This window comes from Mercenaria mercenaria, chromosome 9 (assembly GCF_021730395.1).
Source record: "Mercenaria mercenaria strain notata chromosome 9, MADL_Memer_1, whole genome shotgun sequence".
NCBI classification, from domain to species: domain Eukaryota; kingdom Metazoa; phylum Mollusca; class Bivalvia; order Venerida; family Veneridae; genus Mercenaria; species Mercenaria mercenaria.
The window spans coordinates 27,359,473-27,503,651 of NC_069369.1; the positions used below are offsets into that span (position 1 = coordinate 27,359,473).

General features: G+C 35.6%; 5 protein-coding genes and 1 long non-coding RNA gene across 15 annotated transcripts; 2 read left to right on the top strand and 4 right to left on the bottom strand.

Annotated features, from left to right (window-relative positions):
• Positions 1–4,906: 4,906 nt before the first annotated feature.
• LOC123547842 (uncharacterized) lies at positions 4,907–8,526 on the bottom strand. The gene is made up of 3 exons (XR_006685755.2): positions 8,389–8,526; positions 6,594–6,806; positions 4,907–5,844 (listed from the first exon to the last, which is right to left on the bottom strand). It is a non-coding gene; the product is annotated as an uncharacterized LOC123547842 (long non-coding RNA).
• Positions 8,527–17,515: 8,989 nt separating this feature from the next.
• LOC123546779 (solute carrier family 23 member 2-like) lies at positions 17,516–49,593 on the bottom strand. 5 transcript variants are annotated; one of them, XM_053551093.1, is made up of 12 exons: positions 49,317–49,593; positions 30,799–30,930; positions 29,673–29,827; positions 28,434–28,522; positions 27,817–27,887; positions 26,620–26,801; positions 26,181–26,301; positions 24,867–25,023; positions 24,277–24,530; positions 23,748–24,012; positions 23,472–23,567; positions 17,516–22,728 (listed from the first exon to the last, which is right to left on the bottom strand). In XM_053551093.1, the coding sequence occupies exons 2-12, from the start codon at positions 30,922–30,924 to the stop codon at positions 22,433–22,435; spliced, it is 1,812 nt and encodes a 603-aa protein (XP_053407068.1). In that variant the 5' UTR covers positions 30,925–30,930; positions 49,317–49,593; the 3' UTR covers positions 17,516–22,432. The 5 variants fall into 5 exon arrangements, with proteins under 5 accessions (XP_053407068.1, XP_053407070.1, XP_053407069.1 ...); XM_053551095.1 differs by lacking the exon at positions 49,317–49,593 and adding an exon at positions 33,931–34,351; XM_053551094.1 differs by lacking the exon at positions 49,317–49,593 and adding an exon at positions 33,676–33,891.
• On the top strand, positions 45,017–73,211 carry LOC123546780 (macro domain-containing protein lmo2759-like). Of its 2 annotated transcripts, none has more exons than XM_053551100.1 (3): positions 45,017–45,229; positions 69,373–69,813; positions 72,278–73,211. In XM_053551100.1, exons 1-3 carry the CDS (start codon positions 45,220–45,222, stop codon positions 72,625–72,627), a joined length of 801 nt encoding a protein of 266 aa, XP_053407075.1. In that variant the 5' UTR covers positions 45,017–45,219; the 3' UTR covers positions 72,628–73,211. The 2 variants fall into 2 exon arrangements, with proteins under 2 accessions (XP_053407075.1, XP_053407076.1); XM_053551101.1 differs by lacking the exon at positions 45,017–45,229 and adding an exon at positions 66,264–66,697.
• A 3,567-nt stretch (positions 73,212–76,778) lies between these two features.
• Positions 76,779–102,500, top strand: LOC123546784 (poly(U)-binding-splicing factor PUF60-like). 5 transcript variants are annotated; one of them, XM_053551099.1, is made up of 13 exons: positions 76,805–76,859; positions 84,451–84,541; positions 85,670–85,860; positions 86,251–86,309; positions 90,155–90,368; positions 90,739–90,866; positions 92,609–92,686; positions 93,337–93,439; positions 93,971–94,102; positions 94,972–95,167; positions 95,686–95,942; positions 99,148–99,337; positions 99,785–102,500. In XM_053551099.1, the coding sequence occupies exons 3-13, from the start codon at positions 85,690–85,692 to the stop codon at positions 99,892–99,894; spliced, it is 1,638 nt and encodes a 545-aa protein (XP_053407074.1). In that variant the 5' UTR covers positions 76,805–76,859; positions 84,451–84,541; positions 85,670–85,689; the 3' UTR covers positions 99,895–102,500. The 5 variants fall into 5 exon arrangements, with proteins under 5 accessions (XP_053407073.1, XP_053407074.1, XP_045189273.1 ...); XM_045333338.2 differs by lacking the exon at positions 76,805–76,859 and adding an exon at positions 78,695–82,624; XM_053551098.1 differs by lacking the exon at positions 84,451–84,541 and having other exon boundaries at positions 76,779–76,859.
• A 1,212-nt stretch (positions 102,501–103,712) lies between these two features.
• On the bottom strand, positions 103,713–104,764 carry LOC128559241 (macro domain-containing protein lmo2759-like). Its single transcript, XM_053550478.1, has 3 exons — positions 104,389–104,764; positions 104,113–104,195; positions 103,713–103,787 (listed from the first exon to the last, which is right to left on the bottom strand). Exons 1-3 carry the CDS (start codon positions 104,762–104,764, stop codon positions 103,713–103,715), a joined length of 534 nt encoding a protein of 177 aa, XP_053406453.1.
• A 9,947-nt stretch (positions 104,765–114,711) lies between these two features.
• Positions 114,712–118,934, bottom strand: LOC123547843 (uncharacterized). The gene is made up of 3 exons (XM_045335088.2): positions 118,518–118,934; positions 117,538–117,764; positions 114,712–116,639 (listed from the first exon to the last, which is right to left on the bottom strand). The coding sequence occupies exons 1-3, from the start codon at positions 118,924–118,926 to the stop codon at positions 115,974–115,976; spliced, it is 1,302 nt and encodes a 433-aa protein (XP_045191023.2). The 5' UTR covers positions 118,927–118,934; the 3' UTR covers positions 114,712–115,973.
• Positions 118,935–144,179: the final 25,245 nt, after the last annotated feature.

Genomic DNA, 144,179 nt, shown 5'->3' on the forward strand with positions numbered 1-144,179 from the left:
AGAAGGGCGTAAGTGGAAAATCATAGTTTTCGGCAAAATGAAAAAAACTGTCTATGAGAGATACGCCCTTCTAATTCTAAGGGCGTAAGTGGACATTTCTGGTACAACAATTAAGTGTAGATACGCCCTTCTATTACTGGGATTCTGAAAAACTTTTCACTTACGCCCTTTTATTATTGGTGAATTTAGTCAACACAGCAGTTTGTGACAAAATTATTTTTTTTACAGAATTATGCCCCTTGGTGTGTAGTTTAAAAAAATGTATGATTCATAAAAGGGCGTAACTAACACTTACGCCCTTCTTATTCTGGGGCGTCGATATGTTTTTAGACAGTATGTCAAAATTACATGTACTTCACTGTATGTTTAGACAGTATGTCAAAATTACATGAACTTCACTGTACGGTGCAATGTTTTTCTTTTTTGTTTTTTTTTTTCGGGGGTGGGGGGAGTGGGGCGGAAGATCTTATGCCATTTTTAAACAGTATTTCATTTAAGTTGGGCAGTTAGTTTCCTCGATTTCATACGACCTGTAAGGGATTTGTGAACCGAGCGAGCGTAGCAGATACTTGTAGAGATAAAGTTAATACTTGTATGAAATCCACGAAACTGACTGTCCAACTTAAATGAAATACTGTTTAGAAACGGCATAAGATCTTCCGCCCCCACCCATCCCCGAAAAAACAAACAAACAAAAATTGACAAAACATTGCACAGTGAAATACATGTAATTTAGACATACTGTCTAAAAACATAAACATGTTAACATTTATTTTATATGATGAATAATAAACTCGGGAAATGTATAGTGTTTGTTAATTTTCCCATTATTATTTCTATTACTGAGTCTGATTCACGAAGCATACTTCCGACAAAGCTTAAACTAAGAAGAAAGATGTTTCACGAAAATAAGTCAGATAAATCGCAGGAACAGTGTAAATTTAAATGTTAGAATTTTACCACAAGGTCGGTTTTACGACAAATTTTAAGATATTCTTATGTAAAACTGATCCAGAATCTATATTGAACTGATAGTCTAATTAATCTTTTACAATACACGTACTCGTGTTTCGTTAAACGGCTTCACATATGGCTGCATGGCATCACATTTTGATACGCCGCTCCAAATCAAACGATACGGTTTCAGTATGCATTAGACGGCGCCAAGCTTTAATGAATTGTTTCACTTTACACTGCACGAACTCATGTTGCGTTAAACGTCTTCACATTGGACTGCATGGCATCAAGTTTTTATACACCACTCTTAATTACACAAAGCAGTTTCAATATGCATTAGACGGCGTCAAGTTGTACCGTGCCAACGCTCTACCAATTGAGCTACCGAGGCCACCCGATACGAGAAACGCTACAAATGATTTTAACCTTTACAGATTTGGACTTTTCTGATTTAGACAGATTAGTGTATTTTGAGTAATGTCCTTGTTTCCTAAGTGGTAGTCTTCTCACATATCTCTGTCTCATTCTTTAAACATTTGAGCCGTGCCATGAGAAAATCAACATAGTGGGTTTGCGACCAGCATGGATCCAGACCAGCCTGCGCATCCGTGCAGTCTGGTCAGGATCCATGCTGTTCGCTAACAGTTTCTCCAATTCCAATAGGCTTTAAAAGCGAACAGCATGGAGCCTGACCAGACTGCGCGGATGCGCAGGCTGGTCTGGATCCATGCTGGTCGCAAACCCACTATGTTGGTTTTCCCATGGCACGGCTCATATTTTAACAATTTAATCATTTGCAGACAATTAACCTGAATCACAGATGTGGTGTTGAGTTTGTTGTGATGAAACTGGTGGTGTTAGGTAGTTTCCACAACTTGGTAAGCATAATTATATGTTTGAACATATGTTATGTGTAATTGTGTACTTTTAATGCATATGTAAGTTTACATATATTTCAAGTATATGTCGCAAGTATTGTGTTTATAACAGCAATGTGCCAATACACACAACTATATGTTTAACCTGTATTGTTTTTATCTGAATAAGATACAGATGTATGGTATCTATTATGTAGTCTTGTTAATGTTGCTTCTTGTAACGACCATTAAATGAAAAGAGACACTACGGCTTGTTTTCATACACATGGCCAGGTGGACCTACCCCTTAACCCCACTGGCCGTTCTACTTCCCTATATTATAAAGGAACTCTTAAGTAAAACTAGCAAAGCGACACATGCATGGCTTCAAGTTGCACTAAATACTTTAGTACATGAACACAAATTTTGGCATTACCTAGAACACCTCCGAGTACTGCATGACATTGACCTTAAATGTACTTCTATGTATACCGTGTTTTGGTCGACAAAAATGCACTTAGTAATGATAGAATGTTTAAGGGGTTTTATGCATTATGGCTGCAATATATGCCAGCGGACACGACAAACGCCTTTTTAGTTCTTTATGAGATACAGGGTGGATACAAAACGCTTCTTGTTTGGCTTTTGCTCTTAATGTACAACCTTGCGCTGTAACTAACAAGAAAAACGTTCGTGTGTTAGCTAATGAGGACAGGAGCTTTATCGACAATCAAACTTTGAAACGAAGAAGCGCTAAAACATTGAACAGCCTAATTTAAGAGCCTCTGATTTTGAACAATTTGCCCTGTTTGGCGTTGTTTATTATCTACTATGAGAGTTGCCTGTGTATTACTAAGGTGTCCAAATCAACACCATATAAAAGAATCTTCACAAGTTACTTAAAATGTTAAGCGAATCATATTTTGATATAAAAATCCAACGAATGCAGGACAAAAAGTTTGAAAAAAGTATTTAAAATTCCTGATGTGCGGTGTCTATTTAAAATGGGAATGATGCCGTTGTTCATCAGTCAGAACATTATGTTATTAAGAATGTATATACAATTGATCTATACTTGTTCTCTAGAGTAACGGTATTACAAAGGAAGCTATATAGGGCGTTGAGAACTATAAATGTACAAGTATGCAGGGAGTATTCCTTTTGCTTTCCAAGTTGGTAATGACTTAAACAGATGCAGTCAAACAGAGTCTGTTATTATTTCAATTGGTTGCATAATGATCTCCTGAAAGGTTAATTGAATATGAATATTAACACATGCGCGTTTACCAACTGCATTTATAGCAGCCAATTCAATGTGAAACATTTTTGAATGGCTAAATTACAGTTTTAACTTTTAAACAAGTTATGATATAAGGGCATACTTGTACTCATCGTTCTTTTTCAAAGCCCACATTTTTTTTACAAAAATAATTTTGGTCAATTATACTTCAAAATGCAAGAAATATACACGTAAAACAAAAATGAATATCCAACAGGTAAAGGAATGTTCCAAAACCACAACCTCTCCAAAGCACAACTGACAGCACGTGGACTTGCACACGACTGGAAAACTCGCACCAACGCACGCACACGCACGCACAAAAAACACATAAAGCAAACGCACGTGGACAAATCGAATAAACGCATTGGGGCACCACTTTGGAACGGTTAGGTGCAAAACCACCAGTGGGGAGCTTAAACAGGCTTATGATGAGCACCTTATCTCACTCGTATCCCACCATGTTCCAATGTCACAGGACAGTATAAACCCTAAAGGGCTTGACGGAACAGGCGAGAAGACAGATATCAAAACAGCTGAGTTCCAGTTGGATTTTAAAACTGCCTGTTCCGACAGACATAATCAAAGAAGAAAGAGAAGCGTCCAACTGCAAATGGTTGAACGTTTCATTACTTTACCAAATACAGTTGGAAAATTATCATGACTCAAAATCTTACGGAGTTGTAAACAATATCCCCATAAAAGTCGGGTTTTGATATATCCTTGCGGAAGTGTCCTTAAATTGCGATCAAATTTTAAAACCAAATCTGAATTTTAGCAACATATTTACAAGCACGCAATTTATAATTACGGTAGCCTTGCTGAAAAAGTTTATTTGGCAAACCCCATAAAATGTTGCCTTTGGTACACCTGGGGTGGGGAGGGGGAGGGGGCTCTTAAGGCCAATGACCTCAAACCATTTTTCCTCTACGATGTGGGTTCGAGCCATCCTCGGGCGTAGAATTCTCCATGCGAGGAAGCCATTCAGCTAGCTAAAGGAAGGCCGGTGGTTCAACACAGGTTCCCGCTAGTGATGAAATAATGATCGAAAGGGCCTTCCTCCAAAATCAAAGTTGGAAAGTTGCCATATGACCTATAATTGCGTCGGCGCGATGTTAAACCCAAACAAAAACAAAACTCGGGCACATGTCCATTCAAAGGTGAGAAATTTACTATACTAAAATTAATTAGAATATTGCTGTAAACAGAGGGATGTAAATCTAAAACTATAGCAGTAGTATCGAAGCTGTTAGTTTTATTTAAATTGAGCTCCATCCACCAATGGAACAAAAACCTGATTATTCGTATCAAGATATAGTCCAGACAACCTGTTGTATTGCTAAATGCAGTCATGTTTGCCTGCGTATCAGGAGAAAGGTTCAACATAAAATTTCTTTCATAACAATACAAAAACAAATCTGCGACAATGGATGCGCAGTTCGTTCCCATGCGATTATCAATTACCTGTCGGAAAACTGCATTCCCGAACTTGACGTAAGTGTTGTTCAATAAAAGGAAGGGCCTTTACAAACTTCGTTACAGGTCCACATAGTATTAGTGATAACAATGCAACTATTGAAAATTATCTTTCTCAAAATTGCATGCGAGAAATGTAGCACTTTGGCAAAAGTCTTTTGAATTTGGACAGTTCGTTTGCCATTTATTAAATTTTGTGGTATGGTGGTATACAAAAATTGGGGAATTATATGTGATGACGGAAGAGACCTTAAGTTTAAACACAATATTTGGACAGCGGAAAACAACTTGATTAAATACAAATCTATATTTTCAGCAATAAGATATTTTATTAAATTATAAAACAGTAGATTTCCATGAATGTACACAATGAGGTATGTTATGTCTAGAAAAATGATCAATGATAATACATGTATAACTATTTACCTTAGGTAGTAAACCACTACTGACATTCGGCAAATTACGTACTAAGTATTCTGCGTACGCGACTTCGGCATTTTCCGCGTTTTTAATTATGCAAAAATACCATATCCTAAATATTTAACATAATTATAACATAAGTCTGTATAATCACTTATGAATTTTTTTTTTCGGTGTTCATGCGAAATGAACGACAGAATAGTACAGGCGAATCCATAAATCGCGCTAGCTATTTTACGCCCGAAAAAAAGCCAAATTGCCGAGAAATCGTAGGCCTATCAGACGGAAATTGCCGAGTGTCAATCACACGGAAATTGCCGAGTGGAAATTGCCGAGTGTCAGTCACACGGAAATTGCCGAGTGTCAATCACACGGAAATTGCCGAGTGTCAGTCACACGGAAATTGCTGAGTGGAAATTGCCGAGTGTCAATCACACGGAAATTGCCGTGTGTCAGTCACACGGAAAGTGCCGAGTGTCAGTCACACAGAAATTGACGAGTGTCATTACCGGTTCACTACAACATTTACAATGCTCCAGTTAAGAAAAATTTTCATAGATTGATTTCTATTGATTTGAGATAAGTAAAATTTTAATATTTAAGTCTCTTGACTATATAAATAGTAAGCTGTAAAATATCTGTATAAAGAAATTAATGAAAATACTATTTTAAGACTTCTCATAAATCAAGTGATGTTTTGAGTGAGTATAAAACTTTAACGTGATGTGTAGAATGAACATGACATCTCTAATGCTGCTAAATCATGATTCAGATGGTGGAGAATGAGACAAATGTGTTGACATTTCTATCTATCCGTGGGTCTGTGCTTCTACTGGCTTTGACATAATTATAGTCCTGAAAACAGGAAAAAATCATAATACTAGTAAGCTATCTCCTCAAGTTTATAGACAATACAAATAAAGTTTAGTTATATAGTTGATTGTAATTATTTATTAATGTTACTAATAAAAGTACATTGAAGCATATCTGAATGTCGAGTCAGCTACTTTCGCAAATGCTTCTTTTATGTCATGATCGGGATTATTGTAATGTTATTTAATCAGATAGAGAAACAAATGGAATTGATAACACACACAAACAAAGTAGGGTATAGACACTCTTTTGATTTATCCATGAACATATAATATTATAAATATTTTATGTCATATTTCATGTGGTGTAAACTTCACTGGCACATCCCTCAACGTGCGGTATCAATGTCTTGTTCATGTATAAACCATAAAACAGTAACATGTATTTATTATATTACATTAGTACATGACTCTTTGTATAAATCTGTGTTGATAATAACGGCCTGTATTCGAAACAAGTTTACTCGGCTAAAAATAAAATAAATCTGTGAACATTTTTTGTCATGTAATAAAACACGTAATGAATGGATTGCCAGAAAATGGTCAACACTTTTAATCCTCTTCCTGTGGCTCTCAAGAATAGTTTTGACTATTGGCCGGTAAGCCATTCAATAAGTGAATACTATCATTGCTGTTACAAAGTATACATAGGACATTTTCCCAATAAAGGCCCTTGTGATATTTTATTTCATAAGACTTTAATCACGTACGGTGTTACACAGTGATACTTACATAGTTTCACGAGTTCGTGTTGTAATCTGGGCTGTCATATCCGTCACCATAGTAAACAATAGGTGCTCTGTGATATGTAATTGTGCGGTAGGCGTAACGTGGAGCGGAAATGACGTAAGATGGCACTTGATGGTAGATCACGTAGCCGCTGACAAGCACCGTGGAAATCATAGTACAAAGAAACAACGAAATAAGAAGTCTTCCAAACATTTTCTGCAACATAAATAAAAGAATGTATTTAATATTTTTCAGAAGGATATTTGTCATCCTTCAAATAGCAGTGGTGTTTGGTCCACAGTGTTTTGGTCCGAAACTAGATATAGAAACTTGAAAATATGATAACTTTATTCTGCGAACCTGAAACAATTAAGGTTAACCTTAAGCCCTCTGACGTTAACTGATTCTGCCTTTGCGACCAGAGCAGACCAAGATCAGTCCACACATGGAGTGCACTGTTCGCTATTTGGTCAGTAAATTTTCATTGAACATCCCTTTGAATACGAAATGGTACTGCCCAAATTGAATGATGGGCCAGTCCATTTTAGAAATTTAGCAGCCTAAACGTTAAATTAAGATATTCCACTTAAAGATTTGAAAAACAAGATTCATTGAGCAAGTCCGTTTCTCATCAGCTGTCCACAGTGCTTTGTTTTCAAAAGACATATTAAGAGTCCAAGAATTAGTACCCTTCAAATAACTCAATGAAAATGATCAAAAGGATTATTAGCGTCATGATTAAACGTTTATAAGATATTTGGATGAACAAAGCTATTTACAAATAACACGTATATACGTACTTAACACAAACGAACAACAATATTTATTTTTTGAGTGCAAATCTTCTGTCTGATATTTAGAGTGAAGCTAGGATACAGCTATTATTATCTTCTAACGTACACGACGTGTTTAACTGCCTTAAATGATAAATGCATAAAAAAAATCGTTTTGGTTATTCGAGCGTCTTTTGATGGGTTACTAATCCTGCCCTCAATTTTACGAACAAACGTAAGTAATTGCTCAGCTAAGTCTGTTACTTCAAGTGCTTGTCCATGCTATTTATGCACCTTAAATGTTGCATTTTCCATCTGTCAGAACCGTATATGTCTATTTCATAGATCAAAACACAACAATTCTGAATTTTACAGAAAACGAAGTACAGAAATAAGAAATATACTTAAGCAAATACTTAAGTTCGTTATATCGTGCTTAAATAGAAACATCATTATTTGCATGACTGAAATAAGTACTGCAGACAAATACTACTAACCATAGTATAATTTAGCTATAAATGCATTGTTACAGAAAAAAATCAACATTAAATAAGAATAACTTACGCAGTAGCACGATTTTAAATAACAGACTTAACTATGTAATTACTTAAGTTTTTTAGTGAAATTGGGGTCAGGTGGGATTTTTCTAGATACATTGTAGTAGCTTTACGTTCTTACAATGAAAGTTCTTTTCATCTGAAATTGTTCTTAAATTAAAAGCTCTTTAAAGTCCGAAACTTAGTGAAAAAGAAGGAAAACAAAACAATGATTAATAAAATTGAATAATTAAACATTGGATATTTGAATAAATAATAATATTTGCAAACAACACGGGGTTCATTAATTATTAAGCACAAATTAACAACAACTTTAAGTATGTCATAAGGATGGCAAACACTTCTATAACAATTTTATTTTTGAAAGAATTATCACACTTTTATAGTTTCCTACATAAGTGATTCGTCCGCCAAAATATTTTCATATCAATACTGTCAGCAGTGAAGTAAAATACAATTTTAACGTACCTGTTCCAGTAAAATGCCAAAATATTGTTGCTGATTTACAAGCTTTTATTTCTGTTAAGAAGTTACACTAGATGCAGAAGGATTAGATCCTTTACAAGTACTGACAGAAACTTCCCGAAACATCTCTGTATATATGGCCGTTACACAACTGGTTAACAAAAAAACAACACATCACTAATGGCGTCGTTTTGGTATTTTCGTTGCCGAAGTTAATTAATGTCACATGCCTGAACAGTATGTTGTCCTAATTTAGAAATAAAAGATGTCAATCAAATGTCAGATATTTATCTGTTTGTCACTGACCTGTTTTATAAGACTTACTTATGCCCAACGTTGGACCGCGGTAAAAGGTGTACCACGGAAGCCCTCTAGTAGGTTCATTTTAACTACCAGACGAAACAGGTTACAATCTATTGGCAAAGGTGTTGCAATAGTCCCAGAGTGCATCAGTCCTAGTATGCATTAGTCCAAGAATTGCAGTAGTCCAAGATTGCAATAGACCTAGAGTGCGATAGTCCCGGAATGCCTTAGTCCCAAAGTGCAACAGTCCGATAGACCCCGTGTACAATAGTTCCATAGCTTATTAGTCCTAGAGTGCATCAGTCCAAGTGTGCTATAGTCCGAGAGATCCAGAGTCAAATAGTCCTAGCTTTTTATCAAGCTTAACAAACCAGCCTATTTTCCCTTCCCCAAGCACCTGCTCGTCGCAGAGTGAGAAAAAATAGTGCTGGCCCAATCAGCGCCCTAACCATCTCAACGTTTAACCTAGTTAGCACGACATGACAAAAACCGACAGAATATTTGAAATAACTATAATCATTCAGTAAGATATTTGTATTAATGGTACATGTTTCAAAGTTGTTTTACAGAGTGACAGACTAAATGCCAATATACATTCAAATCCCCATGAACATAATTTATCATTTTTGACGTTTTCATTCAAAATTAAATTTCATATTCACCAATAATACATTTTAATGGCGTAATTAGTTTAGTTAATTACAACATAATTTATCTGTACATTTTAAAAATGAGTAACTATAATTTCTCGTCTGACGACAATAACACACAGAATCTCAATTAGTACTTGAAGTATGTTTGCTTCATAAATACACTCGATTTTTTATTTAGATTTTCCAAACGATACTCGATCATCTACTTACATCCATATACATGTACACATACATAGATAAATACATACATTTCTCAGAGAGTTGCTGAAGCAGGTTCACTCAACCTAAAGAGGCATTTTTGGACTTCATGGCCCGGCTACGGAATCCTGTTGGGACCATTTACAATGTCGCCGTCGCGTTTGTGGGGTCGACACACGACAACGCGAAGTGACATAGCGACATTACGAAGTGACACCCGACAATCGCAAACGACGGCGACAATCCCAAACGACAATGTCGCAATATCCACTTTGCAATGTCGCTTTCAAAAGCACGATATATCGCGATGTCACTTCGCGTTGTCGAGCGTCGTATCGCATTGTCGCTATGTCACATCGTAATGTCGCGATGTCACTTCGCGTTGTCGTGTGTCGACCCTGCAAACGCGACGGCGACATTATCAAACGACATGCGATAATCACAAACGACACACGACAACGCGAAGCGACATTTTCCAAATGTCGTATCGTATGTCGCGTGTTCTGGTGAGGGTCAACGCGCGACAATTCCAAACGATACACGACACGCGAAGTGACACTCGACAATACGAAGCGACATTTTCATAATGTCGTATCGCATGTCGCCCATCAACCGGTGAAAGGGTAAGATAAAAAGCTGTACTTCCGTACTTTTCCGTACGTTAAATGTCCATGTTTTTCATTAACTTCAAATAATTGTAGAATGTTCCAAACACAAGATATTTTAATGAAACAACTTTTATAAATTAAATTCAAACATTGTCTAAACGGATATGTAACTTGTATAATTTTACCGCCGACTGTTTCGTCAAAGGACCGTCTCAAAATGTATCATTTTTCGTGAAAATATGCATACTTCTTCATATATTAAATAGAGGGGTGGTCCTTGTCTGAGGAGCCATAAATTCATAACCTGATGTCCGATTTTAATAAATGATACCTTGTTGCAAAGGGCAAGCCAGTACCTAGAGAAAAGAAGCCACGTCAGGTTCGAACCCGGTCGGCTAGGGTTCAAGGTCAAATTCCGGTAATATTCTCAAAATATGAACTTGTCAGAGCAGTCAAGATTGTCCTGAAAACCCAAGCACTACATTCACTGAGTCCAATAACACAATTGGAGCAATTCTCATGGCTCCCCGGTTCGGGTCAGCTTAGTCTTGGTCAGCACCCTACCGCATATAACAAGTTTGATCATTTTCTGATACCCGTCCTATATTTTTTAATTATTATTATTGTAATTTATACTGAATTTCAGTTGATAATGACACTATGGTAGATTTTGACCCTTGTTCGAGTCTCTACACCCCAGATACCTACCTATATCATATACACGTATATGGATATGTTCGTAGATGTTTTGGCTTTACATTTAAGTTCCTTACAAGTCCATATGATGCCATCAGAGCTCAGGACAGGTATCAGAAAATGATTAAACTTGTTATATACGGTAGGGTGCTGGCCAAGACTAAGCTGGTCCGACCCGGGGAGCCATGAGAATTGCTCCAATGGTGTCATTGGACTCAATGAAGGTAGTGCTTGGGTTTTCAGGACTGTCTTGACTGCTCTGACAAGTTCATATTACCGGAATTTGACCTTGAACCCTAGCCGACCGGGTTCAAACCTGACGTGGCCTCATTTCTCTAGGTACTGGCTTGCCCTTTGCAACAAGGTATCATTTATTAAAATCGGACATTAGGTTATGAAGATATGGCTTCTCAGACAAGGACCACCCCTCTATTTAATATATGAAGAAGTATGCATATTTTCACGAAAAATGATACATTTTGAGACGGTCCTTTGACGAAACCGTTGGCGGTAAAATTATACAAGTTACATATCCGTTTAGACAATGTTTGAATTTAATTTATAAAAGTTATTTCATTAAATATTTTGTGTTTGTAACATTCTACAATTATTTGAAGTTAATGAAAAACATGGACATTTTACGTACGGAAATACAGCTTTTTATCTTACCCTTTCACCGGTTGACGGGCGACATGCGATACGACATTATGAAAATGTCGCTTCGTATTATCGAATGTCACTTCGCGTGTCGTGTATCGTTTGGAATTGTCGCGCGTCGACCCTCACCCAAACCCGCGACACGTGACATACGATACGACATTTGGAAAATGTCGCTTCGCGTTGTCGAGCGTCGTTTGTGATTATCGCATGTCGTTTGATAATGTCGCCGTCGCGTTTGCAGGGTCGACACACGACAACGCGAAGTGACATCGCGACATTACGAAGTGACATAGCGACAATGCGATACGACGCTCGACAATGCGAAGTGACATCGCGATATATCGTGCTTTTGAAAGGCGACATTTTAAAGTGGATATCGCGACATTGTCGTTTGGGATTGTCGCCGTCGTTTGCGATTGTCGGGTGTCACTTCGTAATGTCGCTATGTCACTTCGCGTTGTCGTGTGTCGACCCCACAAACGCGACGGCGACATTATAAATGGCCCCAACAGGATTCCGTACCCGGCTTTCTGTGAATACATCTTTATTACCATTGAAACTTTTAGGGATTTATATTTATTTTAACATTTTATTGTGAATGCACTTGTTATCATTGGCGTAACAAATTTCGTCTGCGTGTATCACTACGCTCAGGAATGCTTCAACGTTTTGTAAATGTTTTTCATAAAGTAATCTATGTATAATTATGTGGCTTTCTTTTAAGCAGTGTATTTAGTGTTTGAGTATGTAATGTATTCTATCTTTAAATACTGATGTACCTAGTCTTGAGCCGGGCTTTTTCATTGGTTGGAGCTGTTGTCATTGCTCTCAGGAGGCTATAGATATAGGAAGCATCTCATGTGTAAAACGTTGAGAAGTGACTTAGACATTCTAGTCATTTCTACTGAATTTAAAGCTCTTTTATAACAAGGTAAAAGCAACAAAATTACGCTGTCTCAACATTTTTTTAAAGCACAGAAAGTAACATTTGGTTGGCTAGGTACTTGTAGCAGTATAGAATAATCAATAACAACAACAACATCAACAACATATGAAGTACATCAAAGACCATGTGAAACTGAACCCTGCCGTGTGCATAGTCTGAATTACATCGTTATGGTAGAACCAAAGAGGTGCAATGGTCTACGTAATGCCCGTATTAATCTATTATAATGTCTGGTTATGATGTTTATATAACGACTGCTTTGATAGAAGAACATCCCATTGCATAGGCCTAGGTCCTCCACTTTTAATCTTTGATGAAGTATTTCTTTCTACAATGTAATTTACTTTTCTATGATGCCATCATGACAACTACTCAAAGGTATGTGTACGTTATATAAGCTTACATGATTCATGATGACAAAAGAATCTAAGTAACCGTTCAGTCTAGTTTTTGTGGTGTTTAGAAGTTTCTGTTGTAAACCGAGAAAGAAAACGTGTGTATATGCATTTCTTCCAAACTGACTGTGATGTATGGTCCAATATGATCCAGGTAAGTAATATATAATGACACATCTAAAGCGATTGTCCAGTATCAACGCATGAGGTTGTTCACACAGACACTTGGGGTCTGGAACCCCCAACCCCTCCAGCCCAAACTACTACGCACCTGTGTATATTTTTATCATCATCATCGTATATCCAGACCCAAACTATAATCACACAAGCAATGTTAAACTTATTTGAACTAATCTGAAAATATATATAATCTCTCACTAGCTTAAAGAGATTATATATATTTTCAAATTAGTTCAAATAAGTACACACAGGTGCGTATAGTAGTTTGGGCCGGAGGGGTTGGGGGTTCCAGACCTTAAGTGTCTGTGGTTGTTCAGTGTTTTCATAAAAATGCATCCGGTGCCGACAGACATTTGTTTTGCATGCTATATCAAGGAGACGTACGTCGATATGCAAATACCAGTTATTGCTATGTGGTCTGGTATTCTGACTCGTAAGGATGTGTAACTAACCAGGAGCCTTAGATGAATTCAAAATGTAACTGACCTATTTTGTCTTGCTTAAGCTCAATAAAAATGATATACAGTGACAGTTGTGTATGTTTAAGAAGGATTGTAATAAAGAATTTTATTATGCGCTGGTGTCAAAGAGTCTATCAGATAAAAATATATAATATCCAACTGATTACTAATTAATTAAATAAATAAATTTCCTCCTCGTGTCTTTGTGTACAGTAAATAACAATAACATGACATTTAGCAAATATACTCATAATTATAAAAAAGCTATTAGTGACAAAATACAAATATTTGGTAAAAGCAAGTGACAGGCCAAGACACATTGTAAATAAAACACCTTTCCTTGATCAGTAATTTATTTCCGTCTAGCGTAATGACCAGTATAACACATACGTCGATTATTCTCAGTGTAATTTCGTTACTTAGGTTTTCAGTTTGTAGGAAGTCCAGTGATACTTGTGGAATTTTAAAACGTCATTCTCACACATGTATTCAAAAATAAAAGAACATACAAAACACGTAATGTATAGCATTAAGACACACAGAGAAGATTATTTATATCGATATTTTTTCTGCTTTAAAGTAATCAAATCTACATCATATTGTTATGGATGTTAGGCTAAAGATCTTTCTATATATTCTGCAGACTATTAGAAAATCCGAATACATGTATGAATAAAATATGTTAAACCGTTAACCACAGATGATATAAAGTGATATAAATATCTGAATGAAAATAATGCAAAACATGTTTATTAATCGACATTTGGCGTCATTGACAAATTTAAACATTTAAACATGTTTACTTCTGTAGTCGCCATACCACCGAAACAGTGTTATAGGATACATGATTACGCATTAACCCTCTAAACTAAAATGTAATATTCTTCTCCCGGTTAAAGCTAGATCTAACGCCAGGCTACACTCCGCTATTTCATTTAATTCGTAATGTCATATTCCTAAATAGTCTATAAATTCGTTTCACAAAGCTGCCATATGCAGCTGTATAAATCCTTTATCATTTTTAGAACTATGATAAAGCTGACAACAATGTAGAGAAAAATAGGTGTCATGTATCTTCTAAGATAAGTTTTTCTCACAACATCAAAACCACAATGCTGTGACCTAGTAGTGCTACTCAAATTATAACCGAGTTGAATTATAATACAATCAGTAAAAAGTATAATACATCTTTATTTCAAATTTACAAATCACATAACCTAATTAACATCACATTCATTCTTGCACAAATACCCCTTTAAATAGATACTAGAATTACTTTTAATACATTTTATACAATTTCCATTTAGGCAATTAATTAGTGACATAATATATACATGCATATTTATAATATAATGGCATAGTTATAATTCAGCTGATATAAACAAAGAGATTCTTTAAGCAGTAAATTGTAAGATATACTTTTTATACCTATTTTTAAAAGATGTTAAAGAACACGTGGAAAGAATTTCAGTTGGTATTGAATTCCAAACATTTGCACCATTGTAACAAAAGTTTTTTTTACCATAATTTATACGATGTTTAGGTATATGTCATTATAAGCAGCAAAGCTTAGATTGTATGCTGGAAAAGGTTACAATTTCAGAGATATATGAAGTTGTTAAATTGTTGCAAACTTTGTAAATAAGACAACCCGTGTGGAAGTTACATCCTTCATTAAATGTCATCTACCCAAGTTCTTTTAGCATATCTTTTGTTTTTGTTTGGAACGTTTAATTCAAAATTATTCTTGCAGCTCTATCTTGAATTTTCATTATTTTCTTTAAAGAACTCATATTTCCTTGACACCACACAGTACAACAATAATCAAATATTGACATAATATATGCATTATAGAATATCTTTTTCATTTCATCTGTCAAATAGTACGATATACGTCTCAACAATGCTATTTTTGAGTTAAGTGTAGTGCAAACTGTTTCAATTTGAACATTCCACGACATTGTGTTGTCTGTATAAACAGCAAATAATATTTGCACCTTGACATTTTCTATTACTTGCTTAGAAATACTTAAAATAGTTCTTTACAATTGTTACTTTGTGTTTAGTCCACAAAAACATGCATTTTGTTTTCTTTCGATGAAGTGACATACTGTTTAAATTGCACCATTGATGCACAACATCTAAATTCTGCTGGAGTTCAGTTTGCACTTTATCTAAATCATAATCTGATTCATATATAGTAGAGTCATCAGCATTGAGGTCTATATTGCCATTCTTTGAAGCTAAAGCGATGTCATTGATATCTAATATGAATAAAACTTGGTTAGGAATAGAACTTTGAGGAACACAAGAAGTTACAAGCATACTTTTAGATTTGGTGTTTCTCACTTTTATCGCTTTGGTTCTGTTTAATAGAAATGATTTGAAAATCAATTTAATCATTTATGTCTGAAAAATGATAAACTTCAATTTATGCAATAAAATGTTATGATCAACAAGACCAAAAGGATTTCGTAGATCTAAAAAACAGTTCCAACATATTTACCAGACTCTGTATCTGTAAGCCATGCTTTTTTAGTTTAGTTAGTGCTGTATGACATGAACGATACTGTCTAAGTCCTGATTGAGTATTGTGAATTATGTTAGTTTTCTTAAAGAAGGAATGGGTCTGATTTGCTATGTGTCTCTCAAATATTTTGGAAATTGTAGGCAAAATAGATATAGGCCTTTAGTTATTTGGGTCTTTTTTATCACCACCTTTAAATATTGGGAGAACGTACGCCTCTTTGAGAGCATCGGGAAATAAACCATTTACAATACTTGTGTTTATTATAAAAGCAATTGACGTTGTAATATGGTCACCACTGCAGCGCGATATATTTGGACCGATTCTGTCCAATCCTGTTGATTTATGCACATCTACTTTATCAATATATTTTCAGGCTTCGAAAGGTGTTATAGGTTTAATAACAAAATAAAATATTCGCTAAATACAATCCCCAATGAAATTTACACCCCCCCCCCCCCCATCCATCTCCAAAAAGAAAAAATAGACCTCTTTGGACACCCCAATCGAAAAATTATTGTTCAATAACCTTTCCGTCATAATGCCAGTGCTCCCGCACTAGTTTCGTTAATACTGTTAGGCCGCTGTTTAAATTGTGCTACAGGATAGTTTTGCAAGTCCATACACAAAAGCAGAATTTAAAAAAAATACATTACAAAGCTCCAGATATGGTCCTAGAAACATTAAGTTGTATCAAGATTTGGAGAGACGGGCGGAGGGCTCTCACACTCCAAACCCTTGGGTTTTAATAGTCAGGGATGTAGTTACTGTGCTCAGGCGGCGGAAGCAAATGGCTAAAACTATGAGAGCATTATCAACCATCTGTCGGGTTTGTCATTTTCATTTTTTTTATTTGCCGATATGTCTTTTTTGTCGATAAGCTTAGAGGAAAACGACAAATAAAAATCAAGTTATCGCGGTAATAGCCCTAGCCATGCAAACGAAGCTTTTTTTCCCAGCCGATCATTGGCCAACGGTGCGTCTCGCATATCACTCTGTCTACTAGTACTTTAAAGATGCAAGTCATCCTGTACATCGGTCACGTAAGGTTACAAGATCATTCCCCCAACATAATTCATTTCGAATTGACAGAAACTATAATTAGTTATTGTCAGGTAAGCTTGTGTAGAGGTATAAACTGGTCATATGATAATTATTTTGTGTGATGGACTAGTCTCTTCAAAGTCTGGGCAAAATGAAATAATGAAAATTGGAATTTATTTATCAAGTGTGTAACCAAGATGTAAATGTCACAAGTCCAATCACAGTTTTTGTACAAATCAGCAGCACACTAAATATAGTCAAACACATTTATGAAAGTACTCAATTATGCCGATACTATTATACTGAACAAATTCGCCGCCATTTATTAAATGGTACATATATGCAACGGGTCACCTTGGTTCAATGCCCAGTGGGGCTTGAACCTATGCCCCATGAAAAATTTAAGTCAAAGTATGTTCATTGTAGGAATTAAATACTCTAAAAAAAGGAATAACACTATTATACTGGTCATACTTTAATACGAACCATACTTTAATAACAACATATCTTTAAAACATAATATGAATTTGTATAAGTTTCTGAAGTTATTCTGGAAAAACAACAACAACAAAAGAAAACTACAAAAACAACAACAAAACAAAACAATATCTTCAATAGGAGAAGGAAAATATTATGCTTGTATAGCATCGTAGAATATGCACTGTACCGATATTTATACAAGGTGGAAGCATAGAAATGCAGGTAAGTATCTATTAAATTGAGGAAATACTAGTCACATAGAGAACCGTTTTCTTGAACCAAGAGGATATACTGTGAAGTGCTCCCAACTAAAAGCGGCGTATACTATTCAAATTTTGTAAAAGGTTACTTGTTTCGGTTAAAGACCTTAGTTCACCCGTGGCTCTTCATATGATTTTTTAAAACATATTTTCATGAAGTGCTCTACTATGTGACAGTCCAATGGTCATAAAAGAAACAGGAATGCGTTCAGCAATCTACAATAATGGCGCCAAGAACATTGTTTTTGTTATTAATGATATGCAAATAAAAGTCATACGTATGTGCAATTAACCTTTATGTGAGTGTTCTATTAATGGTCTATACGGTTTTATCCTGTAACCCACGCAACTGGACTGGTCACCTCCCTTATAACTGTAGAAAACTGATTGATCTTCATCTATATATAACACAAAAGAATAATTTATTTTGTAAATATACAACGCAGTTTGTCATTTGATGAAATATTATTCATTATGCATGCACAAATGCATTGGTTGCATTTATATAAACTCACGAATTACTTTTCCTTATTCAGTGAGAATGAAAACAGAATGGAACAAAAAAGTAAAAGACAATTTAAACGCTTTGTAAAGGATGAACTTGGAATTGTTAGGATATCAAATGAAATTTTTGTATCCCATTTTATTAACGTGAACTTTTCATCATGCTGTTTGCAGTGGGGTGTTTTTACTTTACGAATAAAATATGAAAGAAATAAACAACAAACTTACACTACATTATAATTTGTTATACTGTAACGTTATTCAGACAAAAAAAGTATTTATCACAGTAACAATCAGTTAAGATTAGTATAATATGAATAATTCCGAATTATTATTCTTCTTTGGTAGCGTTATAGTTTTTGTCAAATCCATAGTCATCGGATAAGAAATGATCTGTCAATGAAAACCTGTTTACTTCGTTCAGCTTAAATTCAGACTTACATAGTTGTTCATTCGAATGACTGAGTTTCAGACTTAACTCAGATGTTATCAAGACCATTATTTTGATAAATGTCTGTTCAGGAATGTGGGCTCTATATGATACTTTCAAGTTAAATGATGAGGAAGTACTAAGATTTACAATGAATGAAACACAACAACCATCATTTTATCCCGCCTAGGGGCGTGAAACCCACACTTTAAAAGGAATAATAAAAATATAACAAAGTGTTATATGTTGACGATTATTTTATTTTATATACGTTGGTGTTTTTACTTAGAGGGTATTGTTGTTTTTGTTGTTTTCTTCACCTCCTCCTTAGGAGAACAGCTTATAAATACACAGTAATGAATATTGACTAAACAGTTCACTACTATAAACATCTTTACCACTATATACAGTCATACACTGATCAACTTGTACTTTGGAAGGACAAACAGTCATTGTTGTGCATCAGCTACCTCTCAAGAAAGACCATTTTGCTAAAGAGTCACTTTGGTTCAAAGGCCAGTTTTTACCTTACTGTAAGGTGACATTTGTAAAAATTTTGACTATAATTATACATATCAAACATTAAACACATACATACTTAAAAAATAATCAAAGTAAATAAACTAAAAATATAAGACACTGTTAATGGACGTTTGTTCCAGACGTACTGTGTAATAAGTTTGGTGTTGATTACAAAAAAAAGGAACGGGCATAGCCATGCCTACATTAAGATGACAGGGCCTTGTACTTGCAGAGTGAGTTACAAACTTAATACATAGAACAACGACATATTAACAACACGTTACACAACATACAACAATTCTTAACAAAGGCACAACAATCCTTATAAAATGCTTATACAGAAGTAGTAGTATAAAACTTACTAATATACATACCAATAAATGTAACACAATAAAGTGGGTTTAAAAATTAGCATAAATTAAATTTACATGCATGTAAAAAACAATATCCGGAATTTCGGTTGGAATAAAAGATCCATACACCCTATCGTATGTAACAAATGTGGCAAATAACAATGCCTACAATAAAACAAATCAATATTTAAAATAAAAATAAAAAATAAATTATTACAGACGAAAAAGGTAACCTTCGTTCTGGCGCATTCATCAAACTGGAAAAGAAAGGAATTTTGCACGTGATGTCCAACACAAATTGCTTTCTTTTCTGCTTTTTGATTTCTTTCCTGCTTCTTTTTTTCTGGTGAAGCTTATTTTTCTCGTTTGTGTTGTTAAATCTGATGCCATTATTATGGGCCAGATCCGACATTAAAAATAAAAAATTTGAAATTTTGCAAATCGAATGTAAAAAAACGTCATTTACGATATACACTGCACCACATATACTCCGCGCCCATGGGCGCGGAGAATTGCTGCTAGCTTGTAGCAGTATTTGAACAGTTATTCACATTTGTACAACCAAGCTCTTCTTCCAAAGATTCTTAAAGATTTTGTAGAATGTCTCCCCCACCCCGTACTTTGTTTCAAATTTGCTATATTTTGTGTTCGTTTGGGTTCGTGGTGTCCATTCCATTTTACCGTTATAATAGAATTCCGCTGAAGTCGGTACTGGGGTGCATGAAAGGTGATGCACATTTCATTAGGTTTCAACAAGACTCAATCAAACTGAATCTGCTACTGTTTTACTTAGTTGCATTCTGTACTTCCAAAAGGTTTTCTTGAAGATTGTGTTTACATAAACCATTTGAGGCTGGGCGCATGCGATGTACCCGCATTAGCACAGTGCCATCGCCCATAAGTACCAAATCAAATCTGATGACTATTCTACTCACTACGGGGAATCACATGATCAAAAATAATCTATAAACCAAAATATATTTATGAATAATATGGGATAATATTAAAGTAACTTTTGCTGTAAATCTAAAATATAGCCTATCATATGGCAGTATAGATGTATCCTAAAACTATATAGATTTCAGTCACAGTCACTATCTGATTATCTGGAACACTTCAAGACACTGAGACTTAGTATTTTCCGTAGTGTCTGTAATCACAGAATATCTATCATTATTGTCAAATACATAATAATTTAACTGTTTTCATTAGTCATATGTTAGGGTATGTTTAAACTTTATATCTTATCACTGTAAGAAATTTATTAATGTTCTTCAAAACACAGCTTTGGTAGAGATTATTTTAATCATGTGATTCCCACCAGTGCTACTGATAATACGAAAAATAATCAAAGATTTGTACGACTGCATTCAACGCTTCATACAGAAGAAACCTTTAAACATCATAAAAACAATTTGTCATTCATATAATTATAAATGTATGTGTTTTTTTCTGCGTAATTCATAACAACGTTTGACTGACAAGGCTAATTGTAAACTAATTAGTATATTGTAAAATATAGCTGTCAGTCATGACGTGACTGACGGCTATCACAAATTTATTTGTTCTTATATTTTGTATAATTGTGCCTTTTTGACAATTTATCCGAATGACAGGGTTATATGTCTCCGCATAGTTAACTAAGAGTGAATATTTTGTAAACATTGTCATATATTTTGTATGAATAATACCAATGTATATTCTGAATCATGTAATCATTTACCACGGCTTTTGTCTTTTTTTATTGTTTTCGCTTTTGTCTCACTGATAGGATACTGAATGACTACCATTTTAATTTTATATGAAATCAATAAACTCATAATTATTATGTGCTTCTCATGCTGAAAGTAACACTCGGTCTTAGATACATTTCTAATTGTCTAAAGCAATCTTAATCATGACGGATTCTTTCGCCGCAAACCCTTGTTTCTTTGTCTTTTTATGCGGAGAAGTTGGCAGCCACTTGCGAAAAACAGGTTAAAACTGGTACGGAATCAAGGAACACTGTTTAGGTCAATACTGTCCGCTGTTATATGACTATATGTTGGTAACGGCTCTAGACCAAAAATAACAACAGCATCAGTTTTGCGCGTATGTAAATGGCGTTATGATATGGCGGTAGACCATTCCGTGTAAATGTACCATAACGTTCTGACAACGTGGGCCTCCTTCTTTTACTCGAAACATTAAGGAGAGGCCTATCTAACATTCATTTACGAGCTAGGTTGAAAAACTGGTTCTTTCCTGTATTTTGTCCCTTTGTGATTCGAGATCGGTGTAGATAAATAAAGATTTTCAACAGTTTTCATGAAATATTTTATTGTCTTCGCTGATATACTTCAGTCCTTATAATATTGTGAATTCAGAGGAAATAAACGAGAATTACACCTTACATAATACATATTTCCGATGGTCACCATTAATCATTTAAAATGTCAAACAATTAATTTCTAATGTAAAATAATAAAATTTATTTTTAATGTAAAAATAATAATCATATGCACTGTTGCGAACATTTTGTAAATATGCAACCATATATAACATCCTACCGCGTAAATACAATAATTACCTTCTTTGTCCTATCGGCGCGCTTATTTGTTCATCTGGCTTGTTAGCACCCTTCTAATGCACTAACACGCATGAAAGAACAAATCAACGCGTCGGTAAACAAATATGGTATTTGTCGTATTGGTGCGCTAGTTCATTGTTTTGGTGTGTTGGCATCTTCAAACCCGCTGAAACGCCATAAAGAAATGACAGAGAACAGTTACTACATATAAGTGATCTTATGGATCAGACAGAATATTTTAGAATACACGTGTTCTCCTCAAAGTCTGATAGAACTTACGTCAGTCACGTCATTGGATGTTGCTTGATAATCATATCCTCTTTGTGTCATGTCGTTTTGACTTTCCGTATTATGACAACAAGAACAACAATTTACTTCAATTTTCTTATTGAAAGCTGGTGAAACAGGGATGTATGTACAGCAGTGTATACGCCTGAGATATTTTGTAACAAACGGGTACTCATACATTTTTACAGAAGCATTGGGATCTGTACCATCCGAGGTGAGCAACAGACTTTTACGCCATGCAATTATTCCCCTTTCTTCATCTGTGCCTGAAAAAACAACACATTTGTTTAATCATTAGATATAATGTTAAAAATTAAAATATACATTCAGGTGTTGTACAATCTATAGCAAAAATAGGCAAAAATTTAACATTTTCAATAAAAAAACAAACACACATATATATCCTTCTAAAGTGTTAATAGTTATAAAAAAGCAAAATAAACTTTTACGACAGGAAAAAAGAAGGTCTAGGTGTTGGAGATAAAGATTGATAAAAAAGAGTTTAAACTGAATTTTATAGAAAACAATACTGTATGTGTACTGTATACCAATAGTTTACTTCCACCACCCCCGCCCTCCCGCTTTAATATTGAATTATTTTATATCGAAAATGCCCTTATCATACCCTTTTAAAGGACCAAATGTAATACTTCTGCTAGGTCTTTTTTCCTTTCGTAAGTAACTATTTCTGATTTACAAAAGATAATAGGTAGGAAGCACAGAGCACCAAAAACACAGCATCAGAGCCACGCATTTGCAAAGTAGGCCCACAACAAAATGAAGCTGTAACGGAAAAATATTACAGATGGGTTGCTTCAAAAATCCAACAAGTACAACACTATTATAGGTATGATTTAGAATATTTGACCAGTGTCTCGGGTAATCATTCTGAAATAGTGTGCATCACTACTGCTTTGGCTTATTTCTCTATTCAAATCTTACTCTACTGGGTGAAATAATTTGTTTGTGTTAGCAAAGCAGAAACAGGAAAACATGATATAATATATACCAGGGACAGTATTATCCAAAAAGAAACCGACAAATCCACCGACAAACATAGCAGTTCCAAGTAACACTTTTCTGACTTGGTCTAATTCAACATTTCCTGCAAAATAAAATTTTGTTTGATTTATCGTTATTTTTTTTCTTGTTATAGCATAACAGATAATCTTATATTTTAGATCAAGGTTGAAAAGAATTCTCATCAAATTAACGAAAATAGAAATCTACGTAAGAATTGAACTGGTTCCGAAATATACCAAATCATGTATATTGTAACTTGTACCTGTCTTTATTAATGACGCATTTGCAGGATTGTTGATATATTTCGGAATCATCAAACCAAGTATAAGGGATGTCCCTAAAATTGTCAGATTTCTTGTTGAATCCAAGTCTGTAAATTTAAGTGTTGATACCATGCCAAACAACAATGTTAGTGTTCCTCCGATAACGGGATCTGGAATTATCGTCAGAACTGCCCCAAATTTTCCAACCACACCACAGATCACCAGTATTAGTCCCGCTGTGAGAAAAACAGCTCTACTTGCAACCTTTTAACACAAGAAAAAAATTGTCGAGTTTCAAGTTGGCAAGGCAAATTCGAATCTAAGCGTGCGTCTTATAAATGACATTGATGAAAAATATCCAAATTATGAATGTCTTCAAACATCATAAGCTGGTGATATTTAAAACATAAAGTTCACTATAACATACTATTTGTTTCAAAATAATAAAATAGAAATCGAAACTTTTTGCTCTTAGGGTAAGGCTTCATATTGTGTAGCAAACATTTTTGACTTTTGAGATTTGTATACCTTAGTTATGCCAATAGCACCGATATTTTGGCTGTAGGAAGTAGTACCATGTCCCGCGCCTACCATTCCAGATACAATACTGGACAAACCTTCCATGGCTATACCTCGATTAATGGCATGTGGAGGCGGTGGTGGCGCACCGGATATACGTGCTGCGGCGTAGTAATCACCGACTGATTCTATAATAGAGGATATAGTGACTGCCAGAAAAGCCACATAACCAGCTGCACTCACTGTTGGTACACCAAACTGAACTGAAAATACATACATAATGTTCATTAAATATGATGTGTACATAAGGATGAATAAGCGTTATACATATTCGTTATTTAGAGGGAGAATCAATTTCCCTTACATAATATGTCTTAAATAATCTGAGAATATCACACAGACTTGTCCAAAAGTGTACAATTGTTTTCTGTATATTCTGAAAGAGCTGTGTTCACAAGAAACAGTGTAAACGGAATCCTTCCATTTATATTAATTGCACATGAAAGTTTTATACTGTGATTATTTGAAATACAATTGGATACTTTTTAAAAAAATTGAGTAATAGGCTGCAAACATTTGTATAAATCTTAGATACTAACATGGATATGGCCAGTAGAACCAAGGTGCTTTCTCTATAACGTCCAATCTTGAGTCAGTCCGAGCCATGTAACTTGGTAATGTAGAGTTGTTCGGGAACACATCCGTAACGGTAAGAATGTAGCAAAACAACCAGCTTATACAAACACCTAGTATCACCTGTAAATAATTCAATCTTTATGTACAAACAATGAGTTCGACAGCTGAGCGCTATATAAATTACTCTATGTAAAAATAATTTATGATTTTCTCCAATTCTGTTCTTAAGTGTGTGTGTTTATGCCCAGATAATACTTTGAAACTGCTTGAGGGAATTTAAAGAAACTTGCTTTATTGAATGTTTGGCATCAATAGGAGAAAGTACCACGCACAAGAACAATAATACTCTACCCAGTTTTTAATTATCTCGATGTATGTACTTCTTTATCAAAACAAATACTTATGCAAAGGACTGATTAAAAAATGGGCACGAATAGGATGCAATGAGAAGAAGAGCAGAGTGAAAGAGCTACAATCCCAAGATTTATAAGTTTTACCATTTCCTCTTTAAATCCACTCGTTTTGTCAAGCAATAATCTTGAAGCTACCACATGGCGTTTTATGCTCTTGTCAATATATGGCAACGACCGGGAACGGAGAGGAAAAGAACTTTAACTTAATGTTTAATTAATTACTGAATACTCTCCTCTTTTACTACAAAACTCAGCGGCAGAGATATGGTTACCTGTTTCTTGTTAAAATCTCCAGATAGTAAAAAAAGCCATTGTTTCACCAAGCAAAATAACAAGCTCAAATTTCAGTGATATCATACTCGTTACTTTCGTAAGCAATAAATATATTAGTTCACAGTTATACACGGGTGCTAGATACCTCTGAGCCCGTATTCATCAAATTTTGTAAGACATTTTCCGGAACTGTACGAGAATGTTTGTATTGTAATTGTTTGTAATTGTAGAATAAGTATATTGTAAACTCGTTTAGTGAAATACGTAAAATTAAAAGTTCGACAACATTTATAATTTATAAAGATTCTGTCAAATAAAATAGAAAAGATCGAAAATTCAAACTTCTTTGAACATTCCAGTTTCAAATACACCCCCGTATTGTTTAAGATTTGAATGCCTTGGCAATATTAAAATGTCAAGAACATTAGTTCCTCAAAATATACAAGTACATATTTAATAATGAGTCGTAATAAACATGACATTAACTGGTTCAATCGTCCAGGACCATCATAGTATCGTAGCTTTGACACCAGCAGTGATATCATGTAAGTAAGCCGTAAAGAAGAGATGAATAATTTTAACATTGCTTACAGGAAATAGTTGAAACAATGGATATCTAACTACATGACATTTTCTTTCTCTTGTCCACGCCGGAAAGGGCAGTTTTACTCCTCCAAGGTACAGAGAGAATATCAATGTAAGGCTCATCGACCTGGAACAATGTCACAGCAGACATGGTAGAAAGTTTCAATAGTTACTGTGATGTTGTTAAAACGTATATGTATTACGAATATGGTGGAAAATGCTTTTAAATAACATGCATTCACTGTACTCGTTTTTTTCACGTGTTTTGTTTCTTAAATATCTCAGCAAATCTTCAGAGGTTTCACATATTCTGAAGTATTTATTCATTATATGCATTTTCACTTTTAAAGTGACTAACAATTAAAAAGGATATTTTGACACTAAAGTGCTAAGAAAAAATGGAATGCTAAACGTCCCACGAAATTCATAAAAAGGTATCACATACAAAAATGCAATGCCCCATTGAAACTCATTAAATTGAATAGCGACATCGGTTAGTGATAGTCCTATCAATGAAATGGTTGGCGCGATAGTCAGGGGACCGATGAACTGGATCAAGACACCCAGCATCCCAGTACAGCCCAGCACCAGTTGTGTAATAGAAGCAACAATCAGATTTCCCTGAATCTGTAACAAGAAAGAATACAGTTTATGTATATGAAAATCGCACATACGTCTTTTGAATTACTGAACCCGCCCGCTTAGCTTAATAAAGTGAGCGTAGATCTACGGATCGCAGGGTCGTGAGTTCGATCCCCGGGCGAGGCACTGGTTCCCGTGACGATGTGATAAAAAGACATTGTGCCTGAAATTGTTCGTCCTCCATCTCTGCTTCATACATGTGAGTAAGTTGGCAGTTACTTGCGGAGAACAGGTTTGTTCTGGTACAGAATCCAGGAAGCCTGGTTAGGTTAACTGCCCGCCATTAAATAACTGAAATACTGTTTAAAAACAGCGTTATACCCAGAACAAAAACCAATCTGAATTACTGTATACAATTCAGTTTAACGTTAACGTTTGTTTACTATTGCTCTATAATCTTTTTAAAATAAAATTGCTTTATTACTAGATCAAAAAAGTCGATATATGGCGAGGTAAATCATTACTTAATTGGAGGCATTTAACCCATTTCAATAAAAGACGTGACAATATGAACACTTCCGCAAGCGTGAACCTGTGAGCTGACATTAACTTAATCTATATTGTAACTAGTTAAAAAATCCACAACAGAATAACTGTATTCTTTTTGTGTTTCCACGATGGTAATTATGTGAAATTTGCATTTAGAAATTGAGAAATACAGGTATCTAGTTACATATTAACAGTGGTATATATATCGCCAATACAATTTGTTTGCTGGATTAATGTAGCAGTATATATAGTACTTGTTTCATTTAGGTAAGTTTAGATCACACGTCGTATCTATAGTGTAAGATACATGAAGCTATTTATCTGTGTTCTTAAAACTTTAAAAGAGATTGACTGAATAAGTTAACAGATAATGTTGTGAAGACACATTAATTCAGGAAGGGTTTTAGCTTTATGCGGGAGGTGGTGGGGGAGGAGGGGGGAGTAGATAACTAGGTTGTAGTGGGTCTTTAAGCATGGGTAGGATTATGGATGAAAATGCTGCTGATATTACCTCTCTCATTCTGCTTTGCCATATTTCGTCAATGTCCATTACCTGAGCTGTCCCATTTAGTGACCTGTCGTCTTCCAATAAACAAAAAGTACATATTTCAATTTCTTTTAAGAATTACATGTACTCGGATTTAATAATTTAATACTTCTTCTGTATTTAAGAAAGTTCAAACAAAAATCACCACGATGTTAGTATAATTCATTATATCTTTACATTACAGATTAGTTGGTTTCGTTAACTTAGAACTTACTTTTAAGTTTATACAGGTTATATAGATGGACATTTTTTATTTTGAATTTAGTGAATCAAATAGGGTAAGTTTCATTCCAGATAGACATGGGAATGAGAGGTTGTACAATGTTAAAACTGAAATAAAACTGTTTTCTTATTTGAATTTTACATAAGCTGTTTACGTTTGTCTTGGGACTGGCTTGGATGGCATCTCCGTCCCACCAACGAGGAGTGTGCCGCACTGCACTTGCCAAAACAATGCTACCACCTCTGCAAAACTGCTAGTATGTAAACATTCAAATATATCTAGGAGTGTAATTAGAAACATATCTTTGCATCGGCTGAATAAACAAAGGGGAAGCAATTCAAATCAAAGCGAAGCATACCAGTTTCCGGACACCGCCATTTATCTAGTGTCATCATCGCTACAATAGGGGCAATGAAGACGTGAGATCCTCCTTGTACAATTCCAAGTCTACAAAAGTATACGTGTCAATTAAAAAAATTATATAAGACAATTAAAGCAATAATAAAACTTATATATTTATATTTAAACTTATATATGGCAATAATTTCAAGCAATGATATTTAGATAAACTATCTCTGGAATAAATGAATACTTCTCCGAAACTATTCCGCTATTTATGTATTACCCTGATGAAGCCTTTCGGCGAAACGTCGGTATATTAAAATTGTAATAGTTTTTCGTGTTTATTGGTTTTTTCTACTATACTTCTCCGAAACAGCATCTGTATTATGTTAAGAGATAAAAGAGTCCAGCGGACAAAAAAGTGTGTATTTTCGATATTTGCTGTATGAAAACTATGAATACATGCGAAATAAGAAAACATCTGCAGAAATATACTTTAAAGGAAAAATACAAATAGGCCCTACATGAAGATATTACATCTGTAAATTAACCAATGCCAAGGTTGTATTCAAAAACTGGTATCCAAACACCGAACTCTGGTTTCATGATAAAAATTATATAATCCGTCCAAACCCCGAAGCCTGTTTCCATGATAAAAATGATGTAACCGATCCAAAGTTTCATGATAAAAATGATATAACCGATCGAAACCCCGAAACCTTGTTCCATGATAAAGATGATATAACCAATCCAAACACCACCGAGCATGGTTCCATGATAAAAATGTCATAACCGATCCAAACACCGATTCTGGTTCCATGATAAAAATGGTATAACCGATCCAAAACCTGAGCAATGGTTTCATGATAATGATATTACCGATCGAACCGAAAGTTTCATGATAAAAACGATATAACCAATCCAAACACCGAACAATGGTTCCATGATAAAAATGATATGACCGATCCAAAACCTAAACAACGGTTCCATGATAAAAATGATATAACCGATCCAAAGCCTGAACAATGGTTCCATGATAAAAATGTTATAACCGAAGAATGTGTGCAGTTGTAACGAGACAAAATTTTGTCGGTTGATGAAACAAAGCAATCAGCAACGCAGGCAATACTATTCGAACCACTGTACAAAGGAAGGCAACAGGCATATAAAAATCTAGAAGACAGTAGGATATTATTTTACTAATGTCCATTGTAAACCATGTGATATAAAATTAGAATTTCTGTAATTTTTCTACCGTATTCCAAATAGTGTCTGAAGAATCGTCGCGATTCCACACATGAACATTGTTATACTTAGCAAGGTCGATGTCACCTCACTGTCCTTAGCACATATAAGTCCTGACAGTATAAACGGTATGGACAGTGTTCCTCCAATACACATGATGGCTTGCTGAAAAGGGAGAATACAATAAAACAGGCCAACTCTACAGTCTACACTTACTGAATGGTTTGCCGGATAATTGTCAAAATATTTTGACTATTTTATGGTAGGCCATTCAATAACTGATTTTTCACATGACAGCAGGAATCACATTTCACATATATATTTTATAAGCTTTGAAATAGCCCATCAAACGTGTTGAATATAATGTGGACAAAGCTATGGAAGTATGGACCGCGATTTATATCGGGAGGCGTGAACAAATGAACTAATAATACACTAACAATTTATACTTGGCATGTTGATAATACTTCAAAAGAAAACAAACGAGAATGTGTTCATCCTGTTTTATAAAGTATTTACATATTGTTCATTTGATAAAGTCCAACACGAGTTACGTTGTCAAAGGTTATTCTAAAGTTAACACATACTTCTAGTAAACTGTATGTGACGTTAAAACGCTTCTTAATTTTTTAAAAGGTTAGTTTATCCTAGCTTTGATACATTAAGAAAAGTGTATTAAACCTATACGTTTTCTTAAAGATATTTAAATCCCAGAATCGATTTTAGTTCTTATCCTGCATTTCTGATGAATTTAGGCTAAATGCATATAATTGATCTTAAACAAATATAATTTTACAATAAGTCTTATGTTAATATCACTTCTTTGGCAAAGTTTGTTTGTCTTATTTATATTTATGCTAAAATAACCCTATCTTGGTTGGGCAACAATAGTTGAAAAAATCAAATTTTAAAGAAACCTTCACTGAATATCTTACATACATTATGCACTCAATCAACACAAATAAGTGTTTATGATCAGTTTTGCAAGTCATCTACCTGACAATAATCTGATTAACCCCCTTCAAACTTTATTCATGCGCATCATTATTTTTCACATGAAACTTAATTTAAGGCAAACTTGCACGTATTGTATGTATGCATGCTTACAACGACGTTAACTACAACTAAGTGGTTACCTGTAGGGCAAACAGAATGCACAAAGGCAGTGATGGCACATCTTCTACTCCATATAGGACATATCGTGTTTTCACACTCAATTCCGAATTGCCTTTGTTCTCTTTGGCTTCACTGATTTCCATCATTTATCTCTGAAACAAGACTGATTAGATGCAAAAGTGTTCCGTAATGCTATCATATGAGACGGAGAAAATAGACTTTAATAATCCTTTTAAATCATGTCCAGGAAGGAAAAAAAACAGATATATTTGTTATCACATGCTTTTTGTAAAATCAGATTCAAGAATTAAGAGCAAAAAATCTAATCCACAACCTAACACCATTAATTGTTTGAATACGTACATGACAATACCTAGCTCCATCCAATATCAAATATTATTTTAAGCTATATTTAGCAAACAAAACGCGTTTAATGATATACCTGAGATATTTTCATAAATATATTTAATATAAAATGCAAGTACAGGTAGATATATGCTAAACAGTTGTATACGATTGGACGTATTCACCGCACTCGTAAACAAATACAATACAAATAGCCTTATCTGTACGGCTTGCTATGGTGGATGAGTTCTGCCATTCCGTGTTTTCGGGACAAAGACACGAGAACACCAAACGAAGAAAATATTTAGAAATCTTATCGGTCTATTTCTTTGCCATACATTGTCAGATTCTGAACTAACTAGGCACAAAAACCATCAAGCCGACGTTTAGATTCCTAGCACAAAGGGCAAGGTCACACTTACAAGTCAAAGATTTTCTGTCATTTCTGTAGCTCAATCTATCACTTTGCAAGTATGTATCGCTGTTCAAATTACATTGTACAGAAATTCACCATTCTGAGACAATATATAGATCCGTAGCCCAACGGTCAAGGTCACACCTAGAGGTCAATGAATTGCTAAATATTTCTTGCTCCATCTGCAGCTTTTTGGTGCATTAAAGGACATTTAAATTATTTGGCACAATCATTCGCCATTAAAACAATGCTAAATGAAAGATTTTCCCCAAAGCTCCGATGCCAGTGTTACAGTTAGAGGTCAACGACTTGATGCATTTTTTTCTTGTCCTGTCTATATGCATAGAAAGATTTTCAGATAACAAGGCACAAACATTCTGCAAAGACGATTTGTCAAGTATAAGAATCGAACCCTAGTTGAAAATTTAAGGTCACATGTAAAGGTCGAGCATAAGATATTTTTTCTTGTCAGATTCTAATTTGCTATTATAAGGCGACGTGTCCTTTGCAATTTCAAAGCTCAAGGTCTTAGTAATGGTTCGGTCAAAATGTTCCGTTGTCAAGTGACACTACTCAAAGGACACAAACTTGTCCCAACATCACGAAGTGAAAGAAAGATCATATAAGCTGCTGTGTGCTACGCAATGAGTATAATTTGTTTACTTTATTTTATGGGCATTTGGATGAGTCATTTGATTTGAAAACATGATTATGTCATATACTGTAATGTAACAGACAAAAGATTAAGAGAGGTAATTTTAATGTTCCCTACACAAACATACAAAAATGATCCGTTTAGAAGCTTCTCTTTTTAGTATAAATCCATTGCCTTAATCCATAGCCCTAATAATAATTATTGCCTGTATAACAGTTAATATCTATGTTATATAAGATACCTCATGGGTCTCAAAATGTGAATAACTTTTACCTACATGATATACATAAATTCAGTTTATTTGTTTATGTTAAGTTTAGTAATATGATATTTTAACGAATAAAATAAATTAATTTGCCCTATGAATGATCTTTTTAACCATTTCTCCTTTAAGGACCTCATATCATTTTTCCCGAGCCATGTATTTTGAATGTCTATAAAATGTAATTGAATAAATTTTGTGCCAAAGGTTATATTTGATCAAGGTCATGAATTAACCTTTTGGAAATAGTTCTAGATATATTTGATTGAAATAAATAAAACGTAGTTCCTCTTTTAGGCCTCTTATTTGGCTGATTCAAACCAACAAATCGTATATGTAATCTTTTCCTGATTCAGTGTATTTTGTAATAGTTAAATATACAAACATTGATGCTTTCTTCATAAGAAATCTCTTTTCACTCTCAGCTTTAAAATTCAACATACAGTAAATATCTGATTACTTTCCATTTTAGTATGTATCTTGAGAAATAGGAGTATTTTGGGGTAAACTTTGTACCAAATGGTTGTCGGTCCATGTCAGTAATATGTTATCCATGTTTAGATAATATAAAACATTACTATATAGATAAATTTCAATTTAAAGGAAAAACTTTTTTCAAGACATTTTTATCTCCCTTTTTAAAATTAATTTAAAAGGAGGATCCATGTCTCCTCCACTTGTAGGATTTGGGATCCCTTAAAGTAATTTCATGCAAAATTTGGTGCTTTCTTCACATACAGGAACATCTTTGCCATTTTTTGTTCCATATCTTAGTTCGCTATGAATATTCGTTGAAACCTGGATACTTATCAATTTTGTTTAGTGTACACTTATTGAAAGGTTTGTCGGGAATTGCTAATAGTATTTGCCCGAAATCCGAGGAGATATCATCATACTGTCGTTTTCCTTTCCTGTGAACACTACTTTTTTAAGACATGAAACCACTTTAATATAATATTTTAACAGCCTTAAAATCTCAAGTCCAAAAAATTATCGTAAAGATAGAACATGTCTAAATATATACCAAAATATTTCTTCTAGAGAAGGACAAGTTAATTTTTGGTCGATTTTGATCAATATATTTTTTAATTTTTTCAAACTGCCAAAACTTTTGTCCATGCGCATGTTAACCTTTCATGTGAAACTCAGTTAATGAACATTATATTTATGCATGTTACAGGTCTAGTGGTCTACGTTTAACAAATAATGTAAGTGGTTACCTTTAAGCCAAACAGGAAGCACAAAGGCAGTGATGGCACATCTTCTACTCCATATAGGACATATCGTGTTTTCACACTCGATTTCGGGTTTTCTTGTTTTTCTTTGGTTTCACTGATTCCATTATTTATTCCTGATAAAATTGATTGGATATGAACGTGCTCTATATCCCATCTAATATTGTTTAATTAACTTTTAAAGCATGTAGATTATTATTCAAAAATGAATATAATATATTGGTTATCCTGTTTTCTTACCTTCACGGAAAAATTCCAAATTTCAATCTAAATTTCAACCGTTAATTTTTAAATCATGTTCATATTATTAACATATCCAGACTGCATTCAGTTTCATTAATCTGTATCTAGATGTAACCGGATAACCGCATTGATGTCATAAATATATTAAATAACATACAAATAGGATAGTTTAGGTTGCAAACGAATGCCATATACATGTATATATGTACGTATTCATCGGACGAGAGGCTTTGCGACCAGCATGGATCCAGATGACAAGGAACTTCTTATGTTCAAGTCATATTACAAGCCGAAAGACTTCCTGCGGCCAGAAGTTATACAGACCAGAAACTGTTATTGATATTTGTGTGACCATAGTCTAAAAAGTAACTTATGGGTGAATAGCGAGGTTGTTTTTTATCATACCATTACGCTTTAATGTAGGAAATATTACTCCATTCTACATGTTGTACAAGTAGATCTATGAAATATGTATTTCCAAAGAAGAATAAAATACACAGAATCGCAACAGGAGATAATCTATTTTTAACCTAATCTAAATTTATTTTTATAGCTCTTTGGTATTTCTTAATTCTGAAAGTCATTGTTTTGAGCAAAAATAACTATATTTCCCTTTCATGTATAACATAGCTTTTAGCTCAACTGGTCACATTCCTTGACTACTGAAACACTTTACTAGAGCTATCACAAATGTGACTCATGCCTTCACCTGGACGTCTTTGACATATATAGCAAAACAACACAGAACCATAAACTAGGAAATTAAAGAGCATTTAAAAAATCTCATATGTTCAACTAAGTATTAATATTGATCATTGCTGAAAGTTTGAATAAATTATATGAAATAATGAATGAGGAATTCAGATCACAAGCATTTCTCTATATATCATAAAGCTTGCCAGCTATATTGCGAAAACGGCGTTCCATTAAAGCGATAAACCAATCACATATCGGTAAAAAAATCACGTGATATCACCCATTCCCCATGTGCTACACTACTTGTTGCATTCCAATATACCTGCGGCCTTCAGGCCGCAGGTAATTATGAATAAAGTTCTGTTCTGTTCTGTTCATCACTCTAGTAAGTTAATACCAACGCCCGTATTGTTCAACGTTTAAACTTTGACTTTAAAGATGTTTTTCACAATTATTCCTAGCGGAGAGATTTTTTTGTAACTTTGCATATTTATAGATTGATGTATAGCAAGTTAAAATAAAAAATAAAAATTGTAGGTACCCGTGCTTCTTTTTTCAATATTCAAAGTTTATTAAGAACACCAAATCGGTATTTTTGTCTGAAGAAACAGTACATACATGTCATAATAAAACTACTGCAAACAATTATTTATTCGAAGTATCATTCTAATGTTACTGTTTATGCATCCGAATTTATAACACCACTTTAACTATGCATAAAATATCAACATGTAGATATATTAACTCAGAAAAATTACTCTTGACAGATGTTGAAACTATCTGATACTGAGAAAAACACGAAGTATTTCTTAATGATATAAAAAATCAAGCGGACAGAATTTTTCCATATTTTATATTATGTAAGCTAAAACTAAGACAAAAAAATCTAAACCAAAAAAATAATATCAACCCGTGCTTGTTTTCAAGAAAAATTAAAAAATATTCACTCCACCCACAAAAGTATTTTTTCATTACCCCACCCACCTAAAAATTATGAACATTTTTTTTCTTACAAAACAAATTGCACAATGTTATTATCAGTTCCTTAACCAATATTCTTACTCACATGCGGAATAATGCTCTTTTAAGGTTGCATGCCTCTAGGTCAAATACTTTTTGAGATACGTGCTACACAAGCTTTCACATCCCATTTACGTATATATTTGACCACGTCAAGGGACATAAATCTGTTTTTATTGAGTGAAACCTCAAATAAAAGCACTGGTGCACAACTTCGCATGCTGAATTTAATTCTTGTATGGTTTCATGACTCTTGGCGCATATAATTTTGAGGTACGTGCGACAAAAATGTTTAGACCCTTTATGTACAATTTGACTATCAAGGGCCATAACTCTGGTCTTACTAGGTGAAAAACGAGATGGGGCACAAAAAGTATAACAACATTTTTAGGAAGTCACATTTAAACTTGAAGGAGATATATCTACGTTAAAATTTTCTGGAATTTTATTTGACTTGGAGTCGGCTGCATCATTACTGGACGAAATAGTTTACTTTCAAATTGGCTGTCCACAATGTATTCGATTCGAGCACTTCCTACAACTACTCCTCCAATAAAGCACCATCATTTTTAAAGGTAAAATATAGATGCACGACCAATATTGTCAGTACATACGATATATTTTGCGCGAGTGCGCTACATATCCGACAATTATGCACTTTCGGCGGCGAATTCTGAACTTTACAGTGGATATCGCTTGCTGCGCGATTGAGCTGCGCACAAAATATTGTGATGAACTCCTTTAAGGTGATAATATTTCTTTTTGCTCAGTGTTCTTATATTTGATAAAAAATTGACGAAAATTTGCACATCTCAGTTCCACATCAACAGTATGAATGTGCTAATATGAAAAAGCTACGGCATATTGAATATGTTATCCGTTTATAGCTTGTTTTGGGGGTTTTTTTCTAGGTAAGTCAACGGTCACTGATGGCAACTATTTAGTTAAACATGTCGGAATACCTTCAAGGATTTCAAAGCGCTGTATAATATCTTAACGTACTTTCAAAGTTGTATACTTTGATTTTTGTTTCCAGTGGACGGTCAAACTATGGAACGCCAGACACAAATGTGATGGTTTATTTTTATTGAACAGTGATAACCTGATCATTCGGCAGTGTTAGCTTGTCATCCGGGGTGGTTACTTATTCGCTTCAGCAGTGCTAACTAGTCAATCGGCAGTGGTTCCTTGTCATTCGGCAGTGGACTCTTGTCAATCGGCAGTGGTTCCTTGTCATTCGGCAGTGGACTCTTGTCAATCGGCAGTGGTTCCTTGTCATTCGGCAGTGGTTCCTTGTCATTTGGCAGTAGACTTTTGTCATTCGGCAGTGGACTCTTGTCATTCGGCAGTGGACCCTTGTCAATCGGCAGTGGTTCCTTGTCATTCGGAAGTGGAGTCTTGTCATTCGGCAGTGGTTCCTTGTCATTCGGCAGTGGACTCTTGTCATTCGGCAGTGGTTCCTTGTCATTCGGCAGTGGACTCTTGTCATTCGGCAGTGGTTCCTTGTCATTCGGCAGTGGACTCTTGGCAATCGGCAGAGGTTCCTTGTCATTCAGCAGTGGTTCCTTGTCATTCGGCAGTGGACTCTTGTCATTCGGCAGTGGACTCTTGTCATTCGGCAGTGGTTCCTTGTCATTCGGCAGTGGACTCTTGTCATTCGGCAGTGGTTTCTTGTCATTAGGCAGTGGTTTCTTGTCATTCGGCAGTGTTAACTTGTCATTCGACGTGGCTTCCTATTTGCCAGTGATTAATTGTCGTTCATCAGTGCTAACTAGTCAATCGTCAGTGGTTCCTTGTTATTCGATAGTGGGCTCCTGTCATTCGGCAGTGTTAACTTGTCATTCGACGTGGCTTCCTATCTGTCAGTGATTAATTGGCATTCAGCAGTGCTCACTAGTCAATCGACAGTGGTTCCTTGTTATTCGACAGTGGGCTCCTGTCATTCGGCAGTGTTAACTTGTCTTTCGACGTGGCTTCCTATTTGCCAGTGATTAATTGGCGTTCAGCAGTGCTTCCTAGTCAATCGTCTGTTGTTCCTTGTTAATCGGCAGTGGGCTCTTGTCATTTGGCAATGTTAACTTGTCATTCGACGTGGCTTCCTATCTGTCAGTGATTAATTGGCATTCAGCAGTGCTAACTAGTCAATCGTCAGTGGTTCCTTGTTATTCGATAGTGGGCTTCTGTCATTCGGCAGTGTTAACTTGTCATTCGACGTGGCTTCCTATTTGCTAGTGATTAATTGTCGTCTAGCAGTGCTAACTAGTCAATCGACAGTGGTTCCTTGTTAATCGGTAGTGGGCTCTTGTCATTCGGCAGTGTTAACTTGTCATTCGACGTGGCTTCCTATCTGTCAGTGATTAATTGGCATTCAGCAGTGCTAACAAGTCAATCGTCAGTGGTTCCTTGTTATTCGATAGTGGGCTTCTGTCATTCGGCAGTGTTAACTTGTCATTCCACGTGGCTTCCTATTTGCTAGTGATTAATTGTCGTCTAGCAGTGCTAACTAGTCAATCGACAGTGGTTCCTTGTTAATCGGTAGTGGGCTCTTGTCATTCGGCAGTGTTAACTTGTCATTCGACGTGGCTTCCTATCTGCCAGTGGTTAATTGTCGTTCAGCAGTGCTAACTTGTCATTCAGCAGTGATTACCTGTCATTCAACAGAAATTACTTGTCATTCGGCAATGTTAAGTGGTAATTTGTCCCTTGGCAGTGGTTCTTATCAAATAATCGATGTCTTTGGGTGGTTTGTAGCCTAATTTACACGTTTGAAAGTTCAAACGAGCCGAAATAAACAACAATTATCGAGGACGATGTCTTTTAAGTAATAATATAACATTCATTCCATAGAACTCTATTTTAAAGACTTCCTTCAAAACTTGCAAAGCTCCATTTTCGAAGACAAGAAACCTCTGAAGGAAACCTTACCATGGGGTATTTCCACTTTAGTAGCATTATATTGAGAAACTTTTTATGATAAGTCACTCCATGTACATGATCAGTCCTTGGGGACGATACCTCCTACATAGAATTTCATCATAGTGCGGCAACGCTGTCAGTGACGATGCCTTTTCAGTGAGTTTTATTCTTGTATTTCCGTTATATTCTGACAGAAATTTTTGCCGAACAAGTTTTTTAGGTTACGAGGGCGTTAGCCCGTGTGGTTAAGTATTTAAGCATCTTAACGATGAACCGTGGAGAATAAGACCATAAACTACAAGAAGGCCTTGATAATTCTTCTTTTTACATGCTCATCGAAACATTTTGATAAACAGTATGCTGAATACCGGAGTGATAAACCAGATGTCATGCGGCAATTTGATGTCATACTAATAATATTGTTCTCTTACCTGTCTGCGCGTAAACCGTTGTTTGTCGCAGAATATACTTAGCTTGACCCTCTTGTTTGTTGAACTGGCAGCCAAATCGAGCCATATTACAATTGTCATTCGACAGTGTTTACTTGGGCAGTGCTGATTTGTCATTCGGCAGTGGTCACTTGTCCTTTCGGCAGTGGTGACTTGTCCTTTCGGCAGTGGTGACTTGTTCTTTCGGCAGTGGTTACTCATTCGGCAGTGGTGACTTGTCCTTTCGGCAGCGGTTATCATTCGGCAGTGGTAACCTGTCATTCTGTAATGTTTACTTGTCATTCGGCAGTGGTAACTTGTCATTCAGCAGCGATATACTTTATACGCCATCTAGAGTCTTCTCACAGGGACCAAAATGGCGTCAATGACAGAATTCCTTTGAAGGAAATATTGGATGAAGTTCGAGCTCGTTCATAGAAGACATAACAAAATCTGAATGACATCCAATAGCATCAGAATGAAAGAGTACGAGTTGAAGAATTACAAGTGACAAGTATCCACCACCAAATGACAAGTTATTATGCCGAATGACAAGTTACCTCTGGTAACAGCACTGGTCTGTCAATCTATGCATATTATTAAATCATTTGGATGTTGCAATATACAAATGTATTTATATTGCTGTAGGGATAATACACATTTTTTGTGTATTAACATTTGCAGAAGCCCGCGGGATATGTTTGTGACCGAGACCGGCCGAAGGTTAATACACAAAACAAACGTGTATTGTCGCTATTCTTGCATAAAAAACATTACACGACGACTTAATGTATTGTTTTCATATGTGATGACTTTACAATTCCGGGTCATTTTCTAATTACCATTCTGTTGTTCTTGGAAAGGTAAACATGTTTTAAATATCCGTATCCAGGGCACAGAAATAAACAAACCATCAGAAGTACATCCTGAAGGTTTTTAAACGATTTCTTAATCTCTAGTTATTACAAACATAAAATTATATAATAATTGTTCATATAACTTAACGATTTGGTGAAGAGGAGCAATAGTTCAAGAAGAATAACTTTACATTCGAGTTAAATTGAGTACTGACAAATTTGGAGTACGGATGAGTACGAACGTAGTGTCAGGGTTTCAAACTGTTTACTAGTATATAAATTCTTCGAGAAATTAGATAAAAACATACCGATTGATACTTACCAAAATCATAAATATGATTCCTAAAAACAAACAATCGTTCTAGTTACACGCGATTCTTAAACATTCATAGTTATCTACAAAAACTGAAACGACGCTGAGTTCTAGAAGGTGGGTGTGGGGACGGGGGCGGTAAACAAGGGAAGAAGCGAGTACGAACATTGTTGTGGGGCAGCGCGTTTGGCGTTGGTAACTGATACAGCAAAACATTCTATGGTTTAGATTGCATCATTTATGCTACAAGAAGAGGTTTTTTTATGCAAAGAACAAGACGCAGGTACCAGATGTCAATCTGCGGAGAAATACATGTACGTCCCTGGGGAAGCATTTCAAAAATAAAAGTCGGGTATTAACAGCACGTGAATTGTCTTGTTTGCACACGATTTTACTCCCGTTAATACATTGGTGGATCCAGTGAAAAAAGTAGTTTTTATGCAAGAAAGTCTGATTTTGAATCTTATTCATTCAGTTTCATGCTGCAATATTCGCCTGTGTCTAACTTTGAATATTATTTTGTTATTATTATATAGATTTTGAGGTTGCAATATTGGCCTGCCTGACTTTTAGACTAGGTCTGAATTTAAATCTTTTACGTAAACAAATGCATATAATGTAGATAAGCTGGAAATGCCTGTTGTTAGGTGTCCAGGAGTAGCTTCACCTAATATAACCTGAATCCAAATCCAAGCCTCATAAATCTCACAAGCCAATTTCACAAATAATTTTATATTTTTTTATAATGTACATGCTATACAAGCATGCCACACCCATGAACAGGTTTTAAACGGTAATTTTAGACCATGTCCAAGGGTTATTGAAGGGGAATTGTATTTACCGTGCAATAAAGTACATGTACCCGTTTTAATATAAAATATCAAACATTATACTTTAAAACGAAGTGAATGTAACAAATCATATAAAGAAGCTTTCAGATAAACAGCAATTATCGAGGACGATAATATAACATTCATTCCATAAAACTCTATTTTAAAGACTTCCTTCAAAACTTGCCAAGCTGCATTTTCGAAGACAAGAAACCTCTGAAGGAAACCTTATCATGCGGTATTCCACTTTAGTAGCATTATATTGAGAAACTTTCTATGATAAGTCACTCCATGTACATGATCAGCCCCCGGGGACGATACCTCCTATATAGAATTCATTATAGTGCGGCAACGCTGTCAGTGACGATGCCTTTTCAGTGAGTTTTATTCTTGTATTTCCGTTATATTCTGATAGAAATTTTTGCCGAACAAGATTTTTAGGTTACCAACTTTAGAATTTTTTTTATAGTTTAATGTCAAATACTTATGTAAGTATCATTCACGGTTTAGTTATGTATCGGACTAACTCTCTGCAGAAAAGGGATGCATTTATGTTAATGTTTTAAAATAGCATGATCTATATCTAATTACTCATTGGTCTTTAGATAGCACTAATCGAAATATGTGTTACGTATGTTATATATATATGCATTGGAATTAACTTTGTAAATACAAGTCACTGTATTTAATGTGTAACCCTCACTTTACATAGCGTATTATAATGCTGTCTTTGTATTGCAATGTACTTGTGTATGGGCCGAAGGTCTTATTGCGCAACAGACTTTGAATGGAATGGAAGAGGAAGTACGGTTTTCTTCGGTGGTTCATTGCTTCAGAAAATAGGGCTTGGCAACTTTTGGGGGAACTGTCTTCAACATCTGTTTTACAGAATGAATTTAATACTCACTGAAAAGGCATTGTCGCAACTGTATTTTGTGTAGAAGGAAACGTCCCCGAGAACGATTTCAGTAGTATATATGTACATGCATTACCCTTCTTGTAGTAACCAGTGAACTGTGAAAACCCGCGTGAACATAGTGTAAGCATCAGTTTTAGCTTACAAACTGGCTGGAAAGGACGATGCTGCTGCTGCATTAGCAGGAAACTATAGAAAGTGATCCTTGATTTTTGTTGTTGATGAATTAGAATGTCAGTGTTTAATGGGTAATAGACTGATGAAATGCACGCTCCCATGTACTTAAGATAAATACGTGGGTGAAGATATGATGAAGAATGATATAGTAAGCGACTGCCCTGGTGTCATGAAAGCAAGCCAACTGAGTGGAAAACATATAGCGACAACCTTACGCTGCAATGTGAACAGGAACCATAAGTTGCCATACACACATACTAATTTTTTTCTTAAAGGGTGCAAACTGACTGTGCAAGAATTGTTTTATGTTAATACGGAGCTACCTTGACGGGCTGATTGCCATAGCATATTCTTTTGTGAGGAAACTGTTTGAGGAGCATGTTCACCGAACTATCCGGTGAAGAAAAATGTCTTAGTGAAGATAGACGAATCAATGTTTGGGTGTCGATCTAAGTACAACCGAGGCGATCCTAACAAAGGGTACAAGGTATGAATTTACAAGTATTTACATTAGCTTAAAGCCACACAATCTCTTAAAAGAACGTTTTGATCGAAAACATTCATTCCGTACTATATATTTTCATATAAATAGCAATAATAATTCATTGAATATATTTCCTTCCTTATAGGTATGGTTATTTGGTATGGTTGAGCGGCGTACCAACACGGTTATTACCTGCGGCCTGAATATTGGAATGCAACAGGTAGTGTAGCACATGGGGAATGGGTGATAACACGTGACTTTTTACCGATATGTGATTGGTTTATCGCATTTATGGAACGCCGTTTTCGCAATATAGCTGGCGAGCTATATGATATATAGAGAAATGCTTGTGATCTGAATTCCTCATTCATTATTTCATATAATTTATTCAAACTTTCAGCAATGATCAATATTGATACTTAGTTGTGCATAAGAGATTTTTAAATGCTCTTTAATTTCCTGGATTATGGTTCTGTGTTGTTTTACTCTATATGTCAACGACGTCCCTGTGAAAGCATGAATCACATTTGTGACAGCTCTAGTAAAGTGTTTCAATAGTCAAAAAAAAGGAATGTGATCAGTTGAGATAAAAGCTATGTTATACATAAAAGGGAAATATAGTTATTTTGCTCAAAACAATGACTTTCAGAATTAAGAAATACCAAAGAACTATTAAAATAAATTTAGATTAGATTAAAAATAGATTATCTCCTGTTGCGATTCTTTGTATCTCATACTTATTTGGAAATGTATATTTCATAGATCTACTTGTAAAACACGTAGAATGGAGTAATATTTCCTACATTAAAGCGTAATGGTACGATAAAAAAGCTCGATTTTCACCCATAAATTACTTTTTAGACTGTGGTCACACAAACTTCAATAACAATTTCTGGTCTGTTTATACTATACTAGAATTCTGAATTATTTAGGTTATACACATTTCAGGGTCCTACGCATGTACGCATTAAAAAAAGTACAGGGATGTGGCAGCTTAAGAGAAAGTCAAAAGATCATTTGCGTACCATGTTCGGAACAAATGCCAAACAAAGGGAATGATACCTAGCAGAGATCATGCGGCGGTCGGACGTAAAGGGCAAAGTTTCTTTGATCTTTTTCTGTGAGTGTACACCCTGGAGACCGTTGTTTGATTCATGGCTATGACCTGTCCAATGGTGTTTTCATGGACTGTTGACCCAGAGGTCACAGATGCTGAAAGTGAAACAGACGTAGATTTAGGGCACCAGTTACCCGTGCATGCACCCACAAGTATTACATTAAAGCAATATCATATGTTTCTGTAAAAATGAGTTTTGAAAACAAATAAATAAAATAATATTTTTCTGTTATGTTTTGTTTTTTACAAGGAAATTACGTTTTGGCGATATCATTAAAATACCTTCGATAATCTCGAAAGTCTCCAAAGACCTATATAGAGCAAGTTCAGATTTTGGTTCAATGTAATAAGGAAGAAAATCGCGAAGAATGGAATTAGTGGTGAATCGAACAGCAGTAAATACTGTTTTTTGCATTTTTCTTATTAATAAAATTGATACACTATGAAATAGTATAAAATCTGCACTCCGGTAAGCTGGTATTACATGTATATTGAAAGATTGCTGAACACAATTTATCTAAAATAAATTAGTATATATGTAGGGATAACGCGTGTTTTTTCGTGTTTTGACATCTGCAGAATCCCGAGGGATTGGTACCAACAATTCCCGAGGGATTCTGAAGATGTTATAACACAAAAAGAACATGCGCTAACGCTATTCTAGCATAAAACGCGTAAAAAACAAGTAAATTAATATATTGTCCCTCAACGTCAAATACGTTTTCATGAAATGCGCGGGAATGTATGAGTTGTTTTTCACGTTGACGTAATTTCCTTTTGAATTATCCGTTTTGGGGCCGAAATACGTTTACGCTTTGCCACGGAACGCGCATATATAAAAAGGTGTTATAACAGCACGTGAGCGCGAGAATCTCTATGTAAACACACGTTTTTCTTTCCTGTTAAAACACCCCCGAAAAGTGACAAAAACAGCAGTTTTATGCTAGAATGCTTTTTAAAACGTGACGTTCCTACAGACATGTTAAATAACAGTTAAGATGAATGGGGTTTCTACATTAGATACTATCATAGATACTTTTAAAGTTTTATCTTAGCTAGCAACTATTTAGGACAAGCATAAGCTAGCTTTGTGAAACAGTGTACGTTATATCTCAGGGGTTATTTTAAATTTTAAAATTATTTTGATTCATCTGGAATTTAACATAAAAAAGGAACGGGATTTTTTTTAAAAAAAATTATTTATTTTTTTTGTGTGTTTGTGGGGTGGGGGTGGGGGTATTTCTTCCATTGTTATTTTCGATCATTTTGTAAAACAACTGTGACACCAAGATTTTTTAAAATTCAAATTCTGATTTTATTTGTGAATGTGTTGTTATAAAACTTGCAAGTTATCTAATGTAAACATTTGGTGATAGTAACAAGATTGCCAGTAAAACTTATATATATATATACACCGCGTAATATTATTGTTTAAACGGATTTTCAATGCCAAACAAGATATTTGATATACTGGGTTGAATACGTGGGCAATTAATTGCATTTGGAATATCCGTAGTATTTTCGGTTTAAAAATGTCGATCGGTAAGTATTGTTTTGTCCATTTTCTGTCTATATTTTATATTTAATACGTTTTATTTAAAAACAGATAATCTGGTAATTGGCAGTTTTTGAATTTTACGGCAAAATGCAACATCTCATTTGATTTAATGTTGATTTGATTTAATCATATTTTATTGCTTATACCCGTATTAATACATAGGTACATGTAACTCGCATATAACAAGCTGATTTTAGGCACTAGCCTCCAGATCGTACGACAACAACAACAAAAGCGGGTATCCAGAAATTAATGCGCAATTGCTCACAAAATAAAAATGTATACGCAGCCTTTGTGGACTACCAAAAGTGTTTCGACACGATATATAGAAATGGCCTCTGGTATAAACTGATAAAAGAAGGATTTGATGGGAAAATACTTAAATTGTTAAGATCTATGTATAGCGATGTAAGATCGTGTGTAAAGCACGTAAATAATATATCGGACTTCTTTAAAATTGATCTCGGATTATTTCAAGGGGAGCTAACTTCGCCACTATTATTTTGCCACTTCGTGAATGATCTTGAAATATGCTTACAAGAAAATATCGATTGTGGAATTACATTAGACCAATTATCAATTTATTTAATTCTTTTCGCGGACGACAGTGTATTGCTGAGCGAAACCCCAGAAGGACTACAAGCTAACTTAAACCAATTAGAGGTGTATTGTAAAAGGTGGGGCTTAACAGTTAACGTCGAGAAGACAAAAATTATGGTATTTCGAAAGGGCGGTCCGTTATCAAGAAACCTGTCATGGACATATAACGGACAAAACATTGATATTGTTGACAGCTTTAACTATCTGGGCTTTGTACTTAGTAGTGGTGGTTCATTTCGCAAAGGAATAGAGGCATTAGCAGATAAAGCTCTTAAATCGATGTTTTCATTAAGAAGCATTACCAGGGACATGCAGATTCCTCTACATATCAATTTTAATCTGTTTGATGCATATGTAACGTCTATAATGTCATATTGCTCTGAACTTTGGGGGTTTTCTCAAGCAGACAAACTGGAACGGCTTCACAGAAAATATTTGAAGTGGACATTGAATGTTAAAATGAGTACAAACAGCTATGCACTATATGGCGAGACTGGTCGTTTTCCATTAATCTTGGATAGAAAAGTAAAAATAATAAAATATTGGTTTAAGTTGTTAAACTGTCATAATACAAATTGTATTTTATATTCTGTTTATAATGATCTTTTTGAATCACATGAAATAGAAAATAATTGGCTATCAAATGTCAAGTTATGTTACAACAGACAGGGTTCAATGATGTATGGACTTTTCGTACATCGGTTACAAATATAGGATGTTTTATCACACAGTTTAAAATGAGGCTTAGAGACATTTATATAGGTCAATGGAGAGAAGCAGTAAACACTTCAACGTCATTGTTGTTATACAAGGAAATAAAACAAACTTTTGAGATGTCCGAATACCTACATACAATTGACAATAGTAAATCCAGAAATGCTTTGGCCAAACTTAGACTTTCATCCCACTGTTTGGCCATAGAGCGAGGTAGACACAGGAACCAGATAAGAAGTGAACGAAAATGTGTTTTATGTGATACGAACGATATAGAGGACGAATATCACTTTGTGTGTATATGTGACTCATACAAAGAATTGCGAAAATCATACATTCCTGCCTATTACAGAAGTCGACCAAATATGTTCAAGTTTGTTGAGCTTTTAAAAAGTAGCAATCGTAAACTATTGTATAGGCTATCAACTTTTATTATAAAAGCACTTAAAATAAGAAATGACCTGATTAATGTTGATGTTTAAAGTGTATGATATGTGCCTTCTATGTAAACTTAGATATTTTGCCATTTTCATGTGCATGCCATTGTAATATATTTTCATGTATGGACGATAAGCTGTATATGCTTAAGTCAAAATAAATATTCTGTTCTGTTCTGATTTACGGAACCTCGGGATCGGGAGGTAAGGGCACTAGAAAAGTTTACATACCTACGTTTTCTAGCTACTTTATGTCTAATTTCCTACAATACAAATCTTTTTTTTTTCAAACCTATTTTTTTTCAAAGTATGGTTAAGATTCAAAATAAATCGATGAATTTGTTGGTACCAAAAGCAAAATCATTTGAAACTTTATGATTTATCATTATAGTTTATAAGTATTTCATTTTTATCAAAATATCATTGATGGAGAACGGCGCAGTTAATTTTCATTTATTTTGAAGAATATTAAGCGTGAAATTTTTGTTGAAGCAGACGATAGGTAGAACATATGGTATCGTGAATTGATGAAACTCCATTTATGCTGTATTCAATAATTAATATGGATTTGAATGTTCTTTTCAACCTAATGAAGTTTTATTTTAATTTCACGCCGATAACTATTTGTTAAAACGCATTTTGCTCTTACCTCTGTGGCGAGTTATACTGATATCCCGTCTTTGTAGCAACAGCCTTGTCATTGTATGAAAGAAGATTTTTTTTTATAGTAAACTAATGTCCTTTTCAGCATGAGAGCAACATTAGACGGAACTTTGATTTTAGGGAAAATTGTTTGAACATTTTTACATTTAATCGTACTCGTATGAGACAAATCAGCAGCTCCATCAAGAAGAATATATTATAGACATACACCTCCCAAAAGTAAGTCCTGTGTTGCATCCGAGAACTCCGCCACAAGAGAGACATTACAAACGAACCATAAATCAGTATGGGTACCCGGGGTAGATCGCGGAGTGAAAGGGTAATTTTTCTCTTTAATATAAAAACAGCGCAACAAAGTGTGTTTTTTATATCAGATATCCTATTTTGGGGGGAGCCCCCACAAACCCTCCTATGGAGGAGGGTGGGACACAAACCTTCCAAATTAATGCCTGTCGGGGCTTTGCCTTTACCATTCAAATTTACCTAACAACCACGAACAAACGCACATACTCGCTTGCCTCGGTAAAATTTAGTCTCTCGCTACGGTCATGTATAGTGTAATTATTCGTGATATTAAGAAAATGGCGGAAATTAGTTTAACAAATTAAAACGAAATAATAGTGCCTCAGTTCGGTTATGCCTTTTAAGATGGTGACCCAAAACATATCCTTTTTTTCTCATAATCTTGGCAGAAAAACAGGGAGGCACCGGCCTCCCTGTGCCTCAGTGTAGCTACGGGCCTGGAAATAGTTCTAGATATATTTGATTGAAATAAATAAAACGTAGTTCCTCTTTTAGATCTCTTTTTTTGGCTGATTCAAACCAACAAATCGTATATGTAATCTTTTCCTGATTCAGTGTATTTTGTAATAGTTAAATAAACATACATTGATGCTTTCTTCATAAGAAATCTCTTTTCACTCTCAGATTTAAAATTCAACATACAGTAAATATCTGATTACGTTTCATTTTAGTATGTATCTTGAGAAATAGAAGTATTATGGGGTAAACTTTGTACCAAATGGTTGTCGGTCCATGTCAGTAATATGTTATCCATGTTTAGATAATATAAAACATTACTATATAGATAAATTTCAATTTAAAGGAAAAACTTTTTTCAAGACAGTTTTATCTCCCATTTTAAAATTAATTTAAAAAAGGTTTCCATGTCTTCTCCACTTGTAGGATTTGGGATCCCTTAAAGTAATTTCATGCAAAATTTGGTGCTTTCTTCACATACAGGAACATCTGTGCCATTTTTTGTTCCATATCTTAGTTCGCTATGAATATTCGTTGAAACCTGGGTACTTATCAATTTTGTTTAGTGTACACTTATTGAAAGGTTTGTCGGGAATTGCTAATAGTATTTGCCCGAAATCCGAGGAGATATCATCATACTGTCGTTTTCTTTTCTGTGAACACTACGTTTTTAAGACATGAAACCACTTTAATATAATATTTCAACAGCCTTAAAATCTCAAGTCCAAAGAATTATCGTAAAGATAGAACATGTCTTTTCAAACTGAAAAACTTTAACCGCCAAAACTTTTGTCCATGCGCATGTTAACCTTTCATGTGAAACTCAGTTAATGAACATTATATTTATGCATGTTACAGGTCTAGTGGTCTACGTTTTACAAATAATGTAAGTGGTTACCTGTAAGCCAAACAGGAAGCACAAAGGCAGTGATGGCACAACTTCTACTCCATATAGGACATATCGTGTTTTCACAGTCGATTCCGGGTTTTCTTGTTTTTCTTTGGTTTCAGCTTTAACTTTTAAATCATGTAGATTATTATTCATAAATGAATTAATATATTGATTATCCTGTTTTCTTATCTTAGGGAAAAATTCCAAATTACAATCTAAATTTCAACCGTTAATTTTTAAATCATGTTCATATTATTTCCATATCCAGACTGCATTCACTTTCACTAATCTGTATCTAGTTGTAACCGGATAACGCATTGATGTCATAAATGTATTAAATAACATACAAATAGGATAATTTAGGTTGCAAACGAATGCCATATACATGTATATAGGTACGTATTCATCGGACGAGAGGCTTTGCGACCAGCATGGATCCAGATGACGAGGAACTTCTTATGTTCAAGTCATATTATTATGAATAAAGTTCTGTACTGTTCTGTTCATCACTCTGGTAAATTAATACCAAAGCCCGTATTCATCAACGTTTAAACTTTGACTTTAAGGTGATAATATTTCTTTTTGCTCAGTGTTTCTTATATCTGAAAAAAAAATGACGAAAATTTGCGAATCTCAATACCACATCAACAGTATGAATGTGCTAATACGAAAAAAGCTACGGCATATTGAATATGTTATCCGTTTATTATTATACCAGATTTATATAGCGCCCTTTTCATGATCAATTTCAAGTACAAAGGCGCTTAACATAGTTCAAATGCAGCCACACAGGGCGCATAATTCATCCTCTACTAGTACAGACACAGAGCGATCTGACCAGAGGGACAGAGTGAGACAAAGCCCCCATGACAGAGAGATCAGAAATCAGATACAGGCTTGTCCGGCTAACTTAGCCTAGCTCGTTGCGAATAGACAGCCTAGTTCTTTAACGTGCCCAGTGTATAGCACTGATACACACAAGGATTGCCTTGGTTACTGACCAGTACACCTCTAGCGTGGTTACTTATCCGCTACAGCAGTGCTAACTAGTCAATCGGCAGTGGTTCCTTGTTATTCGGCAGTTGACTCTTGTCATTCGGCAGTGTTAACTTGTCATTCGACGTGGCTTCCTATTTGCCAGTGATTAATTGTCGTTCAGCAGTGCTAACTAGTCAATCGCCAGTGGTTCCTCGTTATTCGATAGTGGGCTCCTGTCATTCGGCAGTGTTAACTTGTCATTCGACGTGGCTTCCTATTTGCCAGTGATTAGTTGTCGTTTAGCAGTGCTAACTAGTCAATCGTCAGTGGTTCCTTCTTATTCGGTTGTGGGCTCCTGTCATTCGGCAGTGTTAACTTGTCATTCGACGTGGCTTCCTATCTGTCAATGATTAATTGGCATTCAGCAGCGGTAACTAGTCAATCGTCAGTGGTTCCTTGTTATGCGATAGTTGGCTTCTGTCATTCGGCAGTGTTAGCTTGTCATTCGACGTGGCTTCCTATCTGTCAGTGATTAACTGGCATTCAGCAGTGGTATCTAGTCAATCGTCAGTGGTTCCTTGTTATTCGATAGTGGGCTCCTGTCATTCAGCAGTGTTAACTTGTCATTCGAAGTGGCTTCCTATTTGCCAGTGATTAATTGTCGTTAAACAGTGCTAACTAGTCAATCGCCAGTGGTTCCTTGTTAATCGTTAGTGGGCTCTTGTCATTCGGCAGTGTTAGCTTGTCATCCGGCGTGGTTACTTATCCGCTAAAGCAGTGCTAACTAGTCAATCTGCAGTGGTTCCTTGTCATTCGGCAGTGTTAACTTGTCATTCGCCGTGGCTTCCTTTTTGCCAGTGATTAGTTGTCGTTCAGCAGTGCTAACTAGTCAATCGTCAGTGGTTCCTTGTTATTCGATAGTGGGCTCCTGTCATTCGGCAGTGTTAACTTGTCATTCGACGTGGCTTCCTATCTGTCAGTGATTAATTGGCATTCAGCAGTGCTAACTAGTCAATCGTCAGTGGTTCCTTGTTATTCGGTAGTGGGCTCTTGTCATTCGGCAGTGTTAACTTGTCATTCGACGTGGCTTCCTATCTGTCAGTGATTAATTGGCATTCAGCAGTGCTAACTAGTCAATCGTCAGTGGTTCCTTGTTAATCTGTAGTGGGCTCTTGTCATTTTGCAGTGTTAACTTGTCATTCGAAGTGGCTTCCTATCTGTCAGTGATTAATTGTCGTTCAGCAGTGCTAACTTGTCATTCAGCAGTGATTACCTGTCATTCAACAGAAATAACTTGTCATTCGGCAGTGTTAAGTGGTAATTTGTTCCTTGGCAGTGGTTCTTATCAAATAACCGATGCCTTTGTAGTCCTAATTTTCACGTTTGAAAGTTCAGATGAGCAGAAATTGAACTACGAGGGCGTTAGCCCGTGTGGTTAAATATTTAAGCATCTTAACGATGAACCGTGGCAAATAAGACCATAAACTACAGGAAGGCCTTGATAATTCTCCTTTTTACATGGTTGATAAACAGTATGTTGAACATACCTGAGCAATAAACCAGATGTCATGCGGCAATTTGATGTCATACTAGTAATATTGTTCTCTTACCTGTCTGCGCGTAAACCGTTGTTTGTCGCAGAATATACTTAGCTTAACCCTCTTCTTTGTTGAACTGGCAGTCAAATCAAGCCATATTACAATTGTCATTCGACAGAGTTTACTTGTCATTCGGCAGTGTTTACTTGCCATTCGGCAGTGCTGATTTGTCATTCGGCAGTGGTCATTTGTCCTTTCGGCAGTGATGACTTGTCCTTTCGGCAGTGGTCACTTGTTCTTTTGGCAGTGGTTACTCATTCGGCAGTGCTTACTTGTCCTTTCGGCAGTGGTGACTTGTCCTTTCGGCAGTGGTGACTTGTCCTTTCAGCAGTGGTGACTTGTCCTTTCGGCAGTGGTCACTTGTCCTTTGCCCGAACTTCATGCAATTTTTCCATCAAAGGAATTCTGTCATTGACGCCCTTTTGTTTTCTTTGAGAAGACTCTAGATTGCGTATAAAGTATATCGCTGCTGAATGACAAGTTACCACTGCCGAATGACAAGTAAACATTACAGAATGACATGCTACCACTGCCGAATGAGTAACCACTGTCGAAAGGACAAGTAACCACTGCCGAAATGACAAGTCACCACTGCCGAAAAGTGGTGACTTGTGATTACTTGTCCTTTCGGCAGTGGTCACTTGTCCTTTCGGCAGCGGTTACTCATTCGGCAGTGGTGACTTGTCCTTTCGGCAGTGCTGACTTGTCCTTTCGAAAAAAAAGACAAAATCTGAATGACATCCAATCGCATCAGAATGAAAGAGTACGAGTTGAAGAATTACAAGTGACAAGTATCCACCACCAAATGACAAGTTATCATTGCCGAATGACAGGTTACCTCTGGTAATAGCACTGGTCTGTCAATCTATGCATATTATTAAATCATTTGGATGTTGCAATATACTTATATTGCTGTAGGGATAATACACATTTTTTGTGTATTAACAATTGCAGAAGCCCGCGGGATATGTTTGTGACCGAGACTGACCGAACGTCTCGGTCACAAACATGTCCCGCGGACTTCTGTAGACGTTAATACACAAAACAAACGTGTATTGTCGCTATTCTTGCATAAAAAAACATTACACGACGACTTAATGTATTGTTTTCATATGTGATGACTTTACGATTCTGGTACATTTTCTAATTACCATTCTGTTGTTCTTGGAAAGGTAAACATGTTTTAAATATCCGTATCCAGGGCACAGAAATAAACAACACCATCAGAAGTACATCCAGAAGGTTTTTAAACGATTTCTTAATCTCTAGTTATTACAAACATGAAATTACCAAATAATTGTTAATATAACTTAACAATTTGGTGAAGAGGAGCAAAATTTCAGGAAGAGTAACTTTACATTCGAGTTAAATTGAGTACGGACACATTTGGAGTACGGATGAGTACGAACGTAGTGTCAATTCTTCGAGAAATTAGATAAAAGCATACCGATTGATACTTACCAAAATCATAAATATGATTCCTAAAAACAAACAATTGTTCTAGTTACATGCGATTCTTAAACATTCACAGTTATCTACCAAAACTGAAACGACGCTGAGTTCTAGAGAGGTGGGGGGGGGGGGTGAGTAAACAAGGGAAGAAGCGAGTACGAACATTGTTGGGGGCAGCGTATTTGGCGTTGGTAACTGATACAGCAAAACATTCTATGATTTAGATTGCATCATTTATGCTACAAGAAGAGGTTTTTTTATCAAAAGAACAAGACGCAGATACCAGATGTCAATCTGCGGAGAAATACATGTACGTCCCTGGGAAAGCATTTCAGAAATACAAGTAGGGTATTAACAGCACGTGAATTGTCTTGTTTGCACACGATTTTTCTCCCGTTAATACATTGGTGGATCCAGTGAAAAAAGTAGTTTTTATGCAAGAATGTCTGATTTTGAATCTTATTCATTCAGTTTCATGCTTCACTATTCGCATGTGTCTAACTTTGAATATTATTTTGTTATTAATATATAGATTTTGAGGTTGCAATATTGGCCTGCCTAACTTTTAGACTAGGTCTGAATTTAAATCTTTTACGCAAACAAATGCATATAATGGCGGTAATGATAAGCTGGAAATGCCTGTTGTTAGGTGTCCAGGAGTAGCTTCACCTAATATAACCTGAATCCCAATCCAAGCCTCATAAATCTCACAAGCCAATTTCACAAATAATTTTATATTTTTTTTATAATGTACATGCTATACAAGCATGCCACACCCATTAACAGGTTTTAAACGGAAATTTTAGACCATGTGCAAGGGTTATTGAAGGGGAATTGCATTTACCGTGCAATAAAGTACATGTACCCGTTTTAATATAAAATACCAAAAAATATACTTTAAAACGAAGTGAATGTAACAAATCGTATAAGGAATCTTTCAGATAAACAGCAATTATCGAGGACGATGTCTTTTCAATAAAAATATAACTTTTATTCCATAAAACTCTATTTTAAAGACTTCCTTCAAAACTTGCCAAGCTTCATTTTCGAAGACAAGAAACCTCTGAAGGAAATCTTCTTACCATGGAGTATTTCCACATTAGTAGCATTATATTGTGAAATTTTTTATGACAAGTCACTCCATGTACATGATCCGCCCCCGGGGACGATACCTCCTATATAGAATATCATCATAGTGCGGCAACGTTCTAGGGGACGATGCCTTTCCAGTAAGTTTTATTCGTGTATGTCCGTTATATTCTGACATTAGAGAGAACTGTTTACCAAACCAAGTTTTTTAGAATACCAATTTTAGAATTTTTTTATAGTTTAATGTCAAACACTGATCAATGTAAATATCATACAGTTTGGCTATGTATTTGACTAACTCTCTGCAGAAAAGGGACGAATTTATGTCAATGTTTTAAAATAGCATGATCTATATCTAATATTACTCATTGGTCTTTAGATAGCACTAATCGAAATATATGTTACGGATGTTATATATATGCATTGGAATTAACTGTGTAAATACATGTCACTGTATTTAATGTGTAACTCTTACTTTATATATTGTATTATAATGCTGACTTTGTATTGCAATGTACTTGTGTATGGGCCGAAGGTCTTATTGCGCAATAGACTTTGGGTGGAATGGAAGAGGAAGTACTACCCGGGAAGACGGTTTTCTTTGGGGTTTCATTGCTTCAGAAAATAGGGCCTGGCATCTTTTGGGGAAACTGTCTTGAACATCTGTTTTACGGAATGAATTTAATACTCACTGGAAAAGCGTTGTCGCAATTGTTACATGATTTTGTGTAGGAGGAAACGTCTCTGGGGACGATTTCAGTAGTATATATATATATATATAAATGTAAATTTACGTGATTTACTTAACAAATTATCAAAGCCTTCGCGTTGTTTATCGTCTAATTTACCACGGGTCAGAGTTTAGATGCGTAGGAATTGAACCACGAGGGCGTTAGCCCGAGTGGTTAAATACTGAAGCATCTGAACGATGAACCGTGGTAAATTAGACGATAAATCACAAGAAGGCCTTGATTGTTTTCATTCTGACATGCACGTTGATATATTTCAATAAATATTATGCTGGAATTCATTTACGCGAGGAGTAATGTATCGGACGTCAGGCGGCTACATGACGTCAAAATTGACGTCATAATGCTCTCTTACCGGTCCGTGCGTCAACCGTTGTTTATCGCAGGATATATTGCGTTTGATTTTCTTCTTTGTTTAACTGGAAATCAATTCGAGCCATGTTAGAATGAATTATAATGTTCATTCCGTTTACAAAATACAATTTCAATGTGGAAGATAACACATGCATTACCCTTCTTGTCCCTCTCGTTGAAAAGTAACCAGTGAAGTGTGAAAACCCACGTGAACATTGTGTAAGCATCAGTCTTAGCTTACAAACTGGCTGGAAAGGACGATGCTGATACTGCATTAGCAAGAAACTATAGAAAGTGATCCTTGATTGTTTTTGTTGATAAGTTAGATTGTCAGTGGTTAATGGATAATAGACTGATAGCATGCACACTCCCGTGTACTAAAGATAAATACTTGGGTGAGGATATGATGAGGAATGATATATTAAGTGACTGCCCTGGTGTCATGAAAGCAAGCCAACTGAGTGGAAAACCTACAGCGACCACCTTACGCTGCAATGTGAACAGGAACCATAAGTTGCATACACACATGCATACTAATTTTTTCTGGAAGGGTGCAAACTGACTGTGCAAGAATTTTTTTATGTTTATACCTGAACGGACGGATTGTCATAGCATATTCTTATGTGAGGAAACAGTTTGAGGAGCATGCTCACCGAACTATCCGGTATAAAAAATGTCTAAGAAGACAGAGATAGACGAGTCACTGTTTAGGTGTCGATCTAAGTACAACCGAGGCGATCCTAACAAAGGGTAAAAGGTATGGATTTACAAGTATTTACATTGGCTTAAAGACACACAATCTCTTAAAAGAACGTTTTGATCAAAAACATTCATTCCGTAATACATTTGTATATTTTCATATAAATAGCAATAGCGGCGTACCAACAAGGTTATACTATATCCAGCCGAGGACCGTACTAATAGGACCCTCATTACTCCAATTCAAAGGCATGTGCAGCCAGGGTCGACCATCCAACGTGACGGATGGACAGCATACTGTACTCTGAATTCTAAATGATTCAGGTTATACACATTTCACGGTCTTACGCATGTACGCATTCAAAAAAAAAACAGTACAGGAAAGTGGCAGCTTCAGAGAAAGTCAAAAGATGATTTGCGCGCCATGTTTGGAACAAAGGTCAATCAAAGGGAATGATACCTAGCAGAGATCATGTGGCGGTCGGACGTAAAGGGCAAAGTTTCTTTGATCTTTTTCTGTGAGTACACTCTGGAGACCGTTGTTTGATTCATGGCTAGGACCTGTCCAATGGTGTTTTCAGGAATGGACTGTTGACCCAGAGGTCACAGATGCTGAAAGTGAAACAGACGTAGATTTAGGGCACCAGTTACCCGTGCATGCACCCACAAGTATTACATTAAAGCAACATTATATGTTCCTGTAAAAAATGAGTTTTGAAAACAAATAGATTTAACAATGTTTTTTTTCTGTTTTTTTTTTTACACGGAAATTACGTTTTGGCGATATCATTAAAATACCTTCGATAATCTCGAAAGTCTCAATACCTATATAGAGCAAGTTCAGATTTTGGTTCAACGTTATAAGGAAGAAAATCGCGAAGAATGGATTTCGTGAATCGAACCGCAGTAAATATTGTTTTTGCATTTTTCTGATTAATAAAATTGATACACTATGAAATAGTATAAAATCTGCCCTCCGATATTGCTGTGGTAAGCTGGTAATATATTGAAAGGTTGCTGAACATAATTTGTCTAAAATAAATTAGTATATATGTAGGGATAACGCGTGTTTTTTCGTGTTTTGACATCTGCAGAATCCCGAGGGATTGGTACCAACGATTCCCGAGGGATCCTGAAGATGTTATAACACAAAAAGAACATGCGCTAACACTATTCTAGCATAAAACGCGTAAAAAACAAGTAAATTTATATATTGTCCCTCAACGTCATTACGTTTACATGAAATGCGCGGGAATGTATAAGTTGTTTTTCACGTTGACGTAATTTCCTTTTGAATTATTCGTTTTGGGACCGAAATACGTTTTCGCTTTTCCACGGAACGCGCATATATAAAAAGGTGTTATAACAAGTTTCCAAGTTTTATTCAACAAATTCTCAGTTTGTATACATACAAAACATGAGACAAATACAAGAATTTAAAGAAAACGTTACATATAGTCACGCAAATCAATGAGTGCAACACACGCTCTCAATTACATTAATTTTATCGAATTAAAGAGTTCTATTTATAGCAGATTAAGACGGGTAACAGGTTAAAATAGGTCAGATTATGTCATTCAGAAAAGCGTGTCGGTAAAGTGTAATTGATGGTAGACACATGTGCTTGCTTGACCATTTATTCATAACGGGATAACCATTTTGTTCATAACGGGATTACACGTGGGTAAATAAGGAGATAAATGATTAAGGACACGTCACGGCTGAGATAGTTTAGCATTATTACAATACACAGTCGGTATTGAAATTGTGTTTCCAATACATGTGCTCATTAGATAAATCCTCAATATCTATGTAAAAATAAGGGATGTGTTTTGTATGATTGCAACACTGTGAGTTGCTCTAATTACTGACAAATGACTGAAACAATAGGAATTCGTACATCCCCACTCCTATACTCAGATCCTCACTCCCTGTAATTACTATACGTACTCTTTCTTCCCAGCCACCATAGTACTTTGGAATGCCCTTCCAGTACAACTTGTGCAAGCCCCCACCCTGAATCGGTTTAAACAGGGTGTGATCAAACTTGTACACAATGCTTAACATGATAGACCTGTTTTTAAACTGCTTTTATCTGTAAATCCTTCTTGTTTTTAACACTATCAACTGTATTTATACTGCAATACACACCGTGTATTACTTTTATCCTCCTATCTAATCTACTTTTAACTTCTTGTACAGGCGCGCAGCTGCACATAATACTCGCAGAGAGGAGCGCTGCAGTATAAATAGATAAATAGATAGAGACATGGATAGATAAAACGACAGTGAAGTAACAATATATTCTTTTATTGTTTTAATGTATGAGTTGTAAGCTACAATATAGAATACCCATTTTATGAAAATCAAACTGGAAGTTAGAAATAACAGAAAAAAATTAATTAGGTCATGAGTCATCATATACCTATCAAAATTTGTCATTAGTTTTCACGAGCTGTCAAACTTATTTTTATCTCTCTATTCTGCAAATGCATTGTTTTTGAAAGTATCTTGGTCGGATATTGTAGTGTGTAACTTACTTTACATTCCACATTAATATTTGTGCTTGAAATTGCTTTGTTGAGCTCACCGGAGTCACATATGAATGTCTATTGTTTTAGTTTATTGTCTGTTATAAAGGTACCAAATCTCAATATTAAGATATAAGAATTGTTCCTTTCTGGTAGACAAAGGAAACTATTTGGTTGAATAATGATATAACGGTTTTTGGAAAGAACTGAATATTCTTTGTTGTTTTTTTTTGTTATTCACCGGAAATTCAAAAAGTGACATCACCTTAAAGTAATTTTACTAGAACTACGTTGTTTAAGAAGAACTTAATGATACAAGCTAGAAGAAATTTGTTTCAAAATGTGTATTAAGGAAAAAAGCGGTAGTAAGATTCTTGGTAAGTGCCACATATTCTGTGTAGTTGTCGCTGTGAAATAAAATTATTACTTTATATTAACAGCACGTGAGCGCGAGAATCTCTCTGTTAATACACGTTTTCTTTCCTGTTAAAACACCCCCCGAAAAGTGACAAAAACAGCAGTTTTATGCTAGAAATAGAGAATAATAGGTTAGTGCCGTAGATGAGAAAGTTTATCTGGCGAGGCGGAGGAGGTTATCGGGTGAGCCGAAAGCGAACCTGATAAAGTCCGGAGCCGAGCCAGATAAACTTTCTCTATCTTAGGCACGAACCTATTATTCTATTTATCTTGTCATTACTTCATTTTTCGATATTTGGCAATTTATTTTACCAAAATTAGTGTGCGAAAACCGTTTTAATGATGTCATATTCGTAATGACGTCACGTAATCACCGACACAGTAATGTGGTTACAATTAAAAAATCGCAATAACTTCTTCGTTTTTGAATAAAAACTCATTATTTGACCACTCATTTTCTTAGTTCGGACATTTCCAACACAATGATGATGGTTTCGTTGCAAAATTTCTTATGACAACAATATCGATCATAAGGTCACATGATCAACTGACCGTATATCACTGGTCACATGATCAACTGACGGTATATCAAGAAAGATATACGGCACCCTGATATCGGGTCGAAAATACTGCAAGTGACAGGATAAAAAGCATTATCCTGTCACTTGCAGTATTTTCGACCCGATATCAGGGTGCCGTATATCTTTCTTGATATACCGTCAGTTGATCATGTGACCAGTGATATACGGTCAGTTGATCATGTGACCTTATGATCGATATTGTTGTCATAAGAAATTTTGCAACGAAACCATCATCATTGTGTTGGAAATGTCCGAACTAAGAAAATGAGTGGTCAAATAATGAGTTTTTATTCAAAAACGAAGAAGTTATTCCGATTTTGCCGGTAATCACGTCATTATATAAGTGACGTCATTACGAATATGACGTCATTAAAGCGGTTGTCGCAAACTTATTTTTGTAAAATAAATTGCCAAATATCGGAAAATGAAGTAATGACAAGATAAATAGAATAATAGGTTAGTGCCTAAGATGGAGAAAGTTTATCTGGCTCGGCTCCGGACGTTATCAGGTTCGCCTTCGGCTCACCCGATAACCTCCTCCACCTCGCCAGATAAACTTTCTCATCTACGGCACTAACCTATTATTCTCTATTTAAAACGTGACGTTCCTACAGACATGTTAAATAACAGTTAAGATGAATGGGGTTTCTACATTAGATACTGTCTTTTGATTTTTAAAGTTTTATCTTAGCTAGCAACTATTTAAGACAAGCATAAGCTGGCTTTGTGAAACAGTGTACGTTATATCTCAGGGGTTATTTTAAATTTTAGAATTATTTTGATTCATCTTGAATTTAACATAAAAATGAACGGAATTTTTTTTTTTTACTTTTTTTTTTTTTTGGGTGTGGGTGGGGGAGGGGGGGGGGGGGGAGGTATTTTTTCCATTGTTATTTTCGATCATTTTGGAAAACAACTGTGACACAAAGATTTTTTAAAATTCAAATTCTGATTTTATTTGTGAATGGGTTGTTATAAAACTTGCAAGATATCTAATGTAAACATCTGGTGATAGTAACAAGATTGCCAGTAAAACGTATACATTATAGCGAAAATGGCCTTCGCTATACAGGAGTTGACAATCCTATTAGAGGCAGAAAAGGTTCCTAACCCTAACAGGCAGAAATAACTACAATACAGGTCACTTACTACCCAGATGGCCCTGGATTTCGGTGGATGACATAGAAGTACATGTAGAATCAATGGAGTCTGGTCGTGAAGCGATGCTGCTCGTCGGTGATTGGTCCTCCTGGCCATGTGATAGGAATCCTCCTCTCCGATTGGCTGGTTCTCCTGTGACCTCTTACAGTGACCTAACTAACCCTAACTACGTTCCCACTACACTCCCCCCGTTCTATAAAGTTGGTCACCAGGGTCCGTGTGAATCATACAGAAAAGAGATGGCCTGGGAGGCTATAGATGAGTTCCTCGCAGAGACAGGCATAACAGGTATACCCTGCTTAATAATAATCATGGAGGTTTCACCAATAACTATTTTACATCTCGTGCAAAACAGACCAGACAACAAGGACTTCTGAAATCATGGACGAGATTCCCCCATAGGAGATTAATTGTCATTTAGAAGTGGTTGTTCCAAACATCTCTTTTAATAACTGGAATTAAGGTCATGGGATCCCCATACTGACCTAAGTTCATAATTTTCTGGGTAACCCAGATAAACATATCAAATTATTAAGGTCCTGGGATACCTAGAGGAAGAACTAATACCGATACTAATGCATACCAGGAACTACACATACTTACATCAGCATAATAAATCATTAAGGTGCTGGGATACCCTGCGGAACAACTGTCTTATCAAAGTGTATCATGGGATACCCATACTGCAGTACACCAGGACATACCACAAAATGTACCTAGCAAAACATTCAGATCTGAGAACTCCCCAGTCATTGAAATACCTCATTTAAGATCATGGGACACCCATATTGATCTTAAGAAGCAAAGCTGTCTAAAGTTTGGACCATTCTGCATTAAGGTTTAAAGAGACCCAATAGAATTTATAGTCTATGGAAATAGTTTAGCACTTGACAGTATCAGGACAAGTTATCCCAGTGATAAACCTGGGATGCCCATGAGGCTTGGGGTGTACTGAGCAGATGGACAATTTCTACATCTAGAACAAGGATAAACCCGGGATACCAGGAGGCTGGGGAGACCCCAAGAAGATGGACACAGTTTCTGCGTCTGTTGAAGGACGAGGCATTGCCTCTACTGATCCGTATAGGAAAAAGGATCTGAAGTAGGCGATCCGTGACCCGGAGTCCCTTTCCCCAGGCCCTTAGCCCAAGGATCTCTATTGCTAAGACCAGACCGGTCCTGTGGCAGATCCCGGAATCCCCATCCCCATCTGGAAGAGGTTTGTGCTACAGCCCAAAGGATGCTGTGGTTAAATAAAGGCTGCACAGACTTTGGTCTCACACTAGGAATGTTAGCAGGTGATACCAAAATACAATCAGACCCACAAGTGAGACTCTGGCACACCATGCCCCTACTGTTCTGTCCATCTGAACAGGAGACCTGAACACGTCCCAGAGACCCTACACCAAAAACCTCTTTCAGTATTTCCACAATGATGTGAAACTGTTGCGGCAGAGGCACTGAACCTGTCAGAATTCAACATTATTACCCCGGACTGTGAACGGAAAGTGTAGTACAAACTTTCCATCTCTGAATGAAGGGGCGAGTAAAACCCTGAGGGAGGGAGTGGTACAGAGTACAATGACAAGGTTGCTGGTGGCGGCAACCCCCAAGCAAGTGAACCTTCATGGGCAAAGTCAGATAGGAATAAACTAACTGTTTGTTCTCCAACGTGATAAGGCGGCAATTTCCCAGAATAATTGAAGGGCAATACCCTACCAAGCTCTTGATATTGAACATAGCTGCTAGTATCAGGTCCGCAAACCTTTGGAATACAATGGCCTCTGAGCTTTCCACCGGTGCCTTGACCTTTAGTAACAAAATTCCCTACTATTTCCGATTCATCTATGACCTTACGTTCCCCAGATGCCATTTGAGGTCCAGATGACTTTGTATTGAACTGGGCTTTAGTTTGTCATAAACTTGGCGAGGAGTTTAGTGGAAGACATTGGTCATGGCCTTCACCGCTAGAGTCTGAAGTCCCAGATTTGCTGTCAAAAGAGTTACTCTTGTAAAAACCAGTCTCCGAGTTGGGCAAATCTGATGTACCATTTTGCCTATTTCCTTTAGCCACCAGAGATACATCAATTTCACTTATAGGATATCTTATTGTAAGGCAGTTCCTATAATTATCTTCTTGAATTACCATTAAACTATACAGGCCAGTATTAAAAAGAGTCACAGTGTTGTGCTCAAGAACATTATTGGATAACTGTTCCCTAAAAGCCGTATCTTTGTTATTGTCACAATCTGCAGGGCACTCGGACACTGGAGCTAATTGAGTACCCATAGTGTTTAATTTGCACAGGGTTGTTGCAACCAGGGTATTTGCAATGTTCATGCTTTGGTGCAAAGCTAACTTGACATTAGGATCAGGAGAGAATAAGGTTTCCGTATTGTTTAAATTGAACAAGGCCCTTGGGGGATAAGAAGATACTGTATAAGTATTAATGTGTAAATCACATGGAGTGCTAGAGCTGGGGATGAATGTCGCATCCATGTTGTCTATAGCACACATGGAACTAGAAGAAGTGTTACATACATTATCTGCCTTATCATACAGAGCACGTGGAGCGCTAGAGACAGGAGTGACTAGGGTAACCATACTTTCTGGGGCATCCAAAGATATGGTAAGTACGGTATCTGCTTTATGGTATAGGGCGCTAGCGTTTGTGGCTGATACGGTACCGGTGTCATTAATAAAGCACATGGCGTTGGAAGGAAAGGTAAGTACAGTATCCGTAACACCATCCAATTCATATGGGGTGCTAGACTGGTGGTTTACTACGGTATCCGCATTGTCTATATTGCAAGTGGCATTGGACAGAATGGTAGTTACAGTATTTGTATTACTGTCCATATTGCATTGGATGCTGGCATCCACATAGTTTATATTGCACCTGGCATTGGACAAAATGGTAGATACAGTATTTGTATTACTGCCCATATTGCATTGGGTGCTGGCATTAAGGGTTAATACGGTAGCCGTATTTTCTAAATTACAAGGGGCGCTCAGAGAAAGGTTGAGTACGGTACCTGCACCAACACACATAGTGCTAAGATTATGAGTGGGTACAATCTCTGATTGTGAATGGTCTCCTTCACTACTTAACCTGTTGGGAATCAGTAATTTAGTGGTGTCAGCAATACTTGAGTTATCAAGCTGGTTACTGGTCAGTGTACTGCTCCTCAGCAGAGACTCATCACTGACTCCCTCAAGACTGGAATCTGGACTAAAAGAACTAACAACCCCAGAGCTATTTGCCTGCTCTCCCCAAGGTTTCAGACATGCTCTCCACACGAGAGCACTACTTTCATTTTCCCCCACACTCTCCCCACTTCTAAAAGAGCTCGATGATTTGCAGTCAGTAACTTGGGACGAATCCTGCTCTGCAAAGTCCAGAAAGTTAAAGAACTGTTCAAGGTCTTCATCTGATTTTATTGGAACCCGGGGGACACAAGGCACACTACCCTGATCCTTAACTAGAATATCACAGAACAAATCCCCCAATTCCGTTGAGGTACTTACCTCACACATTTCCAGGGAAATCTCGGATTTGGGGAAGTGTGAGGAGGCTTCCTCCCTTAGCACACTCTCCCTTAGGAGATTAATTTCTGACTTGAGGGCTCCTATGATTTGTTCAAGGTCATCATCTGATTTTAGTGGAACCCGGGGGACACATGACACACTACCCTGATCCTTAACTAGAGTATCACAGGACAAATCCCCCAATTCCGTTGAGGTACTCACCTCACACATTTCAGGGGAAATCTCGGATTTGGGGAAGTGTGAGGAGGCTTCCTCCCTTAGCACACTCTCACTCAGGAGATTAATTTCTGACTTAAGGGCTCGTATGACTTCATCATCTTCCTTAAATTTCTTTAAACTAGACTCAACAATTTCGTCGGAGTAGTTCTTCCACCACGATGATTTGTCATTCAGGGACTCATTTCTATTTCTTAGAATTCGTGTACAAGTCATCAGATACTCCACACAAACACAATATATGTCACATTTCTCTGTCAATGTATCTACTTTCTTTTGGAGGCGACCCTCTGGTATTTTAGTTCTTGATTTTCACCCTCCAGAACTTGTATTCTCTGTGATAAACTTTCTTTACGTACTGGCGAATTGTAGGAACAGTTAGCCCCATGGGGAGTTACAGGAAAAGTCAGGGGATACCCGACATGTGTTTCCGAGAGATACGGGAGGTTATTAGCATGACCTTGGCTCAAGACCTTTACCGGAGATGCAGCCGGCACTGGTGTTACAGGCTTCGTATCATAGGTCGTCTTACATGGTGTGTAAGGGACTACTGTTTTTGGTGAAGACCACCCATGCCCCTCTTCTGCCGTCACGCCTAGTGTGTGAGGGGATACCACCTCAGGGGGAAAATATTCTAATTGTATATTGGCTGTAATGCCTGGTGTGAACGGGGATAACGTCCCTGGGGACCAATATCCAAATCCCCAATTAGCCCTCCTGTCCGGTGTGTGAGGGGTTACCCCTCCCGGTGAAGGCCACCCATACCCCCACATAGGTGGGTAAAATCCGAATTGAGGCCCAGCCCCACCCGAGTTACCTGGGGATTTTGTATTGCTGCAAGGGGTACTTACTTTCTCAGCCATAACCTTAGATATAAAGTATGAAGCTGATATATCTGTTGTAAATTGAAATACTCTACGTTTTGCTATTTGTTTTCTTGAATTGTAAAAAGCTCAATAATAGACAATATCTCTACACCCTCTCTAATTTTTATTCTTTTTGGCCTTTAATGTAAAAGCAAAGATAATACATGTATCAGGGAAGGATACCTTCCACAAATTAACCAAAAGAAACAGTACACAGTAACACTTACTATCTTTCTATCCTTGAATTGAATAGAATGGAATGAAATAACTTTATAATCTTGAAAAATTCCAATTCACCGGTTGTTGTTGTTGTTGTTACCGGAACTTCCGGCGTAAAATGAAAGTACTTTCGGTTTGGCACGTTTTCCGTGCGCGAGACCTAAACTTTTGAAAAATATGACAAAACAGTTTCTTTTGTCGAGGAAAATTTAATCCACTAAAAGAATATTCAAACCGAATCGATATAACCCCAAAAGAATAGCCGTTTGAGCCTTACGGCGAATTTCCCAGCTTTTTGACAGTCCGCAGGCTGTTTAAACCGGGCTAGAAATTATAGAAATAACCCTTACTAATCCTACACAGGAATCCTGTTCAGAAAAAACCTGGCCGAAGGGACAGTTCAAAGGCTTTCGCCTTCTACTACGTAACGGACAGGGACCTACTAGGGATTTCCAGGCGAGATGTTCGCGATTACTTCTGACACCAATATAGCGAAAATGGCCTTCGCTATACAGGAGTTGACACTCCTATTAGAGGCAGAAAAGGTTCCTAACCCTAACAGGCAGAAATAACTACAATACAGGTCACTTACTACCCAGATGGCCCTGGATTTCGGTGGATGACATAGAAGTACATGTAGAATCAATGGAGTCTGGTCGTGAAGCGATGCTGCTCGTCGGTGATTGGTCCTCCTGGCCATGTGATAGGAATCCTCCTCTCCGATTGGCTGGTTCTCCTGTGACCTCTTACAGTGACCTAACTAACCCTAACTACGTTCCCACTACAATATATATATACACCGCGTAATATTATTGTTTAAACCGATTTTCAATGCCAAACAAGTTATTTGATACACTGGGTTGAATACGTGGGCAATTAATTGTATTTGGAATATCCGTAGTATTTTCGGTTTAGAAATGTCGATCGGTAAGTATTGTTTTGTCCATTTTCTGACACTATTTTATATTTATTTGTTTGTTTTGAGTTTAACGCCGTTTTTCAACAGTATTTCAGTGATGTAACGGCGGGCAGTTAACCTAACCAGTGTTCCTGGGTTCTGTACCAGTACAAACCTGTTCTCCGCAAGTAACTGCCAATTTCCCCACATGAATCAGAGGTTGAGGACTAATGATTTCAGACACAATGTCGTTTATATATTTTATACGTTTTATTTAAAAACAGATAATCTGGTAATTGGCAGTTTTAGAATTTTACGGCAAAATGCAACATCTCATTTGATTTAATTTTGATTTGATTTAATCAAATTTTATTGCTTTTACTCGTATGAATACATAGGTACATGTAACTCGCATATATCAAGCTGATTTTAGGCACTGGCCTCCAGATCTTACGACGACAACAATAAAAGCGGGTATCCAGAAATTAATACTTAATTGCTGGCAGACTATGTGTTGTGGAAACACATGCGAATAAGTTGTTTCTACTAATTTTTACAATGAAAACCGAAAGCGTTTGTATCGCTTTAATCGAGATAAACAGCCTTATTGTAAATATCTATATTTAACGCAATAAACACGTAGACCTCCGCGTCGGTATTGGTAAAGAGTCTAAAAGACAGTGAAAATGTTATTGCCGAGGCGGTCCGGGTTCGATTCCCGACGCGAACATCTTTTTTTTCTTAATTTGACACTTTAAAGATAGTTTAGAAACAAAAGCTCTTATTCTAATGTTCATAATATGACCAAACTTCAATTTTAAAGAAACATCATTCGAACCAAAATCTGGAGGTCAGTGCCTTTAAATGAAAAGCAATTGTTTTGGACCATAACTTTTTCAAACATTAATGATGGCCCTATCCCGGAATAAGTTAAAGGCCTAGATCTTGGCAGTGGGCCAAGGGATTTCTGTTTTCATTAACACAGTTGGGGGCTAATGACTATCACAGTATGGTTTAAATAAACAAGGGTTGTCAGTCTACCTTACAAGTGTATCAATTAGTGCGAGGGGAAACAGTGTCTACGTGATAACTTTAAAAGTTATTTTTATGAAAAGAAAATCATTTGTTGATCAAACATAATAATAAAATAATAAGAAACTTATTTAAGAATATATTTACATTTCATTACGTTTTTAGGGAGAAAGTCCCTTTAATGGAATAGATTCACTTTGAATTTCCACTTCAGTGTCTGTGATGCATAAATGTGAAACATTTCTGTTTCATGAAACGACAAAGATTCAAAATAAGGACCTGGAAATTGTTGACGAAGTATCATAAATCTTATTTAAGCTAACGATCTACCATTATGTTAACGAGACTAAAAAGCACGTGTGTAGATTTATGATTTAGTAAGTTTTATTCAACAACACTTACGTAGATAAGTTATGTTTTTATTTACAAAATGGAATTTGAAGTGTTTAATGGGTCAACAACTTCATTTTAGACGAATTGTGGGTGTATGAGTTGTTACTAATTATAAGTACGAAATGTTTTGCAAACGATCTTTAATTTATCTTTAATACAATAAATCAAAAATGTTAGATATTTACGTTGATACACATAACACAATGTCAAGTGTATATTGGATTTATATACATGTATAAAATTACTTCCTGATCCGGTACAAAATATGTACTATACATGCAATTACCATACAATATAATACACTGGTCTATATTTAGTTTCTATTGTTTCATTCTTGGAACAAGAAATGCTATTATTTTCGAATAAAGAGGACAAGTTACAACTACTAAATTGACTACGTTTTTAAACATTTAGTCACGACACATACATAAACAACGTTGACTTTACAGCTGTAGATTTCATTTTAAAGCTGTAAAAAGACTGTAAAACAGTTCAAATTATGCAAATTAGATACAGTTGTAAGGAGTCTTACAGCTATACAAATGAAAAAGTTACAGCTGTTAATATTGTTAAAGGTTACAGCTGTAGAAATGTTACAGGAGGGGCATTATTTTAAGGAACGAAAGCAGAGGTACAAACAGTTTTAGGATGAACTGTAATTCAATAGACTGAAATGGTAGCTTTACTACAAAAAAAAAGCAGAATAAATGAATGACCTAGTAAGTAAAGAACAATATGGAATAAACATACAGTATTGAAATTGCACAATTCAAGAGTTGCAAAGTAGAATTTATGCATAAGACCTCGTTTATAAATATCTTTGTGGTGAAAACTCGCCAGCTTCAAATGTATTGTAAATAATTAATGTCTGCATATATTTGTCCTTATACAATTATATAAGATGTTTAAACAAATTTTAATACGCTTATTTCATTACGGTTAAAATTCCAGTAGTTTAGGAGATGTGGTGTCTCTCTGAATTTTAGTTATATCTCGCATTAAAGATGGCTGACAATACTTTTGTTTCATTCCGAAATCATTTACAGCTGTAACACTCAACTGTAAAAAATTTACTTCTGTATTTTGAAGACCTGAAACTTTTACACCTGTAAATTGCAACTGTATTTCTGGTCATTTCCACTTGCAGGTCTTTTTGCAACTGTAATTTAAAAAAAACAACAGGTCTTTTACACACGTTTTACAGCTGTAAAACAGGTGCCAATTTCGTACAGAAATTACATATTTATACAAAGCTTGTACTAAGCTTTTTTTTATTCAGGAAATGCGACATCAGGAGAATGGGTGGGGGAATATCCAAACGAGAAGTACGTCTTCAGCATTAAAAACACGTACGTGTACGTATGCGAGGCATCCATCACTGACGTCACTGATGTTGACGTCATAATAAATGCGACGAATGATAAACTTGCTAGCGGGGCGGGAGTAGCGGCCGTTATAGCCAGAAAAGCGGGAATAGCAGTAACCAATGAATGCAGCAGTTTTATACGCGATAATGGTGCCCTTCCTGTCACAGAGAACTTCGTATCTACCGCGGGATATTTACCTTTTAAGGGTATCATCCACGTTGTAGGACCGACATGGAGTAACTATACCAGCAGACAAAAGTGTGCCAAGGACCTGTTTCATACAGTTATAAATGCATTAACGACTGCAAGAAGTAAAGGATGGTCAAAAGTAGCTTTTCCAGCAATAAGTTCAGGTACGTCAATTGATCGCATTCTTTGCTGTATTTATTTTCGAATTTGATTTCAGAAAAAAAAATGTTGTTCCCCATTTCTTGTACATCTACAGTACCAGAAAAGTAATTAGATCTACAGTAATGAAATGAAACTGTTACCATAAACATAAGGAAAAAGAGGAAAATACAACTCGGACACTCATACATACGAGTTCATGTTGAAATTAACAATGCATGTATATTGTTTGTTTCAATGAATAACAAGATTTAGCTTACCAAAAGGTTCCTTCTAGCGCATATTAAATATTCTTTTTAAGGGATCTGTTTTAGCATCTGTTACAGATGTTTAATAAAACAATAATGAAAAATATGTTTTGTTAGTTTACGTGCATTCTTATCTAGATCTAATTAAAAACATTTAAAGTTATTTCGCACAAACATATATTTTAACTTATAATAATAATCAAACACCTTCTACTTAAATATTATATATGATATTATAATATCAGCGGACAATAAATAATAAAGACCATCATTCTATCAAAATTTCTGGAATCTTCCCTAGTGGAGTGGCACAGATCGGAATTTGGCCGTATGTTAGCCTCTTTGTAAATTTAAAGTCTCACATAGCAACACATGGACATACGCCTTGCTTAATTGCATCCCATGATTGATACTTCCAGCTCCAGAACGAAATACAGCCGTCTGGGACCGTAGCAGTTAAGCTAGAAGAAAATAAAACCAAGCAATATAATAGAAGACGATATTTTTGACGGGAGTCTATTTTTAGAGGCTGTGACTAAATACAGAGTTGGTGCGCCTGTGATATATTACAGACTCCAGTATATACCGGATTAACTAAATTTGAACAAAAATACATTAGATGTATATATTTTGTAACCATGGTGATTCTAACCCTAACCTATAGTCAGTATATTATGCATATTATACACTAAATGCGTGCGGACATGCAAAAAAAATCAGTATTTTTGACGTGCGTTCCATTTGATAATAATTCCGCGCATGCGCAGAACGGCTGCACCAACTCTGCAATGAGTAACATTCATTTTTAGATGACGCTTACTCATTTAAATAATCTCCATTCTTCATTATGGCAAGTTAGATTTAGGAGTTATATGATTTTAACTATATTATTGTTTCTTGAAGACCTGTTATTACGTAGTTGTATTTCACTAAATTTAATTTAGTCTAAAGATTGGCTTAAAGATGCGTAAATACACCCTGGCAAAGAGGCTATATGTAATGAATATACATGAGTCCAAGATGGCGGCGCCCTACTGGAATTCGGATGCCTTTGATGATACCTTTGTATCCATTACCTGCTCAGTCAAGTGTGACATGTTCACCATAAGTGTTCCTTCCCTTGAGAAGGAACAATAAAACTTTTGCTGCAGTTTAAGGAAAACTATTTTATATGAGTATCTTTCCATACAGAATTTAATATGAAATAAGGCAAAGCCTCAAAGCGAACTCAAAGAAATCGGATTTAGCTAAAATATGATGCATCATTTATTTGTCACAAAGAAACTATTCACTAGTCACAAGAATTCAGGAGAACCTATTCTCTTGAAAAAGTCTACATTTAGTGTCACCATACCTATAACAGTGAATATCATAGGTTGCAAAATTTATGAGAAGCCGGTGTCACGGTGACGTCATTACCGCGTTCCCGTTTCTTTCTGCTTATTAATGACATTTTTTTCCATTTTCTGGCCGATGCTTGATCTTTTAAATACAAATAATATTTTTTTCAAACAACTGGAAATCATTCTTTCATTATTGTTCAGTGATGAATAATTTTTAGCAGTTGAATGAAGTTCTGTATTCACTCCGGAAAGAAGTACTTCCTGTGAGCACCAGTCCGCTAGGTTGCGCAGTTTTAAAACTTCCGACGAAACTTTTCAAATCCATCACCAAGTGTGCAAGTATACTTGCGTTACCGTAAAGCTCGATTCTCGAGCAGGCCCTTCGGGCCTGCTCTTCGAGCTCGCTATCAAACCAGTTGAGTAAAATAATGAAACGTGAGGTTGTGCCGAGCATTTGTTTTTCAATTTCATTCGATGAGCTTAATGAATTAAATGTGAAAAGACACAGTTTTAATATTCTTTTTATCACATGTAAGTTTTTTCCTGCTGAAACATCAAAAATTTCATTTTACTTTTCCTATTCTAAACCAATACTTAAAACGAACATCAAAGCTTAATTACGCTAGTGTAATACCAAAATTATTTAATGGCTTTATTTCACTCAAACGAGTGGTAAAGTTTTATTAAATAACAAGTTGAGACCATATAAATAGCATAAATGTAGCAGTTTTTCTAAGACAATAAGCAAACCGGCATCGTTAGCATCCAAAGAGATAGCATAGAATATGCTTTTGCAATTGCGAGAGAACATTCGTTTTTCGAGAAAACGTAAACACGTGATCAGAAATGGTGTTCAGAAAACACTATGAACATTTCAGGCAAATCAGGAGTTCCGAAACAACTTTGTGCCGAGATGTATGTGATGGCACTTGCAGACTTTGCTCTGAATGGACCAGATGGAATGAAAGAGGTACACTTTGTCGATACGAACCGCGAAATGATAGATCTAGTTTGCGGGGCGCAAGAAAAATGGTACAAGAACCCTCGATCTCTTGCATTTGAAAATGCGTCAAACTACCGTCTCCCAGAAAAGCAAGCAAGAAGAGCGTCCCAGTTCCAGGGTACACATACTGACGCACAAGCCGACAACTTGGCTTTTGCAGTTTCAGGCCAAGGGAAACAACCACAAAGAGCTCCCAGATATGGTAAATGCCTTAAAAATGTATAAGCAAAACATCATGAAAAAATTAGGTACGAATTTTTGAAATGATTTGTCTCAGTGAATGATAGTTAAAATTTAATGTTTCACCCACACTTGATCAAATGCGCAATTTAGAATATTATTGTTTGCCAACGTTGTAAGTACAAACGCAAATATGACTAGTCTAATGTTTATATATATATATATATTTTCAAATACAAGATAACAATTGATGTACACAGCAAAGGCGCCTTTTGATAAAGAAACAAAAGAGAATAGTTTGTTTAACATTCTTTTATTGAAAAAGTATAAACAATTAAATTTAACTTTTATATCAGATAGATAGATTAAATGTCACAAGAAAAAACATTACAATGCAAGTAAAATAAATCAATACAAAAATCACTTACACAAATTTATTTCCGTTCGAGAAAAAAAGAACGATTCAAATATTAGATCAAACTTTCTTTATCTTTTCAATATCAGTAACAACAGAATAAGTCCATAGTTAAACAAAAGGCATTATGCAATATAAAGCATAGATTTAAAAAAAAAGTTTGTTCCCGTATCAAGTTTAGGTGGCAGAGGATAGTTAACTCGAAAAATTCCTTAAAAGTTCACCTTGATGATATCTAGGTCATGTTCAAAACTGGGTCACGTGGGGTCAAAAACTAGGTCATTAGGTCTAAAAATAGAAAAACCTTGTGACCTCTCTAGAGGCCATATTTTTCATGAGATCTTCATGAATATTGGTCAGAATGTTCACCTTGATGATATCTAGGTCAAGTTCGTAACTGGGTCACGTGGGGTCAAAAACTAGGTCATTAGGTCTAAAAATAGAAAAACCTTGTGACCTCTCTAGAGGCCATATTTCTCAATGGATCTTCATGAAAATTGGTCAGAATGTTCAGCTTGATGATATCTAGGTCAAGTTCGAAACTGGGTCACGTGGGGGTAAAAACTAGGTCAGTAGATCTAAAAATAGAAAAACCTTGTGACCTCTCTAGTTTTCTAACAATCCTGGCGGGATTCCTCCTTACAAATTCAGCTGTCCCTCCCTGATTTCAGGAATCCCTCCCATTTTCAGTGAACAATCGATAAAATCACTCGCTTTTTAATGGCTGGTTCCGTAACGCCATCGATAAATTTCCACATGACTTTTTGACAGATAAACAAATAATCGCGAAAATACAGGACAACCGAAAGCGAGGCTACATGGTAAAACCCCGGACCGTACCCTACATGTTAGACTGGTACCCGCTGTCTCTTCTGTGATTTCACACTATATATTTTATAGGACGCGGAACCAGTCTACGTACATGTATGTATTTGAGAGTAAACATCCGGACTGTGGTTAGAACAGATGTCTACTTCGAAAATCGTTTCAAAGCAAGGTTTTTCTGTCATTTTGGTATTTTTGATAAGTTTTTTAGCTATATTGAACTGAAAACTTACTGTCCTGACGCAGGGCCCACGCTGCCGTTCGCCACTTGAGCCATTTGGCGAATTTGCGATGAAAGTGGCGAAGAAAAATCGCGAGTGGCGAAAATGAAAAAATCATCGTAATTTGGACCGCCATTTTGTTTCAGACGTTCTAAATCGTAACCTCCGAGAAATTTTGTTAAAAAACAGTTGACTGGTTCCGATAATTTACCTTATAAAAATAACTTATTTTGAGATAGTACTACCCAGTCTGTGTTCACTTTACATTTAACAATGTGTAATGTGCAATGTGTAATAAACATCTTGACACGCGAGAAGATGCAATTTTCAATCAGTTAGCAACCAATTATCGGGTAAGAATAATCGTTTTGTTTTGTTGTCATTACTAGGGGTGTAACGATACATCGAACTATCGATGCATTGCGATACTAAGTGTCCCGATAGCATGCATCGATAGAAAAGTCACGATCCAATAACAATCGCCGATAGTTCCTTCAACAATCGATAGTTTCGATAGTTTTGAAATTTTTGTAAATACAGAAATAATTTATAATTTATAAACCAAGAAACTGAGCCAGCTTTCATTTGCGCCTCGGAAAATGTTAACGTCTCCATTACAATAATTACCCTCACGGAATTAAACTACCATAAAGGACTGAGAAGTCTGTGAGATAATTAATAAATTTAGTTTCTTAGAAACTTTGATTAAATATATTTAAATAACCTGTTAATTTTAGATGAGAAAATGTACTATGGACATGGAGAAAGAAGGCTATATACTTGTATTATACAGCAAACTGTTCGGTAGGGCCCTTCATTTAGTGCTGGTACACCTTAATCCGATCCGTTAATTTTCGTCTTTTTTGATGCTTTGGGTTATTAAACATGTTGACATTCGCAACAAAATGGCCGATTCATTTGAGTATACCTTGCATAGGTTTATTGTTTTACTTATTTTTCCGAAGCCAAGGAAGGCAAGAAATATTTAATGTTAGAATTATTTCTGTCCGTTTCAGTTATACAAACATCTCAATGTGTGTTAACAGCAATTATAAACAGTGCCGTCTCTTACACTGTGTTACAATGCCAGTTGGTAGCTTTACTGTATAAAATATGATGGCCGATAACTATTGCAATAGTATCGCAATAGTAACCTGCAATAGAATAGTATCGCAATAGTTTTTAAGCAATATCAATAGTATTGCAATAGTCAAAATTGGCCTCAATAGTCACCCCTAGTCATTACGGCAGATTAAATGTTTGATGCCTTTAATTTCCATGGATCAAATAATTGATAAACAAATCGGCAAAATAATGAACGGTTTGATGATTTTTTTAACGTTGTAGCCACCGTCAGATCTTAGTAAGTAATTAGTAAAGGTGTTTGCCATGTTTTTTTAATGTCTTTAAAAGTTAGGAGTGGATTTGAAATGTAATTCTGTATTGGTTTTACCAAAGTTACCAACACAGAAGATAATACTGTAAAGGTAGATTTCTCGGAAGCACAGAACACAAAAAACACAACCCCAGAGCCATGCATTTACATAGTAGGCCCACAACAAAAAGAAGCTGTAATGGAAAAATATTTCAGATGGATTGATTCAAACATCCAACAACATTTTAAAATACAAAACTTGCTTTAGAGGTATACCAACTTTCATTCAAAAGTCCCCCTATATAGCTAGAATATCATTTGTTTATGGTAAGTGAAAAAAATTTCAACGCGCTGCGGGAAGGGAAACCTCTCCAGCACCCTCCCCACCGTTCCCGAAAAAAAAAAAGGTGGCTCCTACTTTTTTCAGCCCAGTGTGGGCCCTGCTGACGGGACAGCCAGCTTCCAAGTTCAGGAGGCCCTCCACTAAAATAGGTGTCCTCGGAATCGCGGGACTGCGTTAAGATTGAACCCTGGTATTTACTGTGGTTTATGAAAGTAGTTTGGATTCAGTATATGTGTCTTAGTGCATTCTATTGTGAACAGTGAAAATGTTGTTGATTTTTTGTCCCAAAAGCTCTTTTTGTCAAACTCAGAGTTTGTAGCTTACATGGTTCGCACAGGCCATGAAAAGTCCTTGAATTTGATGCCTACTACTTGAAAACTACTTGAATTTTGTAACAGTCAGAAACTACTTGAAAACTACTTGAATTTAGGAAAAAACGTACAAAAGATGGCAAATAGTCCTTAACCTCGTCGGGTGCGAAGTGAAAACGGACAAACATTATAAACGGACCAAATAAACTAAAAAACGACGAAAAAAAACCAACCGTTACCGCCATTAGGGCCTGCCACGGAGTCTGCGATAGTACGGTACGGTACTGTACTTTACGGGTTTTATGCTCTTTCAAGTAATTTTCACACTGTGTAATTTATCCGCGATGCGTTGAAGGTAAATCTTGTGTTACATTGTTTAATTTTGTCCTAAATTGGATTTAAATTGGTTATTTCATGTCTCAGCAACAGTGACATTGCGCACATTTTAGTCCTTGAAAATGGAGGAAAACTACTTGAAAACTCCTTGAAAACTACTTGAATTTTGTTTGGGAAGGTCTGTATGAACCATGGCTTACATAAACTGCTACTTTTTTCATCAAGTTTCCTAGTATTTTCCTACTTTTCGTCTACGTTTTTGCCATGTTAATTTATTTGTTCTCCTACCTTTTTGTAATGGCTGACTGGAAAGCCTGTGTGTGGTAAAAATTAACACTATTGTACATAACTTGATCTATACTTTTTACTGTTTGTATTTTTCAGGTTGGTCAAGTGGGTGTGGTTGGATTTGGAATGGGGGACGGACTGTCATTTAAAGCCAAATTAGAAGGTAATGTATCAAATCATGGAGTGTACCACGGAGTGTGTTAAAATCTGTATGAGGCTTTTAACATGTGTTTTTACTTTTATACCAGTGTTAAACAGAAGTACATGTATATACAGATTTTTGCACCTTCGTGGTACACATGGTCATTTGTGCAATTGTTGAAGTTGCTAGGCAATAACGGACTTCTTGTGTAAATGTAATTGCATTAACAAAATGACAGAAGCAGTTATATCACCTCAGCAAATTTCAGAGCTTTATGCCTAAGGAACAAGGTAATTTTGTTAATAAAAGTGTTCCTTTAGGAGTGGAGACAGGTAATTGAAGTGTATGCAAACTCATGCAGTTACATTATCAGACAGCATCTAGATTTATTTGTATTGAGAGTGAGAAAGATTGACAGATTATTGGTCGTCAGAGGACATGTACATGTAGGTTTCAGATTAATTTTGAGAACAAGTGAAGTCAAATTTCCCTTTTAATTTTGGCAAAGAAGAATTTTTTATGCAAAGCTTTGAACAGAAAAGAACTTCCAAATTCAATTTCTTTTATATTCTCAAAATTCTGTTTGATGAATGAATGATGTGTGAAAGAAAGACAGTTGTATACATGAAATGTAGTATGTACCATTTTATCTAGTGCATTCAACAAGCCTTTTTTCTCTCTTGTATTTTTCGAGAGCTTGTCTACACAACAAGAGTGGAAAAAGATCTACAAGACAGAGGTGATTGCAGTGCTGGATAGAAACATGAAGTTGCTGGAGCAGACTGGGGTACTGGGGGTGCTCCTTAAATGTGTTTATTTATCTATTAATTAGTAACTATTTTTGGAAAAAGTCTTCTTTTTGTGCTCCCAAAATTTTGGAGGCACTTAGATTTACCCCTGTCCATTGACTCCATTTGTCCCTTCGCATTTCCGGATGTACAAATTTGTGTCGTGCATATTTAAAAAAAGTACTTGACCTAGTAATGTTAAATAGGTTTGTTGTTTTGAATATGGGGTTTTATTTTTTATTCCAGTCTGTAAGACCGGAGTTAAGGCCCTTAGCAGTAAATGTGCATTAAGGGGCTAAAAGGTTGTGTTACATGTATCTCAAAGTATTTGACGTAGAGTCATGGAACATAGGATTGTTATTCAGCATGTGAAGATATGCACATTGGGATTTAAATATGATTTCAGTCAGTCAGACCAGAGTTGTGGCCCTTGACTTATGTCAGAAATATTCGTAAATGGCTTTTGTGTTACGTATATCTCAAAAAAAGTATTTGACTTAAGAGTCATGAAACCATATAGGATAATTATTCAGCATACTCAGTTAGGGTCTCATGTTTCATAATGATTGTATATTATACCCCATGACTCATATCCCAAATCAAGTTATAGTATAAGACTTAAAATTTACCTAGTTTTGCATTGTGAACGTGTAACATATTACGATATAGTGATAGGAAGTGGGGGAACTTGTGCTTTGTGGGCACACATCTAGTTGACAACAACTTTATCTTTAATATTAACATAAAAATTGTGTCGCAGAAATTTGTATTACATGCATATATATTTTTCATCAAGGTAATTTCTATGTTCTTTCTGTCATATGTTTAAATATTATTCATTTTTGTTGTATTCAACATAATTACCAGCATTTTAGCTGAAACATTGTTCATTTTTCTGGCCATTAGGTAACTGAATTACTAAGACTGAACTTTATTCAGTTTTAAGCACTGTCATTTAACAATTGCACATGGTGTGAAATCATCTTTTCTGAACAATTTGGCCACAAGTTATAAATGTCGGATTTTTTTTTTTTTGCTGGGATGGGGTGGGGGGGGGGGGGGGGGGGTATGGAGGCAAAAATGAGAAAAAAAATACAGTAAAAGTACAAAAGTACTAAAATTTCAGTCTTAAGTCTTTTTCATCAACATTTTATGATTGATTAAAAAACATGCTGTTTTTTAGGAAACAATACATTCAGAAAACTTTCAAAACGTTTTAAATGTTTTATTTTATCAGATAATTTATTTGTTATAACAGTAATATTTTCTTTTCTCTTATTTTGTATCACTTAAACTTTTTGAATTCATTGGTTTTTTTAGCCACTTTGCAAATTAACATGATTAGATTTTTGCAAAAAAAGAAGATTTTAAGGAGCAATATTAAAAAAGTTGAGCAACTTGTCAGGGTCTGAATTATTTTCTTTTCATCTTAGAGTAACACTTCAAAGTCCAAATTTCAAAAAATTCTGAAAAGGGCTTTTTGTAGATATTTTCTTTAAAAATGTGTCAATGATAATTTAGAAGAACGTAATGATTTTAGTTACCAAATGCATATAATCTGTATCTGTGAAAAGTCTATGTACTAATTGTACTAGTTAAATTCTTTTTTTAATGAAATCTGCATAATACAGTGTAACCCCTCTAATCAGAACAGCCTGTGGCCCAGAGTAAAAATTCGGTTTGGAGGGGTTTGTCGATGGAAAGTGTGCTAAGTTACATTAGTTAATAGTTATGAAATTACCAAGCAACATAATTCATTTTAAATCTTGTTTAGTTACTGTATAAAACAACACCATTAAAGATCTAATGGACGTGTCTTACCAAAATTTAGTATATTCTGTTAGTCATGATAACAGATAAGTACAGAAATTCTGCCTTTAAAATTGTTCGGTTGACACTGGTAGTTTTGTGTTGATAAATAGATGTTCAGTCTGGAAAAATTGTTCAGTTTCCAGAAAATTTACAGGGGTATTTTTCTAATGAAATGAGAAAACCAAATTTTGGGACAGCAAAAATTTGTTCAGCTTGGAGCAGTTTCCTGTATTCAGGGGTTCCAGTTTAAAGGGGTTCCACTGTATAGAAGTGTGGTGACCTGAAAGATAGGTTGTATCAGTTATTCAAGTAGGACATACATTAAATACTTAGAATATAATTTTTCTGAAGGTAACATTGGGTTACTTAAAATCAAGAAAGAATTGCAGCTTTGTTGTCTGCAAAGTTTGACATAAATACAGAATGATTAACACTTCAAAATTATATATATGTTTTCTTTGTTGTGTTTTTAAATAAATTTTGCACAGTGAATGTAAGTGTTCAAACGCTATTTTGAGAAAGGTTATAACTGTATGGTATTTTTTCTATTTGCATATATTTTCAGCAGAGGCTTCAACAGCTGATCGTCCAGAAGGTGGACAGTTCCTGGCCTTATTTAGACAAATCTTTCTGTCAATTTTCAATATAGATTTTCAAGTAAAGAGTCCTTAATGGTGTTAATTATGTCTCCCACCACACAGTGGTGTGGGACACATATTAATTTACTCCTGTCAGGCAGTCTGTCTGTCACAAAGTTTGTCCGCACTCTAAGTCGAACATTTCTCATCCGATCTTCACCAAACTTGAACAAAATCTGTTTGCCAATAAGTCCTTGGCTGTGTTTGATAAGTAACCAAATCGGCCCAGGCACTTTGGAATTATTGCCCTTAAAACTTGTTTTTTTTTTTTTTTTTGATAATCAAAGCACTCAAAGTCTGATAAGGCAGTTGAGGTCTTGGTACATGGTTGACTCATATACTATTATTCAGATGATTAGGCAGTTGTGGGAGACATGCGCTTTTCTCAAAAGCAGCTCTAGTTAGACTTAAGGTTACAGAAAACTTATTTCTTTTCAAAAACAAAAGACTTCCATCATATTAAATAGGATACAAAACTAAAAAGGTTTTGTTTTGTGTCAGGGGATTTTAGTGACATTAGTCCGGCTTTTGCTTAAAAAACGTCTATAGCTTCTTTTTTTGTTTTCTTTTAAAGTGAAGTAAAATGAGACTATACTAAGACACAAAGAATCTGTTTTTCTATTGTGTATTTTCAGCTGTTGATCACGTCACTTCTCCCAAATGACTTCTAAAGATGGTTTGCTCTGAGTTGAAAATACATCGAACATTGGTTCAAATGCCCTGGACATCTTCTTACACTTGCTGCCATACTCTTATGATTGTTCAAAAGGGTTTTTGTTTTAATTTTGTAACATAACGTTTCATAGTGAAAATAATAGTATAGTGTAAATATAGTCTTTATATTTGTTAACCTTTTTTTATATTTGATTGATAACTGATTAAAAAAGATCAAGAAAAAGTAAGCCTCCAGTTTAGCTCAATAGGGAGAGCTTGGATCACAGGGTTCTGTGTTCATTCTCCACGTTAGGCGCATGTTCTCTGTGAGGATTTAGTAAAAGATGTGTTTAAAGTCATTTATCTTCCACCTCTGATTTATGTGGAGAAGTTGGCAGTTACTTGCAGAGAATAGGTTAGTAATGGTACACAGTCTTGGAATACTGGATAGGTTAACTGCCTACCATTTACATAACTGAAATAATGTTGAAAAATTGAGCTAAATCCAAAACAAATTAACAGTAAGAAGAGATGCATATTGATTGAATACCATACTATCTAGTTACATTATTAGGTAACACAGCCAGTATTTGCGGACTCTGACACCTTTAAATAGAAGTAAGAATCCTTTTTTGTATGATTGGCTGTATACAGTGTAATACATCTTAGACTCTTAGGGAGTGGACACTTGTATCCAGACCAACATTTTTTTTTGTCTCTGTATATAAACTGTAGTATAATATAGATATTTTACTTTATTGCAATCATACTAAAATGGGGAGATTTTCTGTTTTGTATCTTTCAGTATTGTAGCTGCCACACAGATCTGACATTCAAGATGATTAAAATATCCACATGCTTCAAGGAAAGCACATTTTGAAAATTAGATTTTTGTGTTGATTTACTCTGTTTAAAACTTATTCAGTTCAATTTTAAATTAAGATGCCATATTTGTCCTTACACTATATATATATGTCAATTTCTGCACCAACTGGCTAGTTTAGACTAACTGAAAAGTACACAGTTCAAGTTCCTCCATGATTTTGGATTGTGTGAAAACAGAATTTCTTTATCAAATTGTATTTTATTATAATAATCAGCATACAAAAGTTAAACATTTTAATAATGTTGTTTGAAAATTTTCAAAATGAAATTTTGTTTACAGTAAATTATGACAATTTTTCTTCATATTTGTATAGAAAATTTTTCTACACTTTAATGATTCAGCTTCAAAATTTGATTAGAATAAATGTCGTCCAAAAAGGGAAGTTCTGGTGATTCTTTCGCTTAGTTTTGGCCACCTAGCTTTTATCAAGAATGGAACATTTTTCACTGTTATGTCATATCCACTTATGTAGATTGTTACAGGATATCAAGCATATACATGTATCTTGTAACTGTTTACATAAAAATGGATGTAAACTACCAGTAATGTGAAATGTAAACCCATTCTTGATGATGGACAGGTGGCCAAAACTTCAGAGCAAAGAGTTATTTAGATCAGATTTTTATAGTAACAATTGATTATTCATCTGGAATTGTAACAAGATTAATGTAGTCAATACCAATTTGAATAGCAGTTGGATTTGGACCAAATTCAAATACACTAACCATATTCGTGAGGGCAAATATGGTGTGTAATATAAAAGAAATAATGACAACTTCAATAGTACTTTAATGAAAGCTAACATTGCAGAATGACTTAAAATCAAAATTAAACATGTCAAAATTGATATGTATTTGGTAGTCATTTGGGAACAGAAATTATGGAAAGCCTTTTTCTGTTTTCTGTATTTTCAGCAAATTATACCGCTTGGAATGAAAGTCGATGTTTACTTGAAAATCAGTGGATAAAAGAACATACATACTGAAAAGGGGCACTGAATCAACACAGGTTTAGATTGTGTACTTAATGCTAAGACCAGAAATTATTTGATCGGCATGTTTTTTTGGTTTTTTTTCTTGCTACACATTCTTACTGTATTGTTTATCAAGAATGGTACGAATATGTGGACGTACTAAGGACATTTTTCAAAAGTAATTGAAAACAAATGGGAAGACCAGTTTATAAAAAAAATGGGATTGGTTGGTAAAAATTAATTTAGCAATATCATATAACCTTATTTCCTAGAGCAAATGAATTTTAACTAAACTGTTTTCCCTTTTAACTTTAAAAAAACAACGTCGAAATGAATTAAAGTTGGAACTTGGTATCGCAAATTCCAAGGGATCAAGCGATTTACTTTGAGATGACCAAAATTCGACTTAAAATAGTATTTTTTGAAATTGTTTTCGGCAAGGGACTTCAAATTGTCTTCGAGATAGCCTGAATTTTGAGATAAGCGATTTCGAGATATTGAGTTTCAACTGTATTTAGTATATGAACCATGCCATGAGAAAAGAAGCATAGTGCATTTGCGACCAGCATGGATCCAGACCAGCCTGCACGTCCGCGCAGTCTGGTTAGGATCCATGCTGTTCGCTAACTGTTTCTCTAATTGCAATTGGCTTTGAAAGCGAACAGCTAGGATCCTGACCAGACCGCATGGATGTGCAGGCTGGTCTGAATCCATGCTGGTCGCAAATGCACTATGTTGGCTTTCTCATGGTGCGGCTCATATGGCTATACTAATTTATATCTATACACCTTATAGAAAAACATCAAAAGCATGTTTAGTTTTTCTTTAAATTTTTCATCATTTGCTCTAGGTACAAATATTGATAATGAATGAACCCTCCCTTGACAGACTTTACAATGGAAATAAATAGAAGTATCATTAGATGTAAAACTGTGGGTTATTGTAAATTAACCTGTTAAGGCAGGTTTAGGAAAAGAAGCATTCTATTTTTATTTTCAGTTTGCATTCTTCTCAAGAGTTTGTAGGTCCGTTGATTTTAGCGAAGTATTTTACCAGCTGACAGATGCAGGCAGCAGATGTGGATGGCAGACTCGTGTTTCTTATTTTCTTTTTCAGATTCTACATGACTTTTTTTCATTTCCTTTTTCAGGATATTATAAGTTTTAGCAATGCTTTATATACTCCATCTAATATTTTTCTGTTATCATTATTCCATGTCATTATTCTAAAGCTTGTAGGTTTAATTTGATTTTTATTGCACAAACGTGTATGTTTATGTAAATGCCCGTAGTATGAAAGATTTTTGCACTATGTTGTGTTGTGTGTGAGATAATATGCCTTAAGTATTATTGTTTCAATGTAAAAAAATAGTGTTCCCTGAAATGAAATATTTTCTCTTAGTATTGTTTCATCTATGTTTATAGTCGAAATTTGAAATGCTCATTCGGTAGAATTCGCTGACTGAAATACTGTTGAAAAACTGCATTAAACCCAAAACAAACAAACAAACAAACAAAATGCTTTTCTGCCATTAATAAGTTCAGATTTTAAGTAATATGCTTGTACTATTGGAATAAAATACATTAATAAAAGTATGGGGGCTGGAGACTGTACATTTTGAGAGCCGGATGAAACAATGTTTTAGAGATTTCTACCTTTTGAGAGATATTGAAGTAATCAAAAGTGATTGGAATGTATGAAATTTGAATGTATTGGTGTGTGAGGGAAATTGTCAGTCGATTTTCATTCATAGGAGTTTTGGCTTTGTTGTAAGCCCTGAAAGTGAAAAAATATTTGACACCATTTATTGTTGAGATACAATATGTATGTTTTCCTTCTTTTCTGTATTTTTATGTGCTAGCAATAAATGGGCTTACCCGCATGAAAAGATGCGAAAAATACGCGGTCGTCCTGACAGCGATATCACCTTGTTGACACCAGACAGACAAGCGGTAAAAACTGTTTAAAACCAGAAAAAAAAACAATTGTAGCATTTCTTTTATTCTGGTATTTATATTATCTTTATCTTTTTGATTTTGGAGCCCTCCATATCTACATGTACAACCCCTTCTTATAGTGACAAGATTTTTAAACTTACAGCAAGACATTGTTACAACACCTCCACGTTGTTTCTTACACTCCTGTTAAAGCAGGTCATATCACTAGCAAAAATGAGTAGTTCAAAAGTTTTGAATTGTGAATTAAATATGTGCTTGTTTTGGTAAAGTCATGACAAATATGAAGTTTTGCTGCTATAAGACTTTAAAGTGGCACAAAACTAATGATTATCAGATTAGTCCACTGCATAAGATAGGTAAGCCACTCAACTTTTTTGTCAGTGGCATACAAATTGTAGCTTTACATCACTAAAATTTGTGAAAAAAATATTCCGTGAGAAAATGGAGCAAGTTAGGATGCAACAAGTGAAGAAGAAATGTTACAAAATTTCACATATCAATTCAAGTATAGAGCAAAATACATAGACTTGTGCGCTTTTGAATTCATGCAGAATTGAAATACATGGGGTCATTTTATTAGTATTACACCATAGATCTTCAGGTTCAAAGAATAACATTTTTCTTCTTTTATAAAATAGATTGGCACATTATGTAATGCAATTTGTGTTTTCCACTTATTCCACAAAAAAAACCCAACTAAATTTGAAAATTGCTGCTTTAAGTTGGTACAGTATCTGATGAAAACAACAGATACATTGTAGACTAAAAATGCATTGTTAGGCTCTCCTTGAAATTCTAAGGAAAACAGTTAACCTGATGAAAATCAAGTACTCCTATATTTGTCTGATTGTTCTTGCCCATCTAAAAGTAAATAGTGCCACTTTATAGCAAGCTTATTGCACTGACAGTCCTAAGGAAATGAAAAAAAAATGGCTTGACATGATCTCCAAAGGAGAAGTGTTTTATTCAGGTATAATATGTGTTGAAATTCAGACAATAGAATGATTCATTTGAAAATAATTTACGTGTTTACTATTTGGATGAGCTACCTGTATCCCTGTAGATTTAGAGGGCTTCATGAACTTATGATATATATTAACTTGATATGTTTGCAATTTCTAGATGAAATCCCACAGTCAGACATGTCAGGACCTGTCCTGGAGGGTCCAGGAGCCAAGAGGGAGTTGAAACCCTTTACATTGCCAAAATTGACGTCCTCCCAACAAGATGCTCTCCAGTCAGCCAAGAAATATGCCATGGAAGCTAGTATTAAAAGTGTACTTGTAAAACAAACTATAGCCCACCAACATCAGGTATGTACATGTGTACAGTGATCCATTTTTACAAGCATTTCTACACATATTCTGAGTTGAAATTTTCTGGTGAGTTTGAACATGTTTCTTCAAAACTATTTAGTCATACTTGATGTGTTTTCAGTTTATCTTAGTTTGCTTGTTGCATTAAATAAGATTTACACTCCCATTGCAGTGTTACTGCAAAAATGTTTCATCAAGAGAAAAAGTTCTTATATAAAATAAGTTATTAATCAACTTAAATATTTCTTGTTTTTGAGATAGTGATTTCCTAAAAGAAATAGTCAGAAATTCCATATTTGTTAAACTTCTGGATATATTTTCTACAACAAATTTAATATTCTTGTTTGAGAAGGGTTCAGCTGAAACTGATTTTCTTACTTTTTTCAGCAAATGCAGAATTTCCAGAACACAGTACAGAGACAGCAGGCATTGGCTCTGATGTGCAGGTAAACCATTGCATAAATATATTTTTAGCCCTTGCCCTGCTAAATTTCCATAATGCATGTGTCCGTCTTTCAATTTGGACAGTACCATTAACTGTTAAAAGGGAAGCTTACCGATAAGAAACTAACTGAATGGCAAACAGTGCAGACCATGATCAGCCCCAGCTCTGACGTTCACCAGTGAAATTTAATTGATTTTGTACAGGAAACACACAGATTTTTGTGCCCTTGAGTGGTGGGGGCATATAGATTTGCTCTTGTCCTTCCGTCTGTCCTTCCGAGAATGTTGTGTCGCGCCTAGCTCCAAAAGTATTTGAGGTAGAGTCACAAAACTTTACAGGAATGTTGGTCAGCATGTGTAGTTGTGCACCTGGGGTTTCGCGTCCGGATTCATTCAGTCGTGTAGGAGTTATGGCCCCTGACTTTGTAAAAATTGGCAATTTAGTGTTGTGTCGCACCTAGCTCCGAAAGTATTTGACATGGAGTTACAAAACTTTACAAGAATGTTGGTCAGCATGTGCAGTTGTGCACCTGGGGTTTCACATCCAGGATTCATTCAGTCGTGTAGGAGTTATGGCCCCTGACTTAGTAAAAAATTGGTCACTTTAATGTTGTGTCGCACGTAGCTCCAAAAGTATTTGACGTAGAGTCACCAAAGTTTACAGGAATGTTGGTCAGCATGTGCAGTTGTGCACTTGGGGTTTTGCGTCCGGATTCATTCAGTCGTGTACGAGTTATGGCCCCATACTTAGTAAAAAATTGGTCATTTTAATGTTGTGTCGTGCATAGCTCCAAAAGTATTTGACGTAGAGTCACAAAACTTTACAGGAATATTGGTCAGCATGTGTAGTTGTGCACCTGGGATTTGGCATCCAGATTCATTCAGTAGTGTAGGAGTTATGGCCCCTGACTTAGTAAAAAATTGGTCATTTTAATATTGTGTCGCGCGTAGCTCCAAAAATATTTGACCTAGAGTCACCAAAGTTTACAGGAATGTTGGTCAGCATGTGCAGTTGTGCACCTGGGGTTTCCCGACCGGAATCATTCAGTATTGTAGGAGTAATGGCTCCTGACCTAGGAAAAAATTGTCATTTTAATGTTTTGTCGCGCATAGCTCTGAAAATATTTTACCTACAGTCATTATTTCACTACACAAGACCAGACTTCTTGTCCAGAATTACTCAAAAAAAATGTTTGTGAAACATGTATGTTAAAATATACTTGAACACACATCTAGTTTCTTTTTAATTTCTTTTTCAGCAGTTTTAACTCAATTTTATCCATTTTGTAGTTCTGTTGCATGTGAAAATATATTTGATAGCTCGCATGTGAAATTACCAGATATATTTCACTGTAATATTTCAGTAATTCACTGAAAAACTTTTAACAAAATGCCATATAAATTCATAGCTCTTACATGATAAGTTACAAGTGTGCACCTTGTCACCAGTGTGATGTCAAAACTTTAACTAAATACTGTTACACCGCATATGATTAACTTTGTGCCGGAGAATTTAGAAAATACGTAAATGGTAGCTAAGAGAAATGATACATGTCTACCAGTGTACAACAGGTGTTTTCCTGACTCTCAGTACAGTGCAGATATGTTAGACCACTAATGCTCTGTTTCTCATTCCTAGCTCTCCCTCGAGTTGGGACTATCAAGCATGTAAGATCCATATACATTGTATCGTCTCTGAGGTTTTGCACTATAGTGAAGGCATTGTATTGGGAATGATGATCTAAAATTATTCACTTGTTTATTTTATATTCTTAACATGTTCTTGTTAGTCCCCTACTGGTTGAAAACCAGTTTCGGGGACTATAGGAATGCACTTTTCCGTCCGTCCGTCCGTCCGCAATTTCGTGTCCGGTCCATAACTCTGTCATCCATGAAGGGATTTTAATATTACTTGGCACAAATGTTCCCCATGATAAGACGACGTGTCATGTGCAAAACCCAGACCCCTAGCTCAAAGGTCAAGGTCACAATTGGAGGTCAAAGGTCAACAGGGCTTTTTTCCTGTCCGGTCCACAACTCTCCCATCCTTGAAGGGATTTTAGTTTTACTTGGCACAGATGTTCCCCATGATGAGATGATGTGTCATGCGCAAATCCCGGACCCCTAGCTCAAAGGTCAAGGTCACAATTGGAGGTCAAAGGTCAACAGGGCTTTTTCCTGTCCGGTCCATAACTCTCCCATCCATGAAGAGATTTTAATATTACTTGGCACAAATGTTCCCCATGAGGAGACGACGTGTCGTGCGCAAAAACCTGGACCCCTAGCTTAAAGGTCAAGGTCACAATTGGAGGTCAAAGGTCAACAAGGCTTTTTTCCTGTCCGGTCCATAACTCTCCCATCTATGAAGGGATTTTAATATTACTTGGCACAAATGTACCTCATGATAAGACGATGTGTCATGCACAACTTTCAGACCCCTAGCTCAAAGGTCAAGGTCACACTTAGCAGTCAAATGTTAACATAGCATGAACAGGGTCTGTTTCGTGTCCGGTCCATAACTCCGACATTCTTTAAGGGATTTTTAATATCACTTAGCACAAGTGTTCCCCATGATGAGACGATGTGTCATGCGCAAATCCCGGACCCTAGCTCAAAGGTCAAGGTCACAATTGGGGTCAAAGGTCAACAGAGTTTTTTTCCTGTCCCGTCCATAACTCTTGCCATCCATGAAGGGATTTTAATATTACTTGGCACAAATGTTCCCATGATGAGACAACATGTCCTGCACAAAGCCCAGACCCTTAGCTCAAAGGTCAAGGTCACAATTGGAGGTCAAATGTCAATAAGGTTTTTTCCCTGTCCGATCCAGAACTCTGTGATCCATCAAGGGATTACAATATTACTTGACATAAATGTTTCCATGATGAGACGACGTGTCATGCGCAACACCCAGTACCCTAGCTTAAAGGTCAAGGTCACACTTTGAGATCAAAGTTCAAGAGGATTTTTTTTCCTGTCCGGTCTGTAACTTTGTCATGCAAAGCAGGATTTAGATATCAGTTGGCACAAAGATTCCCTGGATGAGACAAATGTCATGCGCAAGAACCAGGTCCCTAGGTCTAAGGTCAAGGTCATATCTAGAGGTCAAAGGTCAAATTCAAGAATGACTTTGTACAGAACATTTCTTCTTCATGCATGGAGGGATTTGATGTAACTTGGACCAAATGTTCACCACCATGAGGCACCCTGTTTTTAGAATTACGTCCCTTTGTTGTTACTATAAATAGATTTTATTGTAACTTTTTTATTACTGGCGTAGAGAAAAATCGAGACACTTGTCTGTGGTACAACATGCATGTTACATCCAATTTTTAGGTGTATTTTGGACCTATCTCTACCTGGTAAAGAGTTTCTTGTGGACTTATATTATATAGATTTTTTTTTTTTTTTTTTTTTTTAAAGATTAATTTCCCTTTGTTGTTACTATAAATAACTTACATGATAACATTTTTATAATCAGCCAAAAAAATTCAATATTAAAACAACTGTGGGTTTTTATATATGCACATTTTAATCCAAGTGTGTTGTTATAACATATTGTATATGTAGTACAATATTGTTTATACATCATTGACAGATATCAGTTCATTATGTTATACTGCAGTAGAGAAAATTAGGTGCCTTCCAGTAGGGGACTTTGTATTGCATGGCAATACTTCATTCACTTGTTATGTAGTTATGTAGGTTTAACTCATAGGTATTTGGTTCTTATTGTCTTGCTGGGTTCTACCAAGACTGAAGTTATCATGTGCGGTTAATCTTGTTTTTTCCCCCTACAAATGTTGTGTTTATACAAAGTTTAATGTTCCATGTTTGACTATTACAGGATATATGTCGGGAGTATAAATTTTGAAATTAAAGAAGATACCATCAAACAGGCTTTCCTGCCATTTGGCCCCATAAAGAGTGTAAACCTGTCGTGGGATCCTATCACCAACAAACACAAAGGATTTGCATTCATAGAGTATGATATCCCAGAGGCAGCACAGTTATCATTGGAACAGATGAATGGTGTAATGATTGGAGGGAGAAATATAAAGGTATGCTTACACGTTAAAGAGAAGCTCAGAATATTTTATACCAGTCGGCAGTTAATAAGCTCTGAATACTTGTAAAATGAGTGCAGTATACCAAACCCTTTGTCACTATCTAAAAGTTATGCATGGTAAGAAATAGTTTGAAGTAATTTGGGTAAATTGAGTGTTTCTAAGTCCAACCTACCTGCTTTTACATCGGCTGCCATGTAAAATCTTTTTACTAAACAATTCTGAGAGATTTAACATGGCACTGTTCAGTTACTTTAATAGGAAGATTCTTTCAGTGCAACTTTTATATAGATTGTATTATATTCCACTGTATTTTCATACAAGGTTTACCATTTTACTATGATGTTCCAATTACAATTTGCAGGTTGGTCGACCAAGTAACATGCCCCAGGCACAGCCAATTATTGAACAGATAGCTTCAGAAGCTAAAAACTACAATAGAATATACATAGCATCTATACATCCTGATCTTACAGAGAAAGATATTTCAAGGTGAGTTTTTAGCTCATCTGATTTTTTGAAAAAAAATGATGAGTTATTGTCATCACTTGAGCGGTTGTCGGCGTCGGCGTCGGCGTCGGCGTTGCCTGGTTAAGTTTTATGTTTAGGTCAGCTTTTCTCCTAAACTATCAAAGCTATTGCTTTGAAACTTGGAATACTTGTTCACCATCATAAGCTGACCCTGTATAGCAAGAAACATAACTCCATCTTGCTTTTTGCAAGATTTATGGCCCCTTTTGTACTTAGAAAATATTAGATTTCTTGGTTAAGTTTTATGTTTAGGTCAACTTTTCTCCTAAACTATCAAAGCTTTTGCTTTGAAACTTGGAATACTTGTTCACCATCATAAGCAGACCCTGTACATCAAGAAACATAACTCCATCTTGCTTTTTGCAAGAATTATTGCCCCTTTTGGACTTAGAAAATCAGTTTTCTTGGTTAAGTTTTATGTTTAGGTCAGCTTTTATCCTAAACTATCAAAGCTATTCCTTTAAAACTTGCAACACTTGTTCACCATCATAAGCTGACCCTGTACAGCAAGAAACATAACTCCATCCTGCTTTTTGCAAGATTTATTGCCCCTTTTGGACTTAGAAAATATCAGATTTCTTGGTTAAGTTTTATGTTTAGGTCAACTTTTTCTCTTAAACTTATCAAAGCTATTGCTTTAAAACTTGCAACTCTTGTTCACCATCATAAGCTGACCCTGTACAGCAAGCAACATAACTCCATCCTGCTTTTTGCAATAATTATTGCCCCTTTTGGACTTAGAAAAATCATTTTCTTGGTTGAATATTATGTTTAAGTCAACTTTTCTCATAAACTATCAAAGCTATTGCTTTAAAACTTGCAACAGTTTTTCACCATCATAAGTGGACAGTGTACATCAAGAAACATAACTCTATCCTGCTTTTTGCAAGAGTGATGGCCCTTTTTAGACTTAGAAAATCATGGGTAGGACAATATTTCTATTATACAAAAAAAATCAGATGAGCGTCAGCACCCGCAAGGCGGTGCTCTTGTTTTAGTTTATATTGCATTATTCTTGAAAACAAATTAAAGGAGTCATGCATGGCAAGTGAATACAGGGCCATTCACCAATATAGCCAAATGCTACAAATTCAAAGAACTGGCTACAGCTTTTTGAAAGCAGCAACAAGAATTTTATCAAGATGTGGCCAAATTTCAGCAATTAAGATTGAGTTTGACACTTTTTCTCAAAAAGTGGCAACAACTTTATATGGCCCAGGGGAGGCTCTGGAATAAAGTCACTGACTGGAATTCACTTCCTCCTCACAGCTGTGTGATTGAAAACACTCTGTGGATTTAGCAGTATACTTCTGCATTAGGAAATGCAGCTGTCTGGCTGAGTGTTAGTTGCTTTAACGAGGGACGTCTGTGTCTGAAATAATATCTAGAGGGATTTGTTGGTTTCTTATTTAGTAATGCCGTCATTTGATCTGTTATAATTTTTATTGATTTTATAAGATACAAAAAAAACATTTATTGTTGTGTTGAAATAAAACCGTATGATATCAAACAAATAGTTGCTAGTGGAAATTAAAGTTTTGGTGATCCTATGTTGTTACCAACAAAAGGTTGATGTTTATACTGTCATGGTTTAGTTTGTTTCATATACATGTTAAGAAATTTTAGGCCCATTGGGAATATTTCATACTTTACGGAAAGTTTATCTATGTTTAACAATGTAACAATTGTTCTTTATATTTCAGTGTATTTGAAGCCTTTGGGAAGATAGTAAATTGTATGTTAATAAAAGATCCAACTTCAAAAGGCGGACAAAGACACAAGTAAGTCTGTTATTTATAATTTGATTTATTTAAACCATATCAAATGCTTATCTACTATTGCTTTAGATATATTTAGAAGTAAAATGAATTATTTGCGTGAGTTTTCCATGGTTCTGTAGCAAGAAATGCTTTTGAGGCTGTGTGCTTTTATATAAGCAGATATGATATGATTATATTTCTTGATGATTTTCAAACTAGTTTCAATTTTGGCCAGAATGAAAGTCTGTTCGGGCCTCTGTGGCCGAGTGGTTAAGGTCGCTGACTTCAAATCACTTGCCCCTCATCGATGTGGGTTCGAGCCTCACTCGGGGCGCTGAATTCTTCATGTGAGGAAGCCATCCAGCTGGCTTACAGAAGGTCGGTGGTTCTACCCAGGTGCCTGCTTGTGATGAAATAATGCACGAAGGGGCATCTGGGGTCTTCCTCCACCATTAAAAGCTGGAAAATCGCCATATGACCTATCATGTGTCGGTGCGACAAAAAAAGAAAGTCTGTTCAGCTGTGAAGGTAAGCACATAGTGACATTCTGTGCTCTTCTTCCAACAAGATCCTTAAAAGTCGAATTATGAAGGTCAGACTGATGTAGAAAATGTTTATGAAACCAGTGTTCATAATGAAATGCCACAATGAATTTATGTCTTTCTTTTCAGAGGTTATGGTTTCATAGAGTACACAAATTCTCAGTCAGCCACGGATGCTGTAGCGTCTATGAACCTGTTTGATCTTGGTGGACAGTACCTGAGAGTAGGAAGAGTAAGTTAACATTTTATTTTTCTATTTTTATCAGTATTTCATTTATGCAGGGGCAGTTATTTAACATAACCAGTGTTCTTAGATTCTTGATCAGGACTGACTTGTTGCAAGTATTGTAAAATTATATATATCTATGGGGACTAATTTTCATGGATTTAATAGTTGTGGCAATTCTCAAAATCTAATCCAAACAAACTGGTAAAATTCCTACTTTATGTTGTAGCCTTAACCACAAAATTTCTAGGTTGGCTTATAAGAAAAAAGCTAAACAGTATGACAGTAAGGTACAATCATTAGTATAGAAAAAGTGAAATATTTTGTGTCTGAATAGGACTGAAAAAAAATGTAAATGAAACAGTTCTTTCAATGTTATGGTGAAATCTTATGACATTGTAATATCCGTCTGTAGCTAAATGTTGTTTGAAAGTTTGCCACTTATTTGTAAAACTGCAAGACCATACATAAAAGAAAAACTTTGAAAAGTTTTTGCATTACATATGTATGTACTGACAAGGTTAACTTATATTTCAGGCAATAACACCACCAGATGTACTAATGCAGCCGCAGACACCTGGACTGGGTGCCATGCCAACAGCAGCAGCAGTAGCAGCAGCAGCAGTCACAGCTAAAATTACAGCAATGGATGCTCAACAACAACTCATGGTGAGTAACCTAAAGCAGTTTTCATGTGCTTGTGTACTCTCTGTTCAATTAGGCATTCTTTGGCCATTGTTGCAAATTCATACAAAAACATGGCTTCCATACTAGCCGAGGAATGACGCAAACAATTACTGAGATACATACATAAACAGAAATCACTGATTACAGGCCCACCAACTTAAAGTTCTTTCAGTGTTGCAAATACAGCCAAATATGTGTTTAATAGCCACCAAGGAAATGACACAATCTGGCTGCCTGATGCAGGTGGCTCATGAAGACAAGTTTAATATAGAACAAAAAGTCTTTTCGAAAGTTACCTGACTTCATGCTAAAAGCGACACTTCATAGTTGGTGTTTCCACTTCTTTGTGTGAATGTGCTAAAAGTAGCACTGAGATCCTGTCTCATTTAATCAATATTTACATAATTTCAATAGAACAAAATGCCTTAACATATTTTCAGTAGGTGCTTGTATTATATATATGAAGGATTTATTTATTAAAAATTATTTAATCTGTGAAGTGTTGCTTTAAGGCAAGTGGCTGTTAAGGCAACTTCAACTGTAGTAGCATTTGAAAGAGAAAAATGGCAGTAAAGTTAATAGTAATGGGAATGAGAATTTCATTATGGTCTTAGTGGTTATAAACTATTGAGAATTCTATGTTATTACCCATCAACTTTTTTGGAATTGAAAACATTTTCAAAAGAATAAAATTAGTTAAACAGTTCTCATAGTCATATATTGTAGAGACATAAGAAACTTGCAATAAACAGATTTTGCCATGTTTCTAGTTATCATGGAAATTGTCTTCATTTACATTTACAAACCATTGTAGCATATTCAGAGTCATTTAAATTGTTTTATTATTACAGCCACCTGGAGTAGTTAACCCAGCACAGTTAGGTGTAACTGGTAGCCCTAAACTAGGCATGCAAGCAGATATCAACATGATTGGAGGACCGGGAGTAGTAATACCACAGTCACTCGGGATGTCAGCCCCTGTGGCAAATATTCCCCCACCCGGTGTAGTTACTGCTGGATTGGCCGGAACTAAGCCACTGCCAAAAGGTAAGGTCTATAAAGTTTTCTTTTAACTGACATGAACATTTAATATTTATACATTTTCACTTTAATTCATAACAGGAGAGCATAAAACTATATTGAAGATTGGATATTTTTTGTATCCATATTATTTTCAATTTGGTAGACAACAGCTGTGTTCCTGTGGTTCGCATTTTGTCACTGGCTATATTGTTGAGATAATGCTAATATTTAGTGTTATTTTTCAAAATTCGGAGTCTGTCTTTGCTAAAGTTATAGAAATTAAAACAAATGCTTTTACAGCCCAGTTCATAATACTATTTGTCTATGTGAGCACTGCCAATTGCTATATTACAGTAACAACAAAACAAAAATTTTAGAAAGTAATACCAGTTTCTAAAGAAAATAGCGAATCAGATTTCAGTGAGAGATTTAACTTTTTCATGATATTATTATATTTATTTGAAAACAAATGAAGCTGTAGTTTATAACACTTTTCCTAGCATAGTTTTAACTCATAGTACACATTTATGTATGTGTTTTAGTATCAACTATGATGCCCCCAACTAAATCATCATCAGGTAACAGTCTTCAAGCAGCCATCTCTTCAATGGTCGACTCCGACATGTCATCAGAGAAACGACGAGAGAAAGAAAAAGAGAAAGAACGAGAGAAGAAGGAAGCCGAGAAGAAAATGGCGGAGGAAGAAGTTAATCAAACGTTAGAACAGCAAGAGACAATGAAGATCAGTGGAAGCAATGCTAGACACATGGTGATGCAGAAATTAATGAGACAATCTCAGGTTAGTATATACTGTTGTTACTCCAAACTTCGTATGAAATAAATATAAGACTTCTGAAATTTGCTTCTTTAAGTATCAATTTCTTATGTTGAAAGCCTTTATTGTATCTTGGATTTTCAGTAAATAGTACATGACATGTTTCGTTTAATTGAACTGGAAAAATATATGTGTTGAAATTTATTCTTAAATCTACTGTTCTTATAGTCATTAAGTCTAATGTAGTGTCACATAGAAGATGTAATTAGTTGTTGTCATGAACAGGAAAGGTTAGTTGTTTCGAAAAATGTATAAATTCTTCACCAATGGCCTTTCCTTCTTTTAAGATTTTAAATATTTGATCCGCGCCATGGGAAAACCAACATAGTGGCTTTGCGACCACCATGGATCCAGACCAGCCTGCGCATCCGCGCAGTCTGGTCAGGATCCATGCTGTTCGCTAACAGTTTCTCTAATTGCAATAGGCTTTGAAAGCGAACAGCATGGATCCTGACCAGACTGCACGGATGCGCAGGCTGGTCTGGATCCATGCAGATCGCAAAGCCACTATGTTGGTTTTCTCATGGCACGGCTCATTTTATCTTTTTAGAGCTCAAATCTCAGATCATGTCTGTGTCATTGTGGCAAGAAAACAGAGGTTTCTCAGCCAGATTTCAGGAAAAGTTTTAGATTTTTCAGGTACATTGGGCTTAAAATAAAATTAAGTTTGTTTGACTTTTACCGACCGACCCGAAAAAATTGCCCCGACTCAAATAATTTTATTGCATTCCAGAGAAAAAAAATATTTTTATTTTCTTATCAAAGGGAAAAACTTATTTTGGTGCTTGCAACTGGCGATTATTTTATTTAACAAATGCGTTCATAATTATGGCAAGTGAGAAAGCAATCCGCGGTCGGCTAGTAGAAATCGATAAAGCGGACTGTTTATCATCTCGTGTATTCCGAAAACGTGTCAACATATGCGATAACGTTGCCTAAGGCCATAGGATGCAGACGACAATCAAACCGCTTATAACCGGAAGGCAATCTGACGAAAGGACATAATTTTACAAATCTAGTATCTAATTTATCCGCTAAACGTAAAGAAACAAAACGTCATGCGGTACTTTTCCATTCACGAGCACGTGCGAGCTATCGTAATATCTCATTTCCATCACTCGACGTTTACTTTTGTTTACACATACACAAAAAAAAAAAAAAAAAAAAAACGCGCGTAGTGCATTCATTTTTTTGTTATTATCGCATCAATATTTTTTTAGCACCGCTTAAGAAGTAATATAGTTTGAATTCTATTAACGATTTTAATAAGATATCGACAGGAATGTAGGCAAATTCTATAAAACGGTCAAATTTAAATTTAGTTCTTTGTAAAATTTCAAACAGTGCGGTCTTTAAAATTACTTATTTCTTTCTAAGAGTAAATAAATTGATAAATTCTATGGGCATAAAGTTCAGACTTTTGACCAGAAGGTACAAAAAAAAAACAATAAAAAAATCTTAAATAATGAAAAAGCGTCAGCAATTTAAATACATGGCGTAAAACGACTTTTGGCAAACAGATTTATGTTAGTGCGGCAAAATAGCTCACAGAGGTAGGATATCCACAATTATCGTTTGACACATTTACTGTCAGTTTATACAGGCTATTGAATTCGCTTTAAGAAATTAAAGAAGAAACTTTTTTATTGATTAATTCAAAGAACCGAGGCGGTACGATCAAACAGTGATGTGTTATATGGCGCGAAAACATGACGTAATTCCATGACAAAACTCGGGCAACTGTAACGCTTTGATCTCCGCTTCAGATGCCGTGATACCTACACACTTCTTTTAGCTCTTTGAGGCGGGTGTTACTTGATGATGAAAACAAGGACAAGGACTAAGTTTATCAACAGATTAATTACCGATAATCGTTTACGCTTTTTATTACGCTTTCAACATTGGGTGGATTATGATAATTGTGTCCATATTTTTGGGACACTTTACAAAATAATCATTTTCGGCAAATAAGTCTTGAGAAAGTGAAAATAACTAGTCCTAACATTTTTGGAAAATACGGTAAGGGCTAGACTGTGATTATTTTTACTACCGATGCAGTTATTATGGAGAGCAACTAGGTGGTGGTGATTACTAAAATACCCTGAAAGAAAAATGTCTGCTGTGAAAACGAAATTTAAGAAGAACAATATGATTGATTACAAAGGAAACGTAATGTACATGAGATTATTATTTGTCTACTATGTGTTTATATCTGAAAATTGCTTGTACATAATACTGCTTTCATAACAGTGACAGTATTACGGCATTTGACAGGCGAGTGGTGGGAAATTTGATTATCTGTGAAAATATATTATGAACTGACTTAATTGTTGATTTCAAAATGTCTTTAATCAGAGATTGTTTGAAATGCATTTGTTCGAAGTGAGAAAATCTCAGTTTCCGAATTTCAAGAATTTGACACGAACGTAAATGTTTTGAATATGACAAGCTAGATAGTTTTAGTATTTTAATTTTGTAATGCCAGAACAAAGAGGTATAAAAATCTTATACTTCTTTTGCCAGGACAGTGGCATAATAAATGTCTGATGTCGGGGAAACCCAATCTTGTTTCTGTTCTTAGTAACATGACCAATACGTACAAGTAGCTTAAAGCTAAAAATCATCACTTTTGCTTGCATACTGCCCTAACCGTTGTAAAAAACCTTCTAAAACTCATAAAAAGCTATTGAATTAAGCATCAAACACTCGTTGAAAATAAGCTGTAATTCAGTAGTGTGTTTAGATGCCAAATATTTTCCCGACTATATCGTTTTGTACTTTTAAGCGCAGATGTAGTGAAAACATTTTTGATATATATATATAAAGAAAAAGTATAGACATGAAAGATACTACTTTGCCTTATGTGCAAATTAAGTCTGTGCCCATATTGTGTGTGCATGAATAGGGCTAGGGGTTTATTACAAGCATACATTTAACAGAGCATCTTCCAAGATTATCTACAAGCAATAGGTATTAATAAATAGACTTCAATTTTTATTATTACTGAGACAACAAACATTAAAAAAAACTAAAATATAATAAAATTATTTACCTACCTACCTACCCACTGTAAAAATACTGGGTCGGTAAAGGTCAAACAAACTTAATTTTAATTTAGGCCTTGTATAATACTCAACTACATGTTAAAGAAGTATCTGTTTCATTTCAGAGTCGAGTTATGGTATTAAAGAACATGGTAGGACCGGAGGATTTAGATGACGAGTTACAAGCGGAGGTTTCCGACGAATGTGGCAAGTACGGGCAGGTGAACCGTGTAATCATATATCAGGAAAAACAAGGAGAGGAGGAGGATGCTGAGATTATTGTTAAAATATTTGTGGAGTTTACTGATTCTTCTGGTAAGTCCAACAAACCAGTTACTATTCAGCAAAAAATGTTAATTTTTTGGTAGCTTCTGAATGTTTAAAAAAAACAGTAAGGATAAAACAGATCCATACAGACTGTTTTCACATACTGTGAAATAATCTTCATGCAAGACTAGTTGTTGTGTCTGTCAATCAGTGCATGAAATTAAATCCAAGCTAATAAAATTATCATATCCTTGCATTTAATCTTTAAAAGATGTAAATTAAGAATTCACATCCCCATGAAATGCCCAGTCCAAAAGTCTTGGAAGAAAACTTGAAAAAATAGTTAAAAGTTTTTTGGTTTGCAGGAATTTGAGTTTTTTCAGTACAAATCAATTTTAGATTTACTTCATATAATGTAAAATTATTCTGTAATTTGATAATGAAGACTGCTACATGGATATATTTAATTATCATTATTATGTTGTTTTTTTTCAGAAGTGGAAAAAGGTTGCCAATCATTGAATGGTAGATATTTCGGTGGACGTGTTGTGCAGGCTGAGAAATACGATCAGGACTTGTTTGCTGCCAATGATCTCTCTGGTTGAACAATTTCTCTCATGTGCAGTCATGAACTCGTATCATAAAGAGATTTATCTTTGTTTGCTGCAAAGGCTGTCACATCTGTAATAAGGCTGTGAAATAAAGGCATCTCACATTTTGATCTATGACTTACTGTGGCCCATGGGATTACAATGAAGTTGGTCTTATTTTTGAAATTGTGAAGTATATAAATCATAGCGAATGATTGTATGGAAATGGTGATTGCTGATAAGTTTGAAAAAGGATTTTGTTAACAGAATCTTTAGTAATGACATACCTGTTGATCTCGATTTAGAAACAATCTGTAAATGTGTAATAAATGTGCTGTAGCATGAAGAAGCAGAGTTTTAGATTTTTATACATGTATATACGAGTTACATAGTGGAACACTCTGCATAGTTTATAAGATGTGTGAAATGAAATGCTTTTACACAAAAAGAAAAACTGATGTAGTTGACAGCGACTGGTTTTTAGTTTTGAGAAAATAGATATGCCAGACATGTTATTTGAATACTTAAAAGCTATACCAGATGAAAGCTAAATGAAAATCGTATCATTGGGTATAACTTACTTTATGTAACCATAACAAACTCATTAATGAATGGTGAAAGGATTCAGTTTTAGATCAAAGTTATATAGGCCTATATGGTTTTCTATCTTCTTGCATGTAGTAATGTGCTATGATTAAGAAATAATTTATAGCAAAAGAATGTTTTAACACTTATTTATGCGGTTATACGTAGGGCGTAATTATTTCACGAGGGCTGTGCCCTCGTGAAATTATTTGTACAACGTATTACCAGCCAAGTGTATAAATAGTGTTAAAATATGGGTTTGGTATAAATTATTTCGATTCTGATATGCCCTTAATCTAAAGCAGTAGATATAATATAGACTTAGTAGCGCTCTTTCTTGGTCGCAACAAAAACATCGATGTCATCGCACGTTAACGTGATGTCGTTCTAGCGTAAGAGTATTTTAACACAAAAAAGCATATTAGAATGTAATTTTCATCACACTTCTAGGTTTAAGCATTCAAAAAGATTTAAATCATTACTGTAAAGTTACTTTGATTTATAGAGCCAGTATCAGTGACACACATTTAACTACGGATATACTTGAAACTGATAAAAAAAAAAGTCCTGCATTTCTGAATGGAAAATGTAAATGGAGGTTGAAACGGTTGTAAATATTTCCAGTATTGTGCTTAGGTAGATTCCATTTCTCACTGTAGATACCATTGCAGTTTAATGTTGTGGGTTTGTGAATAGATTGTATCAGGATTGTTAACAGTGCTTCATATAGCAATATTGACAGCTGGTTGGTTGTCTAACAGATTGCTTATACCGACTGTAGATGTTTCAGAAAATACTGAGCGTTTTCAAGCTTATGTTAAAACTTGCATTCATTAGCCTAGAATCCATGACTGAAGTTATATAGCTTGTGTAAATGAACAGTTTGTTTCTTTTTATACTTGTGCATCTCTTTGAAGAAGAGGAGAACCTCTTGTTTTGCATAAATTGTTTGTCATTACATGTATGATCATTAGCTGGAGAAAACTCCTGGGTCATTGGCCCTTAAAATGAGCATTATAAATGTTTCGGTAAATCATGCCGATTGTCGTTTTTGTATCGCTCATAGTTCACAACTGAGGCAGAATATTACATACAAAGTAACTTTAAGGTTATGTTAACCTTTGTTAGGTTGATGTGTTTTACAAACATCGCTTTTTGAAGGAGGTTTGACAGCTGTTTATTCGGTGATCCAGTCACTGTTTTTAACATGCTGAAACTGGGCATTGTAAAGCAGTGCATGGAAAAAGGTGTTTTTAATATTTAAAGTGATAACATGTTATGATATGTTTCTGGTATTTGTTGTAAAGTGTTCATGATGAGTTAGTAAAAGGTCATCATTGTATTATTCCATTGTTTTATGATTCATTTTCATCATAAAAATCTGTCATAATAATTTAGTGAATCACAGCAACATTATGTATGTTGCTACAATTATTTTTTCTGCAAGACAGAAAATGGGAAAATATCTGAATCCTTTAGAAACCAAAACTATGAAATTTAGACTGCTTCATTAATGTGATTTTTAACATTTTCTGATCGGTATGTTGTTTATATTGTGCTGTCAGTGATTAACTTCACAACAATTGGCCAGATGATAAAATCTTGAATCAATCAAACAAATTCACAAACTTTCAGGATACACAAAATAAGCTGAAGAGACTGATGTATTGTCTGGTAAATAGTATTGATTCTCCAGGACTGTAAGATGTATCAAGGGTTAAAAGGCTTCATTGGGAAAAATGAGGAATAGTTTTTATATGATTAAACATTAAAGTCTTTGTACAGTGCTGACAACTTTGTTTCTGTCTGCTTATTTTCTGCTTCATGTAGTTAAAATCAACAAGTTGTGTGTGAAATATAAGTACATTTAAATATAGTTCATCATGTGTATTTGATGCACGTGTATGCTTCATTGCCAGCAATTGTTTTATATTTACATCATTATCAGTATCATCTTCATTGTTATTACTACCATTCTCGGTATATTTCATGTAAAATGTGGTTAAAACAGAAAAAAATAAAGAAATAAAAAAAGATTTGTTTGTTTCTTTAATATGGAAAATGTATAAGAGGAACAGTAATTTGCACCAAATGGAAAAGTAACATTCTATGTAAGCATATTTTGGACTGAGTTTCATGTTATGCACTATCCCCAATAGGCTTTGACAAAATAGTTCCCAGGTTGGTTCCTCGTAGGAGAAGGCATTTATTAGCTCAGCAGAACATTGTTCCAGGTGAACTATTGGTATAGGTGGATTGTCCTGCGTCCTGCTTCAACATTAATAGCTTGACTATTCGAAGAATAGGTAGAACTGTTAAACTCCACTGTGCTTTTGTATGTAGGCTAGTATTTCCTTTCCTTTCAGGGGCTGCTAGAGCTAAAAATAGAAATACCTATAAATGACGCCGCATTAACTGCTAGATGAATTTCCACCAGACTTTATAAGGTCCTCTCCAAAATATGTTTAAACGGGGGAACTTCGTCCATTACAGAGACAACAGAGCTATAACAAAGAAATATCTTTAAATGACTTCTACTCATGAACTGCTTGATGGATCTTCTTCAAACATGATCTGTAGCAGCATTGTAAAGTCCTCTCTCAAATCAAAGGACATCGGACATTTTTATGTTTATATTGCCTATCCAATAAGTGAAAGCTGAGCTAGGGCCAGACATCTGAAAGAGCGTTAAGAAAGATTCTGGATGTATTCTAGTAATATGTACAAGTTTGTGAACAAAAAAAAAACACGACTTTATTGACATTCTATTGAAATGTGAACAATAATTATTTTTCCGTTTTAAACATCCTCCCCCCCCCCCCCCCGTGATGCAACAATATATTTTACATGCCTTTTTTAATTATTATATACTGGTGCTTGGTCACAGGGGGGAAAGTGTTCAAAATTGAAAAAAACTACCTACAAGGTATGAGTACATTATTGTTACATAAAATATTTTTGATAATTATTGCATGTGTTTCCTTAACCTTACATATCAATAGTTTTATTCATTTTTGTTAATACTTCAAACATAGAAAATACTATATTCTAACATGGTTCGATTTGATTTCCAGTTAAAGAAGGAAATCAGATCAACACTGTTCAGACGTTCTTGGCATCACAGAAATTTCTTTTCACGTAATGTCAATATCATTGCAAGCCCAAAGTTTACCATAATTTGTTTCATTAAGATCACAGTAAACACACTGCATTTGCTTTATCTACTGTCTTCTTTAAGAATTTTGAAGTTAGCATATTGGAGGCTTCTGCTTCAATTGAGGTTCCCTGTCTCTCCTGAAATGCTTTGGATCAGGACAGCAAGCCTGGAATAAAAATGTCAAAAAAACTTTCTGTGTTGATTTCCTTTGCATTAATATCTTATTTTTTTTTTTTGCAATGCAAGGGTTATTATTCTAAAGTCAGTTCTAGCCTTACTAATACATTTGTATTCATGTTTTATCCGAAATACATTATTGTTAACTAATCTATTGATAAAACTAAATTTACCTCTTCTTATTTTTTACATGACGCATATTCCAAAGCGTTCTTAAAATCCAGTTTACTTGCGTCTTTCGTCCAAGTTTTATGTGTTTCGATGACAGTATCTAAGGTTTCATGGCTAAGATCAATAAAATGCACTTCCTTTACATGTCCATCAGCTTCAGTTGCGTAATCTGCAAATGCCTTTATGTACATCTCCGCACACAGTTTCTTCGGGACACCAAATAACCCTGTTATAAAAGTAACAATCTTAAGAAGATTGTTAAACATGAACCTTTTTCTCGTTCTTTCATTTTCATCATCTACTGAGAAATGGCATGGTTTGAATTAGTTGCTCAAGAAATTAAATAATGCATTATCCTATATAACAAATGTTCTGAAGTTAAAACGATATTACTTACAGGAAACATGTAGACTTGTTACCTGAACTTATTGCTGGAAGTGCCACTTTTTGCCATTTCTTGCTAGAGGCTTTTATGAGAACATTTTTTATTGTCTCGTACAAATCGTTGGCGCAATCTTTTTTCTTGTCCTTGTAATCAGACCATGTGGGACCTACTGCGTGAATGATACCTTTACACTTCATATCGCCAGGAATGGAAACATAGTTCTGTGTAACTTCTAAAGGTCCATTCCTTGATACATTACTATTGCAGTCCTGATCCATCTTTTTTCCAGCTGCTTTTGATATGTAATATCCCACACCACCTCCGTGCCTAAGCCTTTCAATAGTTCCAGTTGTTATCGCATCCATTCCCTTAATTTCTGTAACCGATTCTTTGTACACGAAAACCCTCATGTCTTCAATTTGAAAAACGTATTTTGCCGTTTGGCCAGTTCCTATCGTTCTTCCAGGTGTTTTCTTCGAACAGTAACATGATGATGTAAATCTTCGTTCTGTCTTGTAGAGGGACTAGCAGTAAACGGCTTTACATTCAAAGGCGTTTTCTTTTCACAAGTGGAAGAAACATTAGGTGGAGCCGTACATATTAATAAAGTGGACAATTTAGCAACATTTTGAAGGCCATGATGGCCCTATATCGTGTACCCTTATGATTGTTATTATTAATATTGTCGTTTTTATTACTGTTATTATTATTATCATAGTATGTACAACGCCATTGAATAGAAATAGGCGTTTGATCAAATTATTCAGTTTCAGTTTTACCCTAGTAATTATTAGGCTGAATTGTCTAGAAGACAAACAATATTTAATAGGGTCTGTAAGAAGATCCATTGGAAGCATAGAATGCAGCCAAGTAAAATGATAGCAAACTCGGTTTGTTTTATGTAAAATTTATATACTACAGTAGGAAAGACTGACAGTCACATTTTTAATGGATTATGTCCGTTGTATTAGCAGAGGATCACGTCACAATTATTTCAGAGAAATAAGTGCAAATAAATGTAAGAACTTTTGTTTGATAGGAAGAAAACGGAACATTTATGACATAAAAAACAAAAACGAAAAAAAAAAACGAAAAAAAAAAAAACGATGCTATGCGTAATTTTACTAAATGATCTTATTTCTTTTGTTGTACCATTTTTACGGCAGACGCCAGACAACCGCTGACCACAAAAATATCTCCTTGAGAGTTCAGTCTACCACCAAGGCCTTTTAGCGAGCCGAACCAGCGGTTAGCGGATGCAGAGTAATCTAATCAAAGAGGACCAATGCAAAGTTTCAGAAAGTCAAATCCATATAATAATTATGTGTTATGTCTGGCGTTTATTTTAGTATTCATTAATGTAAAAAATTACCTGAAGGATAGTTCTTCTTTTTTTTAAAAAATATATCAGATACTGTAACCAAAATATACTGTATTTACGTTTAGCTCATCTTTTCTCTAAAACAAAACTCATAACTGACAATAACTCGTGAGAGCGAGTTGCAGTTAACCGTCCATGAAAGACCTCGCATCTTTTACACAGAAATTCTTGACAATTTTTACAAAACACAATTCCTTCTTCCTTTGTATTGTCATTAGCACACGGATGGCAACACAGATCTAACAAATCGTGGTCCTTAGTTGCAGTAAGTTTTATGTGAAACAAACGACAATCTTGACAGAAACATTCCTTGCAATTCTTACAGTAAACGTCTGCTTTCTTCCTTATGCTGCTATTGTCGCACGCGTGACAAAAAAAAAAACATCAACATCTTCGTCCGATCCATCTGTGTGTTCTTGCTGTGTTTCCTCTTGCTTTTCTGCCATTCTTCTGAAGCAGTGTCTCTACGATCTATTTCCTAGATAGAATAATCAAGCCATTTTATAACCATATATCAAAACCAAGCCTTCCCTCGGGAAAAGCATAAAGCAATATTCAAACACGTGAACGTCGATTATAGAAAAAAAGGAATAGCATGAACTAAGTCAGAGTCATGTTTGATCAGAAAGATCTCGTATTACATTAAACATATTTTCATAAACATATGATTTAGTCAGTTGCGTTAAGCGGATAACAAGATATACGACAGTCGTGAAGTCAAATGTACTCCTCCTGTACATTAAAGTCTGACTGACCTGAAGAGCATATATCGATAAATACAAAAAATCGGTATACCTACGCTCGTAGATGTATAAGGCTTCCAAACAAAGAAAATGCTTTACGGGTATACAACTACATTTGTAATATAATACTTTTTGTATATAACATGATGAGATAAAATGCACAAATTTTGTAGACATGGCACCACAGGCCAAATAATTACACATTTATATTTAACAGTGCACACCTGTATGACAGGTTTTCACAGTATATTTTGGCACCTGTTTTAGCAAATTTAGTTATCTGTTAAACGTTGCACTCAAAATTGTTTTCTTAATTTCAATGTAAATAGAGGACCTAGATTTATTTTATACCACCTTTTAATTTCAGGGTAAATAGTGGACCTAAATTCATTTTATACCACTTCAAACGTTTGCTTAAAGACGCTCCACGAAATAACTTTATTCTATTGTATTTCCATGATGGTAATTATACATGATTTGCATGAAAACAAAATACAACTATCTACTAACAAATTGACAGTGACATATATTAGGCCAAGACAATTTGTTTAATGTCTAAATATTTTATTGAATAAATGTAGGATTATTTGACATATTAAGCAGAGTTTAGGACCAATTTTTTTCTACAGGGCAAGATAGTTATTTATCTATGTTTTTAAACCTATACCGAAAAAGTATTGACTGAATAAGTTTGCAAATGAAGGTGTGAAAACATATTAATTCAGAGAAAGCCTAAATTGTCCACCTGTCGTTATGCAATATAGCTGTATTATACCAGTATTATTAGAATGATTTTCATGAACTTTATAATTATTGGAGGAAAAGGTGGGTCACTTGGTCGTGCTAGGTCTTTAAATATGCATGTATCCATATAATCCAATAAAACTGGGTATAACATGTTTTGGTTGGACTATTGCACGGAAATAAAGTAAGAAATGTTAGAAAATTCAGTACAACATGCTTGAAAATGATAAAATCAAGTTTGGGGATTATAAATATAAGATCTTTAATGATACACACCAACAATTTTCTTTATCTTTGTATCATTTTTATAACTTGAAAGTTGAGGTATGACATATATATATAGCCTGTTTATTGTCAAGGCTGTTCGGCGAAAATCGTTACCGAAAAGAAACTATTCTCACATACGCTGCGCTTTCCATGGTTCCCTGGACTATGCCAAACCTGATGGATGAAAACGATTATGAGAAAGTGTTTAGCTCAGTATTTCATTCGCATGCCAACTTGAACTGTGTTATTCTAAAAGAGCTGTCACGGTTCGTGTTATGATTATATACACCAGATGGATGTTTCGAGATATTTGCGGTATGTGACCATATCACAAGTTATACAAGACTTAGAAATAACTGTGGGGGTGAAGGGGGCGGGGGGGGGGGGTGCGAGTTGACTAGGGACGAGTTGACTTGATACCGATTTTATGTTTGATTATTTTGCTGGAGTTCTGGTCCTGTTGTAGACATTATTCATCTTTCTTTCAAGCATTTTCAGTGTCATTAAATGTTGACATCATTCTTGTCTGCCTATTTTGTCGATATTTGCTTAATTTCTTGGCTAATTTAATTTTTAAAAATTTGATTTACTGACCACTTATTACTGCGGCTATTCCCGTCAACAATCGCCTTCGACATGCATAAAATAACAATCAATGGTCAGTAAAAACAATTTTGCACTAGTAAAGGGCTAATTTGTGTCCCTGTGATACTAACTATTTCTCAAACATAAAAAATATTAAATCTCAAAATTGGTAAAGCCCAAGAGCCTAGTCCATAATCCCAGTCTGGATTTTCTACAATGCCAATAACTAACCGGTGATAATGATGATAAATGGCACACTAAAAATCTTGGGGTGGACTGGTTTGTTTGGCTCATGCACTGGATATGTGGACTGGGCGAGTAATTAGGAGGTCGGCCAAAGATAGCAGGGACACAGCCCATCAGTACGTTTCCAGAGATATTGTATTTGCATCAAGTATAAACTTGATAGTTCGTAAGTCGCCATTGATCGAACTATTCAAAATTCTGCGTGAAGTTATCAAACTGAAAGAAATGAAAGTACAAATCAAGAGTATACTATTACTTAACGTTGATTAATATGGCTGTCTAGAGTAAAAATGATGAAATAGCCGTACCACAGTCTACATCCCGTAAACGCACAATTCAATTAAGATAAAAACCCAAGACTAGGACAGTATCCACTACCATCTGCGTTATAATCATTTTTATCCAATAGTATATACGTAATGGCAATTCATCGACTAAAAGGAAGTGTAGCTGTTTGATGGTGTCATACTTATGGTATGTTGCGAACGAAGTTAGGTGTCGTTTTTTACAAATTTCAACCATCTTTATTAGAAATTCGACAAAAATGTCATTCCCTCGCCCAACAGTACAGAAGTGCTTATATAAGTGACAAAAATTGCAATGACTAAGTGTAAATGGCTGGAAGCGAACATCATATGCAGACTCATGCCTTACTTGTTGTTTTCAGTTAAAGGCGAAATAATAAGGTAAAACTAATAAGAAAAGTTACCAGTGATGGCGAAAATACCGTCATTCGGCCATATTTGTCCACCGTTTCTTCGACGAGTCCTCCGCCTACGCCACGGCGTTGGAACCATCGCTTCTGTAAAAGCGAATTGGTGGTCTCTGACCTTGCTGGATACGATTGATTCGGCCTTTTCGACCAATGTAGATCATGATCAGCCTGCACATCCGCGGCGTTGGAACCATCGCTTCAGTAAAAGCTATGACAGGCGTATATGTTTTAACTAATTGAATGAACCCCTTATAAACTACGTCAACAATATGTTGTGTGGCGTGTATAGAGTCTTCACGTGTTTTGATACAAAGAAGATATTTATTGAATATATAGACGTTTTGAGATAAAAACATTCCTTTGAATGGAAGATTCAATAAAGAGGACTGAACCGCAAAGAAGCTTGCGATCTGAGCATGAACACACTAATGTCACGTTAAGGTCAAGATGCAGTAATGCAGCACCATCTAGCGGAACGTCAAACATTACGCTTGGCAACGCCACGTCGCTAAAGGTAAACAGCTTGACATGTATGCTAAAGATTTCACTTTCGTCACATTTAAACAATAAAATAGCAACTTATAGTTCATAAAAGGAGTGAATATCTACTGTCTAAATATATTATCTGATAATTTTGCTTATTCCCTTGCGACCTGAAAATATACTTTTGTTTGACCAAAAATTACACAAAAAATATTAAACCTTGTTAAAAATTATTTATGCAAGGTTTAACCTCTGCAGAGCTGTAAAAAAGTTTCTGCTGTAACAGTGATTTAAATTGATCAGTATTTGCGACATTATCAAATTGAGAAATTAATGAAAACAAAACCCTTGGCCGTGAAACAGATAATACTAATAATAGATCTAGTTGTACATTGACTGTTTCAAGCAGTCTATGCTGCAGACTTAAGACAAATTGATATCTTACACGGCACTTGGCTGGCTTGTTACTAGACACAGAAAAGTCTGTCCGTGGATCCATTCATCTTTCTTTATCCGTGTCACTGTAAGTTGCATTCAGTTGATATTTGGTGTGAGTATTTGCAAACATTGTGAAAATCTAACTAGTGCCATCAGTATAGTCTGTAAATGTTACATAACAATGTATGTTTCAACAGGAGAATGATTTACAGTCGATCCAGTCAGAATATAATGTAAACTGGAGTTAATAAGAAATTTCAATTTTTGTCATTATTATGTTATATCCGTTACGTGTCAGTGAGTCGATGTGTCAGGATACTGGTTATATGACCCAGGGAAGTGCCTACGCCTTTAGTATCTTGAACAATGGTTTGGGTCCAATCGCTAAGGTGACTATGTCTTAGACTAGCTGACAAACGATGTAGAATGTCCTTTGTTAAAACGTAAAGCTGGTGAGACCAAATATCTCATATATAAAATTTTCCTCTGGCTACCTTGCCTAAATGATTCGTGTACCAATGATTCGTAAATGATTTCATTTATGAGCTAGACAATTTCAGGGATCAGGCAAATCACTAAATGTTTCAAACTATCAATTTTCAATTAGCTCAAACTCCTATAGGCTGGAGACTCTATACTTGACTGGTCTTTTTGTTGAAGTTCCCGTCAGACAATGTCTTTGAATCAACAACATACGAGTCCTATCGCATAGATGCTCGGCCTCTGTCCTCTCAACTCTATATGAATGCCCTGATTCCTGGATGCTCAGCGCCTATATGCTATCATATATAGCATTCAACTACCATATAGGTATATCCCCGATGCCTTGGCTGTACTTCGCCAATAATGCTGAATCGTCTATAAGCTGGAACCCTCCTACTATCTCAGTAGATTACCAAACTCTGGGTCTCTGTCTCAGCTTCCCGATGCTCAGCCTATATATGCTATGGTCTATAGCATTCAACTATCCTTAAGGTAAAACTCCTATGCGCTGGCCCTATAGCTCGAAACCTTATCGAAATTCTGCTACTCTTCTTTAGTCTAAGAACTTCCAAAGTCTTCTTTTTAATAATTTATCCGCCCTGACAGGGTGACTGCAATAGTCTCCTTCTCAAGGTACTGGGATAAATTATTAGTTGAATCCTCGATGTGTCTTCTTCAACCGCTGGATACCGAATGAGCTCTCTATCATTCATCTACCTATTTATACCCCAGCAGACGTGCTATTTTTAGAACTTGTTTCTGATTGGTCCAAATTTAAACACAACGTCTTACAACGAGTACCTGCTCTATTAACTATCTGGTTCCCTTTTAACTTTTGTATATGACAATGTGCGAAGCAGGGACCCAGTCATCCATATAATAAACCCAAATCAGCCATAAATGACCCAAATTCTATTATTAACAGCAATTCAACAATAATTATAGCAAAGATAGCATGAAAATGGAGTCGAGCACTATCTGTGCTCTTATGTTACGTAATCAATACATCAATTATACAAATTATTCTGACACGATGCTTGTACTTGACTGCTTCCCTGCAAAATTTACCCTTGATGTGAAGTTGACCTAGTATGAACAGAGTTATCTTCCCTGGTTAGGTTACAGTGATCGACCATGATAAGATTACAATGACAACAATTACATCCAGAATATTCATAGAGTTACTGCGCTTTTTTTTATTATCCCCCGGTCTCGAGGGTAACTGTTTAGGCGGTTACGAGGCTCCAGCCGAGTGACTGCGTAAACAGTTACCCGAGAGCCGGATATTCCCATCTGCACCTACAGCCAGTGATAGAATCTTTTTCTTGCATACCATATTCAACAAAGAAGAGTAAAAAATAAATTCAAACAAATGATTTTCTTATAGCACTTTTTTCTTATAGTAGCGTATTAACAAAGCGTGGGAACTTTACGTCCGTAAACAGGAAGTACGTCATGACTTTACAGAGACGAAAACACCGTAAGAGTTCCGGTTTTGTTTTATCATCTGCAATGAAACGTTATGTTATTTTCCTTAAAATAACGTTTTTTGAATCGAGAAATATATTATAAGGAACAAAGAGGAACTATCCAGGTATTTAATTTTTATCCCGTTTTACGAAAAACATTATTATTACTACACACATCTTCTGTACATATGTAGTTCGTTATACGTTATTTACAGCACGAGAGTCATTTTACAACCCGGGGTGTAAGATGGAGTTTTCCAGCACCGGTGAAATCACCAGAAATCCCCGTCGGGTATGCAAGAATTTTTTGTCTCGGCTGCGACTTAAGGAACTGACGGCGGACTAAGGCGTAGCTTTGTGGTCATTAGGCGCTGTACCAGGCTAAATTCAATGAATCGGAGATACATTTTAACAAAATTATCCCCTTTTTAACTTAAAAATTTCAACGTTAAGTCTTCGTATTAAGTCTTTTTCTCAGAAACTACTAGGTTTATTGGGTTGAAACTTAACACATGCCTTTAAGGTCATTAGGCACTTAACCAAGCTAAGTTCCACAACTTTTACGTGAATTTTAATAAAATTATCACCCATTTTAAATAAGAAATTTCGACATAAGGTTTTCGTGTCTCTACATGGAATATTATGTTCTTTATGGCCGTCACTGCTTGATTGGAACTTGTGATCAAACTTTATATAAGGCGGACATTTTTAACATTAAAGTGCATGTAGCAATACACGCAGACACATCAATTTTGATAAATAAGAGACGTGCTTTGTGTCATAGGTAAACGACTGCAGAACTAATGTACTTGTTTCCTCTGGAAGTCATATCTTAAAATTTTAGTTGTCACATTTGCAGTTACATAGATCTGTACACGGGAGTCCAAAACGATAGCATTTACACCTACTACAACATTCTGTCTTACATGCACTTTTGGTTAGTTCTTTAAAGCTATCTGCAACTGATGGAATCGTTGTCAAGTGTATCTGCCAAAGGTCACCTTGTTTCTCCCATCCCCATTCAGAAGGATAATCGGCTTTCACTTGGCAAATCAGTGCCTGTCCCCATATGCAACCAGCTTGGTATGCAGCATGCTTTGTGTGTTCGGCAAGGGCTGCTTGAGTTTTGGGAAGAGCATCATATGACATCTGTTTTCGGGCAAACATGTCCAGTCTGACTCCATAGATATCTGCTATAGAACTTGACCTGTCATACATAAAGATGACAAACATTTCAAGAACCTCCTTATCCTCATTATATATCACTGGCCGATAAATACTTATGTTATTAAAGACATCTGTCACTTCCGGACAAACATTCCAAATTTGCCTTTTGCCTTTTCCTCGGAAACCTGACACTACATCATAACCTGTAAACGCTTAGAAGAAAGCAATGAAACCTTTTGCTTTCTTATGGCCGATTGATTAAATGACATCATGTATGGTAGTCCATCTCAAATTTATTCCCTGTCCGAAGACTACCCAACAGTTGTTCAAGGCTAAGATCTTTCAGTTCAGAAAATACATGAACATCCATAAATAGCGGTGACAACAAAAGCTGTGTCTGTATCTTTAATGACAAGCTGTTTATGACCCTCCACAACAGCATATCTTGCCTGCATGAACATCCGTATATCGGCTTTCTCATGACGGCATGTTGTCAGACCTTCGAGACTGATTTCCTGATTGCATACAGCCTTTTCATCTCTGGTCGAAATTATAGTACTTTGTGTGTGCATTTCCAAAAATTAGTCTGGTTATCATTATCCCTCAAGACCCTTCGTCTAGCGCCATGACCTCATTTCGTTCACACTTCAGACTACATTGAAAAACTACTGTAATTGTGACCAGAGAGGAAATGGCTGTAAGCAATCAGGAAATCAGTCTTGAAGGTCTGACGCCATGCAATCATACAGAAGCCGATACACGGATGTTCATGCATTCAAGACATGCTGTTGTGCAGGGTCATAAACAGCTTGTCACTAAAGATACAGACACAGAGTTTGTTGTCATCGCTGTTTATGTATTTTCTGAATTGAAAGATCTTGGCCTTGAACAGCTGTATGTAGCCTTCCGACAAGGAACAAATTTGAGATGGATTCCCATACATGATGTCATTCAATCAACCAGCCATGAGAAAACAAAAGGTATTGCCTTCTTCCATGCGTTTACAGGTTGTGATGTAGCATCAGGTTTCCGGGGAAAAGGTTAAAAGGGTGTTTCGCAAACTTAGAATGTTTGTCCGGAGGTGACAGATGTCTTTAATAACCTAGGTGTATATCGGCCAGTGATATCTAATGAGGACAAGGGGGTTCTTGAAAAGTTTGTCATCTTAATGTATGACAGGTCAAGAACTATAGCAGATATTTGTGGCATCAGACTGGACATGTTTGCCCTAAAACAGAGGTGATATGATGCTCTTCCCAAAACTCAAGCAGACCTTGCCGAACACACAAAGCGTGCTGCATACCAAGCTGGTTGGCACTGTTTTGCCAAATGGAAGTCGAGAATCCTGCTGAATTGGGATGGGAAAAACAAGGTGACATTTGGTAGATACACTAAACAACGATTCCATCAGTTTCAGATAGCTGTAAATAACTAACAAAATGTGCAAGTAAAACAGAATATTGTGGTAGGTGTAAATGCTAGCGTTTAGACTTCAGTGTACAGATCTATGCAGCTGCAAATTTGACAACTAATTGGCCTAAATATAAAGTCTTGAGACATGCCTTTCAGAGGAAACGAGTACAGTAGATCTGCATTGCTTTATTTATGACGCAAAGCAGGTGTGTTGTTTATCAAAATTGATATACCTACGTGTATTGCTACATACACTTTAATCTTAAAAAATGTCCACCTTATATAAAGTTTGACCACAAGTTCAAACCAAGCGGTGTCGGTCATAAAGGGACATAATTAGTTATTCCGTGTAGAGACACGAAAACCTTATGTCGAAATTTCTTATTGAAAAAGGGAGATAATTTTGTTAAAATGTATGTCAGAGTTATGGGACTTGGCTTGGTTAAGTGCCTAATGACCATGAAGACATGTGTGAAGTTTCAAGCCAATAAGCCTAGTAGTTTCTGAGAAAAAGACTTAATACGAAGACTTAATGTTGAAATTTCTAAGTTAGAAAGGGGGATACTTTTGATAAAATGTACGTTAGAGTTATGGAACTTGGCCTGGTACAGCGCCTAATGACCACAAAGGCATGCGTGAAGTTTCAACCCAATAAACCTAGTAGTTTCTGAGAAAAAAGACTTCAACATAAACTTCACGTTGACGCCACCACCACCGTCGTCATCGCCGTCGCCGCCGGAAAAGCTACGCCTTAGTCCGCCGTCAGTTCCTTAAGTCGCAGCCGAGACAAAAACTGCCCTTCAACACTCTAAATATGTTATTTGACTATAACATAAAAATTAATTTAACCAGGAACGTCAGTTTTAACGGCAAATTAGTACTTTTTACATAAAATGGCGGCCATCTTGAAAAAAGACGCCATATTGGATTTTGAAACCAGTCTTTTGTGTATCAAAAATAGGTTTTGCACACTCAAAACATCTTAAGAGATATTTTTTCCTCAAAATTGACGAAAAGAACTCGGTATAGGACTGTTCAAGTTAGAAATCAACTTCCTGCGGCGGCCATCTTCAAAAATGGGCGCCATTTTGAATTTTTAAATGGCTAACGGGTTTTTTGAAAAAAGTAGGCTAAGACGAATACTCATGCCAAATTTCTTGCTTCCATCACCAAATGCAGTATTGTTTCACTAATCTGCCCAGCTATTACTAGCAGTAGAACTTACGTTCATCTAAGGTTTTGATAGATTTTTTGAATCTGTTGAAGACGAACCCGTAGCATTAGCTACCAATCTGCATCCGCTGTTTTTTTTTTTGTTGTTCAGAAACTGATGCTGTCTCATCCGTCTCTGATGTCTTTCTATTTGAAGCTTGCTTTTCAGGCAGAGACGCAGTAGCAGTTGTCTGATACGAATATGTAATTTTCTGTTGGCCTGTAGTTTCCTGCTCCAGCAATATAGTGCTAACTTTCACTGATTCGTTTTCCTTAAAATTCCAAGTAAACTGGGGCGGGCTTCTTCTTGTCGCCCCGTTTAATTGATTCCCACTTTGAAATTCCTTCTTGATAATCCTTTTCCTCCCTTCCGTAAAACTCCAGATCAACTTTACTTTTATCTTTCTTGTCGAATATTAAACAACAATAAAAAGCATGGCCATTTTGTCCCTTTTCAAACTTTTTGGCAAGCTGTTGATCTTTGACATCTACTTTAACAGTTTTTTGTTTGCAATTCCTAATTTTTCTGTCGAGATTCTCGAGCATATCATTCACCGTTTGGTAATCTGCATAGCTGCACGAAATAACTAAACTATCGCCTTTCGGTTGTGCAGTTTTTGTAGATTTGACCGTCGAAAGTTTCTTAAGTTCTGCAGGAAATAAATATTGGATATGTTTGACATGTTTTCCTCTATAAGTCCATGTAACTGTTCCTTTACCTCCCAAAGTTTTATATGTTGCCTTAGCCCTTCCAACTTTCACATGTAGGAATTCAATTGCAATATCAAGAACTGTGTCATTAGGTCCTTTTAAAAGAAAAAAATTGCCATCGTCTTCTGCATCAATTAGGTGATTTTGTTTCAGATCATCTTTTATCGAATTTATTCCTCCAGGTAGACGCTCAAGTTCTTTTACTATCCCTATCGGTACCGATATCCTCTGCAATAATCAAAATATAAAATAAATTACTACGACACGAGGAAAGCGCAGTTACAATGATAAGTAATACATAAATTTTAAGTTGAAATATATTTGGCTAGGTTTCGTTTATGTGCATTTACTCACACCGCACTTTAACACGTAAAATTTCCAGGAACATGTACTCGTAAAAGACGTTTTTAAAAGCACTGCTGCGCTCTCACACACAAGATGTTTCTTATTCCAAATGCTAGTGAAAATCCCTCGTGTTCAAAAATCTATTATTTGCATAATTTGATTAAATTTCACCAAATCTCACAGTCGCAGTAAAGAACATGCTTGTTTTAAAAGGTAATGAATACTTTTTGTATGTTGAGTTTTAATTTCCTTGAAGTCGTCTTGGACGACTAGTGGTAGTTAGAGAACCCGCTTAGGGTGCGGAGAGGTCTTGGGCTCGCTACCTGTAGACCTAATACGGTAATGGCAGCGTCCTCGTCTGTCACTCAACATTAGTTCTAGGACCGGCAAGCCTGGTGTCAGCATGATGTATCATGTCATGTGTGTACAGCGTGACATTCCAGTGAGGCAGCAAGTGTTGGACAGTCTGCTCACTTACCGTCGTTTATGCGATTGAAAAGTTGTTGAACGAGAACACACACGCACGCACCGACATACAATTTTCTTGAAAAAAGTAGTGACTCTCTGCGAACTGCATTTGTCTAAATACAATTCAAAGCAGAATTTTTCGAAAACAAAATGTCACGATTTTTAAGGAACCTTCCATGTTTCAAAATATCTGAAGTTGATTTTTATTTTATCATGGCCTTTACATTATGAAGATAGTAGCCGTCGGGAAGAGAGTAGCTGCACTTAACTTTGGACTGACTCCTAGTATGTGCTATTTTTGTTGTTAACTTACATGAATACCTCCAGGCTGTGTTGCTATCGCTGGACTTTGAACTGTTTCCGCTGTCTCGAACGAAGGGCTCTTCTTGCGGGTCGCAACTGAATGGTCAGTCAGTGTTGTCGCAATCGAAGGACGCACCTGTTGTATAATTGGAGGCGTGGGTATCTGTCTCGATAATGTAGAAGTAGGGTTTTGCATGGCATTTGTCACTACATGTCTCCCCCGGAGAGGTTCCTTTTCTGTAAACATATATCGTTTTCCTCAAGTAAACAAGTCGACGGCATTTCACTGTCCTATAGCCGGCTATGTGTTTTAAAATGTCAGTTCTGGTTGGTGTATAAACATTCTTATGAAATGTTATTGTTGAGAAAGATGTTCATACAAATGACCTTGTTTTGAAAAAGTAAAATATGATATACAGTTTTTACATATTCAAAGTTTAAATGTGCAACATTACCAGTAAAAAGACTTAAATGGGAGGTGCACAACTAAAATGGTATTTTGAGTGCGTTTATAGACTCTGATATTGCCTACTTAGGAACAGATTGAATCCAGGCAAAGACCTCTATATCTATGAATAAATGTGATTATTTCTGTAAAAATGCAAGCGTACTTGCTGAAGCTCTTGAATTTTTTATTAGTTTAGAAATTAAATAATTTTATTTCTTTATTCTTAGTGTAAAATGATATGATTGTAAGTTTATAGTTATGATAAAATCTGTACAAAAGCGAGGAATAAACGACTGTTCCGTATAATAAAATGAATGAATCGCACTAGTTCGTTGTTTCTTTTCACACAGTTTGTAAGAGAAAATTAGCAACGATATTATACTTTAAAATAAATCTATAAGAAGATCGTTCGGAAGCTTATCACGAAACTATGCATAGTGACAGCAATTTAATTGAGTTTGTGAGGTAATGAAATGCAAGATCAATAGATTCTGAGCATAAATTATTCAGCAACACAAACGTTATATTTATATTGCATTTACCTTTTGGTCTACTCTCCTTTACAAAATTAATCACTGGCACTACCGCATGAGATCGAGTAGCCGTTAACCGTCCATGAAAAGTCTGGCAACTTCTACACAGAAATTCTTGACAATTCTTACAAAACACATCGCCTTCTTCATGCACATCACCATTAGCACAAGGGTTGCAACAGAGATCTAATAATCCATGCTTCATGGTTGCAGTAAGCCTTTTATGGAAGACGTGGCAATCTTGGCATAAACACTCTTTGCAAATCGTACAAAAAACTTCCGCTTTCTTACGTATATCGCTATTCATACAAGCGTGACAAATTACATCAAAATCTTCCTCGGATCCAAGTATGACAGAGGCAGAAATGCTATTACTTTTCTTTTCTTTATTTGGCACTTCTGAAAAGCTGGCCATCATGGCTTGTGTTAGCACTTCACCTACAAAAGTCGGTAATATGGATTTAATTGGTACTTATCAAAACTAAACGCGATATGAAGATTATCGGATAGAGACCTGCAAAAGTTGTCACTGCAGTTTCATACAAATGGAAGATAAATCTCACCAACATTGTACTTTGTATTGCAATAAAGATAACAAAAAGGAAAATATAATTATGATATGCCTTTGTTTGTTAGTATCGGACTGTCGCGGATATTTAACTTTGCTTTGTTGTACTTTTCATTACATCTCATGAACATTCTCAATCAGTCTGGTACTTTTTTCTTTGTTCTCTACCTCCAAAGGATCTTACAAACTACAAAATACTCCCCTATGTACACATAACAATTTCAATTAGACAATTGTGTAAACTGGTCATCCATATAAATTTGTAGATCCTTAAGCTATCTAAATGGAAAATAATGTGACTGCTTGGAACCGCTTATGTTACGATGTGAATTTATAAGTTGTTGGCAACAGCAACATTTTAACTAATTCTGCAAATATTGAACAGGTTCATTATTCATGCAATTCATAATTTAAAGGCCTTTAATTTCAATGTTGTCAAAACAACAATTAAGAACCTCCTTTGTCGTAGCACAGATATGATTAAGACATTGCCATATCTGTACTGTTCATAAGGCTTTATCACTGGAAAACATGGCTGGTTTCTATTGAAGAGCCATCCGGTCACCTCGGACTTTATGTTAAGAATAGTGTATTATTCGTAGGATACGGAAATAACCGATGTTCACAATTGCTGAAGTAATTTTGATTTAAACTTTACCTTATAAGTCACAGATCGATGATAAAATCCATAAAGATAATTAATCCTAAAATTACATGGTTACAGCCAAATATAAACTCCACTTGTTTTCCAGTATAAATTCATAATACAATAAACAGTGTTAAAACACTCGTATTATATGCATCCTGACCAAGAAAATTAAAACAAAAAGTAACACGAGAACCTCAAATCACACAAACCAACTAAAATGATCAATAATCACATTTAAAATGTTAAAATTTGATTTGTTTTCGCCAAATAATTCACTCACTTAAACCTATTATATATACGACAATCGTGAAGTCAATGTACTCCCCTATATTGATTGGAAAGCACATATTGGAAAATACAAAAAGTCGACATACCTAAGTAATGGTGGAATCGCTTGTATTAAATGTATAGGCTTCCAAATATCGGATATATTTATAACTACATTTTGTAATATAATACTTTTTTTGTATATAACATAATGAAATGAAATACACAGATCTTATAGACATGGTGCCACAGGTCAAATAATTAAACATTTATATTTAACAGTGCACCTGTATGACAGGTTTTCAAAGTATATTTGGGTACCTGTTTTAACAAAAACTGGGTGTTAGTTGATATCAGTAAAAAGTTAGTTATCTGTTAAACGTTGCACTCAAAATTGTTTTCTAAATTTCAGTGTAAATAGTGGACCTAAATGTATTTTATACCCATTCAAACGTTGCTTAAATACGCGCAACAAAATAACTGTTTTCTATTGTATTTCCATTATGGCAATTATACATGATTTGCATGAAAAAAGAGAAATACAAGTAACTACTAACAGATTGTCAGTGATATATATAAGGCCAAGACAATGTATTAACGTCTGAACATTTTATTGAATGAATGTAGCATTATGCACCGTATTAACATATTAAGTTTTGGCCACACTTTTTTTCTACAGGGCAAGACATTTATTTAATATCTATGTTTTTTAAACCAATACTGAAAACAAGAGGGTCATGATGACCCTGGATCGCTCACCTGAGTAATATGAGCTACATGTTTCAAATGTCAAACTGATGATAAAATATTAAGAAAGTCAGTAGATCACATTCATGGTCAATGAAATTCAGTTTTACAATTTGTGTGCAAAACTGTGTATGTCATCAAAATGTCAAGGCTGTATCTTAAAAAACAACAAGAAAGTAGGTCAGTAGGTCAAGGTCACAGTCAAGTGACATCATATTACTTGGGGTCATCAGGTAATTATAATTAAACAGTCTTGGAAATAGGATCAGATGATTTTTTAAGTATTTTTCCTATGTAACTCACATAATAACTAAGTGACCCCAGGGCGGGGCCTTTTTTAACCCCAGGGACATAATTTGAACAATTTTGGTAGAGGACTGCTAGACAATGCATCATACCAAATATCAAAAGCCTAGGTCGTATGGTTTCAGACAAGAAGATTTTTAAAGCTTTTTCCTATATAAGTCTATATAAAACTTGGGACCCCAAGGGCAGGGCCTTTTTTCACCCGAGGGGTACAATTTTAATAATTTTGATTGAGGACCATAAGACAATGATACAAACCAAATATCAAAGGTCTAAGTGTTGTGGTTTGAGACAAGAAGATTTTTAAACTTTTTTTCCTATTTAAGTCTGTGACGTAAAACTTGGGACCCCAATCTTGGTAGAGGACTACTTGATGATGCTACATACCACATGTCAAAGCCCTAGGCCATGTGGTTTTGTACAAGAAGATTTTCAAAGTTTTCCCTATATAAGTCTATATATACCATGTGAACCAAGGGGCGAGGCCATATTTGATCCTAGGGGGATAATTTGAACAATCTTGGTAGAGGACCACTAGATGATGCTACATACCAAATATCAAAGCCTTAGGCCGTGTGGTTTTGTACAAGCAGATTTTCAAAGTTTTCCCTATATAAGTCTATATAAACCATGTGACCCCCGGGGCGGGGCCATATTTTACCCTAGGGGGATATTTTGAACAATTTTGGTAGAGGACCACTAGATAATGCTACACACCAGATATCAAAGTCCTAGGCCCTGTGGTTTTGGACAAGAAGATTTTTAAAGTTTTTTCTTTCGATTGCCATGGCAACCTGCATGGAATTCAATTCTTTGAAAAATTTTGAAAGGGGCCACCCAAGGATCATTCCTGTGAAGTTTGGTGTAATTCTGCCCAGTGGTTTTCAAGAAGAAGATTTTTTTAGAAATTGTTGACGGACGACGTTCTACGCACGACGCACGACGGACATCAAGCGGTCACAATAGCTCACCTTGTCACTTCGTGACAGGTGTGATAAAAATGACTGAATCAGTTTGCAAATGAAGTTGTGAAAACACATTAGTACAGGAAAGGCCTAAATTGTCCACCTGTCGTCTATTATACAAGTATTATTGGAAAGATTTTAACGAAGTTCATATGGGAGGAAAACGTGGGTCTCTTGTTTGTGGTGGGTCTTTAAATATGCATGCATCCCTCCCTCCAATAATCCAATTATAACTGGGTATAACATGTTTTGGTTGGACTATTGCACGTAAGGAAAACAATATATAAAGTTAGAAATGATAGAAAATTCTGTACAACATGCTTGAAAATAATCAAATTTGGGGTTTATCAAAAGATCTTTAATCATACACACCAACAATTTCCTTTATTTTTTTTTTTATCATTTTTTATAATTTGAAAGTTAATATATATATAAATTCTCTCTACTATATAATAATTTATAATGCGAACTTGTATCCTAACGGATCTCACGTATGGGAAAGTCAACAGTTCTGAATATAATTATATCCCTTAATGCAAATATATATATATATATATTCAATGTATCCTCGAGGTCCAGTTAACTTTCAGAGTGAGAAAATATAGCTCTCTGGTCCCAATCAGTTAAAAAGACTAAACTGTCACTACTGATTTGTGAGACATGAAACAGAGATTTGAGTATATATATGCAAATGTTGAACCAATACGAATGTGTAGTACAATTCGGGCTCGTATATAAAGCAGCATCGAAACTAATCTTATTGTGTTAGTGGACTTGCTGTGGCATGTGCGTGTTCGTTTGTACTGCTAGGCGCTTTGCCGTAATTGGTCTGGTATATTGCGGTGGTGATTTAGTATAAATTCTCTCTACTATATATATATATATGTCCGCCGAAAATCCTAACCGAAAAGAAACCATTCTCACACGCGGCGCTTTCCATAGTTCTCCGGGCTATGACAAACCTGTTGGATAAAACGATTGGGAGAAAGTGTTGATACTCAATTTTTCATTTGCAACGAAGAGCCAGAATAATCACAAACTCGTAAATGTCTCTGAATGTTTCATAAACTCAGGATGATAATGGCCTATAAGGGTATTTATGACAATGGCCTATAGCAAAGGGTATTTGTGTTTGCCAACTTGAACTGTGTTATTTTGAAAGAGCTGTCATGTTCGTGTTATGATTACATACACCAGATGGATGCATCGGGATATTTGCGGTATGTGACCATATCACAAGTTATACAAGACTTAGATGAGTTAATGCACTCTGTGCATCATTGAAGGTTCCATGTGCACCGCCATTTGAATACATCTGCAGATGTCTATAAATCAATTCTGGTACGTATAACATGTGTTAATGTTGAGTTCTGCTCAACCCGGCGCTAAAGGGCATGGATGGTAGCTTGCACTTCCACTACCTTCAATAAACAGGCTCAAACAAACCGAGCCTGCAATATTTTCATTTATGTCGTGTTGGGCGACCTGTGATTCTACACTTTTTTATTTTAGAAATAGCAAACTGATTTCTGGTGCTGGCACTGGTGTTGAAGCATTTGGACTGTCCGTCCGCCCGTCCATCCGTCATTCCGTCGGTCCATTTGTCCGTCACAATATCTTGTGTAGTCAAGTCTTCACACCGCTTCCATTCAATTGAAAGGAAACTTGATTGTCATCCTCAACACAAAGTGGACAGGTGCATCACGGAGTGATTTCAAAGTTTCATTTCTTTATGAATGTCCCTTTTTATACATCTAAATGTTACAATTACGTCGAACGTTATGTGCTTAACAACTACATGAAGTGGAGTTTAATTTTATACATTATTCAGCCTTTCCGCGGTATAATATTCAAAATGTTTTAAAGATTAATCATATTTAGATAATAAAAGCGATTCTAACATCAATAATTCTAAAATGAAGTAAATAGAAAAAGGACTTCGAAGTAAAAAGAGCGTGGACGAAATGAAAAATATATATACATGGTGGGAGGACGAAATGACCAAAACGTGGACGAGTTGACCAGGTATTTCAAGACGGGGGACGAATAGACCAAAATTGGGGACGAAATGACCAAAATGGGGACGAGTAAACTGGGGAGAGGGGCAGTTGACTACAGGACGAGTTGACTTGATACCGAAATGGACATCCGCATATCATCGAGACTTAGGTTTGATTATTTTGCTGGAGTTCTGGTCCTGTTATAGACATTATTCATCAATCTTTCAAGCATTTTCAGTATCATTAAATTATTACATCATTCTTGCCTGCCTATTTTGTCAAATATTTGCTTAATTTCTTGGCTAATTTGATTTTTAAAAGCACGTATTACTGCGACTAATCCCGTCAACAATCGCCTTCGACGTGCATAAAATAACAACGGTCAGTTAAATCAATTATGCACTAGTAAAGGACTAATTTGCACCCTTGTGATACTAACTATTTCTCAAAAAACAAAGAATATTAAATCTCAAAATTGGCAAAGCCGAAGAACCTAGCCCATGAGCCAAGCCCGGATTTTCTACAATGCCAATAACCAACCGGTGATAATGATTATTAATGGCACACTAAAAACTTGGGGTGGACTGGTTTGTTTCGCTCATACACTGGACACGTGGACTGGGCGAGACGAACAAATTTGAAAACTTCAGCTTGGTAATTAAGAGTTTGGCCAGGAATTGCAGGGACACAGCTAATCAGAACGTTTCCATAGATATTTATATTTGCAACAAGTTTAAGCTTGATAATTCGTAAGTCGTCATTGATCGAAATATTCAAAACTCTGCGTGCAGTTATGAAAGTATAAATTAAGAGTATACTATTACTTAACGCTGATTAATATGGCTGTCTAGAGTCAAAATGATGAAATAGCCTTACCACGGTGTACATCCCGAAAAAGTACAATTCAGAAAAGATAAAAACCCAAAACTAGGACATACCGTAATGCGTTGTAATTGTATGCTTAAATGTAACAGTGGATATTTGAAACTATTTGAATAAACCCCTTATAAACTACGTCATCAATATACTGTGTGGCGTGTACAGAGCCTTCTCGTCTTTTGAAACAAAGTACCGTATTAAACATATAGACGTTCTGTGATTAAAAGCATTTCTTTGAATGGAAGATGAAATCAAGAGGACTGAACTGCACAGAAGCATGCGGCGTCTTTGCGTTCTAAGCGTTGACGGTAAACAGCTTGTGTGCAATAAAATATCTACTTGTAGTTCATAAAAGGAGTGGATATAACTACTGCCTGCTTTAAATATATTATCTGATAATTTTGTATATTCCATTGCGACCTGAAAATATACTTTTGTTAGACCAAAAATTACACAAAAATTATTAAACTCTGTAAGACATCATTATTGCATAAGCTGTAATATTTTTCTGCTGTAATAGTGATTTAAATTGACCAGTATTTGCGACATTATCAAATTGAGAAAATAGTGAAAACAAAACCCTTTGCCGCGAAAAAGATAATACTAATAATAGATCTAGTTTGACATTGACTGTTTCAAGCAGTCAATGCTGCAGACTTAAGACAAATTTGTATCTTACACTGCACTTGGCTGGCTTGTTACCAGACACAGAAAAGCTGAATGTAGTGTAATAAGATGTTACAAGACTGTCAAAACTGCAGTAGCTTCGGGGTGTAAAACATCCGTGAATTAATTACTAAGTTGACGGAAGTTGAATAATATGTCTGTTGTGTTTTCCTGTATAATCCTTTATAAACTCAATATACTCTGTGATCAGGAGAGAGGTGCCCATGTGCGGGCTAAGGGACATGTCGTCCCGCTCTCATGAGCTGAAACTTAATAAGCAATGTTAAGAGCTAGGCTGAAGTACATTTATAACTAAGAACTTGTGTTTATAGAATTGTAAACAGAATTGTTTTAAAAGTCTCATTGAACCTTGATAATATCTGTGAAAATAGACTGAACATTCATAAGTATGTGCATCGCTGTCGTAGAAAATAAATGTTAGAACTGTCGTAATGTGTTGTGTTTCAAGACAAGCTTCAGATACAACGTGCTACGCTACACGAAGAATGAAGTCTGTCCGTGATTCCATTCATCCTTCCTTAGCCGTGTCATTGTAAGTTACATTCCGTTGATATTTGGTGTGAGTATTTGCAAAATTTGTGAAAATCTAACAAGTGACAATCAAAAGCTAACTTACAACATTCTGCAAGCTTAAAAAAGCCTCAGTTTTTGTTATCTACAATTCCTATTTCGTAAGATGTCAGATAGCCGGTTAGCTCAGTCGGTAGGGCACTTGCTCTGTAAACGAGGGGTCATGGGTTCGAACCTTGGACTAACTGCAAATTTTTCTTACTCTTTGACATTCGAACAAGTCGTCTGATTTGTTCAAATAAAAATAGATTTGCGAAAATAAAAATAGCAATATTGGAAATCCAAAATATACAGAAGACGAATGTGAATGGGTCATTCTCAGATCTTCGTTTAGAAGATCAAGTACTTTAGTCAGATTGTATTTACCTGTGAAGTTGTGTACCCACATTCGGTCGCCCCCACTGCCCTGATAACGTACACCCCCACCAACATTTTTTCACATTTTCTTTTTTTATCTTAAACCGCCATAAATATATATTAATTCGCAAAGTTGTACCCTCCACCAACCTCGCTCCTTCACCTAGTCCATGAATATTTATCAACATGTGAAGTTGTAAACCACCACCCCCGTTACTACCCACGTTCATGATTTCTTACTTGATTGTGCTCTCTAATTGTGTCGGTGCGTAGTTAAACCCAACAAAATAAATAAATAAATGATTGTGCTCTCTAAAGGACTTCTTTTCTTTTAAGCTGAAATGTAATGAAATTATTTGCTTCTTAGTAACATCCTTTTTTGCCTTTGCTCAACACAAACCCATTTGGCGGGGGATACCAATTCATGGAATTTGCTTGTTTAGAAAGTGGAAGCCGCTTTCTCTTATCAGGTGAAACACTATCATTATGAAATTGTTAAGCGATACTAGTAATTGAAATAAAAACAATGGTAATATATTTGAGTGTAAGAATAACACATTTCTTCGTGTTTAAACACCTACAGAATCCTGTGAGACTGGTTGGTACTCAAGCTCGGTTCACAAAATGTAATATGAAAAAGGCAAAGCCTCTGAGCGAGCGTAGCTTAAACGGCAAAGAAACTATTCACTGCTTAAAACAATTCCGAGAACCTATTCACTTGAAAAGAAACAAAAATTTAGTGTCATTATACCTGTAACAGCGAATATCATACGTTGCAAAATTTATGGAAAGCCGGTGTCACGGTGACGTCATTACCTGTTTGTGGTGTTCTTATGGCTTTATGCTTATTTATGACATTTTATCCCATTTTCTGGCCAATGCTTGATCTTTTAAAAGAAAATATATTTTTTTCTACCAACTGGAAATCTTTCTTGCATTATTTTTGAGTGATGGATAATATTCAGCAATCAAATGAAGTTCTGTATTCACTGCTAACAAAGCATTTCCTGTGAGCACTGTCCTCTAGGGACACGTACTTTGTAAATAAAAGCAAAATTTCCATAACAGAACTTTTTAAAAACTAAAGACACCTAATGAATATACAGATTGTAACTCAAATATAAAATTTAAAAAAACAAAAACAATTTTCCCGACTTTGACGGAAGTAGAACAAAATGGCGGCGCCCAGACGAGAGGAAAATTTTTCAGCTACATCACTTTGCCCCATTCGGCACACCTTTGTTATATTTGCCTACACATTGCCGTAAGGCGAGCTACGCGCTCGCTATTAAAAAGTTAAAAAAAAAAATTAATAGAACTCTATACTGTCTATCAACGTTATTAAGTGGTCATGGAATTCACGGAAATGTCACCGTTTGATCACGTTGATGTCGATTCCTTTTCAAATTATGCGTTATTTAGATATAATACGTTAACGTTTTGCCACGGAACGCATACATGTAAAAATATGTGAATCTCTTTGTAAACACATGCTTACTTTCCTCTTTAACAATCTCTGAAAACGACAACAACAACAATTTTATTCCATTTGCCAATGCATGCAATGCTATTAGCTAATTGATCATAACAATAATGATAAAAATATAATAATAATCATTATCAGTATTATTATTATAAAACGATTATAATAATAATAAGAACTCTGGTCAAAGAGGATAATATAGCCATTGTAACCTATTAATCTATATTTTACACACATTGTTTCCAAATTTTTAAGCATTAATATGTCGTCGGTAAAACGCTATACATAGCTTATATTAACTTGTTGAAATATCGCCGACAATTAATAAATTTTGATTTGAATTTTTAGCTGACCGTGTAAGGAATGAAATGCATTAAAATAATTATTTTATTTCAGTTAAGTTGGTCTGCAGTTCGCAGTTCGCGTTTCCGATTGCGATTGCGAACTGCAAACTTCACGATTGGAATTGCGAACTGCAATCTGGTCTGCAGTTCACGATTCAAAATGAAAGTTTATTGGAATATTACTCTGAAATGTTAAGGGTCTGCACGGCCTCCCCATCCGCTAGAATTTCGAAGTGCCGGCTAGTCTGCGGTTCTTAGTTTTTCATTCGAATTGCGAACTGCAAACTTGTCTGCAGTTCGCAGTTCGCAGTTCACGATCCGAATTGCGAACTGCAAACTGGTCTGCAGTTCGCTGTTCGCAGTTCATGATTCGAATAATTGCGAACTGCAACCTGGTCTGCAGTTCACGATTCAAAATAAAATTACAAGAAATGTTACTACTATAATTTAAGTACTTAGTAAGTGGTGGCTAAATTGAAGCTATGGGTCTGCACTCCCTCGTTCTCCATTAGAATGGCAAAACCGCCGGCTAGTCAGTGGTTCTCAATTTCCGATTCGAATTGCAAACTGCAAACTGGTCTGCAGTTCGCAGTTCACAGTTTACAGTTCGCAGTTCACGATTCGAATTGCAAACTGCAACCTGGTCTGCAGTTCACGATTCATAATGAAAGTTTATTGGAATGCTACTCTTAAATGTAAATGGTCTGCACCCGCCCCCTTCTCTCCCCCACCCCCTCCGCTAAAATTGCAAAGTGCCGGCTAGCCTGCGGTTCTTAGTTTTCGATTCGAATTGCGAACTGCAAACAGGTCTGCAGTTCGCAGTTCGCAGTTCATGATTCTAATTGCGAACTGAAACCAGGACTGCAGTTCACGATTCATAATGAAAGTTTATTGGAATGTTACTCTGAAATGTTAAGGGTCTGAACTCCCTCCCCACCCCCTCCCCCGCCCCCTCCGCTAGAATTGCGAAGTGCCGGCTTGTCTGCGGTTCTTAGTTTTCGATTCGAATTGCGAACTGCAAACTGGTCTGCAGTTCGCAGTTCACGATTCGAATTGCGAACTGCAACTTGGTCTGCAGTTCACGATTCATAATGAAAGTTTATTGGAATGTTACTCTGAAATGTTAAGGGTCTGCACCCCCCCCCCCCCCCCCCCCCCCCCCCCACCTCCCCGCTAGAATTGCAAAGTGACGGCTAGTCTGCGGTTCTTAGTTTTTTATTCGAATTGCGAACTGCAAACTGGTCTGCAGTTCGCAGTTCGCAGTTCACGATTCGAATTGCGAACTGCAACCTGGTCTGCAGATCACGATTCAAAATAAAAGTAAAGGAATGTTACTACTATAATTTAAGTACTTAGTAAGTGGTGGCTAAATTGATGTTATGGGTCTGCACTCCCTCCTCCATTAGAATGGCAAAACCGCCGGCTAGTCAGTGGTTCTCAGTTTCCGATTCGAATTGCAAACTGCAAACTGGTCTGCAGTTTAATGAAGTTTTGCGTGCAAGTTACTCTCCAAAACTAATGCAGATACTGGATAACATTTCAGGTAATATTCCTGCTTCTGGGACAATGAATCAAAACGCCGAGCACTTATTTATTTTGCAATTTATCATTTAAATCGAATGGTCATTTTTGTTTTTGTGTGTTTTTCATACGACACGCTAAAAAGCTAGGGGAGCGTCTGTCATTATCTTGCCGTATCCTCCCACTAAAATTAGTTGTCTGTACTCCAAAGGAGCCGCCTATATAGATTACTATTGGCGACTATAAATAAATTTAAATGCAAACAAACCAAACTTAGAGCGGACGCAGTGATCCACTGTCTAACTACGAAACCAAATTATTAGTTCGATACCCCGTTCCTCCAATTAAAGTTACTAACACTTGGATAAGTGTCCCGTGCATGGGTGCTTTACATCTGGAATAATAAAGAAGATTCTTGAAGTGGAGGGTCCTCTGTATCTTGCAGGATTTTTTCCAATGAAATTGGTAACATTTTTATGGAGGAGCCGCCCATATCAATTACCGATGACGAATATAGATAAGCTTACATATAAACAAAGAAAACATGTAGAAGTTATAGCATGTATGCCACGGGACGTAACATTTCATGTTCTATAAACTTAATAGTGACGTGCGCCGCGCATAGCTGGGAAACTAATACTTTGCCCTCTGATCAGACTGCACTCTGACGTTTGAAACGTAAACTGCAGACCAGCTTGCAGTTTGCGATTCGAATCGCGAATTGCAGACCAGTTTGCAGTTCGCAATTGGAAACGCGAACTGCGAACTGCAGACAAACTTAACTATAATGGAGCTATAAATTATGTTAACAGGTTAATCCGTCGTGGCACTAAGATATCGTTTATCCAGTATGAAGTACGGTAGCTAGACAACGTCGAAAGGTAGAAATGTAAGCGGTTAAAATAAAAATTGTTTGAAATCCTCAAATCAAAACTCCGTGTCGGTTTTCTTTAAAAAGCAACAATTTTATAATTTTGTCAGCATAAAATACGTTGTAATAGATACTCTAACAGAAATAGACAAAAAATAAATTATAACAACAAATCAAATAAAAACGTCAATAAGTCATAAGATGTGTGGAGGAAAAATGTGGAGGTGAATAAAGAAAACAAATTGTTATGACAGAACGGAGATACAAAATTAATGTACAGTTAAATAAATAAGAACAAGAAATAAAAAAGACAATGCTACAAAGTACAATATAGTAAAACAATTTAAAAGAAAATATGTATACAGAATAATGAATAACATTTTATAAAGATTCTGATAACAAATTATTACCTTTCATGTAACTTTCAGTGTCTGTAAACTGATGAACGTTATACATTTATTTTTACTTCAAAGTTATAGTGTATGATGGATGAACGGAAAACTGAAATAATACACAAACCAGTATACATGGAAGCGAATGTAAAGTTAATTACCCTCATTCAATGCAGTTCTTGTGGAACTGAGTGGCATGGTAATACAGTCATCCAGCTGAAAGAAGGAACTAACCCGTCCAGAAAATTCACCTTGCAACAGGCCGGCGTTCTATCCAGGTGCCCTCCTATGATTAAATGATGCCTGGGAGGGCACCTTGGATCTTCCTCCACCATGAAAAGCTGGAATGTTGTCATATGACAAATAGTTGTGTCAGTCTGACGCTAAACCAAACAAAATCAAAGTACTGAGAGGACTGATGGGGGCAATGCTTTGCAGTTTCAAGACTTGATGTAACCCATTCATGTCAGGGAAGTACATGCAGGCATTATGTAATGCACTTGTGTGTGGCAAGAAATGGAGTGGTCACAACTTTAAAAGTGCACAACAAAAAAATTATTAACTTTGTGTTCAATACACTTCTATATTTTGTTCAAAAGGTAAAGCTAAAAAATCTAGTCTTGTTCAAAAGCAGTTGTTCATCGACAAACAAAATTGCCAGGTTTGATAAAATGAAAAAGATAAAGCTATACAATGTATTTCAATTTCTTCTGTTTGCACTCTATGTCCTGACATCATGTGTTCTTGACAGTCTAACAGAAACAGGCAAACTTTGTAACACTTTATGAAAGTTTGGAAAGAAAGTCAAAACATTCCAATATGTGAAAGTTTAAAGGAACAGGATTTCCTTGAACTGACGTTGAAAAAATGTAGGCTATGTTTTCTAATGTGTACAATACTTATCAATTAAAAAGTCAGGAATGTTTTTTGTTACAAATAAGCATCATTTTAATAAGGAGTCGTCATTAGTTAACACACAAACACCTGTAAAAATATTTTTATAGATCTACCTTTTTTCCATTCCAACTATTGCTAAAATTCAGTAACTGTTTTCTTAAAAACATACATGATATATGATGATATTATTCTTTATATTGTATGTTATGTTTGTTGATCAAAATAACATTGTCTTTTTCAATTTTAGGTTATTTAATGTACACCTGTTTTTCAAACTATCAATATCATGATATAAGAAATACATTAAACACTATGAAAACCGTGATTCGTCATATCAATGAACCTACCGAACTAGCGAATACAGTTAGGTTCGAGTAAATTAGGATACGAAACGCCCGTGGAAAAAGAACAAGATTTCTGGTGGTTCTGCCTTCGAATATCACCATCAGAAACCATTTGCACCCCCAGTTAGATGAAATACATTAAACTGGTAACATAAATGTATATCTGCAGGGATAATTACCAAGAAAATGAGGCCAAAATATAACGGACACCTTTGGCAAGTTATCATCGCAGAGTGGTGGATTACCTCCCATAGCAAAAATTACCCGGTCTGAAAAATGATGAAATACGTATATGTACGCGCAATTATAACAGTATTTAGCGCACTTTTTACGTTAAACGATAATTTTCCTGCAGATAAATACCAGTTTGATCAGCGTATATGGCGTTTTTTTAAATAAAAATCTTGGAATGAATGTTTTCTTCGGTCCTTTTTCAAGGATTTCCCGAACATTATAATTATGTTAAACAAGCCATATACATAATGTTCTGATCTTTAGACTAAAGAATCGGGCACATGTTCTGTTTGGGAAATGCTGTACTTTTCCAGAATAAGCGCATTTCTATTGGCCCTATTGTGAGGTCGGATTTCAGGAAAAAGTAAAAAAATATCTCTCCTGATATGCGGTGGCGTGGTGGTTCCAATTGAAATTACTGCATTCCCGCAAGATTCTGATGCCATAACTTTTGACAACATCTCCATGGATTCAAACCTTCCCTAGATGTCATGCATATTCAGGATGCTCTCTCCAATTCGCAATGCATATCCATATCAACGCACTCTTTGCGAAATCAGCTATATCGGCGGTTTCTTTGCGTCGGCACCGGCTATTGTTTGCTATAAACAGTGCCTAGGTTGGTATGGGAGGCGAAAAATCGAGCTGCCATCCATGATCATAGGTATGCTGCTCAAAATAAGTAGAGCACGGAACATTAGAATGTCTTTTCTATATTTTATAGTGTTTACTTTTTAATTATTAGCGACTTTGCTCGCAACTCGATGAAATTTGTTGATGGTGTACTGACATGGAACACTAGCCAGACTTTTTCCACAGTCTTTAACCAGTTTTTGCTTTGATATCATACATATTTAGCGCACTATTTGTATTCATTTATCAATATTCTTCCAAATAATAAAGATAAATAGGCCGAAATGTAAATGGAATTTTTCAAAACTACTTACTTTCGGTTTTGTCGTGGCACCGGCGGTCTCTCTGCATACCAGTTTTTTTTCTGTTTTTTTTTTTTTTCTTTTTTTTTTTTTTTGATGCACAGAGAGGCTCTAGGCTAACGACTATCTGGAAACATTATAGCTTGATTAATTTGGTGTGTTCATCTGACTTTTTGTAACTGCCAATCTGTTTATAGCAAAGAATCGCCGGTGCCGACGCAAGAAACCGCCGATAAAGCATATTTCGCAAAGAGTCCGCCAATATGGATATGCACCGTGCAATTGTGTATTAAATTTTAGTAACTATTTGAAATTCAATTCATTTTTATACAACTTCTGTGTGGGCAAGACATTTTGATTAACGATTTACAGCTGATTTCGAGATCAAAATATATAATTATACATAATAAACAATCACGAATAAGGACGGTCCGACCAAGTACATAAATATGCCTTTAAGCTTTAAAATGTTCTTAATAGTTGGTGTAAAACAGAAGTAATCTGTTCATAGTTGATTTTACGAATTCGAACAATGAGAGAAAAAATCTACTGATGATTATTAGATTAGATAATAATTACAAAAAAATCAAACTGTCAAATTAATCCCCCCCCCACACCCCCCTCACGAACCAAATAAGTCATAAATTCAAACTGACGAATAAGTAATGAATGTTTTCTACCTATTCTATTTTTAAAGTAAACCACTGTATTTTTTATTTTATTTTTATTATTATTATCTTTTATATAGTATTAATTTTTATAAATAACATATCTCTTGAAAATATTTTCTTAGACATGCGAAAAGTATTTCATTTCAGCACTCTATTTTCTAAAATAATATTTTAGAAATAACATCTGCACTGAAAAGATATTTTAACAGATTGCGAATCGGGATCTATAGGATGTTGCCGCATATTTATAGATTCGCCTACTGAGTCATGATCGCCGCAAACTGATAAAGTTTCTCCGTAATACACATTCACAACAGTGTCGAGGCACGGTGATGAAAAAATCAATAATCTATCGGCTTATCAGTGCCTTAGTAGTTGCTATTTTCAGGCAGAATCATGAACACATTTCTTTGATCGTATTGAAACTAGTTATTGGATTTCAGAATAGGTCACATGATCAAAACAAGTGTCGGTTCAGAATCGATCACGTGATCAAATCAAGCGTCTTTATTATTCTTACGCTTAAGAAGATCTATTATAATTTATGTTTATAATGCAGTTTAGTTTTCTTCACATACTGTTGTTGATATAAAATGTGTAGATCTATTTAATCATATCTGGATCGAAAATATAATTGCAAAATGCAATATGAAAGTTATGTTTGGTAAATACTTTGGAATTTGTTTTCTGCGTGTTGTCAGTTTGGTCATAAGCTCGACAAGAAAATTGAAAAACGGTTTGTTAAATCTGGGGGCATTGCCCCCAAAAACAAAACAAAGACAACTGGCGTCTCCATTGTAGTGTGAACCAGGAGGCTAATTGAAAAAATATTAAGACATATAAATTAGGTTTGCTTAAGGAACTATTGTAGATAAATGCGTTTTCTCTTCTATCTTTCCTTTCCAAGTTCAAACCATAGCAAGAATGTACAACTGATTCCTTTACAAACATATTAACAAGCTTTTGCGCTCTTTTGCTTCTAGAGTAATTTCTTTGCAGGTCTTAATTTACTTGTCTAGCATATCAATCAACGTTTAGTAATCGTCGCAACTACACGAAACAATTAAACTATGATCGTCGTTTGCTTCTGCAGGTTATATAGAACTGACCGTTAAAAGTTCCTTATATTTTGCATCAAATTAATACTAGGTATGTTTAACAGGTCCAAGCGACTGTTACTTAACCTCCTAAAGTTTTATTTGTTGGATTAGCCCTTCCAACTTTCACATTAAGGAATTCAGTTGCAACATCAAGTTTTGTTTCATTATGATTCATTAAATGTAAAACATGCATGAGACTTGAATTTAGCGGGTGTAGAACACGTTCATCTCAGTGTTTTCCTAGTCTTGGTGAATCTGTTGAAGACGAGCCTTTAATATCAGCTTTCTCATCCCAATCTGAGTTCAATGCTTTTTGTGCAGAAGCTGTCGGATTCCTGTCTGATTCATTTGTATTTATAGCATATTTTGCATTCAAGGTGTCCGATACCAATTTGTATTTTCATATTCTCTGCTTCTGCAAAGAACTGCTATCTTTCAATAATTTGTTTCACTTTGAATTCCAAGATGTAGAATCTCTTTGTCACCCTCTTCAATTGATTCCCACATCGAAATTCCTTCTTGACAATCTTTTGCCTCCCTTCCATAAAACTCCAGCTCGACTTGTCCTTCATCTTCCTCGTCGAATGTTAAACAACAATAAAACGAATGGCCAACTTGTTCTCTTTCAAACTTTTTTGAAAGCTGTTTATCCTTGACATCTACCTTCACAGCTTTCTGTTTGCAACTCTTAATTTTCTTGTCGAGCTTCTTGAGCATATCATTCACCGTTTGGTAATCTGCATAGCTGCATGAAATAACTAAAGTATCGACTTCCGGTTCTGCAGCTTTTATAGATTTGACCGTTAAGAGCTCCTTATATTCTGCATCAAATATATATTTAATATGTTTAACAGGCTTTCCTCTGTAAGTCCAAGCAACTGTTCCTTTACCTCCCAATGTTTTATTTGTTGCATTAGCCCTTCCAACTTTCACATGTAGAAATTCATTTGCAATATCAAGAATGGTTTCATTAGGCCCTATTAAATGTAAGACGTTTCCTTCATACTTGGCATCAATTAAGTGATTTTGTTTCAGTTCATCTTTTATCGAATTTATTCCTTCTGGTAGTCTCTCAAGTGCTTTCACTATTCCTACTGGTACTGATACCTTCTGCAATAATTAAAACATAATTTAAAAAAGTAAAACACAGAAAAGGCGCAATAATAATGGTAAGAAATACATTAAATTTAATTCTAATATATTTGTCTCTGTTAAAACACGCTTACGCTAGAATGACGTCACGTTAACGTGCGGTGACATCAATGTTTTTGTTGCGACCAAAAAAGAGCGCTACTATATTTTATCTACTGTTTTAGATTAAGGGCTTATTAGAATCGAAATATTTTATAGCAAAACCGTGTTTTAAGACTATTTATACACTCGGGCGGTAATACGTCGTACAAATAATTCTTACGCCCGACGTATAACCACCCATTATGCATAAATAGTGTTAAAACACTCATTTGCCATAAATTATTTCTTAAGTTGAAATACATTAAATCAATTCCCTTTATGTGTATTTACGTACACCGCTTTAAAGGTCTCGGGAATATGAACGCGTTAAAGACGTTGTTATTAACGTTACTGCGTTTGGACACATTTCTTATACAAAGTACTAGTGAAAATCCCTCGTGATCAAAAGTCTATTATTTGCACCATTTGACTAAATTTCACAAAATATCTGACTCACAATCGCAGTATAGAATGTGCTTATTTTAAAAGGTAATGGGCACTTCTCGTATTTTGTTCTGCGATATGTTATATATAGTTTTTATTTCCTTGTAACCGCCACTAACTGGTAGATCACCTGATTCGAGTGCAACAAGTTCGTGAGATAGCTCCCTAGCAGCATTTAATGGTACTAGAAGCTTCCACTTTTGTAGCACAGCGTTAGTTCTAGAACTGGTCAGTTCAGTGTCAGTATAACATGATTTGTAGGGTATCATGTCACGTGTGTAGGGTGTGATATTCCATGGAGGCAGCAGTAAAATGTTGTGCTCACAACTGCAAGTATAGAAGCCGTCGTTTATATGACTGAAAAGTTGTTGAAAAGACGCTAAACACACACACGCGCGCGCGCATGTACACACGCACGAACGCACGCATGTTAAAGAGCAAGCGAACTACGTTTATCTATATATTATTCAAAGCAGAAAAAATCTTTTTGAAAAATGCCACGATATTCAGAGAAACCTGCCATGTTTCAAAACGGTAAAAGTTAGTTTTGATTTTACTATAGCCCTTACATAGGAAGATAGTAGCCGTCGCGAAGAAAGTAGCCGCACTTAACTTTGGACTGACTCCAAGTATGTGTTATTTTTGTTGTTTACTTACATGAATACCTCCAGGCTGTGTTGCTATCGCTGGACTTGTAACTGTCTTTGCTGTCTCGAACGAAGGACTCTCCTTGCGGGCCGCAACTGAATGGTCAGCCAGTGTTGTCACAACCGAAGGACAAACCTGTTGTGTAATTGGAGGCGCGGGTATCTGTCTCGATAATGTAAAAGTATGGCTTCGCATGGGGTTTGTCACTAGATGTCTCCCCCTAAGAGGTTCTTTTTCTGTAAATATATATCGTTTTCCTCCCAAGTATACGTAACGGCAAAATGTTCATACCAATGATCTTGTTTTAAAGAAAATAAAATATGATATATTAATACACAGTTTTTACGTAACCAACGCTTACATATGTAATATGTTAAAGGGGCAAAGATAGGACATTGAAAGTAAAATGAGTAAAATAGGAGGAGTTCAACTGAAATAATCGTTTGAGTGCGAGTTTTGAGTCTTAGAAATAGATTGTACACAGCCACTAACCTCTTTATTTATGATTAAATGTGATTGTTTGTCTCTTTGGTATAAATACAAACATACTTGTTGAAGCCATTTATTTACTTATTTATTTGTTTGTTTGTTTATCTATTTATTTATTTATTTAGAAATTGAATAATTTCATTTCTTTGTAAAAAGTTTATGGTTAAAACATGTACAAAATGAATCGCACTAGTTCGTTGCGTCTATTCATACAGTTTGTAAGAGGAAATTGCCATTGCAGAAATTGTACCTATAGCCTTAGCAACGGTCGTATACTTTCAAATAAATCTATAAGAAGATCCTTCGGAAGCATATCACGAAACCATGCAGAGTTATAGCAATTTAATAGAGTTTGTTCAGGAGAGGTTGATGAAATGCGCCCTCGAGCTCAAGACTAATAGATTCTGAGCACAATTATTCCAGCAACTCAAACGTTACAATTATATTGCACTTACCTTCTGGTCTTTTCTGCTTTACAAAATTATTCACTGACACTACCTCATGAGAGCGAGTAACTGTTAACCGTCCATGAAAAGTCTGGCAATTTCTACACAGAATTTCTTGACAATTCTTACAAAACATATCACCTTCTTCATGTAGATCACCATTAGCACAGGTCTTGCAACAGAGTTCTAATAATTCATGCTTCATTGTTGCGGTAAGCCTTTTATGGTAGACGTGACAATCTTTGCATAAACACTCTTTGCAATTCTTACAAAAAACTTCCGCTTTCTTACGTATATCGCTATTCTCACAAGCGTGACAAATTACATCAAAATCTTCCTCGGATCCAAGTATGACAGAGGCAGAAAGGCTAGTACTTTCCTTTCCTTTATTTGGCACTTTTGAACAACTGGCCATCCTGTATTACTACTTCTCCTACAAAAGTAGGTAATAAGGTATTAATTAGTACAGATGAAACAGAAGAAAAATCTCCCCAACATTGCACTTTGTATTGCAGTAAAGATGACGAAAAGGAAAATATAAAAATAATATGCCTTTGCTTTTCTTATTGTTCTGTTGCGGAAATTAACTTTGCTCTGTTGTACTTTTCATTATATCTCATGAACATTCTCAGTCAATCTTGTTTTATTTTTGCTTGGTTGCATTCTATACTTCCAAATGATCTTACAAATTATTACTCCCCTGTGTACACATGAAAATTTCAATTAGACCATTGTGTTAACTGGTCATCCATATAGATCCTTTGGCTATCTAAATGAAAAATGATATGACACTACTTTGGAACCTCTTATGTTACGATGTGAAGTTATAAATTTTCGACAATAGCAGCATTAATAAAACTAATTTTGCAAGTATTGAACAGGTTCATTATTCATGCAATTCGTGTTTTATAAGCCTTTTGTTTCAATATTGTCAAAACAATAATTAAGAACCTCCTTTTCGTAACACAGATATGATTAAGAAATTATCATTGATCGCGGCATATTGAATAGGTGAAGTATATGCGCGCTGGGGAAAATATTTCATGATGGACCTGTGAATTCTTTACTTATGGGTGAAACAGGTCTCATAAGCGTAAATACGACTAGCTTCTACTGATTATAAAACATACCGTACGATTTGTTGTGAATTAACTGTTGTTGTACTTTTAGTAGTTCAACCGCCACCCTTGTTTAAGAGCAACATTTAAAAAACACGTTTTTTTTCATCCTCAAGTAATAAGTAAGTAGACTCGCCCAGTTTAATCAATAACCCACAATTGACCGACCCCTCTGGTACAGTATCTAGACGCATAATCTAACTCTATACATAGAGCGCCTACTTCACCCGATTTACATTCGGAACATTTTCACGCGTTTCGGGCTTTATCGTATGTTTAACATGGGATTTTTGAACCGTCCAAAGATGTTGGAAATGTTTGTCTCATTGTTTATTTTTTTTTTAATAAAAATGTTACTGCTTTCATTGTCTACCACTTTTTTTCCACCCTTGCCTGAAAAAAACAGTAATGAGTTTGTACACTGTTCAGACAATTGTGCTCTGTTGAAATTTAACCAAACACAAGTTTACCTGCATAAACAGAAAGCATGATATCTCACCATGCGCGGATCCAGAGGGGGGGGGGGGGGTCCGGACCCTCCTATGGAAAATCTTTAAAAAGGAAAGAAGACAAGAAGGAAAGAAAATGTTTTTCGAAAAAGGCAACATTAGGATTGCATGTAAAGTATATGCGGCTGCTGCTACATACGACCCCGACATAATTCATATTATTTATCTAAAAGAAACTAAGAATTTTACCTTCAAGAAAGCTTGATTTTATCATTTTCCCAAATTTAACAGGTTGGTCCATAAAACTGTCCCAGAATGCAAAAAATGAAGTGCTAAATTTCAAAATTTCCAGGGTGAGGAGGTGGGGGGGGGAGACAGGGGATCGGTCCCCCTCTGAGAAAATTGGCTGTGTCCGTGCATGGTCACTATACCTGTCCAGTACTGGACATTATGGTAAACGCTTCTTTCCTGCACAAATGACAATTTCGCAACTTCTGTCCGGTTTGTACAAATTTCTGGCCGCGATAAACCATTTGACTTGTATCTGTTCTGATCACTAGAAACAAATTGCAGGTCTCTATTGAAGAGCCATCCGATCACCAAAGAATAGTGGAATATTCGTAGGATACGGAAAACCCCGATGTTTCACGACTGCTTAAGTGATTTTGTAATAATCACAGATCTATGATAAAAGCCATAAAGATATTTAGTCCTAAATTAACATGGTTACAGCCAAATGTAATCTCCATTTGTTTCGGTATATCAGATTTCCAGCGAATGCAAAATACAATGAGCAGTGTTAAAATAGCTCGTACAACCGTGATGATGTATCCTGACCGAGGAGAAAATTAAAAAAAATCACGAATACCCCAAATCACACAAACCAACTAAAATTATTAAAAATCACATTTTAAAATAATGTTAAAATTTGATTTGTTTTCGCTAAATAATTCACTTTAACATATATATTTAATTCCGACAATCGTGAAGTAGAGTCTAAATAAATTCAGTCATCAATTAACACTAACCTAAGTAATGGCGAAATCACCCGTAATTGTATAGACTTCCTAATATAGGTAATGTAATAACTGCATTTGTAGTATAAGACAGTCTACTCGGGTATTCCGAATCAGTCTAAAATGCGGGCCACTCTAAACGTTTTACAGCTGATGACAACAAATACTTCAGCAAAATCAAGAAAATGGTTATGTTTGTAATGTTTAAGCATCTGCGCACATTAATCAACCGTAGGTTATATCATTTACCTATTTTTCAAGCAAAAAACACGGTTTTAAGTATGTTGTATATTGACCCGAGATGCTATTTTTGTCGAGAAAATATACAGCTGCTCTCTTCAAGAGACTCTTACTTAATTGTTAGGTGATGTACACAGATATATAATACATGGACATGGTGTACACTATATACCTATCGCCCTATAGATATATAAATATTTTAATATTATATATAAAAAAAAGTTGTTTATAGTACATAAAAGTCATTAGATATCGGGTATTCCGAATCACTGTACTTATGTCTGTTCTGTTCTATACAAAATAGTATATAACATATATACCTCCCTTCCCTATAACCACCGTTACATTATTACTAGAGTTACCCTATTCATTTAAAGATGCCATGAACTCATGTCTATAGTAAGTATGAACCATTTTACATGCTACTATTGACTACGTTGCTCAGAATTACGGTTTGTCACTATGTTGAAACTATTAACAATAATTATGACGCCCCTATACCTCGCTCTTATTTTACAAAACACCTTCAGCTGGCCTTGACATTCGCAGGCTATGACACTACCAGATATAAAGGCATAGTTTTCGTATAGGAGCTGCTACAAAAGCCGCTGAACAAGGGTTACCTGAAATCCAGATTCAACAAATGGGTCGGAGGTCATCAAAAGCATATAAGAGCTATATTCGAATCCCTATGTTACAGTACTAATTAACTGCTTATAACTGCTCCTGAGTTCATAAACCTTTCTTGGGGACAAGGACCCCTATCAGGTTACTGTTAGGTTCTCTTCGGGATTTGGTACAATGTATATATGTTTGTTTGTTTGTTTGTTTTGGGTTTAACGCCGTTTTTCAACAGTATTTCAGTCATATAACGGCGGGCAGTTAACCTAACCAGTGTTCCTGGATTCTGTACCAGTACAGACCTGTTCTCCGCAAGTAACTGCCAACTTCCCCACATGAATCAGAGGTGGAGGACTAATGATTTCAGACACAATGTCGTTTATCAAATAGTCACGGAGAACATACGCCCCGCCCAAGGATCGAACTCGCGACCCCGCGATCCGTAGACCATCGCTCTTACCTACTGAGCTAAGCGGGCGGGCTACAATGTATATATGGTTCTTATTATATCTTTCTAGAGGTAACTAGTCATTAAATAATTTTACTGTTCAAGATGGGAACAGAAGCCGCTAAGATTAAATGTAGTACCTCTATGTTGTCTCTTTTTATTTTAGTCGCGCTGTATGTTAGTCTATTGTATGTCATGATCTTTTATGTTTTAACCGCTGTCACGGGGACAAAGGCCTATGACATTTCATTAATGACTTTATGATTCATCTGTGTTATGGGGACAAGGGCCTCTGACATTGTGTAATGAAAGACTATTTTGATGTATTATTTTTTTAAACAACCTGTTGCGAGTTCATTTTCTCTTTACAACCTCGTCATGGGGACAAGGGTCTCTGGCAGTTTGTATACAAGTTTATTATTATGTGATATTATTTGAAATGAGTTGTATTGCGCTATGGTTATTGTTAAGACCTCTGATACTAGGTACCTCCTTTCATCTTTGCAACCTAGTCATGTGGACAAGGGCCTCTGGCGGTTTGTAAATGATTTTTGGAAGGCGTGTTTGTTTTTCACATAATTTTGTTCAGTATTCCACCATGATTGTCTCATCATGTTTGGCGGCTTATCACGGGGACAAGGGCCCCTGATAATTTGTCATTTGTTTCACCTATACAATCTATTCTTGGGGACAAGGGCCTCTAGCCGTTTGTATATGATGTTCCATTTTGATTTACTTGTACTTAACTTTTTCTTATGTTTTCAGTTTCCACATGATTCAGGCATTATTCTTCTGAAAATGTTTTTCTGTCATCATTGCTTGATAGTGTACATTAAACGATGAATTATTTTTTGGTATATCTTTTAAGTCTAAACCCGAAGTTTATTTATTCAATATTTGGCATGCATCTTTCGTTTTTTCGTGGTAGTTTTTTGTTGAGCGGTATTGCAAAATGCAGGTTATGGTATTAAGTTCATGCACACACTAAATAGCAGTGCGAGTCTGCAGTTTGCAACATGTGGCGGGTTAGTTGTACCCAACATTTGATTTACATGCATAATAGTTGCACACAATATAATGATGGGTGTATTAAGTGCCATATTATTTTATAAGTTTGATGTTCATCTCTTTGCACTATTATATATTTTGATGTTCATCTCTTTGCACTAATATAGTCATTTGTTATTAAAATGACATGTTTCTATCCATTTGGTCTTTTTTTTGTTATGTAAATCAAACTGAGAAAAACTACCAACATGTTTCGGCAGACATAAATATTATTTATTGTAAATAAATGTTTTTATGGCTGTGAGACTAGGTTACTTTTTACATATGTGTTGGACAGTATAATTTAGTGTAGTATAACCGAAGGTAGTTGCATCCGGATAAGGGACGATACTCGGTTTTTTACTCAGTCTTAGCCATTCTTTATAGGCTGAACACCACTAAATCCGGCTGTTCTTTATCTTATATAAAATCCACTCACTTTAAAACGAATTTTCGACATTTTCTAGCATATCAGATTGTCAGAGACTTATATTCCTATAAAGAACTGTATTGCTACTTTAGAAAAACAAACAGAAAAGGGGGTGTTAACTTTTATATAAGAAAACTACAGTTCGCTAAATACAACCCGTTGAATTTACTCCTTTTCGCTTCTTTCAATTTGTCTTTTCAAAACATTAGATTCTTATGCCGCCATTTTTACATAGCATGCGATAGGAACATGCCG

What these genes read in the sequence shown, in the direction of transcription:
- LOC123546779 (XM_053551093.1), bottom strand. Translation starts at nt 30,924, where the DNA reads ATGATGGAAATCAGTGAAGCCAAAGAGAACAAAGGCAATTCGGAATTG. An exon ending in GCATTCTGTTTGCCCTACAG is followed by an intron (nt 29,828 to 30,798) that starts GTAACCACTTAG and finishes CTCCCTTTTCAG; the next exon opens with CAAGCCATCATGTGTATTGG. An exon ending in GTGCTATTGGCATAACTAAG is followed by an intron (nt 24,013 to 24,276) that starts GTATACAAATCT and finishes TTGTGTTAAAAG; the next exon opens with GTTGCAAGTAGAGCTGTTTT.
- LOC123546780 (XM_053551100.1), top strand. An exon ending in TTTTCCAGCAATAAGTTCAG is followed by an intron (nt 69,814 to 72,277) that starts GTACGTCAATTG and finishes TGAACATTTCAG; the next exon opens with GCAAATCAGGAGTTCCGAAA.
- LOC123546784 (XM_053551097.1), top strand. Translation starts at nt 85,549, where the DNA reads ATGATTCATTTGAAAATAATTTACGTGTTTACTATTTGGATGAGCTAC. An exon ending in TTGGAGGGAGAAATATAAAG is followed by an intron (nt 90,369 to 90,738) that starts GTATGCTTACAC and finishes TACAATTTGCAG; the next exon opens with GTTGGTCGACCAAGTAACAT. An exon ending in ACAGAGAAAGATATTTCAAG is followed by an intron (nt 90,867 to 92,608) that starts GTGAGTTTTTAG and finishes TTTATATTTCAG; the next exon opens with TGTATTTGAAGCCTTTGGGA.
- LOC128559241 (XM_053550478.1), bottom strand. Translation starts at nt 104,764, where the DNA reads ATGAGGGTTTTCGTGTACAAAGAATCGGTTACAGAAATTAAGGGAATG. An exon ending in ACTTCCAGCAATAAGTTCAG is followed by an intron (nt 104,196 to 104,388) that starts GTAACAAGTCTA and finishes CTTTTATAACAG; the next exon opens with GGTTATTTGGTGTCCCGAAG. An exon ending in CAACTGAAGCTGATGGACAT is followed by an intron (nt 103,788 to 104,112) that starts GTAAAGGAAGTG and finishes TTTTTATTCCAG; the next exon opens with GCTTGCTGTCCTGATCCAAA.
- LOC123547843 (XM_045335088.2), bottom strand. Translation starts at nt 118,926, where the DNA reads ATGATGGCCAGCTTTTCAGAAGTGCCAAATAAAGAAAAGAAAAGTAAT. An exon ending in AAAGGAGAGTAGACCAAAAG is followed by an intron (nt 117,765 to 118,517) that starts GTAAATGCAATA and finishes ATATGTTTACAG; the next exon opens with AAAAGGAACCTCTCCGGGGG. An exon ending in CACAGCCTGGAGGTATTCAT is followed by an intron (nt 116,640 to 117,537) that starts GTAAGTTAACAA and finishes TGATTATTGCAG; the next exon opens with AGGATATCGGTACCGATAGG.